At 40.2% G+C, this 144,179-nt stretch overlaps 1 protein-coding gene across 4 annotated transcripts; it reads left to right on the forward strand.

Moving 5' to 3' along the window:
• Nucleotides 1-31,034: 31,034 nt before the first annotated feature.
• Nucleotides 31,035-96,138, forward strand: LOC148014274 (uncharacterized). Of its 4 annotated transcripts, XM_087666370.1 has the most exons (16): nucleotides 31,035-31,206; nucleotides 31,296-31,460; nucleotides 35,188-35,346; nucleotides 39,070-39,228; nucleotides 42,957-43,115; nucleotides 46,843-47,001; nucleotides 50,729-50,887; nucleotides 54,615-54,773; nucleotides 58,499-58,657; nucleotides 62,386-62,544; nucleotides 66,274-66,432; nucleotides 70,162-70,320; nucleotides 74,046-74,204; nucleotides 77,928-78,086; nucleotides 95,631-95,740; nucleotides 95,848-95,967. In XM_087666370.1, exons 1-15 carry the CDS (start codon nucleotides 31,171-31,173, stop codon nucleotides 95,721-95,723), a joined length of 2,202 nt encoding a protein of 733 aa, XP_087522496.1. In that variant the 5' UTR covers nucleotides 31,035-31,170; the 3' UTR covers nucleotides 95,724-95,740; nucleotides 95,848-95,967. The 4 variants fall into 4 exon arrangements, with proteins under 4 accessions (XP_087522496.1, XP_087522495.1, XP_087522498.1 ...); XM_087666369.1 differs by lacking the exon at nucleotides 95,631-95,740 and having other exon boundaries at nucleotides 31,049-31,206; nucleotides 95,848-96,138; XM_087666372.1 differs by lacking the exons at nucleotides 74,046-74,204; nucleotides 95,631-95,740 and having other exon boundaries at nucleotides 31,049-31,206; nucleotides 95,848-96,138.
• Nucleotides 96,139-144,179: the final 48,041 nt, after the last annotated feature.

Raw genomic sequence — 144,179 nt, forward strand, 5'->3', positions numbered from 1 at the left:
TCCCTTCCCTTGCCTAATCCTTAGGGTAGGTTCTACTATTTGGGAAGTTAGTGTGACTTTGCACGATTTTTACTTATTATTGACCTAGAATCTAGATATACTAGTTTTATATTAATGTTATAATGATAGATAAAGTCTACACACCATTCAATATGGATGGGTCCATTGCTCACCTTGGTTTATAATTTGAGTCCACACTATTTCACCACCTTTCTCATCATATCATATTTATTGACTATCCTCTCCAAATTGGTCAACTATTGAAACTTAGGATTAGATCTACCCAACATGGTTGGGAACTCATTCCACTACTTATTAGTGAACACGATCTTATCCTCATTATAGGGATATCTAATAGAATTGATACTTGGGGCTCTATTTCCCTTACATGGGGTACTTGGGATTTTGCCATATGTACGTAAAGCAAAATAATATTTGTGAGAACTTCGAGTAGATAAGACATCTAAGTCAAATGGTCTTATGGCCATTGCACAAAGGTAAGAAGTTATGTCACACAAAGGTTCTTCATTTATTTGTGCACGTGAGAGAGTTGGTGAGGTTTGTTTGAATCGTTATGTATTTGATGTCTAATGTAGTGAAAGGCGTGGTAAGAACAATTTTATCATTGTTTAAAAAGAATTAATCTTCTAATAACTAAATGAACAATGATACAATCACATAAGGAATGGAGTTGCAAAATTTAAGGGGTAAATTTTGGGTTTTGTTGAATGTTAGCAATGCTTGGTTCAAATGATTTCTACTTATAATCCTTAAAACAAACATAATTATAATGGTGGAGAAGCTTAAAAAGGAACATTAGATGGTGGAATATTCAGATTGGTTTCATCTTACTTTTGTAAAACATATTTCCTCAATATTAAACACAAATACCCTATATGAAATGCCCTATGCAGCAAGGAGTATTTTTATGAGAAGCTACGCTTGAGAGACGGGGAGAATTCATAGCTTGCTCAGGGTAGCTCCCTAGTTCCCAACTAGAGACTTGGCCATGAATGCTTATTTAGAGTGAGTATAAGTGATTTTGGGCTAGTCAAACCTTGGAGGTTTGATTGGTTGGAGTGAAGATTTGAGTGCAACTTTTTATTAGACTACTGTCTATTTTAGTCAAACATCCCTTAGTGATTAGCTTGTTACATGAAGAAAAATGGCTTGGCTTTGGCCAATCATTTCTTGGTGTGTTTAGCCATCAAATTGAGTAGGTTTATATACAACCTAAAAACTGATGGGAACTATAGCAAACAAGAATCCAACATTGAATTGACCTAGAATGAAGGAGTTCTCTTAAGAGGAATTCCAAAAGAAGAGGTGAGAATGACATCGTAGCTATTTTATCATCTCTTTGCCTACAACAAATCCTCCAATTGCCAAAACCAGAATACCTAAATGGCTCCTAGAGGATATATTACTAGAAATCCTAGTTAAGCAAGATCTAAATACTCTATGGTTGGAACATGTCACTTAATCCTTGGCCAAGGTACAAATGTTCATTCCAAAGGACCCTAAAGTAAAGCTTAATTTGTAGGGAGGCCAAGCACAACATTATCAACACTTCATAGGTGGAAATAACCCCTATGATAAATTTATCCTAGGGACTAATGTGGAAATTCAATTAGTGAATAGGAAGTATCTTAAGATTTCCAAGTGCATATTTTGAATTGGACAAGGGACATTGATTTACTTGAGGGTAGTAGGTATTTTAGGCTGTTGAATAGTTTACTAACAACACACTTCTGTTTAGTCAATAAGTTCCAACTCAATACAAGCAAGGTATTGCACCACTTTGATTGGTATTATTGATCACATATTTAAAGGGTTAAATAAGAAGATTTATCACCCCAAATACATGTATCTAGAGGTGCAAATGCAACTTTTGAAGGAATGAGAGAAGTTGGAAAAAGTCTAGACTTGATTCCCAAACAACAAGAGAAGCTTCCTTATGGGAAAGTGGATCCAAAATTGCCAAACATCCTTAAATTGCTAAGCCTTTGAGTAATAGAGGAACCCTAACTAATGGGTTTCAAGAAAGGTTAGAAATAGAAGGGAATGCTAATGAATGAGAGTAATGAGTTTGAGATATAGCTTTGTGTGAGATGAAAAGGGGTAATTGGTGGATGATTTTTGAGGACAAGAGAAAGAAACTAAATGAAGCTTGAGATCAACAAATGAGAGAATGAGCACCTAGCAAGAAGCTTGGATGTTAGAAAAACTTGGACAAACACATTATTAATTCTAGGTATAGATGCTATCTAGCTCAAATAAAGAAACTTTTGGGCCTAATGCATTGTTGGATGGACCTTGTGGTTAGATTAAGCACCTAATTTAGGGTTGAGATCCATGCTTAGAATACCTAAACCAAGGGTACCTAGACTAAGAGAAGTATCATTAGACACACGAGGTTTTGGATTAAGATCCCTATTAAAGAGCCTAATGAACTTGCTTGGGTTGATCTAGCTCAAAAATTAGGTTTAAGAGTGTCATTTAGAGAAACAATGGCTGAAAACCCAATGCATTTAGTAGATCTCACCTAGTTTTGGGGATTATGAGATGAAGAACTTGATGTTCATAAGCAAATGTTCGAAATAACATGTGTAGCAAATGAGATAGTTCATAGTGATCAAAAGCTACTCATTTTCCCTCCACTAATACTAAAGGATGAAGGAATGAGGTGGATGGAAATTCAAATGTGTGACATAAGGTGACATATGTTGCTTTGTTTGTAGTCATCTTGGAAAATTTTAGGTGTCAAGGTTTCCAATATAGACTAGCACTTCAATTGGAATACTTATCTTAAGGAGCGATAGAGAGCGTTGAGCATTACATTGAGTGGATGGAAACAATTATACAAAAGATAAATCCAACCCTTGATGAGCCTATGTAGAACAACATATGAAAAAATGCAAGTTAGATGGTGGGAAGAGATTCAACTTAGCCAACAATGATGGAAGGATCTATTTAAGGAACCACTTATGGCATATCCAAGTACCTCAAGTGGAATATCTAAGAACATGTCATATGTGGCAATTGCATTTAATCCCTCTACAACTACATGTTCTAATATGCTAAACATACCCTTGAATCCATATAGTTGACCTCCACGCCACAAAGTCTGATCCGTCTTAAAGATCAATCAAAGGCTACATTCACTATTGAATGGGACACTTTTTCTTACCAAGTGATGCATTTTGGTCTATTGAATGGGAAACTTTTGCTCACAATTGTAGGGATTCTTAGGGCATCTAAATTATTATTAGTGCTTTCAAAGTTATAAAGTGGAGATGATCTTTAAGGATTTTGTTAAGAAACATAATCCTTATAATTGGGATATTCCATGTCAAGAAGCATTTGAATTTCCTAAACGAAAATAAATTGAAGGAACGATTTTGGCAACTCCTAACCAGCTATCCAATTTATCATGTGAGTCAAAATTTGAGTGACACAAAGAGGAATTTTATCACTACTTATGGAGAAACAGTGTTCATTTATGGTATTTGCGACAGAGAAAATGTTCCATAATTTACTGGAGAATAAATTTATTAATTATGTAGATCATGTAGCATTAGAGTATTTACTTAATAAAGGACAATTTTCTAGGTGGGTAATTTGATGGATGTTATCATTTCAAGAGTTTGATTTCCAAATCATTAGTTAACTTGGGAGAGTTCACATTCTAGTAAATGTTAGATAAGAAGAGGGTGTTGAAGATGATTGCCCTATGCATCACTTTTTACTATGGAGACTTAAGTCCCATGGTATGTAGGTATTGGTAGTTTCTTAAGTATAGCTCAATATTCACTTGGAGATGATAAACAAAAGAGACAAATGATGATGCAATCATGCTCCCATGGATTATTAGGAGGTTGTCTATATAATTATTTTCCAAGCAAGGGTATTTATCACATATGCATCCAGAAAGATAAAGTTTTGATAGTTCTAAAGGTGTTGCATGATGAGCCTTGCAGTGGTCATTTTGCCAATATATTGATAGCAAGAAAAGTTTGGCTAATTGGACACCGGTGGCCTACTCTATTTAAAGATGCTTATTCCTATTGTAGGAAATGTAATGTATACCAAAGGATGGAATGATCTTCTAAAGATTTTGCTACACATTTGACACCCATATTAACATTAACACCTTTTGAGAAATGAGGAATTGATTTTTTGGGCCCAATTGATCCACCTACTATAACTATCATATTTTAGTTTGTACTAATTATATAGCTAAATGGGTGGAAGTAAAATCCCTTAAAATGGATAAAGCCAAAATTGTTATGGCCAAGTTTATGTATGAAAGTATCATAACACGATTTGGTTGCCTATTGGAATTAGTAAGCAATAGATATTCCCATTTATTGAATATTTTGATTAGTGAGTTGATTAAATTATATTAAACATTGCAAGTGAACACTTTATTACCTTAGAACTAATGGCCCTATAGAGGTGATTAATTGGATTGTGTGTAGCATTTTAACCAAAACTACCACTTCGCATAGACGAGACTAGGATGAGCATCTCTATGAGGCACTTTAGGTCTACAAAACTAGTTATAAGGTAGTGGTGCAATTACAGAGGTAGAGAGAGAAATAGAGAGAGAGAGGGAGGGATATATAGAGAGAGAGGTAGAGAGAGAAAGTGAGAAATCAGAGAGAGAGAAATATATTGCCCTCTACATAGAAAAAATGACTAACAATGAAGGCTACAATACTTAAGATTGAGAGGCATATCTCAATTAGTATATCCCATGTCCTTGCACAGTGCAAATTTGCAATTGACAAAAACAATGCTTGCCATGTGTAATGTTATGGTGAGTTTTAGTCGAAAATCGTTGATCAAGCGGTCTTGGATTTTGAGTTAGCGGTGAGAAAAGTGTGTACTAATCATGCTTTACAATCAAACTTTGATTGAAATAAGTTTCAATAATATAAATCATCTATGAAAAATATCCATAAAGAGGTGTTCGTACATCCCAAGCAATGGATCTATTGCAGCTGATAAGAAGAGTTCATGGGCATACAATGGAGCACCTAAGCTGATAAACCTGCTAGAGGGCACTTCATCTAGTGCACCCTTGGTTGGAGAAGATATTAGGGACCTATTAGACCTACTATTTTAATTTCTATAATAACCCTCCACCCCTCCGCATAGGAACCACCCCCCCTTTATTAAAAATAATTGAAATTTGTTTACCTTTCCCCCATGTCGTCGTCAAATAGGTGGCAGGGGGGAAAGGAAGAAGACGACATGGAAGAAGAAGGAGAAGCTAACAATGAGCTCGATGGGGGAAAGAAGGAGTGATGACGTCGACAAGGAAGAAGAGGGAGATGATGCTAACAAGGATGAGGAGAAGACGATGATGTCGTTGATGGAGGGGAGGCCACGTGACCAAACACCCCCCCTTGGAAATTTTGGCTAGTCGGTGGTCAGGTAGGGACTCCTCGCCACCATGCACTACCACCACCACTCCACCATTATAAACCCCCCCCCCCCCCCCCATCATAAGGAAAGAAGGAGGCCAGGATGACACGCTAACAAAAGGCCGAGAGAGAGAGAGAGAGAGAGAGAGAGAGAGAGAGGGGGGGGGGGGGGGGGGAGAACCCTCTAGAAGGTTCCTCCCTTTTCCCCTCCTTAGAGGGTGGCCACACACACTTATCCCTTTTTCCCTTTCCTGCAAGATTAATCTCCACCCCACAAGCTTAACTTTCTCCCTAAATGGCCCCGCTATTTGAGAAGGAGGCTGCTGAAGTCTTGTGGGAGTTGTGCCTAGGAACGAGGAAGATCCAAATGGCCCCTAAGTGGAGAATGTCACGTGCAGATGGCAATCCCATAATCTGCAACGAAGCCTCGGGCAAGGGTATCACCACCAATACAACTACGGTATCGGATGTAAATAATACAATTCTAAGTTGTTAGCTGCTTGTGTTGGTTTTCGCATGAGACACATCAAGCCCGTACCATGCCACATGAGAATGCATTATTGAAAATGATAAATTCATTGCAAATATTTGAAAGATGGAGTTTGCGAAGTGCATGTATCAAGGAAAGTTAATTGCACCTAGTTGCTATACGACAAATCCATACATAGCATAAGCAGCATATAGGATTCTAAAGTATTAAGCATCGATAAGTCTTCGATTAGTCTTTACTTAGGACAATATTGTTTGTTTAAGGTTCACAAGGTTACCTTGAGGGTTATGCACATAGACGGTACATGCATGGGAAAGATTATATGGAACATACATCAAAGGTACATGAAATGACCTTGCCCTAAAAGTCTTGTATCCATCCTATGAAGGTTTCACATAAACTAACGGTTAAGGAGTTTACCTTGTGCTGCCAAACCATGAATTGATTACAACTTGCACAATAATTTGGGAATTATTTTACATTGGAAGATAGTCTCGCATCGTTACAAATTTATCTTTCATTCTTTGCCTTAGGGGAAAGGAAGATAAAGTCAAGTTAAAATTTTTGGTATCGCTCTTTGATCCCAAGGGGGAGAGAAAATATGTGATGGAAGGTTATCGCGACTATTCTTGCAAAAGAATACCATTGTTTTGTTGGTTGATCAAACAACAACCTAAATGCTTTTACAATCAACTGATTGTTAGATTGTGGTTTGGATGATTATTCCAAGTGCTTGTGATTGATGGTAAATTCATGGCAGGGGTTTGTGATGATAAGTTGCCATGGGAATAAAGGAATGTTTTCTGAAAGATGATATTAGGGCTAAATGCCTTGTTTATGCTTGATTCTTAAATGAGTTAATTAAGGAAATGTTCTTTGCACGGGTGGATCACCTCCAAGATTGCACTGCAGATTAATCCGAGAAGGGCACTGCTCAATTCATGGGCCGAAGGTCGAGTGATGAAAAGGCCAACCACAGGAATAGTATTTCACTCCCAGGCCGCTTGTTGGTCAAGTGGAGCTCTGGACACCCCTTGCCAAGTACGGAATGGAGTTGAAGACTGCCATGGCCCCAACATCTGTGGCATTGGAAGATCCTATTCTAGATAAAGGATGGAAATTGTGGTGCCATGTGATTTGGACCAGTTACTTCTACAGGGAAGAAGGGATATATAATTTCTCATGTATGGGCAGCAAGAGACAAAGATTAATTTGAAGATAAGTCAAGTAACTTTTTTATCAAAAGAACTGCTTGCTCTGTTTTCATGTTAGTGCTTTAAGTTATGCGAATGAACCCTGTTCCCTAAAAGGCTTAATTAAGGAAGCTGATTTTAAATGTCACACATAAATGTGGTAGGACCTAATTAAATAACTAAAGAATGCCTATTGAGGGAAGCGGGTGGGTGGAACCCCCAACAGGTCTGTCCTACGACAGGGTGGTCCCAGAGAACTGGGAGGCTTCTCACAAGATTTTACCGATGTGACTGACCGTTAGTAAGCATTAGGTTAGAACCCCGATTCGTGCCATTTTAGGGGACCAGAATGGGACTATGCCCTACAGATAGGAAGGTTGAGCGGCGCATCCCTCTCATTTCCCATTCTCTTTGAACCAAGTGTGGTATGGGTATACTTCGGCTTGGGTATCTCTGCATAAAGTAGGATATCCAGGGCCCAATGCTACAATGCTATTTAGGAGACCTTTGCTACTAGGGACCCAAATCTAAGGTCGATCCTAGTGGGTTCAGCCACGAACGTTTTGTTGCAAGGCAGACTCGAGAAACCCTAGGCGACAAACCTCGTAACATTCCATGGGAGTGCCAGGTAGCATCGCTTTGATTCTAGACCACTAAAAATGTGCCTGGACAACCGATAGGTGGGCACATTACAATTTCACAAAAAAAATGAACTTTACATAGAACTAAAGGAAACATTGGAGCTAAAGGACCATTAACTGGCTATTCTATTAAGATGTGGAGGGTTAGTGGTTAAACCATAGAAGTCTTATTTGATAATGTGATGTTAGCTTTCTTTGTATCATGTATGGTTTTGTTGGTGGGTATTTTACTTATCAGTAATACTATTTTAGAAGCAATATTTCTAGTAGGACAACAATATGCCATTCCATTGCCTAGAGGAATTATTGTTGCCTAGCATCTCTAAAATAAATTTTGGTTAGTATGCTTTATATACTAGATGCAGCTAAATCATGCACTTAGGTAAGGGAAAAAGTTAGCTTGCACATATTAATCACTAGTTTTGTATAATGAAATATGCATTTTAATGTACTCCTGAAATATTTAAACCTTTTTCATATCTACTAATGTTCTTTGTGATGTTTTGCAAATCTTGTAGCTATGCTAAGGATACTATGCATGTAAGTAGAGGAGAGTATATTTTTCTTATTGAAGATGCTTAGCAGTGCTTGTGGTAGCAATTATCATAATGAATTGGATATTTGTGATGTGGGAGCTTTCACTCAACCACCAAGACCCACGGACCGCTTATTGTTTCAAGCGTTCCAAGCCGAGCACTAATGGCTACCTCTCACATAGCCGACACGCCATCCATACCTATGGGTGTGCTTTCACTCAACCGCCAAGACCCACGGACCGCTTATTGTTTCAAGCATTCCAAGCCGAGCACTAATGGCTACCTCTCACATAGTCGACACGCCATCCATACCTATGGGTGTAGTGAGCTTACCTCCATGCCGTTCGAGTTACCTCCTCTCCCACGCACTCCGGTAGCTCCACGATCCAAGTGCAAGCTTCAAGCAAGCTCCATCCTCAAGCTCTACGCTCCAAGCTCCATTGCCGTGAGTAAGAGAAGAAAAGAGAAGAGAAGAAGAGAGGAGAAGATGAAGAGCTTCTTCTCCTCGGTCCCTCACCCTCACACACTCACTCCCTCACACTCTCACACTCCCTCTCTCAAGCACAAGCTCAAGCAAGCAAGAAGAAGAAGAAGAAGAAGAAGAGGAGAGCTACTTTTGGCCACACACAAGAATGAGCTTCTCTTTCACTTTTCAACTTTATATACAAAACCCTAAATCCCTTTTGGGCGGTCATCCCCTTTTCCCCTTTTTACATGGCCGACCGTAGCCTAGGCCCTTTTTCCCATTGTCCTTCTATCTTCCTAGCTTCCTTTCCACCGCCCATCTACATTTACAAATTGCACGGGTGAGAGCCCGGCACTCCTTGAATTAAACCATGATGCACTTGCGCTCTTTTACAAAAGTTTTGACTTGCGCTTTTCCTTGTGCGCTTTTCTCCCTTATTTAAGACTCTTCTCCTTGTGCATCTTTGTCTTCCGTTTCTCTTTTCCTTGGCCTTTGTCTTTGTCTTCGGCTTTAGCTTTTCTGGATTTTCTACCTTCATTTGTTTGAGGGTTAACATTACCCCCTTCTAGATGAGTGCCAGTCCCATGGCACTCACCGTCATAGGTAGTAGCCTGTAGCATGCACCGAAGACATGGGTGACAAGGACACATGTGGTTTCCATAGAGAAGTGTTGGTGGTGGTGTGGTAGAAGGTCCTGGGGGCCTGTTGGTGGCCAAGGTGGCTGGTGGACGGTTGTTGGAGTTGGTGGTAGGGCTATTCTGTGTTGGGGATTGCATTGATGGCCAGCACAAGTGTTGGTTTGTTGGGGATTCTGCACATGACGATTCTTTGCGGGCTTGTCGGATGGTAAGGGATAAGCATTCAGAGTTGGGTGTTGATGAAGAGTGAACGACACTTTCGTTGGAGTCTTCAATACCTGCAATTGAAAACCTCTCATGTGGTCTCTCCCTAAGGGTGGTGCTAGTCTTCTCTATTGTGCACAAGTCATATTTTGATTAGTTTGGGAGACAGGTCGAACTCTAAGCAAGCTGAGAGTATTATCCTACACTTGAGGACCCAAACTGTGTATATACTTCGGTGCAGAGATTATGTGAGTGCTCGTGCATACTTAGATATTACATAGTTAGAAGACCGTGGGCTAGTTTCTCGTAACAATGTGTTGATGTGGCAAAGTTGTCCATGTTGAGAAGAAATTCACGTGAAGGTATATGAGACATCCTTTGCATTGTGACTGCACGACGGAGCATAATTGAATACACGGACACCGCACTTTCGGTAGCTGGAAGCTATTGGACTTGCTTGATGAGGACAGTGTACATTTCATGGCCAATCATGCGGTGCTTACCACAATTGATTACAATGCTATTAAGGCAAAGTGCAAGAGGGAATTGTGCAAGTGGGTCAGGGTGGCAGGTCTAACCATAGGCGAGACAAGCTCCCTAGGTATGTCATGCCCTTGATGTGCCCTGAATAATTGTGGGTGATACTAAAGGGCTAGGGGACTAGGGACGGAGTCAGTCGATCAAGGTCACTGGACGTACCTAATTTGAGGACCCCTAGGTGCTGTGCTGTGATCGTGGGTGCTTTTTTTTTTCTTTCTTTCTTTCTTTCTTTCTTTCTCTCTTTCTTTCTTTTTACGCGATGTTGGTACAATTGAGATAACGACTGCCGTGAGCCAACTATAGAGCTTGACCCAGAAAGGGAGCGTGGCCCATGAATGTGCATTGGGCCATGCGATGTGGGTGGTTGGCAAGGGTAATTTTTGCTTTCGGCAGCGTGGCTTTGTTGTGGCTCTTTGTGGGGTCAATGGTCTTGCGGTGATCGGGCATTGAACACTTTCGCACAAGGACCTGTATTATCCTGCATCCACTTGTCACTTCGTGAGAGTATATGATTGCTTATGTTAAGTGCATCGAACAAATGCAATCATGATAAGACATAATTTTTCAGAATTCTATGATGTCTATTGGGATGCCTATTTTATTGCTTGTTAAGGTCGCATACATTAATGAGAAGTAACGGGAATGTGTACAAGTGGGGATCTTGCCCCTTTACTCATTAAAAAACAAAATGTTCTGGCATGCTGACTTGTCGAGCTACTTGTACATCATAGGGATTTAGTCGATAGGCACGAGGCGGGGTGAGTTCGGTTGGCTAGGCGACCGAGGCGGTGCTAGTGCGGGGCTCCCGTGAGGCTGGGCAGGGAACATGTCGGCCGGGACATGAATGGTGTAGTCCCGGGCCGCTACCGTTTCCGGAATGTCTTTAAACAATTCATTAAATTATGCCCTATCCCAAGCTGTCCTTTCTGCCCTTGAGCATCTGGTGCCAGAGCGTACGTTGGGGGTTTGTGCCACTGGTGTTGCCACATTGTGTGCGCCTCCTTGAGCGTCCGCTCCCCTAACCCGCGGATTCTTCGGCCTTCGTCCGGGGCGGTATCGCTTGGGGCCGTGTTTCTTGGCAAACCTTTTAAGAGGGCACGTAGTGCACCGGCAGAGGGGCGTGTGCTGCATGTTCCCCTCGACTGCGGAGAGAGTCCTTGCAAGCTAGCTGCCCTTGGTTCTCCATGTTTTCCTCGCGGGGGCCTGTAAGATGTGAATCAAGGATTAGGATTTGTCACATGATAAGTCCCTTCATATGTAAGGGATTATAGTGCAAGTTATCAAGTGCATAGGACGAGAAGGGGAGGGGTGGGGCATGCAGTGTTGTTATAGAGGGATGGCCCCCGTGATGTATATTTAGCCTCCTGCCATTAGCAGATCTTGGTTCACACCGAGTTACGTCGGCTGGCGGTCATGGATTTAGGCAGCGCTCCCCCTCGGAAGGATAGACCAGAAAGGGAAGAAGGTGTATAGAAAGGGACTACACCCTGTCTACACCATTAGAGTCGTTGGTCAAGGCTTCCTATGGCGGTAATGTGGGTTGCATGCCCTTCACTTGGAGGTGGGGATGGTCACACGGCTTTTAAATGCGTGATGAGAGGAGGACTTGAGAAGCTTAGCCTATCAGACCCAACTCTTCTCCGTGCGCTTGACTATCATTGCTTGTGTGTGTTGATATTGTTTATACATGGTGACACAAAAATCAGTGTTTATTTATATACATATTTATGAATCCATGTCACTTCATGAGGATAAGAACCAATTGTAGAACTCGGGGTTGTACTGGAGTGTGGCGCACACATCCAGCACTCGTGGTAGCTTACTTAATACCGATAGATATTTTGCCATATCGAGCAGCATGGAACCTTGTCCAAGTCTACTGGCAATGTGTAACTCCTCCTCAGTGAGAACCTTATCAATCAAAGGGCTCTCTAGGCTAGTTGCAGCTAAGTCCATACTCCGAATGCCAGTTAGCACTCGAAGGGAAGTTGGTGCCACATAGGTTGGGTCTCTTTGAGACCGCCATTTGGCCAATCGCTCCTCAGAGATGGTCATGATCCGAGCCCCTAGTTCGGCCATTGCAACGCGGTTCTCACACCAACGCTATTCAAATTGACTTCGGCCCTTTGTTAGTCGCTTTAGTTGCTCTATGTCCACGAGATTCGGTCGGCAGAGCACTTCATTGAACGTGACAGTTAAGCGCAGTTCGTCGGCTTCCTTGTCAGAGATGAGTCGCATGCGTTCATGCAGAAGCCTATCGTAGTGCTCGTTAAGATGTTCTTGCTCCTCCCAGGATAGAGGGAAGGGCAAGTAATCTCCAAGCTGCTCCTTGGGGATTGTGCCCACGTCCGCAAGGATGTAGACTTGTGCGAACACCTTGAGCTTAGCATCCAACTCAGCTAAGCATTCTGCGACACTTCTATGTTCAACGAGGGCTTGCTCGGTTGCCATCTCATGCAAGGTTCTAGGAATTTGTCTAGGCTTTAACGTAGCTGGGGGTTCAGGCCTAGATGAGCAAGATTGGTCAACGCTAGGATTGCTTATGCTCTCAGGGATTGTGTGTTTTTCCTGAGGTTTTGCTGCTATTTTGTCATGGTTCTTCTCGGATGTGACTGGTATAGATTTGTCACCATGTTGTGACGACGTTGTATCCACTCTTGATTGATCGATGTGAGTTCTATTGTCGGTGGATTGAGTGTTGGAGGCAACTGTTGATGGCAACGGTTGCTTTGATTTTTCAGAGCACACAGATGTGACTGAGGTTTCACCGCTATCAGGAGAGACATCAATGGGTTCATTGGTGGATGGACTTGATGCTTTATTCCCCAGCTCTCCATCGCTCTTGGTCTCAATGCTCTTGGGGTCCACAACCACCTGTGATTGCTGTTGTCTTCGTTGTTTTCTCCTCTTTTTCCTGGTCAGTGAAGGTGCATCGCTCAACGACTCAGGACCCTGGAATAGATCAACTGTTGATGTGCTTGGTTGGGCCTCAGCATTCTCTTTCTCTAGTGTGTCCTTATGGGACATGGCCGTGGCCTGCTGAATAGCCTCACTAGGTTGTGAGAGCACAACTACCTCCCTTTTCGGAGAGTCTAGCTCTTCAGCCAACTCCCTTGTGTTTAACTCCTCCAGCCTAGGCTTTTGGCACTTTGAAAGTGCTGGAGTTGTCGAGTGATTTGGTTGCAACACCTCCCCCACAAGTAAACTACTAAGGACACGTTCCACAAGGGGAATTGTCACAGCTAAGGGCTGCGACTGCTATGATCCCTGATTGGAAGTAGTAGCAACTAGTTTAGTGGGCTGGCTACCCTTGGTGGATTGTGGTGCCAAGTCCTTAGGGCAATTGGAAGTGGTCGTTGCTCTTAGAGCATTCACTTGCGTAGATCGAGTATCAGTTGAGCTAGCCACGGTGGATTGCACAGGCATATCCTTAGGTTGAGAGCTAAGGGGGGTGTCGTGTCCCACCTCTTGGACATTTGGAAGCTCTGATGTAGGTAGAGATCGAGATCGAGTAGCCGCACTTGACAAGTGTTGTGCTTCCGGTGTCCATTTAGGGGAAGAGGGTGTAGAAGACTTGGGACTCCTAAGTGGCTTTGACACTGATTGGGAGATTTGCTTGGCTGTTAGATGATTTTGCTATTTGCTTTATTGAGCCTTTAACCTTACCATGAGCAATGTTGGGCCTATGATGCCTGCTATCCTCTTGGGGAATCAAAGGCTCCTTGGGCACTAGTGGCTTTTGCGTATCCTCAACGATTACATCTGATGTCTGCTTGTCAAGCACACTAGGCTGAGGATCTACCCTCCAATTGGTTTCTTGATTTCAACCATGAGGGACTCAATCACTCCAATATTTTTGGTTCGAGACTTGGATTTTCGTTTAGGTTTCCTCCTACGCCTCTTTGCTTTTGACATTATTTGGGTGTCTGACAGAGGTGGTTTAGCAGGGGGTTTTGGTACCCAAATCCATCCGTTGCCTGCATAATACCCTTGAGCACGAAGCAACGCTTTGGATATCCATCGCGGCATTGTGCTAACCCTCCATCGATGCCTGCGTCTATAAGGCTTGGGCTTCTTTTGGGGTCTTCTACGATATTTATAAGTCCAAAGCCCGTCCTTGGCATTGTCTCTTGACCTTCTTGTTTCAGGCATGGCCTCACTCACTGGTTCTCATTGTTCGACCTGTGCTTGTATTAACTCTTCCAACAAGTCCTTGCTCTCATCAGCAAGCTTGACTGTTATGTTAGCACCTTGCTTGCCTTTCCCTCGAGGTTTGATGAGGTCACCCTTGCTAAAGGTTGTGACTATCCTCACACCCGGTAGTGTCAGGTGTATCCTCTGTGCTACATAGTCGGCCTCACACTTGGTCGCCCTTTTGAAGGGTCTTTCTAGGAGGTTTCTTTCCTGCAGCTAGCACTATTTGGAGGAACATGAAATAGGATAGGCAAGCTTTCCATTTCAATTGTCGCAAGGATTTTGCACTTCCCTATGAGTGCTTGTGGGTGTCCCCCATAAGGGCTAAGAGTTGCACTAGTCGGTGTGAGCTCTGGTTGGCCTAGTAGGGTGTTAAAATCTGCCCCTTCATCAATCAGAGCATCAATAGTATGCTCTCTTTTTGCGGTGAGTTTGACCCTAAGATAAGCAGGTGGTACTATGTCTTCATCTTCCGGGTCCTGGCTTGTAAATTTAAGCCTTATGACAGATGCCCTTGAGTCCCCACTTGCATGACCAGACGTGGATTCTCCACCAATGTCTTGGGTTGTATGTGCAGTGTTGCTCAAGGTACATCTCTCGTCAAGAGTGCCATGTCTAGTCATCTTGGCATTTGTAGCTGGCTGATGTTGCATTTCGCTCTGACTAGACATGGTATGAACACAATGTCTTTGTGTTCTCGTGGTGTGGCCTTTTTGCCCTTGATGGCTAGATTGGCCCATTGATGTTCTAGGGTCTCTGTTTCTCTCTGTTCGGGTATGGGCTTTTGGTTGCTCTATTGCAATTGAGACTCCATGCTCGTGTAGAGCCATTGCTACACTAGGGTCCAATTTGGAGGACGTGTCACAGCGCACATTTTCTCTCCAACCTACTCGGGGGAGGTGCGGAGGGGGCAGAGCCCCCTCTGCAGCGGGGGTCTGGGGGGGGCAGTCCCCCTTGGCCCGCAAGGCCGTTACGATAAACGCCATACGCAATTTGGAGGACCGTTTATAGCCAAATTTTGAACTACGTGCTCTAAAATTTAGCCCAGTGATGGATCTGTGATGTGCCTTTAGCTCTACGTAGCCTTTGGGGTCAATCTCGGGGTTTAGATGCATTAAAATTTGTGTTCTAGGTACCTGTTCGATTTTGACAGTTTTTTGTCCAATTCTCAGATGTCTGATTTTCAGGAGTCCGATTATCAAAATCGGGCGTCCGATTTTGGGTTGGTCCGATCGGCCCAGTGGTCCGATTTTGGTCACGTCCGATTCTGGGACTCGGATCGAAAAAGTGGTCCGATTCTGGGAATCGGATCGGACAGGGTGGTCCGATTCTGATTGGTCCGATTCTGATTGGTCCAATTCTGACTGGTCCGATTTTGACTGGTCCGATTCTGGGTGGTCCGAGTGTCCGAGTCAGACGGGTTGGTCCGATCAGACAGGGTTGGTCCAATCGGACAAGCGTCCGATTCTAGGACTCGGACGGCCTGGTCCAACTACGCGGCCGTTGGCCCGTGAGTTGCATGCGATGCCTCTAGGCTGACGTCTACTGCACCGAATCGTCCAACGCCTTCCAAATAGGTACAAAACACTACAAGGAAATGCCAGACATGCCTGGAATCACTATGGTGCTCGAATCAAACGGCACTCCAAGGATCTGTGCCCCTATTTTCCTGTTTTAGCATGTTATACAGCAACAGAAAATCCTACTACTTGTTTCTTTTTCTTTGTTTTTTCCTATCCTAAATGCATACAAATCACAAAGCAATCATCTACACTACTCCAACATGCTTTTCCAAATCCAAAAAACCAAAAACCTACTTCCTAAGGAGATCGAATACCTCTTCAAACTCCCTCACTTCCTACCTATCTACCTCAAGCACCGGTTCGGGGAAAACCCTACTCCAATGCTCGATTCAAAGCGCGCAAGCGCTCAAGGCTTGAATCCGTTGGTCCCGGCAACGGAACCAAAATGTGGGAGCTTTCACTCAACCGCCAAGACCCACGGACCGCTTATTGTTTCAAGCATTTCAAGCCGAGCACTAATGGCTACCTCTCACATAGCCAACACGCCATCCATACCTACGGGTGTAGTGAGCTTACCTCCATGCCGTTCGAGTTACCTCCTCTCCCGCACACTCCAGTAGCTCCACAATCCAAGTGCAAGCTTCAAGCAAGCTCCTTAGCCTAGGCCCATTTCCTCATTTCCCACCGTTCTAGTCTATCCTATCCCCAACTAATGCATACAATTTGCACAGGAGTGAGCCTGGCGCTCTTTTACAAGATTTTGGAAGTGTTTTCGCACTTAATGATGCGCTTTTTATTCTTTTACTCTCCTTGGGTGACTCCAAGACTTCTTGAGGATCGTGCCCGTGCATTTAATTTTTTCCCGGGTCTAGTTGCCATTTAAGGCGCCTTTTCTTTTTCTCTTTTTCCATTTCCCGCTCCTCTGTGCTGCGATAAACATGTGATGTTCATGGCACTTGTGAGGATAGTTTACAATTAAATGGGGGAGGGTAAAGATCCCTTAAACTTCTCCTCCAATAAAAAAAAATTCAAACAAATTCATACTCAATTGATTGACTTTTGCCATATTTTTGAAGTAATTTTATGCAAGTGTATCATGATTGTCATCTCCAAAGGGGTACGACTTTGGAGTCCAACAAAAGGGAGGATTGTGGAATGAGTCTACTATTCTAGGATCGTGAACATGGAAAATAGTAGAGTTAGTGCCAAGATTCTAGCTTCCATGGATAAAAGACAATTTCAAGTAGAGAAAAGTCTTTTTTGGCTAGATATATTTTTTTAAATAGAATATTGCACATTATCTATGCCCATTTTTATGGCTAGAGTATTGATTTATGAATAACATTAATAAAAAAGTGAATTCTTACATGTATGTGTACATAGAGAGAGAGAGGGGAATATGCTCGAGAGGTTCATTATATATATCTCCTTTATATCATGCATGTTCAAGACCTGTTTATAAATATCATGCACATTCAAGGCCTATTTATAAATATCCTTATCTTTGAATTTTTCTTAAATAAAACACAATCCTTTTTATTCAATCTATAAGTAATACGTTTATATGACACCCTTCTATATATAAAAAATGTATAAAATTTGTGTTTTTAAAACACTTTATTTTGAACTTACATGATACATACATATATTCATGAGTAAACCCCCTAGGGAATAGGAGAGTTAAAACTAATGGGAATTGTAACTCTAAGGTCTAAAAAGAGGGGGGTGGGTGGGGGGGGGGGGGGGGGGGTGAGATTTAAAGCTTAGGTAGTAGAAATTTTTCTTTTTAAAAATTAAGGTTATGGCATAAAGGCTTTGTCCACCCATGCACTCCTACAAGCTGCAATGGTGATCTAGACAAATGATAGATGGAGGATACCAAGTATAGAAGGTATGAGTGCTCAATAGCTATGTTAGACAAGAGGGCAATATTTCCTATGTATATAGTGCTAGAAATCGACTAGTCTTTGAAGCACATGGGTGGTTTGCCTTGACTCACTCCCCACATGGTTTGCTGACCCACTAGTCACACTAGTCACATATATGATATATCAGTGTAGAGAATATTCCTTGGAATTTTCCATATACTGTCAAATCGGCATCTCTTATCCTTGGATCCACGCCCACAACCGAGTTGGGCATCTAATAACTTGTCACCTAGTGTATACCATAGCATTCATTGAATCTCTTTGATACAATATTTAGTTTAATTTGTTTCTATAAAAATAAGATGTTATTTGCTAAATTTATTTTGTGGCTTTATTCTCTTATTCACCACATAATAGTGGCTTGTTGCACATGCATGCATGTAGCATTGTTCACATTGTGCTACATAGATAGGCATGGATTTATTACCAAAGTGATTGGCTAAACATACATGTATGTTCCATATTTGTGCACTTGAAAGGATTTAGCCTTGTAAGCTGACGTGATACACATGTTGCTTGGCAATACTTTAATATCTTGAATTCTTTTAGTAGTATGTGAAAACAAAGTTAGGGATTTTAGCGTCCAATGTAAACATTCCACCATATCCGTTACCATTAACAAGCAGCTTAGAACCAAAATCATGCAGGGAGTGTAGCATCAAGTGTAAACTTTCTACTATATCTCTTACACCATGTTGTTCAATGACGAGACCATGCTTGCTAAACATAACTTGTAGTCCTTGTTCAACCATTTTTCTAATAGAATACAAGTTCTTGGTAATAGAAGAAACACACAATACATCTCATAGTTTTTTTTGTTTTCCCATCAGGCATAATAAGAGGAGTAATATCTTGATGAGTAACACTACATTAAGTGTCCTCTCTAATGCATTCATACGCATGTGATCTAATAGGTTTTTTTTTTGTCAAACCAACTTCTATGATGAGTCATATTATAGGAAAACTAGAGTCGATAAACCATTGCTTCTTAATACTTGTGCTACTGGACTTATCATTTTGCATGTGAGTGATGGTAAATAGTGTTGTTGATTATTCTTTAGGAGTATATGATGAAGTGTAATAACCATGCTATTTTCTAATTTTACATTAGTTTTTCAAAATCTGAGGTAGATATGTTTAAAAACTTATGCTCGAGTCGTAAACCATTCAATCATAAGGCATTGAATAGATGCTAATTGGCCATCAATCATTAAAATATTAGTGGCATATTCTTCAATACTTCTACCTTTCCTTTCTATGTTATTAAACATTTGCTTTAGTTGAATTTTCCTTGCATTGGTGGTTTTCCAATACAACCTCATAAGAATGTCCCAAGCATCCTTGGGAGACTTGCAACTCATAATATGGAAGACCAAAGTGTTAGACATGTAGCTCAGCTATGGGACATTCTTGCAATGTTGGGGGTAAAGGCACATGTGCCTAACCACACGTATATTAGTTACATTGATAGTACCTGTACCATGTATTAGTTACCCACACACATGTACATTACAAGTGGGGGTAGATGCCCATCACTATCACTTTATTCTTTATTCTTTCAATGGCATTTGAATTAAGGGAAGGCCACCACACATTATGACTATTGGAGTTCCCACATCTTGTGTGTGTGTGTGTGTCTGTCTTGCTCTTGCTCCTTCCACCATAGCTCTTGCTTCCGCTCCTTGCTTTCACTTCAGGGCTCACTCCCTTCAACTAGTATCAGATCCATTGCACTAGCATCAAGGACCTCAACCTGCTTGCTTCAGCTTCTTGCAGAGAATACCTACAATTCATAGGTTTCATTGGCAGTCATAGCCTCACCATTTGAGGATTGTATTGATCATCCATTGCTCCATCACTCATCAGAACCTCTTGAGGCTTGATCTAGGACTTTGTTAGAGGTCATTCATCGTTTCTTTGAGCCCTACTATGGGCAACAAAGGCAGTAGAAACTTCACGTTGTCATATCACCGCCCGCTAACAATTAATCACAATTTTTTTAATGCCCGCTCCCTCGGTCAACACCACTAGTTGGCGCGGAGGGAGGGGGGAGCTGTAGTCAACGAAGATGAAGTGCAAGAGCAAGACGGCGAGGCTACAGTTGGTGATGATGTCAAGGACGTCAAAGAAGATGAGGGCGACGATGGAATCAATGGGGGGAGGGTCACATGTGTTCCACCTCACTCCCCAACTATCTGTTTCCCCCCCATTATAAAACCCCCCCCAATCGCAAGGTAGAGAAAAGGCCTGGAAGGACTCGACCTACTACTGCACGGGCATGGAGAGAGAGAGAGAGAGAGAGAGAGAGAGAGAGAGAGAGAGAGAGAGAGAGAGAGAGAAAGAGAGGGTGATAGAGAGAGAGAGGGAGAGAGAAAGAAGAGAGGTGAGAAGTGAGAGAAGAAGAGGAAGAAGGAGAAGAATAAGTGAGAAGAGAGAAGAAGAAGAGGAAGGAAGAAAGGTAAGAAGAGAGAGAAGATGAAGAAAAAGAAAGAAGAGAGGTGAGAAGAGAGAGGAGATGAAGAAAAAGAAAGAGAGTTGAGAAGAGAGAGAAGAAGAAGAAGAAGAAGAAGAGGAGAGAGAGAGAGAGAGAGAGAGAGAGGGAGGGAGGGAGGGAGGGAGCGAGAGGTCTCTGGAGCTACTAAAGCCGTAGCTTAAAGAGTTGATGATCAAAGCATTTAAAGTCAAAGCGCGAGGAGAAGGACAAGCATGGAACCCAAGAGAAGCACTTCGGACCCAAAGCATCCAATTGTAGTGTAACGCGTGTTCCTCCCACATCGCAAGCTTTCCATTAATAAATTGGTTGGACCGTGATTACCACTAGAATCAGGTTGGTGTGGGCTTCAAAGTTGGCAATATTATTCCTGGAACAAATTGATAAATCCATAACCTAGGTATTAATCCCTAAGGTAATTACACTCCATGGGAGAAGAAGGCTATGGACTATATCATTGCTTGTAAAGCATCCAAATAAAATTGCTTTGGTTTATGTCAAGAATTTTGAGATATACTTTGTTGCTAGTAGATTGTTTGCCTTAACTCTCGATTGAAATTCTCCTTGAGGGGAGAGAGTTTGCTTGATCTGAGGCTCAACAAATATAAGGGTTTACTGAGGACTAAAACTAGGATGCCTTGAAATCTGCCCGATAGCTACTATGCTTATCAATCCTATTCGGGGATTGGCTAGATGCAACAACAACTCTAGGGCAAGCGAAGAGATCATGGATTAGGAAACCCTAAGCCGAAGGAAAGATTGATGCTTTGGATTAATTAAGGAAGGATATTTCTGCGCACGTGAATCATCTCCAAGGTCATGCCGCATTTCAACCCAAGAGGGCACTGCTCGATTCACGGGCAGAAGGTCAAGTGGTGAAAAGGCCAACCACTGAAGTTGTGTCTCACTCCTAGGTTGCTTGGGGTCAGTGGAGCTTTAGACACCCCTTGCCGAGCCCAGAACAAAGTTGTAGACTGCCGTGAGCCCAACATCTAGGGCGTTGGAAGATCCTATTCTAGATACAGGCTGGAATTTGTGGTGCCATGTGATTTGGACCAGTTACTTCTGCAGAGAGCAGAAGGGGTACTTATTTTGGACAGAAGGGGATATATAATTTCTCCTATATGGGTACGAGACAAAGATTAATGTGAAGATAAGTTAAGGAATTTGTTTGAATTTGTTTGTTAAAGGATTGCTTGCTCTATATTCATGTTTGTGCCATAAATTACGTGAACGAGCCATGTTCCCTAAAAGGCTTAATTAAGGAAGCTGACTTTGAATATCACACATAAATGTGATGGGACCTAATTAGAAAACTAAAGCTATCAAGGGAAGAGAGTGGGTGGAACCCTGGCGGGTCTATCCAGGTGATCCCAAAGAACTGGAAGGCTTCTCACAAGGTTTCACCGTCGTTCAACTTTAGGTACTGCTAAGTTAGAACCCGATTCATGCTGTTTTAGGGGACTATAATGGGACTATGCCCTACAGGTAGAGAGGTTGAGCAGTGCATCCCTCTTGTTTCCCATTCTCTTTGAACCAAGTGCGGCATGGATTGATGTATGGATGCCTTCCACATGATGTTTTGAGCTTTGTTTGCTCATCTAACATTCGACTTTTATTCCAATGGAAGCTACTACTTTACACTTGGATATTATATTGAGCATTTTGGTTATACAATTGAGATTGAGGGTCTCACAATGAGACTATGAGACTTAGTGACATGTACATCTCTCATCATGGTTTATGTATGCAGTTGATGCTTAGTGGGCTAATCTAGCATTACTCTTGTACCGGCACCTATCTCTATCACAACGTTGTAAGTGATATATGCACCTTGGTTGGCCATGTGTATCGAGCTTCTATTGCATTGCTCAATCCATTGTGCCTTTGGTTGGTCTCCTCTATTACTTGCCACGAGACCCACTCTATGCATGATGGTTATGCCTATGGGATGTATCTCAATCTGACACATTGATCCTTTGATAGTTCTTGGTGAGTTGCATATTCACTTATTGCTACTTGGAGCTATTCCTTGGCAATTGTTGTTTGTCTTATATAAATGATTGCCCCTCTTTAACATTGATCTTACTGTTGTACTTCATTTTCAACATGTTGTAATTGTAGTTTATTGCAATGTTTATGCAAGCAGTCACCTCTATTTGATAGTTCTTTCCATTGAGTTTGTGGACAGTTCATTACTTGGTTAGTACCCCTTGTTTTTAGCTTGATTCGGCAATGGTTTTAGGGCTGATTTGTGGGTTATTACAACGACATGTTTTGCCCTTTTGTGCATTTACTTGGTCTCAATATGGTTGGTGATTCCAATGATAGTGCTACCTTTAATATTGACAAGTTGGATGACACCAACTACAACTATTGGAAGGCCCAAATCTAGCAAGTTTTAGTGCAAAAAATACAAGTTAAGACTTTGAAACATGAGGGTGTCAAGTCTGAACGTATTGATTCATAGGATTGGGGTGAATTAGATGAGCTATGTAAGTCCACCATTATATTGTTCCTCTCTAAGCGTGTGTTCTATAGTGTTGTCTCTAATGGACAGTTTGCATGGGACATATGGGATAAGATTTGAAATGTCTATGACAAGCAGAGTCCTGCTTCCCAGATGTATTGGTTGAAGCAACTCATGGACCTTTGCATGAAGGAGGGCGCTTCTATGTCCACTTAAGTGAGTTTCATTCTATTCTTAGCTATTTGTCTTCGTAGAGGATTGAATTCAAGGGTAATCTTCCCCCTTTGTTCCTCTTGGTTACACTGCCTGAATCATGGGATACATTTCGTATTGCTATGTGTGTAAACATGCCTACTAATGGGCTAAAGTTATGGGATATAGAGGGTGCACTCTTGAATGAAGAGGTTAATAAAAAAGAATTTCAATGCTTCTTGCATCTCTCGTGCTTTGACATTTACAGAGGAAATAATGGCAGGAGCAGTAATGACCCTTGTGGTAGAGACTCTTAGCAGTCTCATTCTCAATCATGTGGATAGTCTTGTAGTAAGTCCCATGGTCATAAGTCCTCATTGACTTGTAATTACTGTGGAAAATCAGGACATATTCAACCACATTGCCATAAAATGCATGAGGACAAGTACAAGAAAAAGGGCAAGGGTAAAGTACAAGATAAAAAAGATGATTGTGAAGACTGATTCTGATGATGATTTTGTACTTGCAACTTCTTCTCTTGATACTTCATAGTTGACTAATGCTTTATCAGGGTATACTCAGTGTTGGTTGATAGATTCATGGGCTTTCTTTCATGTGACCCCTCATAGAGAGCAGTTCCACTCTTGTCGTAGTTTGACTGGATCTGTTGGTTTGGGTAACGACCTAGCACTAGAGATAGTTGGTATTAGTGATGTCCAGGTTCCACATTTACTCTTCATAGTATATGTCATGTCCCCCAACTCTCTCAAAGAACCTTATATTCGTTGGCACTTTGGATGATGTAAGTTATATAGTTTCTTTTGGTGATTCCTCATGGAAGATTGCCAATGGGAACCTTATCATCGCATATGGTGCGAAGTCCCATACTCTCTACCCCTTACTTGTATCTAGGTTAGTTGACTATATTTTGGTAGTGGATACAGTTCTACATGTATCTCTTTGGCATTATTGCCTTGGACACATATCCATGAAATAAATGAAAATACTTACCCATTTGCAATATCTTTGGCCACTTGACTATAAGTGTTTTGGGTCTTGTGGTCATTGTTTATATAGTAGGCATACATGTAATACACATAAGAATTTTGATATGACATGCATGAGTGAGCCTTTGCCTCTTGTTCATTCAGATGTATGTGGTCCCATGCCCCGCAAGTCATTAGGTGGTGCGAAGTATTTCATTACCTTCATTGATGACTATACACATAAGGTTTGAGCATATCCTATTAAAGCAAAAATTGGAAGTCTTGGTTACATTTCAATGTTGGCTTGCTTTAGTAGAGAATCGATTTGGGTATAGGTTGAAATGCCTACAAGTCAGATAATGGGAGTGAGTATGTCTCTAAAGTCTTTGAGCAGTTTTGTGGTGAGAGGGGTATTAAGCATTAGTAGACCGCCCGGTACAACCCACCCCAAAATGGTATGGCTAAGCCAATAAATATGACAATTCAAGAGTGAGTTTGCAATATGCTTAGCCAAGCAGGCTTACCACAATATTTTAGGGCTGAGGCAGTCACTACTGCTATACACTTGATAAATCAGTTCCCATGTACTGCTCTTGACTCTCAGGTTGTAGAGAAGGTATGGTTTGGAAAACCTCCCTCGTATGCTCATTTGAGTATCTTTGGTTGTGAGGCTTTCTGCCATGTTCCCAATGACAAGCACAATAAGATGGATCCTAAGTCTAGGAAATGTATCTTTCTTAGTTATGGAGATGACGGTGAGATGGGTTATCGCCTATGGGATCTGTAGGCTTGGAAGGTTATTCACAGCCATGATGTTATTTTCCATGAGGAGAAAATACATAAGCAACCTGAGTATGTCATTGAGATATGTACGGTGATATTTTAGTAGGAGCATCCTGCTATTGTACAACTAGCTAGACAACCTACAAAAGCAGCAATCTAGGCTCCACAACCTATTTTGAGGCAGTCTACTAGAGATAGATGATAGCGTGCACGGTTTGAGCCCTCTATGGATTATATTATAGTGATAGATACTGGTGAGCCTTTTACTTATGAGTGATGAGGCCATGTGTAGAGGTGATAGTCACTCTTACGAGAGGGCCATGCAATTAGAGTACCACTCACTATAGAAAAATTATACATGGGATTTGGTTCCTTTGCCTAGTAGCAAGCATGCTTTGCCATGTAAGTAGGTGTACAAGTTGAAAAGTATCCCTAAATGCCCTAAGCCGACATAAAATGCCAAATTGGTTGCTAAGGGTTTCAAGCAAGAGCATAGTGTGGACTTTAATGAAGTATTTTCTCCTATTATGAAGATGACTACCCTACGTTTGGTACTGGCTTTGGCTGCTCATCTTGACTTTGATCTTTATCATATGGATATCAAGATGGCTTTTTTTCATAGGGACTTGCATGATGAGATTTGCATGGAGTAGTCTAAGGGCTTTGCAAAACTTGGTAGGGACCACCTAGTATGGAGATTGAGAAAGAGCCTTTATGGGCTTCAGTAGCAGGCACCTAGGGAATGGTACCATAAGTTTGATGCTTTTATACATTCACAAGGATATTCCCACAGTGATATGGATTCATGTTTATACATGAAGAAGACTCGTGATGGCAACCTTATGATTTTGATTCTCTATGTGGATGATATGTTGATTTTGCCAATAATGCTCATGATAAGCTAGATGCCTTGAAAGGTCAGCTCAAGAAGAGCTTTGAGATAAAAGACATGGGACATGTCTTACATATTATTGAGATGCGCATTACATACAATCTCTTTAAGGGCCTCCTTTACTTGTCCCAGAAGGAGTACATCCAAAAGGTTCTTGAGTGGTTTCATTTGCAGGATGTTAAGCCTATTGGCTACCCTTTACCTTCTCATGTGAAGGTTACTCATGCCGATTGTGTGCAATTTGAGGAGCAAAAGGCTGAGATGGCCAAGATTCCTTACGCATCCATAGTGCATAGTTTGATGTATGCCATGATAGCCACTCGCCATGACTTAGCATTTGTAATGGGAGTTGTGGTACACTATATGGCTACACCTGGCAGCATACGACATTGGGATGCCGTCAAGGGCATCATGAGATACCTAGAAGGGCATAGCAGCTATGTACATCTGTTATGGCGACCAAGATATAAGAGTCATGGGATACATTGACTTTGATTATGAAGGGCATGCAGATAGTAGGAAGTCCATCTCTAGCTATGTCTTCACCTTTGCAGGTGTTGTTTCTTGGATGTCCAAGGTGTCGAAATGCATGGCCCTATCTACCATCAAGGTAGAGTATGTTGCAACCACTAAGGCTTGCAAGGAGGCTCTCTTGTTAGGCTAAACCACCTTCGCATTACTAATGTGGTTCCTACACTACATTTGAATTGTATGAGTGCTATTTAATTGGCCAAGAATCTGGTCTTGCATGCGAATAGGAAGCACATTGAGGTGCATTACTACTTTATCTACGAGGTTGTTGAGGATATGTCCTTTGAGCTTGTCAAGACCTCAACATACCAAAATCTTATAGATCGACCTAGTAAAAGTCTCTTAGCATAGCATTTTGCCTTCCTTAGAAAGTTGATGGGCATTGGATGAGATGACATCTTTCCTCATCTTGCTGTATTTATGTACATTTATACTTTGTCACCTTTTTCTTATTCTCTCCTCATCACTAGGGTCACATTCGCCTTTAAGTGTGTCAACAAGGAGAGAACTAAGAGGTGAGAGAAAGAAGAACAGAGGAGAGAAAAAAGAGTGACAAGGAAAGAGAAAGACTAGAAAGTTAGGAAAGAAGAAAGAGAAGCCATAGAAGGTGTGAACGAGGAGGTGAGGTAAGAGATAATAAATGTATTAATGCTCAAAAGATGTGAAAACCTACGTGTCTCATTCCTTTTATATCTATATCAGTGTGATAAGGCATTATTAATAATTTCACACTAAAATATATCTTCTTTTGAGAGGCGAGAGAAAGAAGAACTGAGAAGAGAGAAAATAGTAACATGAGAGAGAGAGAGACTAGAACATTAGGAAAGAAGAGAGAAAAGCCATAGACGCAATGAACAAGGAGGTAAGATGAGAGATAATAAATGTATTAATGTTCAAAAGATGTGAAATTTTATATGTCTCACCCCTTTTATACCTATGACAGTGTGACAAGGCATTATTATAATTCCATACTAAAATATATCTTCTTCCTAGCTTCTTACAAAGTGGGAGGTTGTTGGGGATAAAGGTGCCCATACCTAGCCGCTCGTATATTAGTTACACTGATAGTACTTACATCGTGTATTAGTTACCTGCACACCTATACATTGCAAGTGGTGGGCGCCCATAATTGTCACTTTATTCTTTATTCTTTCAATGACATTTAAATAAAGGGAAGACTGATCACACATTGTGATTGTTTAAGTTTCCACATCTTCTCTCTCTCTCTCTCTCTCTCTCTCTCTCTCTCTCTCTCTCTCTCCTTTCACCATAGCTCTTGCTTCTACTCCGTGCTCACTTCAGGGCTCACTCCCCCTTCATGTAAAAGTTTGGATTTTGCTTTAGCACCAATGACAATATCCCTATAACCTTTGCCAATAAAAAAGGTTTCCATACAAATTTTCTCTATTGAGAAATTGGACTTATCAAGCTTTTTTCCAACTACTTGGGCTATATTGTCAAAACCATTAGATGTGTTGGCCATTTCTTAGTGTTTGTACCAAGTAGCAAATGCTCAATCACAACTTTAAAGATGATCCACAATATCTAAGAGTGATAATTATCCACCATTTGGAAATGAACTAATTCCAAAAAAGATACTATTTCACCATTAACATATTGTCAAGATAAGGTTGAATAGAGTGCCTTACTCAAAATCCTAGCAATGCGATGAACCTTGAATTATAACTTTCATAGGTCTCCTATAATTGAAATATTTTGCCACCACAAGGATGGCTACTACAAACTTAAGTAATCAATCTCCAAATTTGTAATGGTGGAGAAAAGGGTTGAAAGTCATAGAGATATAGAATGTAGAGGTAGGTTCTTGATGGTCCCTTCCACTTTGTGATAATATTCTTAGGCTTTACTATTGAGATAACACATATACATCTATGCCCTTCCACAAGAATGTAAAGGATGATCATATTAGTCCTAAGAATGTGACCAACTAGAGAATAAGCCATATGTTCAATCCAAATAGATGAACTCCTCTATAAACTTGCCAAGAAGACCTAGAAAATAACCTTTGCATATTGGAAAAGGGAAAAGCTAAGATTCATAAGGTTGTAGCTCTAATATGGTTACAAGGACTTCTCCAACATTCTTGTAGAACTTCTTTCTACTCCTGCATACATGGTGTTGAATAAATGTAGATATAGGTTTGACAAGTACTCGTAGATAAGGTGTGTGTTAAATTATATCCCTTGCCAACCAACACAGAAACACTCAAGTCTAGCAAAATTGTATGGGAGTACGGGTGGAGATTTTGGTGAATCCACCAAATTGAGGCTATGTCCTATGTTGTTGGAGCTCTCACTAAATTGCCTAAAAGTACATGTTTTAGTGGGATTTGAACTCTTTCTTCCAATATGGTTTGTGGCAACTCTCTCTCCCCAATTTGATCCACCTGTCTTCGACTTTTATGATGATTTATCTCTAACAACTTCTTACCATTGCAAGAATGGAAGTAGACCATGTTAATGAAACCTTAAGGTTGATGTAAAATGAGTTGCAAGTTTTCCAAAGAAACTTTCAAAACTTGAATAGGGTAGAGGAGCCAATAAAATGACACTTAGCTTTAGAATGTCTCTCAATGGATTGATGCATTGATGTACATAATTTTTTTTCTGACCAATTGCATGTTGATGTTCTCTTCTTGGCGGTGCAAACAATTTGAAGATTCATGCACATTACATTGCAATTGAACTCCACCTTTTTATTGCCATGTAAAGAAAAAAAAGGGGGGAGGGAATGTTAAAGGGTTAAAATTTGACACCTTTCAAAATTTCGTAATAGCACTAATGATATGATGGGATTGAACGTGTGTTACTGGACTTATGCTTCAAGACACGTGTCACAAACAAGAGAAATATATCTTACTACTATATTATTTTCGCTATAGGTTCGAAAAGCCCCGAACCTCCAGAGGGCTTCCCGAACCTATCCCCTTTTCCAAACCTCCCTTCTTCAATCAAAACCCCCTCTCCTCCTCTCTTTCTCACGTGTAATATCTCATTTTCTCTTCCCCCTCCTTTTTTTCATTAAAGCCTCCCCTCCCCTCACCTCTCTTTTTTAAATTAAAGCCCCCTCCCCTCTCTCTCACTTATAATCTTTCTCTTTCGTTTCTCCCTCCCATTTTTAATTAAATTCCTCCCCCCTCCCTCCTCTCTCTCTCATGTATAGGGCCTAGGTTCTCTCTCTCTCTCTCTCTCTCTCTCTCTCTCTCTCTCTCTTCCCTTTATTTAAATCAAACTTCTTTTTAAATCAAAAGTTTTTTTCTCTCTCATAGTTAGATTAAATTTTTAAATTAAATATTTTAAAAGATTTTTTAATTTAAAGTTTTTCGAACATAGTTTTTCACACACTTTGAGATGGAGATAGAATATGAGAGAGAGAGAGAGAGAGAGAGAGAGAGAGAGAGAGAGAGAGAGAGAGAGAAAGAGAGAGAGAGAGAAGAAGAAGAAGAAGAAGGAGAGAGAAGAGGGAGAAAGAGAAAAGAGAATAGTCTTCTCCCCCTCCCCCCTCTCTCTCATGCGTAGGGCCTAGGTTTTCTCTCTTTCTCTATCTCTCTCTCTCTCTCAATTAGATTAAACATTTTAATGTAAACTTTTTGTTTAATGCACACACACACACACACACACACACACACACATACACACACACAAAGAGCAAAAAAGAAAAAAGAGGAGAGGGAGGGAGAGAGAGGGGGAATAGAGAGAGATAATTATAGAGAGAAGAAATATAAAATTTGAGAGAGAGAGAGAGAAAGAAAAAAGGAAAAGAGAGGAGAGAGGGGGAAAGAGAGACAGAGAGAAGAAAATGAGAGAGAGAAAAGAAGAAGAAGAGAGAGAATTTGAACATAGAGAGAGAATTATAGAGAGAGGAAAGATAATATTTAAAAGAAAGAAAGAAAAAATTTAAAGAGAAAAGAAAAAAAATGAAAAAAGAGAAGAGAGAAGGAAAAGAGAGGAGAGGAGAGAGAGAGAGAGAGAAAGAAAAAGAGAGAAGAAGAATAAGAAGAAAAAAGAGGAAGAGAGATGGGAAAAAAGAGAAAAGTATTTTTTAAATTTAAATATTTTGAGAGAGAGAATAAAAGGAGAAAGAGAGAGAGAGGAGAAGAAGAGAAACAATATAAATATAAAGAGAGAATTATATATAAGGAAAAGATAAAATTTACATACTTTAACAGATACTGAGGGGAAAGGGAAAGAAAATGAAAGAAGAAAAAGGAGAGAGAGAGAGAGAGAGAGAGAGAGAGAATTATAGAGAGAGAAAATATAACATTTAAAAAGAGAGAGAATAAAAAATAGAGGAAATAGAGAGGAGGGAGAGAAAGAAGAAAAGTGCAAAGAGAAGAAAAGGAGAGAGAAAGAGAGAAAATAAAATTAAAAAAAAGAATGAAGAGAGAGAGAGGGAAGAAGAAAAAAAGGAAAAAAGAGGAGAGGGAGAGAGAATGAAAAAGAGGAGAGAAGGGGGAGAATAAAAAGAGAGAGAGAGAGAAGAAAAGCGGGGAGAGAAAAAAGAGAAAGAGAGAGAGAGAGGAGAAAAAATGAGAGAACGAAGAGAAGAGAAAAAAATAAACTAAAATAGAAGGTAAAAAAAGAGAGAGAGAAAAAATTAGACATAGAGAATTTGAAGGGAAAAAAGAGAGAGGAAAAAGAGGAGAGAGAAAGATGAGAAATGGATTGTTGAGCGAAGTTACCGTGCGATAGTGGAACAGCTTAAAATCTCGTGCGTACAAAGCACAAATGGAATGCTGGTGTTCTATTATGAAGTTATGCTAGTATCCAAAAAGTGTCACATAACTGGTTATCGATTTTCTTAACTCGCTTCTTTACCCTAATGAATCTTTGAATTCCCTAATGGTAGATGTTTTGTAATTTGTAAAGGTTTCTATATTTCCTCTTTAAAAATGTTTTTAAATCCAAGCCAGAGTTGTAAGGTGTCCCCCACCCGCTTCTTATCACGGCGAGTGGCTCGAGAGCGGAAGATTGGCAAGACCCTTGTTGGCTCTTCGATCGAGTTCGGCTCGGCACATTCATGGCGCCTCTCAGCTTCCAGAGGTGGCCATCTCAGGTGTGTTGTGTGAGAGAGAGAGAGCGAGCGAGCGCGCGCTTGCACATCCCTTGATTGTTATGTTTGTTGTTGAATTTGTTCTGCTGCAGTTTCTTATCGTCAGCCCCGTCGTCCCCAATGTGACATCGAGGACGCCTCGAACATCCATGGTTTCTTCTTGCTTCCCCAGCAGCAAAAGCAAAAGCAGCAGCCGCGCTCAAATCAATGCCATCCTCAACCCTCAAGATGACCCCATTGTCAAAGAGGCACTCAAGGTACAGCCCTCCCATGCCATTGGCTCGCCGCCTTCTCTCATAATTCAGTGGTTTAATCAGAGCGTTCTGAACCATAAATTCAACTCATAGCCCTCACAAATTAGTGGTTAACTATGGATTATGCCGTTTCTCTGTTTTGATACACATACAGCATAGCATAATCTTTCTCATTTATATGCATTCAGTGGATTGAAAAAAACCTGAGGTTTTTTTTGGGTGCTTGTTTCCTATTCTCGTTATATTCTATTTGTCTTTGGAACTGCTATGGAAGAGGTTGCACACTCATGGTAACGTGGTCCATGTTTTTCTTTAGTCATAGCAACAAAAATATTGAGAGATTTGTTTCACAACCACGGGCTCAATTAGCTTTGAACGGTGAAAAAGCAAGGGTACAGAATCATTTAGTAGCAACAACATAGGCAAGAGGCACTTTCCATTATTGCCTGTCATGTTGAGTGCATTTTACAACATACTTCAACTCGTTTTGGAGTCAAATCTGCATGAAGTGAGCAGAAGACATCTCACTTGATGGTAACTTAGATCATAGTGTTAGCAGTCATGATTGTCATGCACTGTCATCTCTTGCCTATGAGCCTCAGTTTGAGTCAAAAGGGGGCATTAGGAGCTGTGATATGTCTTGCGTTTTGATGGAGGAGGCTGCTCACTCTGGAGCATGCATTTATTTTGTCAATTGGTTTAGGTGTGTTCACTCTGTGCATCAGCCCTAGTCTCCAGATGGCTGCGATATACCACAGGACCTGCCACATCAGCATTTTCAGCAGCAGTCAGTGCTGATCGGTCAGTTTTGACCAGGCCGGCTGCATTTTTCTGCCTCTAGGTTGCTGGTCGGCCAGATTTTGCCTTTTTTGGTTATTTATAGCCAGTGTGGGGCAGATTCATTCTTCTTTTTGGCAGCTATGGGCACATTCAGATTGCCGCATTCTTCTCCATATCCAGTGAGGACTGCTAGCTGCACACTCTGTCTGCATCAGTGTCAACCATCACAGGTACTGTCATCATTATTCAGCCTGATCCGGTGCCCTCATTGATGCCTTGGGCCTATGTAGGGAGTGATCAGTACTTATTGTATTTAGCTTTCCTACATTGTTCAGTGTAGATTTTTCTTCTCCTTTTGCTATCTCTTCTCCTCTTCTTTTCTCTTTGTGTTTATGATTCTCTTCCATTGCGCACTCTCACATGGTATCATCGCCTCTACGAGGATATGAAGTTCCAGCTAAAGAGGAGACCATAGTGTTGTTGAAAACTCAAAATTTGGCATGTTGTTCGCTATTGTAAACACAATTTTTTTGCATTTCATAAGGTGCCATCCAAAAAGATGGAACATCTACAACTCTCTTTTTGCAAGTGTTGCTGATTTTCCCTCTATTCGGGCTCTCCTACAGCAAAATGCAGCAACTATGTTTGCAAGTTCTACAAAGATATCTTATCATTGGTTTCAAGGCTTTGATGACTCAAATGAGGAGTATTCATACTCCCTTCGAGCGGTGGCGTGATCATAGCGAAGATTGGAGGTCCTAGCCCTGTTCTGAACGAGAATCCTCTCTTGACTAGTTACACAAATTGGAGCAACTATCTCCTTTCTCCTCTCTTCATGCCTCCCATAGGGTCCATCCTTTTGGCGCTAGGATGTCTATGATGGCTCCATCAGTGCAAGTCCTTATTCTTCCTTCTCTCCCCAAAGAAGATCGTTTGGATCCCAGGATGTCTATGATGGCTCCATTAGTGTAGGTTTTGTAAGGTAGTATGTATTTTTGACACCTTCGATCTTTGGGAGCTTGTTACCTGCCCTATTCCTTGTCCTGTAGAGAATCCCCCCATGGGATCAATGATGGATTGTGTAGCCCTACGGGATTGGCTTAATTTTGAAGCTTAATATTTTCTCTTTATGAGCTTGCTAGATTTTATCCTAGTGCATGTGTGCAGGTTGAAACAGGTAGTAGAAGTGTGGACAAAGCTTACTTCTTTGTACCATTAGAAGATATTTGCCTACCGGATTACTCTTTAGAAGAAACTATGGATGCTCGTTGTTGATGACTCTCCTTCCATAAAAGATCACATCAATAGGTTGAGAGGGATGAGCTTTCCTCCCTTGACAGGATGATATCTTTAAAGGATATGGCCATGATTCTTTTGACTTAGCTACCATCTTTGTAGTATGATGTTTTCTACACTAGCCTTTTTACATCAAGGCCTGACAAACTCTTTTGTGGGAGGAGCTTGCCCTGCTTATCTTGGAGCATGATGACCATCTCAAAGAGGTAGTTAGTAGATTCAACTCCATGAAAGCTTTTATTATTGCAAGGTGGTTCCATACGTAATGTACGGTACAATATAAATACGTATTGTACGTTGTTCCGTATGGATAAATTTTTTAGGTACGCAAAAATATGTATCTATGTTAAAAAATAATAAACAAGAGGACATTTTAGGGCATTTCCCATTGTACATTATGCATATTATCCAAACTACTTGGAGAGACATTACTACACACGATGTACATCATCAAACTCAAGATTCATTAACCAAGTACTAGGCAATTATTGCGTTATATATACATTCTCTACTTATGACCATGACAATTTAAACCTTTAAGCATTAAATATTTAACACATACATAACATTGAATACTAAATAGGGAAAATTGAAATTTGAGATGATCAAACTAACATGGATGAAGTCTATATGATAAAGAGCCAAAACATAACATTGCATCAAATTATGTACAATTGCTAAGTTCTAAGAAGGAACAACCCACAAAGGTGACAAATGTTAAGTCAAGATGGCTCCTAATGGAGCATACATAAATAAAAACACCCAGCTAAAATATACGAAAATGTCTAGATTTGACTTTAGTCACGAGTGCCCACTACCTTGGCTCTAGCAAAACTCATGACCAGAAGAGGACGATGATGAGGCTATAGAGAGCATGTCTCCATCCGCCATGGCATTGCTTGTGCTGTCGAACTCTGGCTCTACCATTCTAGGGCATGTAGCTTGGATGACAACACGTAGATCCTCTTTCTCCTCAATGTGAATGAGACTGCCTCATTTGCACATTGTTGAGGAGTCCGAATGGATAGCTTCCCTTTGCGAATGCCTTTCTATTGAGCACTCTTTAGATCTGCAGCTTCCTCATGTAGTGGAATGCTATAAGCACGTATGCGTGACCTCGTCACACGCCTATCCACCTCCTCCATCTCTCTATAGCGTACGCAAAATCTCTTACTCATCCTTGATATGCTAGTCTTTTTTTGTGATTGGATCATGCACTAACTTTATACATGAGGGATCAACTTGTTCAAGGTGGCAACAAAGTATACATTTGTTGACAATAACGTAAATTTTAAATACGAATATAGAGATATATTGTTTCAAATGTGTAAATAGCTAGCAGTTCATAGTTGCTTGGGTGTCCCCAAGGTGCGGTGGACACCCAGAAGCCTCATATTGGTCTTGCAATATACTAACTTTTCCAATCGAGAAGTGCTAAGGCGATTCCAGATCTTTGTATGGATCAAAGAACAAGCACTCTAAGTGCGCTCACAAGCACCTATTGAGTAATCTTGCATTTGTAGGTGTCATTGGCTTAATAATTGCCATTGCTACATTTGAGAGAGAGAGAGAGAGAGAGAGAGAGCGAGCGAGCGAGCGCGCGCTTGCACATCCCTTGATTGTTATGTTTGTTGTTGAATTTGTTCTGCTGCAGTTTCTTATCGTCAGCCCCGTCGTCCCCAATGTGACATCGAGGACGCCTCGAACATCCATGGTTTCTTCTTGCTTCCCCAGCAGCAAAAGCAGCAGCCGCGCTCAAATCAATGCCATCCTCAACCCTCAAGATGACCCCATTGTCAAAGAGGCACTCAAGGTACAGCCCTCCCATGCCATTGGCTCGCCGCCTTCTCTCATAATTCAGTGGTTTAATCAGAGCGTTCTGAACCATAAATTCAACTCATAGCCCTCACAAATTAGTGGTTAACTATGGATTATGCCGTTTCTCTGTTTTGATACACATACAGCATAGCATAATCTTTCTCATTTATATGCATTCAGTGGATTGAAAAAAACCTGAGGTTTTTTTTGTGTGCTTGTTTCCTATTCTCGTTATATTCTATTTGTCTTTGGAACTGCTATGGAAGAGGTTGCACACTCATGGTAACGTGGTCCATGTTTTTCTTTAGTCATAGCAACAAAAATATTGAGAGATCTGTTTCACAGCCACGGGCTCAATTAGCTTTGAACGGTGAAAAAGCAAGGGTACAGAATCATTTAGTAGCAACAACATAGGCAAGAGGCACTTTCCATTATTGCCTGTCATGTTGAGTGCATTTTACAACATACTTCAACTCGTTTTGGAGTCAAATCTGCATGAAGTGAGCAGAAGACATCTCACTTGATGGTAACTTAGATCATAGTGTTAGCAGTCATGTTTGTCATGCACTGTCATCTCCTGCCTATGAGCCTCAGTTTGAGTCAAAAGGGGGCATTAGGAGCTGTGATATGTCTTGTGTTTTGATGGAGGAGGCTGCTCACTCTGGAGCATGCATTTATTTTGTCAATTGGTTTAGGTGTGTTCACTCTGTGCATCAGCCCTAGTCTCCAGATGGCTGCGATATACCACAGGACCTGCCACATCAGCATTTTCAGCAGCAGTCAGTGCTGATCGGTCAGTTTTGACCAGGCCGGCTGCATTTTTCTGCCTCTAGGTTGCTGGTCGGCCAGATTTTGCCTTTTTTGGTTATTTATGGCCAGTGTGGGGCAGATTCATTCTTCTTTTTGGCAGCTATGGGCACATTCAGATTGCCGCATTCTTCCCCATCTCCAGTGAGGACTGCTAGCTGCACACTCTGTCTGCATCAGTGTCAACCATCACAGGTACTGTCATCATTATTCAGCCTGATCCGGTGCCCTCATTGATGCCTTGGGCCTATGTAGGGAGTGATCAGTACTTATTGTATTCAGCTTTCCTACATTGTTCAGTGTAGATTTTTCTTCTCCTTTTGCTATCTCTTCTCCTCTTCTTTTCTCTTTGTGTTTGTGATTCTCTTCCATTGCGCACTCTCACATGGTATCATCGCCTGTACGAGGATATGAAGTTCCAGCTAAAGAGGAGACCATAGTGTTGTTGAAAACTCAAAATTTGGCATGTTGTTCGCTATTGTAAACACAATTTTTTTGCATTTCATAAGGTGCCATCCAAAAAGATGGAACATCTACAACTCTCTTTTTGCAAGTGTTGCTGATTTTCCCTCTATTCGGGCTCTCCTACAGCAAAATGCAGCAACTATGTTTGCAAGTTCTACAAAGATATCTTATCATTGGTTTCAAGGCTTTGATGACTCAAATGAGGAGTATTCATACTCCCTTCGAGCGGTGGCGTGATCATAGCGAAGATTGGAGGTCCTAGCCCTGTTCTGAACGAGAATCCTCTCTTGACTAGTTACACAAATTGGAGCAACTATCTCCTTTCTCCTCTCTTCATGCCTCCCATAGGGTCCATCCTTTTGGCGCTAGGATGTCTATGATGGCTCCATCAGTGCAAGTCCTTATTCTTCCTTCTCTCCCCAAAGAAGATCGTTTGGATCCCAGGATGTCTATGATGGCTCCATTAGTGTAGGTTTTGTAAGGTAGTATGTATTTTTGACACCTTCGATCTTTGGGAGCTTGTTACCTGCCCTATTCCTTGTCCTGTAGAGAATCCCCCCATGGGATCAATGATGGATTGTGTAGCCCTACGGGATTGGCTTAATTTTGAAGCTTAATATTTTCTCTTTATGAGCTTGCTAGATTTTATCCTAGTGCATGTGTGCAGGTTGAAACAGGTAGTAGAAGTGTGGACAAAGCTTACTTCTTTGTACCATTAGAAGATATTTGCCCACCGGATTACTCTTTAGAAGAAACTATGGATGCTCGTTGTTGATGACTCTCCTTCCATAAAAGATCACATCAATAGGTTGAGAGGGATGAGCTTTCCTCCCTTGACAGGATGATATCTTTAAAGGATATGGCCATGATTCTTTTGACTTAGCTACCATCTTTGTAGTATGATGTTTTCTACACTAGCCTTTTTACATCAAGGCCTGACAAACTCTTCTGTGGGAGGAGCTTGCCCTGCTTATCTTGGAGCATGATGACCATCTCAAAGAGGTAGTTAGTAGATTCAACTCCATGAAAGCTTTTATTATTGCAAGGTGGTTCCATACGTAATGTACGGTACAATATAAATACGTATTGTACGTTGTTCCGTATGGATAAATTTTTTAGGTACGCAAAAATATGTATCTACGTTAAAAAATAATAAACAAGAGGACATTTTAGGGTATTTCCCATTGTACATTATGCATATTATCCAAACTACTTGGAGAGACATTACTACACACGATGTACATCATCAAACTCAAGATTCATTAACCAAGTACTAGGCAATTATTGCGTTATATATACATTCTCTACTTATGACCATGACAATTTAAACCTTTAAGCATTAAATATTTAACACATACATAACATTGAATACTAAATAGGGAAAATTGAAATTTGAGATGATCAAACTAACATGGATGAAGTCTATATGATAAAGAGCCAAAACATAACATTGCATCAAATTATGTACAATTGCTAAGTTCTAAGAAGGAACAACCCACAAAGGTGACAAATGTTAAGTCAAGATGGCTCCTAATGGGGCATACATAAATAAAAACACCCAGCTAAAATATACGAAAATGTCTAGATTTGACTTTAGTCACGAGTGCCCACTACCTTGGCTCTAGCAAAACTCATGACCAGAAGAGGACGATGATGAGGCTATAGAGAGCATGTCTCCATCCGCCATGGCATTGCTTGTGCTGTCGAACTCTGGCTCTACCATTCTAGGGCATGTAGCTTGGATGACAACACGTAGATCCTCTTTCTCCTCAATGTGAATGAGACTGCCTCATTTGCACATTGTTGAGGAGTCCGAATGGATAGCTTCCCTTTGCGAATGCCTTTCTATTGAGCACTCTTTAGATCTGCAGCTTCCTCATGTAGTGGAATGCTATAAGCACGTATGCGTGACCTCGTCACATGCCTATCCACCTCCTCCATCTCTCTATAGCGTACGCAAAATCTCTTACTCATCCTTGATATGCTAGTCTTTTTTTGTGATTGGATCATGCACTAACTTTATACATGAGGGATCAACTTGTTCAAGGTGGCAACAAAGTATACATTTGTTGACAATAACGTAAATTTTAAATACGAATATAGAGATATATTGTTTCAAATGTGTAAATAGCTAGCAGTTCATAGTTGCTTGGGTGTCCCCAAGGTGCGGTGGACACCCAGAAGCCTCATATTGGTCTTGCAATATACTAACTTTTCCAATCGAGAAGTGCTAAGGCGATTCCAGATCTTTGTATGGATCAAAGAACAAGCACTCTAAGTGCGCTCACAAGCACCTCTTGAGTAATCTTGCATTTGTAGGTGTCATTGGCTTAATAATTGCCATTGCTACATTTGAGAGAGAGAGAGAGAGAGAGAGCGAGCGAGCGAGCGCGCGCTTGCACATCCCTTGATTGTTATGTTTGTTGTTGAATTTGTTCTGCTGCAGTTTCTTATCGTCAGCCCCGTCGTCCCCAATGTGACATCGAGGACGCCTCGAACATCCATGGTTTCTTCTTGCTTCCCCAGCAGCAAAAGCAGCAGCCGCGCTCAAATCAATGCCATCCTCAACCCTCAAGATGACCCCATTGTCAAAGAGGCACTCAAGGTACAGCCCTCCCATGCCATTGGCTCGCCGCCTTCTCTCATAATTCAGTGGTTTAATCAGAGCGTTCTGAACCATAAATTCAACTCATAGCCCTCACAAATTAGTGGTTAACTATGGATTATGCCGTTTCTCTGTTTTGATACACATACAGCATAGCATAATCTTTCTCATTTATATGCATCCAGTGGATTGAAAAAAACCTGAGGTTTTTTTTTGTGTGCTTGTTTCCTATTCTCGTTATATTCTATTTGTCTTTGGAACTGCTATGGAAGAGGTTGCACACTCATGGTAACGTGGTCCATGTTTTTCTTTAGTCATAGCAACAAAAATATTGAGAGATCTGTTTCACAGCCACGGGCTCAATTAGCTTTGAACGGTGAAAAAGCAAGGGTACAGAATCATTTAGTAGCAACAACATAGGCAAGAGGCACTTTCCATTATTGCCTGTCATGTTGAGTGCATTTTACAACATACTTCAACTCGTTTTGCAGTCAAATCTGCATGAAGTGAGCAGAAGACATCTCACTTGATGGTAACTTAGATCATAGTGTTAGCAGTCATGTTTGTCATGCACTGTCATCTCCTGCCTATGAGCCTCAGTTTGAGTCAAAAGGGGGCATTAGGAGCTGTGATATGTCTTGTGTTTTGATGGAGGAGGCTGCTCACTCTGGAGCATGCATTTATTTTGTCAATTGGTTTAGGTGTGTTCACTCTGTGCATCAGCCCTAGTCTCCAGATGGCTGCGATATACCACAGGACCTGCCACATCAGCATTTTCAGCAGCAGTCAGTGCTGATCGGTCAGTTTTGACCAGGCCGGCTGCATTTTTCTGCCTCTAGGTTGCTGGTCGGCCAGATTTTGCCTTTTTTGGTTATTTATGGCCAGTGTGGGGCAGATTCATTCTTCTTTTTGGCAGCTATGGGCACATTCAGATTGCCGCATTCTTCCCCATCTCCAGTGAGGACTGCTAGCTGCACACTCTGTCTGCATCAGTGTCAACCATCACAGGTACTGTCATCATTATTCAGCCTGATCCGGTGCCCTCATTGATGCCTTGGGCCTATGTAGGGAGTGATCAGTACTTATTGTATTCAGCTTTCCTACATTGTTCAGTGTAGATTTTTCTTCTCCTTTTGCTATCTCTTCTCCTCTTCTTTTCTCTTTGTGTTTGTGATTCTCTTCCATTGCGCACTCTCACATGGTATCATCGCCTGTACGAGGATATGAAGTTCCAGCTAAAGAGGAGACCATAGTGTTGTTGAAAACTCAAAATTTGGCATGTTGTTCGCTATTGTAAACACAATTTTTTTGCATTTCATAAGGTGCCATCCAAAAAGATGGAACATCTACAACTCTCTTTTTGCAAGTGTTGCTGATTTTCCCTCTATTCGGGCTCTCCTACAGCAAAATGCAGCAACTATGTTTGCAAGTTCTACAAAGATATCTTATCATTGGTTTCAAGGCTTTGATGACTCAAATGAGGAGTATTCATACTCCCTTCGAGCGGTGGCGTGATCATAGCGAAGATTGGAGGTCCTAGCCCTGTTCTGAACGAGAATCCTCTCTTGACTAGTTACACAAATTGGAGCAACTATCTCCTTTCTCCTCTCTTCATGCCTCCCATAGGGTCCATCCTTTTGGCGCTAGGATGTCTATGATGGCTCCATCAGTGCAAGTCCTTATTCTTCCTTCTCTCCCCAAAGAAGATCGTTTGGATCCCAGGATGTCTATGATGGCTCCATTAGTGTAGGTTTTGTAAGGTAGTATGTATTTTTGACACCTTCGATCTTTGGGAGCTTGTTACCTGCCCTATTCCTTGTCCTGTAGAGAATCCCCCCATGGGATCAATGATGGATTGTGTAGCCCTACGGGATTGGCTTAATTTTGAAGCTTAATATTTTCTCTTTATGAGCTTGCTAGATTTTATCCTAGTGCATGTGTGCAGGTTGAAACAGGTAGTAGAAGTGTGGACAAAGCTTACTTCTTTGTACCATTAGAAGATATTTGCCCATCGGATTACTCTTTAGAAGAAACTATGGATGCTCGTTGTTGATGACTCTCCTTCCATAAAAGATCACATCAATAGGTTGAGAGGGATGAGCTTTCCTCCCTTGACAGGATGATATCTTTAAAGGATATGGCCATGATTCTTTTGACTTAGCTACCATCTTTGTAGTATGATGTTTTCTACACTAGCCTTTTTACATCAAGGCCTGACAAACTCTTCTGTGGGAGGAGCTTGCCCTGCTTATCTTGGAGCATGATGACCATCTCAAAGAGGTAGTTAGTAGATTCAACTCCATGAAAGCTTTTATTATTGCAAGGTGGTTCCATACGTAATGTACGGTACAATATAAATACGTATTGTACGTTGTTCCGTATGGATAAATTTTTTAGGTACGCAAAAATATGTATCTACGTTAAAAAATAATAAACAAGAGGACATTTTAGGGTATTTCCCATTGTACATTATGCATATTATCCAAACTACTTGGAGAGACATTACTACACACGATGTACATCATCAAACTCAAGATTCATTAACCAAGTACTAGGCAATTATTGCGTTATATATACATTCTCTACTTATGACCATGACAATTTAAACCTTTAAGCATTAAATATTTAACACATACATAACATTGAATACTAAATAGGGAAAATTGAAATTTGAGATGATCAAACTAACATGGATGAAGTCTATATGATAAAGAGCCAAAACATAACATTGCATCAAATTATGTACAATTGCTAAGTTCTAAGAAGGAACAACCCACAAAGGTGACAAATGTTAAGTCAAGATGGCTCCTAATGGGGCATACATAAATAAAAACACCCAGCTAAAATATACGAAAATGTCTAGATTTGACTTTAGTCACGAGTGCCCACTACCTTGGCTCTAGCAAAACTCATGACCAGAAGAGGACGATGATGAGGCTATAGAGAGCATGTCTCCATCCGCCATGGCATTGCTTGTGCTGTCGAACTCTGGCTCTACCATTCTAGGGCATGTAGCTTGGATGACAACACGTAGATCCTCTTTCTCCTCAATGTGAATGAGACTGCCTCATTTGCACATTGTTGAGGAGTCCGAATGGATAGCTTCCCTTTGCGAATGCCTTTCTATTGAGCACTCTTTAGATCTGCAGCTTCCTCATGTAGTGGAATGCTATAAGCACGTATGCGTGACCTCGTCACACGCCTATCCACCTCCTCCATCTCTCTATAGCGTACGCAAAATCTCTTACTCATCCTTGATATGCTAGTCTTTTTTTGTGATTGGATCATGCACTAACTTTATACATGAGGGATCAACTTGTTCAAGGTGGCAACAAAGTATACATTTGTTGACAATAACGTAAATTTTAAATACGAATATAGAGATATATTGTTTCAAATGTGTAAATAGCTAGCAGTTCATAGTTGCTTGGGTGTCCCCAAGGTGCGGTGGACACCCAGAAGCCTCATATTGGTCTTGCAATATACTAACTTTTCCAATCGAGAAGTGCTAAGGCGATTCCAGATCTTTGTATGGATCAAAGAACAAGCACTCTAAGTGCGCTCACAAGCACCTATTGAGTAATCTTGCATTTGTAGGTGTCATTGGCTTAATAATTGCCATTGCTACATTTGAGAGAGAGAGAGAGAGAGAGAGAGAGCGAGCGAGCGAGCGCGCGCTTGCACATCCCTTGATTGTTATGTTTGTTGTTGAATTTGTTCTGCTGCAGTTTCTTATCGTCAGCCCCGTCGTCCCCAATGTGACATCGAGGACGCCTCGAACATCCATGGTTTCTTCTTGCTTCCCCAGCAGCAAAAGCAGCGGCCGCGCTCAAATCAATGCCATCCTCAACCCTCAAGATGACCCCATTGTCAAAGAGGCACTCAAGGTACAGCCCTCCCATGCCATTGGCTCGCCGCCTTCTCTCATAATTCAGTGGTTTAATCAGAGCGTTCTGAACCATAAATTCAACTCATAGCCCTCACAAATTAGTGGTTAACTATGGATTATGCCGTTTCTCTGTTTTGATACACATACAGCATAGCATAATCTTTCTCATTTATATGCATTCAGTGGATTGAAAAAAACCTGAGGTTTTTTTTGTGTGCTTGTTTCCTATTCTCGTTATATTCTATTTGTCTTTGGAACTGCTATGGAAGAGGTTGCACACTCATGGTAACGTGGTCCATGTTTTTCTTTAGTCATAGCAACAAAAATATTGAGAGATCTGTTTCACAGCCACGGGCTCAATTAGCTTTGAACGGTGAAAAAGCAAGGGTACAGAATCATTTAGTAGCAACAACATAGGCAAGAGGCACTTTCCATTATTGCCTGTCATGTTGAGTGCATTTTACAACATACTTCAACTCGTTTTGCAGTCAAATCTGCATGAAGTGAGCAGAAGACATCTCACTTGATGGTAACTTAGATCATAGTGTTAGCAGTCATGTTTGTCATGCACTGTCATCTCCTGCCTATGAGCCTCAGTTTGAGTCAAAAGGGGGCATTAGGAGCTGTGATATGTCTTGTGTTTTGATGGAGGAGGCTGCTCACTCTGGAGCATGCATTTATTTTGTCAATTGGTTTAGGTGTGTTCACTCTGTGCATCAGCCCTAGTCTCCAGATGGCTGCGATATACCACAGGACCTGCCACATCAGCATTTTCAGCAGCAGTCAGTGCTGATCGGTCAGTTTTGACCAGGCCGGCTGCATTTTTCTGCCTCTAGGTTGCTGGTCGGCCAGATTTTGCCTTTTTTGGTTATTTATGGCCAGTGTGGGGCAGATTCATTCTTCTTTTTGGCAGCTATGGGCACATTCAGATTGCCGCATTCTTCCCCATCTCCAGTGAGGACTGCTAGCTGCACACTCTGTCTGCATCAGTGTCAACCATCACAGGTACTGTCATCATTATTCAGCCTGATCCGGTGCCCTCATTGATGCCTTGGGCCTATGTAGGGAGTGATCAGTACTTATTGTATTCAGCTTTCCTACATTGTTCAGTGTAGATTTTTCTTCTCCTTTTGCTATCTCTTCTCCTCTTCTTTTCTCTTTGTGTTTGTGATTCTCTTCCATTGCGCACTCTCACATGGTATCATCGCCTGTACGAGGATATGAAGTTCCAGCTAAAGAGGAGACCATAGTGTTGTTGAAAACTCAAAATTTGGCATGTTGTTCGCTATTGTAAACACAATTTTTTTGCATTTCATAAGGTGCCATCCAAAAAGATGGAACATCTACAACTCTCTTTTTGCAAGTGTTGCTGATTTTCCCTCTATTCGGGCTCTCCTACAGCAAAATGCAGCAACTATGTTTGCAAGTTCTACAAAGATATCTTATCATTGGTTTCAAGGCTTTGATGACTCAAATGAGGAGTATTCATACTCCCTTCGAGCGGTGGCGTGATCATAGCGAAGATTGGAGGTCCTAGCCCTGTTCTGAACGAGAATCCTCTCTTGACTAGTTACACAAATTGGAGCAACTATCTCCTTTCTCCTCTCTTCATGCCTCCCATAGGGTCCATCCTTTTGGCGCTAGGATGTCTATGATGGCTCCATCAGTGCAAGTCCTTATTCTTCCTTCTCTCCCCAAAGAAGATCGTTTGGATCCCAGGATGTCTATGATGGCTCCATTAGTGTAGGTTTTGTAAGGTAGTATGTATTTTTGACACCTTCGATCTTTGGGAGCTTGTTACCTGCCCTATTCCTTGTCCTGTAGAGAATCCCCCCATGGGATCAATGATGGATTGTGTAGCCCTACGGGATTGGCTTAATTTTGAAGCTTAATATTTTCTCTTTATGAGCTTGCTAGATTTTATCCTAGTGCATGTGTGCAGGTTGAAACAGGTAGTAGAAGTGTGGACAAAGCTTACTTCTTTGTACCATTAGAAGATATTTGCCCACCGGATTACTCTTTAGAAGAAACTATGGATGCTCGTTGTTGATGACTCTCCTTCCATAAAAGATCACATCAATAGGTTGAGAGGGATGAGCTTTCCTCCCTTGACAGGATGATATCTTTAAAGGATATGGCCATGATTCTTTTGACTTAGCTACCATCTTTGTAGTATGATGTTTTCTACACTAGCCTTTTTACATCAAGGCCTGACAAACTCTTCTGTGGGAGGAGCTTGCCCTGCTTATCTTGGAGCATGATGACCATCTCAAAGAGGTAGTTAGTAGATTCAACTCCATGAAAGCTTTTATTATTGCAAGGTGGTTCCATACGTAATGTACGGTACAATATAAATACGTATTGTACGTTGTTCCGTATGGATAAATTTTTTAGGTACGCAAAAATATGTATCTACGTTAAAAAATAATAAACAAGAGGACATTTTAGGGTATTTCCCATTGTACATTATGCATATTATCCAAACTACTTGGAGAGACATTACTACACACGATGTACATCATCAAACTCAAGATTCATTAACCAAGTACTAGGCAATTATTGCGTTATATATACATTCTCTACTTATGACCATGACAATTTAAACCTTTAAGCATTAAATATTTAACACATACATAACATTGAATACTAAATAGGGAAAATTGAAATTTGAGATGATCAAACTAACATGGATGAAGTCTATATGATAAAGAGCCAAAACATAACATTGCATCAAATTATGTACAATTGCTAAGTTCTAAGAAGGAACAACCCACAAAGGTGACAAATGTTAAGTCAAGATGGCTCCTAATGGGGCATACATAAATAAAAACACCCAGCTAAAATATACGAAAATGTCTAGATTTGACTTTAGTCACGAGTGCCCACTACCTTGGCTCTAGCAAAACTCATGACCAGAAGAGGACGATGATGAGGCTATAGAGAGCATGTCTCCATCCGCCATGGCATTGCTTGTGCTGTCGAACTCTGGCTCTACCATTCTAGGGCATGTAGCTTGGATGACAACACGTAGATCCTCTTTCTCCTCAATGTGAATGAGACTGCCTCATTTGCACATTGTTGAGGAGTCCGAATGGATAGCTTCCCTTTGCGAATGCCTTTCTATTGAGCACTCTTTAGATCTGCAGCTTCCTCATGTAGTGGAATGCTATAAGCACGTATGCGTGACCTCGTCACACGCCTATCCACCTCCTCCATCTCTCTATAGCGTACGCAAAATCTCTTACTCATCCTTGATATGCTAGTCTTTTTTTGTGATTGGATCATGCACTAACTTTATACATGAGGGATCAACTTGTTCAAGGTGGCAACAAAGTATACATTTGTTGACAATAACGTAAATTTTAAATACGAATATAGAGATATATTGTTTCAAATGTGTAAATAGCTAGCAGTTCATAGTTGCTTGGGTGTCCCCAAGGTGCGGTGGACACCCAGAAGCCTCATATTGGTCTTGCAATATACTAACTTTTCCAATCGAGAAGTGCTAAGGCGATTCCAGATCTTTGTATGGATCAAAGAACAAGCACTCTAAGTGCGCTCACAAGCACCTATTGAGTAATCTTGCATTTGTAGGTGTCATTGGCTTAATAATTGCCATTGCTACATTTGAGAGAGAGAGAGAGAGAGAGAGAGAGCGAGCGAGCGAGCGCGCGCTTGCACATCCCTTGATTGTTATGTTTGTTGTTGAATTTGTTCTGCTGCAGTTTCTTATCGTCAGCCCCGTCGTCCCCAATGTGACATCGAGGACGCCTCGAACATCCATGGTTTCTTCTTGCTTCCCCAGCAGCAAAAGCAGCGGCCGCGCTCAAATCAATGCCATCCTCAACCCTCAAGATGACCCCATTGTCAAAGAGGCACTCAAGGTACAGCCCTCCCATGCCATTGGCTCGCCGCCTTCTCTCATAATTCAGTGGTTTAATCAGAGCGTTCTGAACCATAAATTCAACTCATAGCCCTCACAAATTAGTGGTTAACTATGGATTATGCCGTTTCTCTGTTTTGATACACATACAGCATAGCATAATCTTTCTCATTTATATGCATTCAGTGGATTGAAAAAAACCTGAGGTTTTTTTTGTGTGCTTGTTTCCTATTCTCGTTATATTCTATTTGTCTTTGGAACTGCTATGGAAGAGGTTGCACACTCATGGTAACGTGGTCCATGTTTTTCTTTAGTCATAGCAACAAAAATATTGAGAGATCTGTTTCACAGCCACGGGCTCAATTAGCTTTGAACGGTGAAAAAGCAAGGGTACAGAATCATTTAGTAGCAACAACATAGGCAAGAGGCACTTTCCATTATTGCCTGTCATGTTGAGTGCATTTTACAACATACTTCAACTCGTTTTGCAGTCAAATCTGCATGAAGTGAGCAGAAGACATCTCACTTGATGGTAACTTAGATCATAGTGTTAGCAGTCATGTTTGTCATGCACTGTCATCTCCTGCCTATGAGCCTCAGTTTGAGTCAAAAGGGGGCATTAGGAGCTGTGATATGTCTTGTGTTTTGATGGAGGAGGCTGCTCACTCTGGAGCATGCATTTATTTTGTCAATTGGTTTAGGTGTGTTCACTCTGTGCATCAGCCCTAGTCTCCAGATGGCTGCGATATACCACAGGACCTGCCACATCAGCATTTTCAGCAGCAGTCAGTGCTGATCGGTCAGTTTTGACCAGGCCGGCTGCATTTTTCTGCCTCTAGGTTGCTGGTCGGCCAGATTTTGCCTTTTTTGGTTATTTATGGCCAGTGTGGGGCAGATTCATTCTTCTTTTTGGCAGCTATGGGCACATTCAGATTGCCGCATTCTTCCCCATCTCCAGTGAGGACTGCTAGCTGCACACTCTGTCTGCATCAGTGTCAACCATCACAGGTACTGTCATCATTATTCAGCCTGATCCGGTGCCCTCATTGATGCCTTGGGCCTATGTAGGGAGTGATCAGTACTTATTGTATTCAGCTTTCCTACATTGTTCAGTGTAGATTTTTCTTCTCCTTTTGCTATCTCTTCTCCTCTTCTTTTCTCTTTGTGTTTGTGATTCTCTTCCATTGCGCACTCTCACATGGTATCATCGCCTGTACGAGGATATGAAGTTCCAGCTAAAGAGGAGACCATAGTGTTGTTGAAAACTCAAAATTTGGCATGTTGTTCGCTATTGTAAACACAATTTTTTTGCATTTCATAAGGTGCCATCCAAAAAGATGGAACATCTACAACTCTCTTTTTGCAAGTGTTGCTGATTTTCCCTCTATTCGGGCTCTCCTACAGCAAAATGCAGCAACTATGTTTGCAAGTTCTACAAAGATATCTTATCATTGGTTTCAAGGCTTTGATGACTCAAATGAGGAGTATTCATACTCCCTTCGAGCGGTGGCGTGATCATAGCGAAGATTGGAGGTCCTAGCCCTGTTCTGAACGAGAATCCTCTCTTGACTAGTTACACAAATTGGAGCAACTATCTCCTTTCTCCTCTCTTCATGCCTCCCATAGGGTCCATCCTTTTGGCGCTAGGATGTCTATGATGGCTCCATCAGTGCAAGTCCTTATTCTTCCTTCTCTCCCCAAAGAAGATCGTTTGGATCCCAGGATGTCTATGATGGCTCCATTAGTGTAGGTTTTGTAAGGTAGTATGTATTTTTGACACCTTCGATCTTTGGGAGCTTGTTACCTGCCCTATTCCTTGTCCTGTAGAGAATCCCCCCATGGGATCAATGATGGATTGTGTAGCCCTACGGGATTGGCTTAATTTTGAAGCTTAATATTTTCTCTTTATGAGCTTGCTAGATTTTATCCTAGTGCATGTGTGCAGGTTGAAACAGGTAGTAGAAGTGTGGACAAAGCTTACTTCTTTGTACCATTAGAAGATATTTGCCCACCGGATTACTCTTTAGAAGAAACTATGGATGCTCGTTGTTGATGACTCTCCTTCCATAAAAGATCACATCAATAGGTTGAGAGGGATGAGCTTTCCTCCCTTGACAGGATGATATCTTTAAAGGATATGGCCATGATTCTTTTGACTTAGCTACCATCTTTGTAGTATGATGTTTTCTACACTAGCCTTTTTACATCAAGGCCTGACAAACTCTTCTGTGGGAGGAGCTTGCCCTGCTTATCTTGGAGCATGATGACCATCTCAAAGAGGTAGTTAGTAGATTCAACTCCATGAAAGCTTTTATTATTGCAAGGTGGTTCCATACGTAATGTACGGTACAATATAAATACGTATTGTACGTTGTTCCGTATGGATAAATTTTTTAGGTACGCAAAAATATGTATCTACGTTAAAAAATAATAAACAAGAGGACATTTTAGGGTATTTCCCATTGTACATTATGCATATTATCCAAACTACTTGGAGAGACATTACTACACACGATGTACATCATCAAACTCAAGATTCATTAACCAAGTACTAGGCAATTATTGCGTTATATATACATTCTCTACTTATGACCATGACAATTTAAACCTTTAAGCATTAAATATTTAACACATACATAACATTGAATACTAAATAGGGAAAATTGAAATTTGAGATGATCAAACTAACATGGATGAAGTCTATATGATAAAGAGCCAAAACATAACATTGCATCAAATTATGTACAATTGCTAAGTTCTAAGAAGGAACAACCCACAAAGGTGACAAATGTTAAGTCAAGATGGCTCCTAATGGGGCATACATAAATAAAAACACCCAGCTAAAATATACGAAAATGTCTAGATTTGACTTTAGTCACGAGTGCCCACTACCTTGGCTCTAGCAAAACTCATGACCAGAAGAGGACGATGATGAGGCTATAGAGAGCATGTCTCCATCCGCCATGGCATTGCTTGTGCTGTCGAACTCTGGCTCTACCATTCTAGGGCATGTAGCTTGGATGACAACACGTAGATCCTCTTTCTCCTCAATGTGAATGAGACTGCCTCATTTGCACATTGTTGAGGAGTCCGAATGGATAGCTTCCCTTTGCGAATGCCTTTCTATTGAGCACTCTTTAGATCTGCAGCTTCCTCATGTAGTGGAATGCTATAAGCACGTATGCGTGACCTCGTCACATGCCTATCCACCTCCTCCATCTCTCTATAGCGTACGCAAAATCTCTTACTCATCCTTGATATGCTAGTCTTTTTTTGTGATTGGATCATGCACTAACTTTATACATGAGGGATCAACTTGTTCAAGGTGGCAACAAAGTATACATTTGTTGACAATAACGTAAATTTTAAATACGAATATAGAGATATATTGTTTCAAATGTGTAAATAGCTAGCAGTTCATAGTTGCTTGGGTGTCCCCAAGGTGCGGTGGACACCCAGAAGCCTCATATTGGTCTTGCAATATACTAACTTTTCCAATCGAGAAGTGCTAAGGCGATTCCAGATCTTTGTATGGATCAAAGAACAAGCACTCTAAGTGCGCTCACAAGCACCTATTGAGTAATCTTGCATTTGTAGGTGTCATTGGCTTAATAATTGCCATTGCTACATTTGAGAGAGAGAGAGAGAGAGAGAGAGAGCGAGCGAGCGAGCGCGCGCTTGCACATCCCTTGATTGTTATGTTTGTTGTTGAATTTGTTCTGCTGCAGTTTCTTATCGTCAGCCCCGTCGTCCCCAATGTGACATCGAGGACGCCTCGAACATCCATGGTTTCTTCTTGCTTCCCCAGCAGCAAAAGCAGCGGCCGCGCTCAAATCAATGCCATCCTCAACCCTCAAGATGACCCCATTGTCAAAGAGGCACTCAAGGTACAGCCCTCCCATGCCATTGGCTCGCCGCCTTCTCTCATAATTCAGTGGTTTAATCAGAGCGTTCTGAACCATAAATTCAACTCATAGCCCTCACAAATTAGTGGTTAACTATGGATTATGCCGTTTCTCTGTTTTGATACACATACAGCATAGCATAATCTTTCTCATTTATATGCATTCAGTGGATTGAAAAAAACCTGAGGTTTTTTTTGTGTGCTTGTTTCCTATTCTCGTTATATTCTATTTGTCTTTGGAACTGCTATGGAAGAGGTTGCACACTCATGGTAACGTGGTCCATGTTTTTCTTTAGTCATAGCAACAAAAATATTGAGAGATCTGTTTCACAGCCACGGGCTCAATTAGCTTTGAACGGTGAAAAAGCAAGGGTACAGAATCATTTAGTAGCAACAACATAGGCAAGAGGCACTTTCCATTATTGCCTGTCATGTTGAGTGCATTTTACAACATACTTCAACTCGTTTTGGAGTCAAATCTGCATGAAGTGAGCAGAAGACATCTCACTTGATGGTAACTTAGATCATAGTGTTAGCAGTCATGTTTGTCATGCACTGTCATCTCCTGCCTATGAGCCTCAGTTTGAGTCAAAAGGGGGCATTAGGAGCTGTGATATGTCTTGTGTTTTGATGGAGGAGGCTGCTCACTCTGGAGCATGCATTTATTTTGTCAATTGGTTTAGGTGTGTTCACTCTGTGCATCAGCCCTAGTCTCCAGATGGCTGCGATATACCACAGGACCTGCCACATCAGCATTTTCAGCAGCAGTCAGTGCTGATCGGTCAGTTTTGACCAGGCCGGCTGCATTTTTCTGCCTCTAGGTTGCTGGTCGGCCAGATTTTGCCTTTTTTGGTTATTTATGGCCAGTGTGGGGCAGATTCATTCTTCTTTTTGGCAGCTATGGGCACATTCAGATTGCCGCATTCTTCCCCATCTCCAGTGAGGACTGCTAGCTGCACACTCTGTCTGCATCAGTGTCAACCATCACAGGTACTGTCATCATTATTCAGCCTGATCCGGTGCCCTCATTGATGCCTTGGGCCTATGTAGGGAGTGATCAGTACTTATTGTATTCAGCTTTCCTACATTGTTCAGTGTAGATTTTTCTTCTCCTTTTGCTATCTCTTCTCCTCTTCTTTTCTCTTTGTGTTTGTGATTCTCTTCCATTGCGCACTCTCACATGGTATCATCGCCTGTACGAGGATATGAAGTTCCAGCTAAAGAGGAGACCATAGTGTTGTTGAAAACTCAAAATTTGGCACGTTGTTCGCTATTGTAAACACAATTTTTTTGCATTTCATAAGGTGCCATCCAAAAAGATGGAACATCTACAACTCTCTTTTTGCAAGTGTTGCTGATTTTCCCTCTATTCGGGCTCTCCTACAGCAAAATGCAGCAACTATGTTTGCAAGTTCTACAAAGATATCTTATCATTGGTTTCAAGGCTTTGATGACTCAAATGAGGAGTATTCATACTCCCTTCGAGCGGTGGCGTGATCATAGCGAAGATTGGAGGTCCTAGCCCTGTTCTGAACGAGAATCCTCTCTTGACTAGTTACACAAATTGGAGCAACTATCTCCTTTCTCCTCTCTTCATGCCTCCCATAGGGTCCATCCTTTTGGCGCTAGGATGTCTATGATGGCTCCATCAGTGCAAGTCCTTATTCTTCCTTCTCTCCCCAAAGAAGATCGTTTGGATCCCAGGATGTCTATGATGGCTCCATTAGTGTAGGTTTTGTAAGGTAGTATGTATTTTTGACACCTTCGATCTTTGGGAGCTTGTTACCTGCCCTATTCCTTGTCCTGTAGAGAATCCCCCCATGGGATCAATGATGGATTGTGTAGCCCTACGGGATTGGCTTAATTTTGAAGCTTAATATTTTCTCTTTATGAGCTTGCTAGATTTTATCCTAGTGCATGTGTGCAGGTTGAAACAGGTAGTAGAAGTGTGGACAAAGCTTACTTCTTTGTACCATTAGAAGATATTTGCCCACCGGATTACTCTTTAGAAGAAACTATGGATGCTCGTTGTTGATGACTCTCCTTCCATAAAAGATCACATCAATAGGTTGAGAGGGATGAGCTTTCCTCCCTTGACAGGATGATATCTTTAAAGGATATGGCCATGATTCTTTTGACTTAGCTACCATCTTTGTAGTATGATGTTTTCTACACTAGCCTTTTTACATCAAGGCCTGACAAACTCTTCTGTGGGAGGAGCTTGCCCTGCTTATCTTGGAGCATGATGACCATCTCAAAGAGGTAGTTAGTAGATTCAACTCCATGAAAGCTTTTATTATTGCAAGGTGGTTCCATACGTAATGTACGGTACAATATAAATACGTATTGTACGTTGTTCCGTATGGATAAATTTTTTAGGTACGCAAAAATATGTATCTACGTTAAAAAATAATAAACAAGAGGACATTTTAGGGTATTTCCCATTGTACATTATGCATATTATCCAAACTACTTGGAGAGACATTACTACACACGATGTACATCATCAAACTCAAGATTCATTAACCAAGTACTAGGCAATTATTGCGTTATATATACATTCTCTACTTATGACCATGACAATTTAAACCTTTAAGCATTAAATATTTAACACATACATAACATTGAATACTAAATAGGGAAAATTGAAATTTGAGATGATCAAACTAACATGGATGAAGTCTATATGATAAAGAGCCAAAACATAACATTGCATCAAATTATGTACAATTGCTAAGTTCTAAGAAGGAACAACCCACAAAGGTGACAAATGTTAAGTCAAGATGGCTCCTAATGGGGCATACATAAATAAAAACACCCAGCTAAAATATACGAAAATGTCTAGATTTGACTTTAGTCACGAGTGCCCACTACCTTGGCTCTAGCAAAACTCATGACCAGAAGAGGACGATGATGAGGCTATAGAGAGCATGTCTCCATCCGCCATGGCATTGCTTGTGCTGTCGAACTCTGGCTCTACCATTCTAGGGCATGTAGCTTGGATGACAACACGTAGATCCTCTTTCTCCTCAATGTGAATGAGACTGCCTCATTTGCACATTGTTGAGGAGTCCGAATGGATAGCTTCCCTTTGCGAATGCCTTTCTATTGAGCACTCTTTAGATCTGCAGCTTCCTCATGTAGTGGAATGCTATAAGCACGTATGCGTGACCTCGTCACACGCCTATCCACCTCCTCCATCTCTCTATAGCGTACGCAAAATCTCTTACTCATCCTTGATATGCTAGTCTTTTTTTGTGATTGGATCATGCACTAACTTTATACATGAGGGATCAACTTGTTCAAGGTGGCAACAAAGTATACATTTGTTGACAATAACGTAAATTTTAAATACGAATATAGAGATATATTGTTTCAAATGTGTAAATAGCTAGCAGTTCATAGTTGCTTGGGTGTCCCCAAGGTGCGGTGGACACCCAGAAGCCTCATATTGGTCTTGCAATATACTAACTTTTCCAATCGAGAAGTGCTAAGGCGATTCCAGATCTTTGTATGGATCAAAGAACAAGCACTCTAAGTGCGCTCACAAGCACCTATTGAGTAATCTTGCATTTGTAGGTGTCATTGGCTTAATAATTGCCATTGCTACATTTGAGAGAGAGAGAGAGAGAGAGAGAGAGCGAGCGAGCGAGCGCGCGCTTGCACATCCCTTGATTGTTATGTTTGTTGTTGAATTTGTTCTGCTGCAGTTTCTTATCGTCAGCCCCGTCGTCCCCAATGTGACATCGAGGACGCCTCGAACATCCATGGTTTCTTCTTGCTTCCCCAGCAGCAAAAGCAGCGGCCGCGCTCAAATCAATGCCATCCTCAACCCTCAAGATGACCCCATTGTCAAAGAGGCACTCAAGGTACAGCCCTCCCATGCCATTGGCTCGCCGCCTTCTCTCATAATTCAGTGGTTTAATCAGAGCGTTCTGAACCATAAATTCAACTCATAGCCCTCACAAATTAGTGGTTAACTATGGATTATGCCGTTTCTCTGTTTTGATACACATACAGCATAGCATAATCTTTCTCATTTATATGCATTCAGTGGATTGAAAAAAACCTGAGGTTTTTTTTGTGTGCTTGTTTCCTATTCTCGTTATATTCTATTTGTCTTTGGAACTGCTATGGAAGAGGTTGCACACTCATGGTAACGTGGTCCATGTTTTTCTTTAGTCATAGCAACAAAAATATTGAGAGATCTGTTTCACAGCCACGGGCTCAATTAGCTTTGAACGGTGAAAAAGCAAGGGTACAGAATCATTTAGTAGCAACAACATAGGCAAGAGGCACTTTCCATTATTGCCTGTCATGTTGAGTGCATTTTACAACATACTTCAACTCGTTTTGGAGTCAAATCTGCATGAAGTGAGCAGAAGACATCTCACTTGATGGTAACTTAGATCATAGTGTTAGCAGTCATGTTTGTCATGCACTGTCATCTCCTGCCTATGAGCCTCAGTTTGAGTCAAAAGGGGGCATTAGGAGCTGTGATATGTCTTGTGTTTTGATGGAGGAGGCTGCTCACTCTGGAGCATGCATTTATTTTGTCAATTGGTTTAGGTGTGTTCACTCTGTGCATCAGCCCTAGTCTCCAGATGGCTGCGATATACCACAGGACCTGCCACATCAGCATTTTCAGCAGCAGTCAGTGCTGATCGGTCAGTTTTGACCAGGCCGGCTGCATTTTTCTGCCTCTAGGTTGCTGGTCGGCCAGATTTTGCCTTTTTTGGTTATTTATGGCCAGTGTGGGGCAGATTCATTCTTCTTTTTGGCAGCTATGGGCACATTCAGATTGCCGCATTCTTCCCCATCTCCAGTGAGGACTGCTAGCTGCACACTCTGTCTGCATCAGTGTCAACCATCACAGGTACTGTCATCATTATTCAGCCTGATCCGGTGCCCTCATTGATGCCTTGGGCCTATGTAGGGAGTGATCAGTACTTATTGTATTCAGCTTTCCTACATTGTTCAGTGTAGATTTTTCTTCTCCTTTTGCTATCTCTTCTCCTCTTCTTTTCTCTTTGTGTTTGTGATTCTCTTCCATTGCGCACTCTCACATGGTATCATCGCCTGTACGAGGATATGAAGTTCCAGCTAAAGAGGAGACCATAGTGTTGTTGAAAACTCAAAATTTGGCATGTTGTTCGCTATTGTAAACACAATTTTTTTGCATTTCATAAGGTGCCATCCAAAAAGATGGAACATCTACAACTCTCTTTTTGCAAGTGTTGCTGATTTTCCCTCTATTCGGGCTCTCCTACAGCAAAATGCAGCAACTATGTTTGCAAGTTCTACAAAGATATCTTATCATTGGTTTCAAGGCTTTGATGACTCAAATGAGGAGTATTCATACTCCCTTCGAGCGGTGGCGTGATCATAGCGAAGATTGGAGGTCCTAGCCCTGTTCTGAACGAGAATCCTCTCTTGACTAGTTACACAAATTGGAGCAACTATCTCCTTTCTCCTCTCTTCATGCCTCCCATAGGGTCCATCCTTTTGGCGCTAGGATGTCTATGATGGCTCCATCAGTGCAAGTCCTTATTCTTCCTTCTCTCCCCAAAGAAGATCGTTTGGATCCCAGGATGTCTATGATGGCTCCATTAGTGTAGGTTTTGTAAGGTAGTATGTATTTTTGACACCTTCGATCTTTGGGAGCTTGTTACCTGCCCTATTCCTTGTCCTGTAGAGAATCCCCCCATGGGATCAATGATGGATTGTGTAGCCCTACGGGATTGGCTTAATTTTGAAGCTTAATATTTTCTCTTTATGAGCTTGCTAGATTTTATCCTAGTGCATGTGTGCAGGTTGAAACAGGTAGTAGAAGTGTGGACAAAGCTTACTTCTTTGTACCATTAGAAGATATTTGCCCACCGGATTACTCTTTAGAAGAAACTATGGATGCTCGTTGTTGATGACTCTCCTTCCATAAAAGATCACATCAATAGGTTGAGAGGGATGAGCTTTCCTCCCTTGACAGGATGATATCTTTAAAGGATATGGCCATGATTCTTTTGACTTAGCTACCATCTTTGTAGTATGATGTTTTCTACACTAGCCTTTTTACATCAAGGCCTGACAAACTCTTCTGTGGGAGGAGCTTGCCCTGCTTATCTTGGAGCATGATGACCATCTCAAAGAGGTAGTTAGTAGATTCAACTCCATGAAAGCTTTTATTATTGCAAGGTGGTTCCATACGTAATGTACGGTACAATATAAATACGTATTGTACGTTGTTCCGTATGGATAAATTTTTTAGGTACGCAAAAATATGTATCTACGTTAAAAAATAATAAACAAGAGGACATTTTAGGGTATTTCCCATTGTACATTATGCATATTATCCAAACTACTTGGAGAGACATTACTACACACGATGTACATCATCAAACTCAAGATTCATTAACCAAGTACTAGGCAATTATTGCGTTATATATACATTCTCTACTTATGACCATGACAATTTAAACCTTTAAGCATTAAATATTTAACACATACATAACATTGAATACTAAATAGGGAAAATTGAAATTTGAGATGATCAAACTAACATGGATGAAGTCTATATGATAAAGAGCCAAAACATAACATTGCATCAAATTATGTACAATTGCTAAGTTCTAAGAAGGAACAACCCACAAAGGTGACAAATGTTAAGTCAAGATGGCTCCTAATGGGGCATACATAAATAAAAACACCCAGCTAAAATATACGAAAATGTCTAGATTTGACTTTAGTCACGAGTGCCCACTACCTTGGCTCTAGCAAAACTCATGACCAGAAGAGGACGATGATGAGGCTATAGAGAGCATGTCTCCATCCGCCATGGCATTGCTTGTGCTGTCGAACTCTGGCTCTACCATTCTAGGGCATGTAGCTTGGATGACAACACGTAGATCCTCTTTCTCCTCAATGTGAATGAGACTGCCTCATTTGCACATTGTTGAGGAGTCCGAATGGATAGCTTCCCTTTGCGAATGCCTTTCTATTGAGCACTCTTTAGATCTGCAGCTTCCTCATGTAGTGGAATGCTATAAGCACGTATGCGTGACCTCGTCACACGCCTATCCACCTCCTCCATCTCTCTATAGCGTACGCAAAATCTCTTACTCATCCTTGATATGCTAGTCTTTTTTTGTGATTGGATCATGCACTAACTTTATACATGAGGGATCAACTTGTTCAAGGTGGCAACAAAGTATACATTTGTTGACAATAACGTAAATTTTAAATACGAATATAGAGATATATTGTTTCAAATGTGTAAATAGCTAGCAGTTCATAGTTGCTTGGGTGTCCCCAAGGTGCGGTGGACACCCAGAAGCCTCATATTGGTCTTGCAATATACTAACTTTTCCAATCGAGAAGTGCTAAGGCGATTCCAGATCTTTGTATGGATCAAAGAACAAGCACTCTAAGTGCGCTCACAAGCACCTCTTGAGTAATCTTGCATTTGTAGGTGTCATTGGCTTAATAATTGCCATTGCTACATTTGAGAGAGAGAGAGAGAGAGAGAGAGCGAGCGAGCGAGCGCGCGCTTGCACATCCCTTGATTGTTATGTTTGTTGTTGAATTTGTTCTGCTGCAGTTTCTTATCGTCAGCCCCGTCGTCCCCAATGTGACATCGAGGACGCCTCGAACATCCATGGTTTCTTCTTGCTTCCCCAGCAGCAAAAGCAGCAGCCGCGCTCAAATCAATGCCATCCTCAACCCTCAAGATGACCCCATTGTCAAAGAGGCACTCAAGGTACAGCCCTCCCATGCCATTGGCTCGCCGCCTTCTCTCATAATTCAGTGGTTTAATCAGAGCGTTCTGAACCATAAATTCAACTCATAGCCCTCACAAATTAGTGGTTAACTATGGATTATGCCGTTTCTCTGTTTTGATACACATACAGCATAGCATAATCTTTCTCATTTATATGCATCCAGTGGATTGAAAAAAACCTGAGGTTTTTTTTTGTGTGCTTGTTTCCTATTCTCGTTATATTCTATTTGTCTTTGGAACTGCTATGGAAGAGGTTGCACACTCATGGTAACGTGGTCCATGTTTTTCTTTAGTCATAGCAACAAAAATATTGAGAGATTTGTTTCACAGCCACGGGCTCAATTAGCTTTGAACGGTGAAAAAGCAAGGGTACAGAATCATTTAGTAGCAACAACATAGGCAAGAGGCACTTTCCATTATTGCCTGTCATGTTGAGTGCATTTTACAACATACTTCAACTCGTTTTGCAGTCAAATCTGCATGAAGTGAGCAGAAGACATCTCACTTGATGGTAACTTAGATCATAGTGTTAGCAGTCATGTTTGTCATGCACTGTCATCTCCTGCCTATGAGCCTCAGTTTGAGTCAAAAGGGGGCATTAGGAGCTGTGATATGTCTTGTGTTTTGATGGAGGAGGCTGCTCACTCTGGAGCATGCATTTATTTTGTCAATTGGTTTAGGTGTGTTCACTCTGTGCATCAGCCCTAGTCTCCAGATGGCTGCGATATACCACAGGACCTGCCACATCAGCATTTTCAGCAGCAGTCAGTGCTGATCGGTCAGTTTTGACCAGGCCGGCTGCATTTTTCTGCCTCTAGGTTGCTGGTCGGCCAGATTTTGCCTTTTTTGGTTATTTATGGCCAGTGTGGGGCAGATTCATTCTTCTTTTTGGCAGCTATGGGCACATTCAGATTGCCGCATTCTTCCCCATCTCCAGTGAGGACTGCTAGCTGCACACTCTGTCTGCATCAGTGTCAACCATCACAGGTACTGTCATCATTATTCAGCCTGATCCGGTGCCCTCATTGATGCCTTGGGCCTATGTAGGGAGTGATCAGTACTTATTGTATTCAGCTTTCCTACATTGTTCAGTGTAGATTTTTCTTCTCCTTTTGCTATCTCTTCTCCTCTTCTTTTCTCTTTGTGTTTGTGATTCTCTTCCATTGCGCACTCTCACATGGTATCATCGCCTGTACGAGGATATGAAGTTCCAGCTAAAGAGGAGACCATAGTGTTGTTGAAAACTCAAAATTTGGCATGTTGTTCGCTATTGTAAACACAATTTTTTTGCATTTCATAAGGTGCCATCCAAAAAGATGGAACATCTACAACTCTCTTTTTGCAAGTGTTGCTGATTTTCCCTCTATTCGGGCTCTCCTACAGCAAAATGCAGCAACTATGTTTGCAAGTTCTACAAAGATATCTTATCATTGGTTTCAAGGCTTTGATGACTCAAATGAGGAGTATTCATACTCCCTTCGAGCGGTGGCGTGATCATAGCGAAGATTGGAGGTCCTAGCCCTGTTCTGAACGAGAATCCTCTCTTGACTAGTTACACAAATTGGAGCAACTATCTCCTTTCTCCTCTCTTCATGCCTCCCATAGGGTCCATCCTTTTGGCGCTAGGATGTCTATGATGGCTCCATCAGTGCAAGTCCTTATTCTTCCTTCTCTCCCCAAAGAAGATCGTTTGGATCCCAGGATGTCTATGATGGCTCCATTAGTGTAGGTTTTGTAAGGTAGTATGTATTTTTGACACCTTCGATCTTTGGGAGCTTGTTACCTGCCCTATTCCTTGTCCTGTAGAGAATCCCCCCATGGGATCAATGATGGATTGTGTAGCCCTACGGGATTGGCTTAATTTTGAAGCTTAATATTTTCTCTTTATGAGCTTGCTAGATTTTATCCTAGTGCATGTGTGCAGGTTGAAACAGGTAGTAGAAGTGTGGACAAAGCTTACTTCTTTGTACCATTAGAAGATATTTGCCCACCGGATTACTCTTTAGAAGAAACTATGGATGCTCGTTGTTGATGACTCTCCTTCCATAAAAGATCACATCAATAGGTTGAGAGGGATGAGCTTTCCTCCCTTGACAGGATGATATCTTTAAAGGATATGGCCATGATTCTTTTGACTTAGCTACCATCTTTGTAGTATGATGTTTTCTACACTAGCCTTTTTACATCAAGGCCTGACAAACTCTTCTGTGGGAGGAGCTTGCCCTGCTTATCTTGGAGCATGATGACCATCTCAAAGAGGTAGTTAGTAGATTCAACTCCATGAAAGCTTTTATTATTGCAAGGTGGTTCCATACGTAATGTACGGTACAATATAAATACGTATTGTACGTTGTTCCGTATGGATAAATTTTTTAGGTACGCAAAAATATGTATCTACGTTAAAAAATAATAAACAAGAGGACATTTTAGGGTATTTCCCATTGTACATTATGCATATTATCCAAACTACTTGGAGAGACATTACTACACACGATGTACATCATCAAACTCAAGATTCATTAACCAAGTACTAGGCAATTATTGCGTTATATATACATTCTCTACTTATGACCATGACAATTTAAACCTTTAAGCATTAAATATTTAACACATACATAACATTGAATACTAAATAGGGAAAATTGAAATTTGAGATGATCAAACTAACATGGATGAAGTCTATATGATAAAGAGCCAAAACATAACATTGCATCAAATTATGTACAATTGCTAAGTTCTAAGAAGGAACAACCCACAAAGGTGACAAATGTTAAGTCAAGATGGCTCCTAATGGGGCATACATAAATAAAAACACCCAGCTAAAATATACGAAAATGTCTAGATTTGACTTTAGTCACGAGTGCCCACTACCTTGGCTCTAGCAAAACTCATGACCAGAAGAGGACGATGATGAGGCTATAGAGAGCATGTCTCCATCCGCCATGGCATTGCTTGTGCTGTCGAACTCTGGCTCTACCATTCTAGGGCATGTAGCTTGGATGACAACACGTAGATCCTCTTTCTCCTCAATGTGAATGAGACTGCCTCATTTGCACATTGTTGAGGAGTCCGAATGGATAGCTTCCCTTTGCGAATGCCTTTCTATTGAGCACTCTTTAGATCTGCAGCTTCCTCATGTAGTGGAATGCTATAAGCACGTATGCGTGACCTCGTCACACGCCTATCCACCTCCTCCATCTCTCTATAGCGTACGCAAAATCTCTTACTCATCCTTGATATGCTAGTCTTTTTTTGTGATTGGATCATGCACTAACTTTATACATGAGGGATCAACTTGTTCAAGGTGGCAACAAAGTATACATTTGTTGACAATAACGTAAATTTTAAATACGAATATAGAGATATATTGTTTCAAATGTGTAAATAGCTAGCAGTTCATAGTTGCTTGGGTGTCCCCAAGGTGCGGTGGACACCCAGAAGCCTCATATTGGTCTTGCAATATACTAACTTTTCCAATCGAGAAGTGCTAAGGCGATTCCAGATCTTTGTATGGATCAAAGAACAAGCACTCTAAGTGCGCTCACAAGCACCTATTGAGTAATCTTGCATTTGTAGGTGTCATTGGCTTAATAATTGCCATTGCTACATTTGAGAGAGAGAGAGAGAGAGAGAGAGAGCGAGCGAGCGAGCGCGCGCTTGCACATCCCTTGATTGTTATGTTTGTTGTTGAATTTGTTCTGCTGCAGTTTCTTATCGTCAGCCCCGTCGTCCCCAATGTGACATCGAGGACGCCTCGAACATCCATGGTTTCTTCTTGCTTCCCCAGCAGCAAAAGCAGCGGCCGCGCTCAAATCAATGCCATCCTCAACCCTCAAGATGACCCCATTGTCAAAGAGGCACTCAAGGTACAGCCCTCCCATGCCATTGGCTCGCCGCCTTCTCTCATAATTCAGTGGTTTAATCAGAGCGTTCTGAACCATAAATTCAACTCATAGCCCTCACAAATTAGTGGTTAACTATGGATTATGCCGTTTCTCTGTTTTGATACACATACAGCATAGCATAATCTTTCTCATTTATATGCATTCAGTGGATTGAAAAAAACCTGAGGTTTTTTTTGTGTGCTTGTTTCCTATTCTCGTTATATTCTATTTGTCTTTGGAACTGCTATGGAAGAGGTTGCACACTCATGGTAACGTGGTCCATGTTTTTCTTTAGTCATAGCAACAAAAATATTGAGAGATCTGTTTCACAGCCACGGGCTCAATTAGCTTTGAACGGTGAAAAAGCAAGGGTACAGAATCATTTAGTAGCAACAACATAGGCAAGAGGCACTTTCCATTATTGCCTGTCATGTTGAGTGCATTTTACAACATACTTCAACTCGTTTTGGAGTCAAATCTGCATGAAGTGAGCAGAAGACATCTCACTTGATGGTAACTTAGATCATAGTGTTAGCAGTCATGTTTGTCATGCACTGTCATCTCCTGCCTATGAGCCTTAGTTTGAGTCAAAAGGGGGCATTAGGAGCTGTGATATGTCTTGTGTTTTGATGGAGGAGGCTGCTCACTCTGGAGCATGCATTTATTTTGTCAATTGGTTTAGGTGTGTTCACTCTGTGCATCAGCCCTAGTCTCCAGATGGCTGCGATATACCACAGGACCTGCCACATCAGCATTTTCAGCAGCAGTCAGTGCTGATCGGTCAGTTTTGACCAGGCCGGCTGCATTTTTCTGCCTCTAGGTTGCTGGTCGGCCAGATTTTGCCTTTTTTGGTTATTTATGGCCAGTGTGGGGCAGATTCATTCTTCTTTTTGGCAGCTATGGGCACATTCAGATTGCCGCATTCTTCCCCATCTCCAGTGAGGACTGCTAGCTGCACACTCTGTCTGCATCAGTGTCAACCATCACAGGTACTGTCATCATTATTCAGCCTGATCCGGTGCCCTCATTGATGCCTTGGGCCTATGTAGGGAGTGATCAGTACTTATTGTATTCAGCTTTCCTACATTGTTCAGTGTAGATTTTTCTTCTCCTTTTGCTATCTCTTCTCCTCTTCTTTTCTCTTTGTGTTTGTGATTCTCTTCCATTGCGCACTCTCACATGGTATCATCGCCTGTACGAGGATATGAAGTTCCAGCTAAAGAGGAGACCATAGTGTTGTTGAAAACTCAAAATTTGGCATGTTGTTCGCTATTGTAAACACAATTTTTTTGCATTTCATAAGGTGCCATCCAAAAAGATGGAACATCTACAACTCTCTTTTTGCAAGTGTTGCTGATTTTCCCTCTATTCGGGCTCTCCTACAGCAAAATGCAGCAACTATGTTTGCAAGTTCTACAAAGATATCTTATCATTGGTTTCAAGGCTTTGATGACTCAAATGAGGAGTATTCATACTCCCTTCGAGCGGTGGCGTGATCATAGCGAAGATTGGAGGTCCTAGCCCTGTTCTGAACGAGAATCCTCTCTTGACTAGTTACACAAATTGGAGCAACTATCTCCTTTCTCCTCTCTTCATGCCTCCCATAGGGTCCATCCTTTTGGCGCTAGGATGTCTATGATGGCTCCATCAGTGCAAGTCCTTATTCTTCCTTCTCTCCCCAAAGAAGATCGTTTGGATCCCAGGATGTCTATGATGGCTCCATTAGTGTAGGTTTTGTAAGGTAGTATGTATTTTTGACACCTTCGATCTTTGGGAGCTTGTTACCTGCCCTATTCCTTGTCCTGTAGAGAATCCCCCCATGGGATCAATGATGGATTGTGTAGCCCTACGGGATTGGCTTAATTTTGAAGCTTAATATTTTCTCTTTATGAGCTTGCTAGATTTTATCCTAGTGCATGTGTGCAGGTTGAAACAGGTAGTAGAAGTGTGGACAAAGCTTACTTCTTTGTACCATTAGAAGATATTTGCCCACCGGATTACTCTTTAGAAGAAACTATGGATGCTCGTTGTTGATGACTCTCCTTCCATAAAAGATCACATCAATAGGTTGAGAGGGATGAGCTTTCCTCCCTTGACAGGATGATATCTTTAAAGGATATGGCCATGATTCTTTTGACTTAGCTACCATCTTTGTAGTATGATGTTTTCTACACTAGCCTTTTTACATCAAGGCCTGACAAACTCTTCTGTGGGAGGAGCTTGCCCTGCTTATCTTGGAGCATGATGACCATCTCAAAGAGGTAGTTAGTAGATTCAACTCCATGAAAGCTTTTATTATTGCAAGGTGGTTCCATACGTAATGTACGGTACAATATAAATACGTATTGTACGTTGTTCCGTATGGATAAATTTTTTAGGTACGCAAAAATATGTATCTACGTTAAAAAATAATAAACAAGAGGACATTTTAGGGTATTTCCCATTGTACATTATGCATATTATCCAAACTACTTGGAGAGACATTACTACACACGATGTACATCATCAAACTCAAGATTCATTAACCAAGTACTAGGCAATTATTGCGTTATATATACATTCTCTACTTATGACCATGACAATTTAAACCTTTAAGCATTAAATATTTAACACATACATAACATTGAATACTAAATAGGGAAAATTGAAATTTGAGATGATCAAACTAACATGGATGAAGTCTATATGATAAAGAGCCAAAACATAACATTGCATCAAATTATGTACAATTGCTAAGTTCTAAGAAGGAACAACCCACAAAGGTGACAAATGTTAAGTCAAGATGGCTCCTAATGGGGCATACATAAATAAAAACACCCAGCTAAAATATACGAAAATGTCTAGATTTGACTTTAGTCACGAGTGCCCACTACCTTGGCTCTAGCAAAACTCATGACCAGAAGAGGACGATGATGAGGCTATAGAGAGCATGTCTCCATCCGCCATGGCATTGCTTGTGCTGTCGAACTCTGGCTCTACCATTCTAGGGCATGTAGCTTGGATGACAACACGTAGATCCTCTTTCTCCTCAATGTGAATGAGACTGCCTCATTTGCACATTGTTGAGGAGTCCGAATGGATAGCTTCCCTTTGCGAATGCCTTTCTATTGAGCACTCTTTAGATCTGCAGCTTCCTCATGTAGTGGAATGCTATAAGCACGTATGCGTGACCTCGTCACACGCCTATCCACCTCCTCCATCTCTCTATAGCGTACGCAAAATCTCTTACTCATCCTTGATATGCTAGTCTTTTTTTGTGATTGGATCATGCACTAACTTTATACATGAGGGATCAACTTGTTCAAGGTGGCAACAAAGTATACATTTGTTGACAATAACGTAAATTTTAAATACGAATATAGAGATATATTGTTTCAAATGTGTAAATAGCTAGCAGTTCATAGTTGCTTGGGTGTCCCCAAGGTGCGGTGGACACCCAGAAGCCTCATATTGGTCTTGCAATATACTAACTTTTCCAATCGAGAAGTGCTAAGGCGATTCCAGATCTTTGTATGGATCAAAGAACAAGCACTCTAAGTGCGCTCACAAGCACCTATTGAGTAATCTTGCATTTGTAGGTGTCATTGGCTTAATAATTGCCATTGCTACATTTGAGAGAGAGAGAGAGAGAGAGAGAGAGAGCGAGCGAGCGAGCGCGCGCTTGCACATCCCTTGATTGTTATGTTTGTTGTTGAATTTGTTCTGCTGCAGTTTCTTATCGTCAGCCCCGTCGTCCCCAATGTGACATCGAGGACGCCTCGAACATCCATGGTTTCTTCTTGCTTCCCCAGCAGCAAAGGCAGCGGCCGCGCTCAAATCAATGCCATCCTCAACCCTCAAGATGACCCCATTGTCAAAGAGGCACTCAAGGTACAGCCCTCCCATGCCATTGGCTCGCCGCCTTCTCTCATAATTCAGTGGTTTAATCAGAGCGTTCTGAACCATAAATTCAACTCATAGCCCTCACAAATTAGTGGTTAACTATGGATTATGCCGTTTCTCTGTTTTGATACACATACAGCATAGCATAATCTTTCTCATTTATATGCATTCAGTGGATTGAAAAAAACCTGAGGTTTTTTTTGTGTGCTTGTTTCCTATTCTCGTTATATTCTATTTGTCTTTGGAACTGCTATGGAAGAGGTTGCACACTCATGGTAACGTGGTCCATGTTTTTCTTTAGTCATAGCAACAAAAATATTGAGAGATCTGTTTCACAGCCACGGGCTCAATTAGCTTTGAACGGTGAAAAAGCAAGGGTACAGAATCATTTAGTAGCAACAACATAGGCAAGAGGCACTTTCCATTATTGCCTGTCATGTTGAGTGCATTTTACAACATACTTCAACTCGTTTTGGAGTCAAATCTGCATGAAGTGAGCAGAAGACATCTCACTTGATGGTAACTTAGATCATAGTGTTAGCAGTCATGTTTGTCATGCACTGTCATCTCCTGCCTATGAGCCTCAGTTTGAGTCAAAAGGGGGCATTAGGAGCTGTGATATGTCTTGTGTTTTGATGGAGGAGGCTGCTCACTGTGGAGCATGCATTTATTTTGTCAATTGGTTTAGGTGTGTTCACTCTGTGCATCAGCCCTAGTCTCCAGATGGCTGCGATATACCACAGGACCTGCCACATCAGCATTTTCAGCAGCAGTCAGTGCTGATCGGTCAGTTTTGACCAGGCCGGCTGCATTTTTCTGCCTCTAGGTTGCTGGTCGGCCAGATTTTGCCTTTTTTGGTTATTTATGGCCAGTGTGGGGCAGATTCATTCTTCTTTTTGGCAGCTATGGGCACATTCAGATTGCCGCATTCTTCCCCATCTCCAGTGAGGACTGCTAGCTGCACACTCTGTCTGCATCAGTGTCAACCATCACAGGTACTGTCATCATTATTCAGCCTGATCCGGTGCCCTCATTGATGCCTTGGGCCTATGTAGGGAGTGATCAGTACTTATTGTATTCAGCTTTCCTACATTGTTCAGTGTAGATTTTTCTTCTCCTTTTGCTATCTCTTCTCCTCTTCTTTTCTCTTTGTGTTTGTGATTCTCTTCCATTGCGCACTCTCACATGGTATCATCGCCTGTACGAGGATATGAAGTTCCAGCTAAAGAGGAGACCATAGTGTTGTTGAAAACTCAAAATTTGGCATGTTGTTCGCTATTGTAAACACAATTTTTTTGCATTTCATAAGGTGCCATCCAAAAAGATGGAACATCTACAACTCTCTTTTTGCAAGTGTTGCTGATTTTCCCTCTATTCGGGCTCTCCTACAGCAAAATGCAGCAACTATGTTTGCAAGTTCTACAAAGATATCTTATCATTGGTTTCAAGGCTTTGATGACTCAAATGAGGAGTATTCATACTCCCTTCGAGCGGTGGCGTGATCATAGCGAAGATTGGAGGTCCTAGCCCTGTTCTGAACGAGAATCCTCTCTTGACTAGTTACACAAATTGGAGCAACTATCTCCTTTCTCCTCTCTTCATGCCTCCCATAGGGTCCATCCTTTTGGCGCTAGGATGTCTATGATGGCTCCATCAGTGCAAGTCCTTATTCTTCCTTCTCTCCCCAAAGAAGATCGTTTGGATCCCAGGATGTCTATGATGGCTCCATTAGTGTAGGTTTTGTAAGGTAGTATGTATTTTTGACACCTTCGATCTTTGGGAGCTTGTTACCTGCCCTATTCCTTGTCCTGTAGAGAATCCCCCCATGGGATCAATGATGGATTGTGTAGCCCTACGGGATTGGCTTAATTTTGAAGCTTAATATTTTCTCTTTATGAGCTTGCTAGATTTTATCCTAGTGCATGTGTGCAGGTTGAAACAGGTAGTAGAAGTGTGGACAAAGCTTACTTCTTTGTACCATTAGAAGATATTTGCCCACCGGATTACTCTTTAGAAGAAACTATGGATGCTCGTTGTTGATGACTCTCCTTCCATAAAAGATCACATCAATAGGTTGAGAGGGATGAGCTTTCCTCCCTTGACAGGATGATATCTTTAAAGGATATGGCCATGATTCTTTTGACTTAGCTACCATCTTTGTAGTATGATGTTTTCTACACTAGCCTTTTTACATCAAGGCCTGACAAACTCTTCTGTGGGAGGAGCTTGCCCTGCTTATCTTGGAGCATGATGACCATCTCAAAGAGGTAGTTAGTAGATTCAACTCCATGAAAGCTTTTATTATTGCAAGGTGGTTTCATACGTAATGTACGGTACAATATAAATACGTATTGTACGTTGTTCCGTATGGATAAATTTTTTAGGTACGCAAAAATATGTATCTACGTTAAAAAATAATAAACAAGAGGACATTTTAGGGTATTTCCCATTGTACATTATGCATATTATCCAAACTACTTGGAGAGACATTACTACACACGATGTACATCATCAAACTCAAGATTCATTAACCAAGTACTAGGCAATTATTGCGTTATATATACATTCTCTACTTATGACCATGACAATTTAAACCTTTAAGCATTAAATATTTAACACATACATAACATTGAATACTAAATAGGGAAAATTGAAATTTGAGATGATCAAACTAACATGGATGAAGTCTATATGATAAAGAGCCAAAACATAACATTGCATCAAATTATGTACAATTGCTAAGTTCTAAGAAAGAACAACCCACAAAGGTGACAAATGTTAAGTCAAGATGGCTCCTAATGGGGCATACATAAATAAAAACACCCAGCTAAAATATACGAAAATGTCTAGATTTGACTTTAGTCACGAGTGCCCACTACCTTGGCTCTAGCAAAACTCATGACCAGAAGAGGACGATGATGAGGCTATAGAGAGCATGTCTCCATCCGCCATGGCATTGCTTGTGCTGTCGAACTCTGGCTCTACCATTCTAGGGCATGTAGCTTGGATGACAACACGTAGATCCTCTTTCTCCTCAATGTGAATGAGACTGCCTCATTTGCACATTGTTGAGGAGTCCGAATGGATAGCTTCCCTTTGCGAATGCCTTTCTATTGAGCACTCTTTAGATCTGCAGCTTCCTCATGTAGTGGAATGCTATAAGCACGTATGCGTGACCTCGTCACACGCCTATCCACCTCCTCCATCTCTCTATAGCGTACGCAAAATCTCTTACTCATCCTTGATATGCTAGTCTTTTTTTGTGATTGGATCATGCACTAACTTTATACATGAGGGATCAACTTGTTCAAGGTGGCAACAAAGTATACATTTGTTGACAATAACGTAAATTTTAAATACGAATATAGAGATATATTGTTTCAAATGTGTAAATAGCTAGCAGTTCATAGTTGCTTGGGTGTCCCCAAGGTGCGGTGGACACCCAGAAGCCTCATATTGGTCTTGCAATATACTAACTTTTCCAATCGAGAAGTGCTAAGGCGATTCCAGATCTTTGTATGGATCAAAGAACAAGCACTCTAAGTGCGCTCACAAGCACCTATTGAGTAATCTTGCATTTGTAGGTGTCATTGGCTTAATAATTGCCATTGCTACATTTGAGAGAGAGAGAGAGAGAGAGAGAGAGAGCGAGCGAGCGAGCGCGCGCTTGCACATCCCTTGATTGTTATGTTTGTTGTTGAATTTGTTCTGCTGCAGTTTCTTATCGTCAGCCCCGTCGTCCCCAATGTGACATCGAGGACGCCTCGAACATCCATGGTTTCTTCTTGCTTCCCCAGCAGCAAAAGCAGCGGCCGCGCTCAAATCAATGCCATCCTCAACCCTCAAGATGACCCCATTGTCAAAGAGGCACTCAAGGTACAGCCCTCCCATGCCATTGGCTCGCCGCCTTCTCTCATAATTCAGTGGTTTAATCAGAGCGTTCTGAACCATAAATTCAACTCATAGCCCTCACAAATTAGTGGTTAACTATGGATTATGCCGTTTCTCTGTTTTGATACACATACAGCATAGCATAATCTTTCTCATTTATATGCATTCAGTGGATTGAAAAAAACCTGAGGTTTTTTTTGTGTGCTTGTTTCCTATTCTCGTTATATTCTATTTGTCTTTGGAACTGCTATGGAAGAGGTTGCACACTCATGGTAACGTGGTCCATGTTTTTCTTTAGTCATAGCAACAAAAATATTGAGAGATCTGTTTCACAGCCACGGTCTCAATTAGCTTTGAACGGTGAAAAAGCAAGGGTACAGAATCATTTAGTAGCAACAACATAGGCAAGAGGCACTTTCCATTATTGCCTGTCATGTTGAGTGCATTTTACAACATACTTCAACTCGTTTTGCAGTCAAATCTGCATGAAGTGAGCAGAAGACATCTCACTTGATGGTAACTTAGATCATAGTGTTAGCAGTCATGTTTGTCATGCACTGTCATCTCCTGCCTATGAGCCTCAGTTTGAGTCAAAAGGGGGCATTAGGAGCTGTGATATGTCTTGTGTTTTGATGGAGGAGGCTGCTCACTCTGGAGCATGCATTTATTTTGTCAATTGGTTTAGGTGTGTTCACTCTGTGCATCAGCCCTAGTCTCCAGATGGCTGCGATATACCACAGGACCTGCCACATCAGCATTTTCAGCAGCAGTCAGTGCTGATCGGTCAGTTTTGACCAGGCCGGCTGCATTTTTCTGCCTCTAGGTTGCTGGTCGGCCAGATTTTGCCTTTTTTGGTTATTTATGGCCAGTGTGGGGCAGATTCATTCTTCTTTTTGGCAGCTATGGGCACATTCAGATTGCCGCATTCTTCCCCATCTCCAGTGAGGACTGCTAGCTGCACACTCTGTCTGCATCAGTGTCAACCATCACAGGTACTGTCATCATTATTCAGCCTGATCCGGTGCCCTCATTGATGCCTTGGGCCTATGTAGGGAGTGATCAGTACTTATTGTATTCAGCTTTCCTACATTGTTCAGTGTAGATTTTTCTTCTCCTTTTGCTATCTCTTCTCCTCTTCTTTTCTCTTTGTGTTTGTGATTCTCTTCCATTGCGCACTCTCACATGGTATCATCGCCTGTACGAGGATATGAAGTTCCAGCTAAAGAGGAGACCATAGTGTTGTTGAAAACTCAAAATTTGGCATGTTGTTCGCTATTGTAAACACAATTTTTTTGCATTTCATAAGGTGCCATCCAAAAAGATGGAACATCTACAACTCTCTTTTTGCAAGTGTTGCTGATTTTCCCTCTATTCGGGCTCTCCTACAGCAAAATGCAGCAACTATGTTTGCAAGTTCTACAAAGATATCTTATCATTGGTTTCAAGGCTTTGATGACTCAAATGAGGAGTATTCATACTCCCTTCGAGCGGTGGCGTGATCATAGCGAAGATTGGAGGTCCTAGCCCTGTTCTGAACGAGAATCCTCTCTTGACTAGTTACACAAATTGGAGCAACTATCTCCTTTCTCCTCTCTTCATGCCTCCCATAGGGTCCATCCTTTTGGCGCTAGGATGTCTATGATGGCTCCATCAGTGCAAGTCCTTATTCTTCCTTCTCTCCCCAAAGAAGATCGTTTGGATCCCAGGATGTCTATGATGGCTCCATTAGTGTAGGTTTTGTAAGGTAGTATGTATTTTTGACACCTTCGATCTTTGGGAGCTTGTTACCTGCCCTATTCCTTGTCCTGTAGAGAATCCCCCCATGGGATCAATGATGGATTGTGTAGCCCTACGGGATTGGCTTAATTTTGAAGCTTAATATTTTCTCTTTATGAGCTTGCTAGATTTTATCCTAGTGCATGTGTGCAGGTTGAAACAGGTAGTAGAAGTGTGGACAAAGCTTACTTCTTTGTACCATTAGAAGATATTTGCCCACCGGATTACTCTTTAGAAGAAACTATGGATGCTCGTTGTTGATGACTCTCCTTCCATAAAAGATCACATCAATAGGTTGAGAGGGATGAGCTTTCCTCCCTTGACAGGATGATATCTTTAAAGGATATGGCCATGATTCTTTTGACTTAGCTACCATCTTTGTAGTATGATGTTTTCTACACTAGCCTTTTTACATCAAGGCCTGACAAACTCTTCTGTGGGAGGAGCTTGCCCTGCTTATCTTGGAGCATGATGACCATCTCAAAGAGGTAGTTAGTAGATTCAACTCCATGAAAGCTTTTATTATTGCAAGGTGGTTTCATACGTAATGTACGGTACAATATAAATACGTATTGTACGTTGTTCCGTATGGATAAATTTTTTAGGTACGCAAAAATATGTATCTATGTTAAAAAATAATAAACAAGAGGACATTTTAGGGTATTTCCCATTGTACATTATGCATATTATCCAAACTACTTGGAGAGACATTACTACACACGATGTACATCATCAAACTCAAGATTCATTAACCAAGTACTAGGCAATTATTGCGTTATATATACATTCTCTACTTATGACCATGACAATTTAAACCTTTAAGCATTAAATATTTAACACATACATAACATTGAATACTAAATAGGGAAAATTGAAATTTGAGATGATCAAACTAACATGGATGAAGTCTATATGATAAAGAGCCAAAACATAACATTGCATCAAATTATGTACAATTGCTAAGTTCTAAGAAGGAACAACCCACAAAGGTGACAAATGTTAAGTCAAGATGGCTCCTAATGGAGCATACATAAATAAAAACACCCAGCTAAAATATACGAAAATGTCTAGATTTGACTTTAGTCACGAGTGCCCACTACCTTGGCTCTAGCAAAACTCATGACCAGAAGAGGACGATGATGAGGCTATAGAGAGCATGTCTCCATCCGCCATGGCATTGCTTGTGCTGTCGAACTCTGGCTCTACCATTCTAGGGCATGTAGCTTGGATGACAACACGTAGATCCTCTTTCTCCTCAATGTGAATGAGACTGCCTCATTTGCACATTGTTGAGGAGTCCGAATGGATAGCTTCCCTTTGCGAATGCCTTTCTATTGAGCACTCTTTAGATCTGCAGCTTCCTCATGTAGTGGAATGCTATAAGCACGTATGCGTGACCTCGTCACACGCCTATCCACCTCCTCCATCTCTCTATAGCGTACGCAAAATCTCTTACTCATCCTTGATATGCTAGTCTTTTTTTGTGATTGGATCATGCACTAACTTTATACATGAGGGATCAACTTGTTCAAGGTGGCAACAAAGTATACATTTGTTGACAATAACGTAAATTTTAAATACGAATATAGAGATATATTGTTTCAAATGTGTAAATAGCTAGCAGTTCATAGTTGCTTGGGTGTCCCCAAGGTGCGGTGGACACCCAGAAGCCTCATATTGGTCTTGCAATATACTAACTTTTCCAATCGAGAAGTGCTAAGGCGATTCCAGATCTTTGTATGGATCAAAGAACAAGCACTCTAAGTGCGCTCACAAGCACCTATTGAGTAATCTTGCATTTGTAGGTGTCATTGGCTTAATAATTGCCATTGCTACATTTGAGAGAGAGAGAGAGAGAGAGAGAGCGAGCGAGCGAGCGCGCGCTTGCACATCCCTTGATTGTTATGTTTGTTGTTGAATTTGTTCTGCTGCAGTTTCTTATCGTCAGCCCCGTCGTCCCCAATGTGACATCGAGGACGCCTCGAACATCCATGGTTTCTTCTTGCTTCCGCAGCAGCAAAAGCAGCAGCCGCGATCAAATCAATGCCATCCTCAACCCTCAAGATGACCCCATTGTCAAAGAGGCACTCAAGGTACAGCCCTCCCATGCCATTGGCTCGCCGCCTTCTCTCATAATTCAGTGGTTTAATCAGAGCGTTCTGAACCATAAATTCAACTCATAGCCCTCACAAATTAGTGGTTAACTATGGATTATGCCGTTTCTCTGTTTTGATACACATACAGCATAGCATAATCTTTCTCATTTATATGCATTCAGTGGATTGAAAAAAACCTGAGGTTTTTTTTGTGTGCTTGTTTCCTATTCTCGTTATATTCTATTTGTCTTTGGAACTGCTATGGAAGAGGTTGCACACTCATGGTAACGTGGTCCATGTTTTTCTTTAGTCATAGCAACAAAAATATTGAGAGATCTGTTTCACAGCCACGGGCTCAATTAGCTTTGAACGGTGAAAAAGCAAGGGTACAGAATCATTTAGTAGCAACAACATAGGCAAGAGGCACTTTCCATTATTGCCTGTCATGTTGAGTGCATTTTACAACATACTTCAACTCGTTTTGCAGTCAAATCTGCATGAAGTGAGTAGAAGACATCTCACTTGATGGTAACTTAGATCATAGTGTTAGCAGTCATGTTTGTCATGCACTGTCATCTCCTGCCTATGAGCCTCAGTTTGAGTCAAAAGGGGGCATTAGGAGCTGTGATATGTCTTGTGTTTTGATGGAGGAGGCTGCTCACTTTGGAGCATGCATTTATTTTGTCAATTGGTTTAGGTGTGTTCACTCTGTGCATCAGCCCTAGTCTCCAGATGGCTGCGATATACCACAGGACCTGCCACATCAGCATTTTCAGCAGCAGTCAGTGCTGATCGGTCAGTTTTGACCAGGCCGGCTGCATTTTTCTGCCTCTAGGTTGCTGGTCGGCCAGATTTTGCCTTTTTTGGTTATTTATGGCCAGTGTGGGGCAGATTCATTCTTCTTTTTGGCAGCTATGGGCACATTCAGATTGCCGCATTCTTCTCCATCTCCAGTGAGGACTGCTAGCTGCACACTCTGTCTGCATCAGTGTCAACCATCACAGGTACTGTCATCATTATTCAGCCTGATCCGGTGCCCTCATTGATGCCTTGGGCCTATGTAGGGAGTGATCAGTACTTATTGTATTCAGCTTTCCTACATTGTTCAGTGTAGATTTTTCTTCTCCTTTTGCTATCTCTTCTCCTCTTCTTTTCTCTTTGTGTTTGTGATTCTCTTCCATTGCGCACTCTCACATGGTATCATCGCCTGTACGAGGATATGAAGTTCCAGCTAAAGAGGAGACCATAGTGTTGTTGAAAACTCAAAATTTGGCATGTTGTTCGCTATTGTAAACACAATTTTTTTGCATTTCATAAGGTGCCATCCAAAAAGATGGAACATCTACAACTCTCTTTTTGCAAGTGTTGCTGATTTTCCCTCTATTCGGGCTCTCCTACAGCAAAATGCAGCAACTATGTTTGCAAGTTCTACAAAGATATCTTATCATTGGTTTCAAGGCTTTGATGACTCAAATGAGGAGTATTCATACTCCCTTCGAGCGGTGGCGTGATCATAGCGAAGATTGGAGGTCCTAGCCCTGTTCTGAACGAGAATCCTCTCTTGACTAGTTACACAAATTGGAGCAACTATCTCCTTTCTCCTCTCTTCATGCCTCCCATAGGGTCCATCCTTTTGGCGCTAGGATGTCTATGATGGCTCCATCAGTGCAAGTCCTTATTCTTCCTTCTCTCCCCAAAGAAGATCGTTTGGATCCCAGGATGTCTATGATGGCTCCATTAGTGTAGGTTTTGTAAGGTAGTATGTATTTTTGACACCTTCGATCTTTGGGAGCTTGTTACCTGCCCTATTCCTTGTCCTGTAGAGAATCCCCCCATGGGATCAATGATGGATTGTGTAGCCCTACGGGATTGGCTTAATTTTGAAGCTTAATATTTTCTCTTTATGAGCTTGCTAGATTTTATCCTAGTGCATGTGTGCAGGTTGAAACAGGTAGTAGAAGTGTGGACAAAGCTTACTTCTTTGTACCATTAGAAGATATTTGCCCACCGGATTACTCTTTAGAAGAAACTATGGATGCTCGTTGTTGATGACTCTCCTTCCATAAAAGATCACATCAATAGGTTGAGAGGGATGAGCTTTCCTCCCTTGACAGGATGATATCTTTAAAGGATATGGCCATGATTCTTTTGACTTAGCTACCATCTTTGTAGTATGATGTTTTCTACACTAGCCTTTTTACATCAAGGCCTGACAAACTCTTCTGTGGGAGGAGCTTGCCCTGCTTATCTTGGAGCATGATGACCATCTCAAAGAGGTAGTTAGTAGATTCAACTCCATGAAAGCTTTTATTATTGCAAGGTGGTTCCATACGTAATGTACGGTACAATATAAATACGTATTGTACGTTGTTCCGTATGGATAAATTTTTTAGGTACGCAAAAATATGTATCTACGTTAAAAAATAATAAACAAGAGGACATTTTAGGGTATTTCCCATTGTACATTATGCATATTATCCAAACTACTTGGAGAGACATTACTACACACGATGTACATCATCAAACTCAAGATTCATTAACCAAGTACTAGGCAATTATTGCGTTATATATACATTCTCTACTTATGACCATGACAATTTAAACCTTTAAGCATTAAATATTTAACACATACATAACATTGAATACTAAATAGGGAAAATTGAAATTTGAGATGATCAAACTAACATGGATGAAGTCTATATGATAAAGAGCCAAAACATAACATTGCATCAAATTATGTACAATTGCTAAGTTCTAAGAAGGAACAACCCACAAAGGTGATAAATGTTAAGTCAAGATGGCTCCTAATGGAGCATACATAAATAAAAACACCCAGCTAAAATATACGAAAATGTCTAGATTTGACTTTAGTCACGAGTGCCCACTACCTTGGCTCTAGCAAAACTCATGACCAGAAGAGGACGATGATGAGGCTATAGAGAGCATGTCTCCATCCGCCATGGCATTGCTTGTGCTGTCGAACTCTGGCTCTACCATTCTAGGGCATGTAGCTTGGATGACAACACGTAGATCCTCTTTCTCCTCAATGTGAATGAGACTGCCTCATTTGCACATTGTTGAGGAGTCCGAATGGATAGCTTCCCTTTGCGAATGCCTTTCTATTGAGCACTCTTTAGATCTGCAGCTTCCTCATGTAGTGGAATGCTATAAGCACGTATGCGTGACCTCGTCACACGCCTATCCACCTCCTCCATCTCTCTATAGCGTACGCAAAATCTCTTACTCATCCTTGATATGCTAGTCTTTTTTTGTGATTGGATCATGCACTAACTTTATACATGAGGGATCAACTTGTTCAAGGTGGCAACAAAGTATACATTTGTTGACAATAACGTAAATTTTAAATACGAATATAGAGATATATTGTTTCAAATGTGTAAATAGCTAGCAGTTCATAGTTGCTTGGGTGTCCCCAAGGTGCGGTGGACACCCAGAAGCCTCATATTGGTCTTGCAATATACTAACTTTTCCAATCGAGAAGTGCTAAGGCGATTCCAGATCTTTGTATGGATCAAAGAACAAGCACTCTAAGTGCGCTCACAAGCACCTATTGAGTAATCTTGCATTTGTAGGTGTCATTGGCTTAATAATTGCCATTGCTACATTTGAGAGAGAGAGAGAGAGAGAGAGCGAGCGAGCGAGCGCGCGCTTGCACATCCCTTGATTGTTATGTTTGTTGTTGAATTTGTTCTGCTGCAGTTTCTTATCGTCAGCCCCGTCGTCCCCAATGTGACATCGAGGACGCCTCGAACATCCATGGTTTCTTCTTGCTTCCCCAGCAGCAAAAGCAGCAGCCGCGCTCAAATCAATGCCATCCTCAACCCTCAAGATGACCCCATTGTCAAAGAGGCACTCAAGGTACAGCCCTCCCATGCCATTGGCTCGCCGCCTTCTCTCATAATTCAGTGGTTTAATCAGAGCGTTCTGAACCATAAATTCAACTCATAGCCCTCACAAATTAGTGGTTAACTATGGATTATGCCGTTTCTCTGTTTTGATACACATACAGCATAGCATAATCTTTCTCATTTATATGCATTCAGTGGATTGAAAAAAACCTGAGGTTTTTTTTGTGTGCTTGTTTCCTATTCTCGTTATATTCTATTTGTCTTTGGAACTGCTATGGAAGAGGTTGCACACTCATGGTAACGTGGTCCATGTTTTTCTTTAGTCATAGCAACAAAAATATTGAGAGATCTGTTTCACAGCCACGGGCTCAATTAGCTTTGAACGGTGAAAAAGCAAGGGTACAGAATCATTTAGTAGCAACAACATAGGCAAGAGGCACTTTCCATTATTGCCTGTCATGTTGAGTGCATTTTACAACATACTTCAACTCGTTTTGGAGTCAAATCTGCATGAAGTGAGTAGAAGACATCTCACTTGATGGTAACTTAGATCATAGTGTTAGCAGTCATGTTTGTCATGCACTGTCATCTCCTGCCTATGAGCCTCAGTTTGAGTCAAAAGGGGGCATTAGGAGCTGTGATATGTCTTGTGTTTTGATGGAGGAGGCTGCTCACTGTGGAGCATGCATTTATTTTGTCAATTGGTTTAGGTGTGTTCACTCTGTGCATCAGCCCTAGTCTCCAGATGGCTGCGATATACCACAGGACCTGCCACATCAGCATTTTCAGCAGCAGTCAGTGCTGATCGGTCAGTTTTGACCAGGCCGGCTGCATTTTTCTGCCTCTAGGTTGCTGGTCGGCCAGATTTTGCCTTTTTTGGTTATTTATGGCCAGTGTGGGGCAGATTCATTCTTCTTTTTGGCAGCTATGGGCACATTCAGATTGCCGCATTCTTCTCCATCTCCAGTGAGGACTGCTAGCTGCACACTCTGTCTGCATCAGTGTCAACCATCACAGGTACTGTCATCATTATTCAGCCTGATCCGGTGCCCTCATTGATGCCTTGGGCCTATGTAGGGAGTGATCAGTACTTATTGTATTCAGCTTTCCTACATTGTTCAGTGTAGATTTTTCTTCTCCTTTTGCTATCTCTTCTCCTCTTCTTTTCTCTTTGTGTTTGTGATTCTCTTCCATTGCGCACTCTCACATGGTATCATCGCCTGTGCGAGGATATGAAGTTCCAGCTAAAGAGGAGACCATAGTGTTGTTGAAAACTCAAAATTTGGCATGTTGTTCGCTATTGTAAACACAATTTTTTTGCATTTCATAAGGTGCCATCCAAAAAGATGGAACATCTACAACTCTCTTTTTGCAAGTGTTGCTGATTTTCCCTCTATTCGGGCTCTCCTACAGCAAAATGCAGCAACTATGTTTGCAAGTTCTACAAAGATATCTTATCATTGGTTTCAAGGCTTTGATGACTCAAATGAGGAGTATTCATACTCCCTTCGAGCGGTGGCGTGATCATAGCGAAGATTGGAGGTCCTAGCCCTGTTCTGAACGAGAATCCTCTCTTGACTAGTTACACAAATTGGAGCAACTATCTCCTTTCTCCTCTCTTCATGCCTCCCATAGGGTCCATCCTTTTGGCGCTAGGATGTCTATGATGGCTCCATCAGTGCAAGTCCTTATTCTTCCTTCTCTCCCCAAAGAAGATCGTTTGGATCCCAGGATGTCTATGATGGCTCCATTAGTGTAGGTTTTGTAAGGTAGTATGTATTTTTGACACCTTCGATCTTTGGGAGCTTGTTACCTGCCCTATTCCTTGTCCTGTAGAGAATCCCCCCATGGGATCAATGATGGATTGTGTAGCCCTACGGGATTGGCTTAATTTTGAAGCTTAATATTTTCTCTTTATGAGCTTGCTAGATTTTATCCTAGTGCATGTGTGCAGGTTGAAACAGGTAGTAGAAGTGTGGACAAAGCTTACTTCTTTGTACCATTAGAAGATATTTGCCCACCGGATTACTCTTTAGAAGAAACTATGGATGCTCGTTGTTGATGACTCTCCTTCCATAAAAGATCACATCAATAGGTTGAGAGGGATGAGCTTTCCTCCCTTGACAGGATGATATCTTTAAAGGATATGGCCATGATTCTTTTGACTTAGCTACCATCTTTGTAGTATGATGTTTTCTACACTAGCCTTTTTACATCAAGGCCTGACAAACTCTTCTGTGGGAGGAGCTTGCCCTGCTTATCTTGGAGCATGATGACCATCTCAAAGAGGTAGTTAGTAGATTCAACTCCATGAAAGCTTTTATTATTGCAAGGTGGTTCCATACGTAATGTACGGTACAATATAAATACGTATTGTACGTTGTTCCGTATGGATAAATTTTTTAGGTACGCAAAAATATGTATCTACGTTAAAAAATAATAAACAAGAGGACATTTTAGGGTATTTCCCATTGTACATTATGCATATTATCCAAACTACTTGGAGAGACATTACTACACACGATGTACATCATCAAACTCAAGATTCATTAACCAAGTACTAGGCAATTATTGCGTTATATATACATTCTCTACTTATGACCATGACAATTTAAACCTTTAAGCATTAAATATTTAACACATACATAACATTGAATACTAAATAGGGAAAATTGAAATTTGAGATGATCAAACTAACATGGATGAAGTCTATATGATAAAGAGCCAAAACATAACATTGCATCAAATTATGTACAATTGCTAAGTTCTAAGAAGGAACAACCCACAAAGGTGACAAATGTTAAGTCAAGATGGCTCCTAATGGAGCATACATAAATAAAAACACCCAGCTAAAATATACGAAAATGTCTAGATTTGACTTTAGTCACGAGTGCCCACTACCTTGGCTCTAGCAAAACTCATGACCAGAAGAGGACGATGATGAGGCTATAGAGAGCATGTCTCCATCCGCCATGGCATTGCTTGTGCTGTCGAACTCTGGCTCTACCATTCTAGGGCATGTAGCTTGGATGACAACACGTAGATCCTCTTTCTCCTCAATGTGAATGAGACTGCCTCATTTGCACATTGTTGAGGAGTCCGAATGGATAGCTTCCCTTTGCGAATGCCTTTCTATTGAGCACTCTTTAGATCTGCAGCTTCCTCATGTAGTGGAATGCTATAAGCACGTATGCGTGACCTCGTCACACGCCTATCCACCTCCTCCATCTCTCTATAGCGTACGCAAAATCTCTTACTCATCCTTGATATGCTAGTCTTTTTTTGTGATTGGATCATGCACTAACTTTATACATGAGGGATCAACTTGTTCAAGGTGGCAACAAAGTATACATTTGTTGACAATAACGTAAATTTTAAATACGAATATAGAGATATATTGTTTCAAATGTGTAAATAGCTAGCAGTTCATAGTTGCTTGGGTGTCCCCAAGGTGCGGTGGACACCCAGAAGCCTCATATTGGTCTTGCAATATACTAACTTTTCCAATCGAGAAGTGCTAAGGCGATTCCAGATCTTTGTATGGATCAAAGAACAAGCACTCTAAGTGCGCTCACAAGCACCTATTGAGTAATCTTGCATTTGTAGGTGTCATTGGCTTAATAATTGCCATTGCTACATTTGAGAGAGAGAGAGAGAGAGAGAGAGAGAGAGAGAGAGAGAGAGAGAGAGAACATAAACTTCAGAGAGTGAGTTACTTGTGAGAGTATAGGTAGAGCCAAACTAGTCAGACATGGATACCTTGCCGACCATAACTTTGCCACCAAGTGAGAGGAAGACTAGTAGCCTCCAAATGCAATGCCACCGCTTGTGAAAATGATGGCCCTAAGGTATTCATGAAGCTAGACATCTCTACATCTATTTGAAGCTACTGTTCCTTGTCAAACATATGAGTGATAAACTTGTCCTTCAATTTCATGAGATCTTGCTCATGGAATAAGCGTGGGGTCTTGTAGAAAGGATGGAGTAAAGGAGCTATTCCATGTATAGGACGACCCATAAACTTCCACTGACTCTCTATAAGAGTCAAGATATCATCTTGATTGCAAAAATCAGCAACATCAAAGTTTAGACACATTGCAAGGCCAATGCATGTGCTATGCATTAATACTAGGTAAATAGCATATGCCATAAAAAAGTATAAGAATAAAATCTAGTTGTTACTATGTTGGGACAAGGCTTGATATGTTGTGATATGGCTCTTCATGTGCATGAAGAGGTTATAGACCAAACCCAATATGGAGCCCTCCATGTCCAAGACTCCTAGCATCACATAGATGGGCTCCAAAGCCATTGTCAAACCTTGCACCTCTATACAAAAGGACCCATCTAAGATATGCCTTTGAATGGCTTTGGTCACCTCTTTCTGTGTATGAGACATGTCCCTGCACTTTGGGTCCACAATTTTTTGCAAAAGTGGATCCCTAAACTTGAAGAGCCTTTGCAACACCAAATACATATATGCAAACCTCATCTTGGAGGGGGTGCACCATATCTAGATCACTTTAGCTACAAAAGATGGCTAGAGCTTGATGCTTCTTTTTAAAGAATGTGGTCATTCTAGTAGCATTTGAAACTATTGGCTGCACCCAAGGTAGTTTGCTTGTATCCTCCATAAGCAAGTCTAGACAATGGGATTTGTAACAACCTGAACCATATTCTCTTCACCAATCTCCATGATGGTTGTACGAATATGCCCATAGATGAACTCACTTGTGATCTTTTCTCTTGCCTTCTCTGCATCTACAACGCGTAAGAAGTAAGTACCAAGGCAAGAGGGGACAAGTATATTTATGATGTGTCACTTGCGTAGATCACTCCATCCATTAGAGATGATGGTACACCCAAACTACCGCCATCCAACTTCCACTGGGACCAATGCCTTATCTATCAAGGCCTTTTGCTCGTCGAGTATAGTGGTGCTCATCTTTTTGTAATTGAGCCTACACCATGAATTTGTAGCACTAACACCCACCTAGGAAATGACCCTAACTATCCTCTTCTATTGCACAGTACTCAAGACATTGAAACTGATGTTGCACTCAATGAGAGTGCAAGCAATCTCCATCTTAGCCACCTTTTGACACATTCTCACCCAAGGTTAAGAATGCACAAATGAAGGCAAGGTGGTCTGCTTAGGCACATGCACATCTTTAGAATCTTCCTCTTCCTCTTGCATGGCATGACCCCTCTTTCTACTAGGAGATAGGTGCTTTGAGGCAGCGGGCTGACACACAACTTGTGACATTAATGTGACATTAAAAGAATTATTTAATGTCACATTAAGGTCATAAATGTGGAATGTGACATTAAAAGTGATATTTAATGTCACATCAAGGTAAATTTAGGGGAACATGCACGAGAATGACCGTCCGGGCTCTTGGGCGCCCGAACGGGGTTAAGGAGAGCCTAGAGAGTAAGGGAGTCCAGGAATAGTAGGACTCCAGGAAGTTGACGGCTGGCAAAGGGATTAGCTTGGAGGGCTAGCACTTATCTAGGCGTGGCTGGGAGGTGAAGGACACTCGTGCTTTCATCGTTTTGAGTTTTCTGACTCTCCGTCATCTATCATTGGTATCAGAGCCTATGGTTCAACGATCAGATTCGTTAAACTGTCAGAAATCTGTCAGGTTGTCAGTCGCCAGTCAGGCCGTCAGTCTTTGTAACGTCGCGTGAGTACCAGGCGACGGGCCGTGAAGGAAAACGAGGAGGAGAAGCGCCACGTCACATCGTTGAAAACGAGACGGGACGGGCCGTCGGAACGGGCTGTGAAGGAAAACAAAAAGAAGTGCAGCGCCACGTCACGTGACATCTAACGTTACGGGCAGAAACGTAACGGGCAGAGAAAAAGAAAAAGAAAAAAAACGTAGGTCGCGAGGACTAGGGTCGCGAGGACCAGACCAGGCAAGGACGTGAGGACCAGGGTCGCGAGGACCAGACCAGGCAAGGACCAGATCAGGCGTGGAGCTGCCAGCATCAGACGTGGGTCATGAAAAAACGTGATTTTGTCATGATTACTGTTGACGGGTAAATCCGACTGCTCCTGAGACGGATAGGACTGCGATTGCTGTGAGAGGGACAGAAGAATGTCATATACAACTGAAGCCACTGTCTGCCATTAAAAATTAGGGAAGTACTTTATCTTGTATGCAAATTTCTTATTTTTGCTTTCCAATTCCAGTGTATTAATGGCAGAAAAAGGGAAAGAAAGGGTAATGGAAAGTTCTAGTTCCGGGGATCAACCTATGGTAGATTCCCATGAACCAGACATACAAGAAGAACAATGGGAAGAATTTTTTGCCACGCGAGAGCAATTCGATGATCTTTCTGCTCGTGTGCAAACTCAAGGGGTTCAAATGGAATTTTTAACTCAAACACTTACTGAAATAAAATCTCAGTTAACTTTATTGTTGGAAAAAGATAAAAATAAGATAGAAATCTCAGATGTCCCATCTTCATTGAAAGATTTAGATGTGACTATGCGAGATCCTAAAGAACCCCAAACTTATCATAAATTGAGGGATAATCCGGTTTTAAAGGATATGAAACCACCTCAATTTTACGGGGAGGAAAAAGATAGGAATAAAGATACAATCTTTAATTTCCTCCAAAAATGGGAAGATTTACATAAATTGAAAAATACCCCACCACATCTCCAAGCACTGGAGGCTAGTTTAACTTTGGGGCCTAAAGCATATAAGTGGTGGCGAACCTTAAAGGAGGCGAATAAAATACCTGAAACTTGGGCTGAATTTGAATCCGTCTTTTTAAAAGAATTTCTTCCTGAAAATGAAATGGAAAGAAATTGGGAAGATTGGGATTATGTCAGACAAAAGGGACGACCCCTACTGACATACCTGGAGGAATATCGTGAAACTGGAAGGAATTGATGAATTCCAAAATACAAGAGGATTCATTAGGGGACTGGATAAAGACTGTAAAAAGGAAGTAAAACGGAGTTTACCTAAGACGCTTGAAGAGGCAATTAAATTTGCATTAATTTATGAAGATAGTATGCGTCCAGGTACACTCACTAGTCTCACTGATACGGAGCCCAAGTCTAAGGAATTGGAAACCTCAAAATTTGTAGGCAAATTTAAAAGAAAAATGCCATTTTTCAAGGGTAAAAAACAACCTTTTGAAAAGAAACCATATATGAGGCCAAAGTTAAGCCTTGATGACTTTGATAAGGCCAAAAAAGAAAAATTGTGTTTTAATTGCCTATCCCCTAACCATGTTGCTTGGAATTGCCCTCAAAAGAAAAAGAGGGAAGACAAAGGAAAGGACAAGGGCAAGGGAAAAGAAAAACAAATCCATGTAGTGCAGACCTTAGAATTAAAGGGCCATGAAAAGTATAAATCTTTAGAGGTCTTGCACATGGATGTACAACATAAGTGTTGTATGTCAACTTCTATGTGGCAGCCTACTTTTGGGCCACATGATTTACTTAGAGTACATGGATTGATAGCTGGAAAACGGGTTAGAGTCATGATTGATGACTCTGCCACACATAATTTTATAAATTATGCACTTGTCAAAAAATTGAAACTTCCCCAACAAAACAGTGAGCATCAATATGTTGTTCGTATGATGCAAGGCCAAGACAATAAAATATGGGATACAATGGTATCCAATTTGGAAATCGAGATTCAAGGATATAAAGATAAGCTTGATTTCCAAATAATGAACATGGAAAGAGCTGATATTGCTCTAGGGAGAGTGGCTATGGGGATTGGAACCATCCTTAAAACGCAGCTATCACCATAATACACTGGAATTTGAAAGGGATGGTAAGATTTTTGTCATTCAAGGTGAACATGAAGTATCTGATAATCCTTTGCTGTGTTCTACTGAAGTTCAGAAGCTGATAAAGAAGGAAGTTTGTGAGGTATATATGCTATGGTCTCTTCCTGTACAGAATACTTTTACTTTCTGTAATATAAAGCAACAATTTTCTTATGTTTGTGAATTGAATGTTAATAATGAATTGAATAGTTTGTTAGATGATTTTAAAGATGTGTTTCCTTCTGATTTACCAAGTGGCCTTCCACCAGATAGGGATGATATAAATCACCCAATTGATATAAATAAGGATACACACCCAATTTCAAAACCACCGTATAGGTTAAGTGAAACACAGCATCAAGAAGTTGAAAGACAAATTAAGGATTACCTGGATAAAGGGTTTATTCAACCAAGTAATTCACCTTGGGCTTCACCAATTTTATTGGTAAAGAAAAAAGATGGTTCTATGCGACTTTGTGTTGACTATAGAGCACTTAATAAAATAACGGTGAAGAATAAATTTCCTATGCCCAGAATGGAAGATCTTTTTGATCAATTGCAAGGGGCAAAATTCTTCACAAAGATAGACTTAAGATCAGGTTATCACCAAATAAGAATTAAGGCACAAGATGTTTCCAAGACGGCATTTCGTACTAGATACGTGCATTATGATTTTTTGGTGATGCCTTTTGGCCTCACTAATGCACCAGCTACCTTTATGAAGCTGATGAATAGTGTTTTACGGCCCTATCTAGGACACTTTGTAGTAGTCTTTTTGGATGATATCTTGATCTTTAGTAAATCAAGAGAAGAACATTTGGAACACTTACAATTAGTATTCCAACTGTTAAGAACACATTCCCTTCATGCGAAGAAAACTAAATGTGAATTCTTTGCACAAGAGGTCAAATATCTAGGGCATATAATCTCGAAAGAGGGAATCAACATGGATTCAGAAAAAGTAGGGGCAATTATTGAATGGCCACCTCCACGGAACCTGGAAGAGCTGCAGATCTTCCTAGGTTTATCTGGATTTTATCGTAGATTCATTCGAGATTATGCCAAAATAGCTGTTCCAATGACAGACCAACTTAAAGGGAAAGGGAAAAGTTTTAATTGGGGAACATACCAAAATGAAAGTTTTCAAAAACTTAAGGTAGCTATTGCTACAGCTCCAGTATTATTAATAGTGGATCCCAATAAACCATTTGTGGTTGAAGCTGATGCCAGTGATAAGGCAATAGGCGCGGTCTTATTACAAGAAGATCGACCAGTTGCTTTTGAAAGCAAGAAATTAGATCGTGCAAAACAGAATTACTCTGTTTATGAGAGGAAGCTGTATGCAATAGTACATGCAATGAAGAAATGGAGGCACTATTTGTATGGTGCCAAACTTTTGATTTTATCGGATCATGAAAGCATTAAGTGGCTTAATGATCAACCAGATTTACACGGGCATAAAGCCAGATGGGCCGAACTCCTCCAAGAGTTCGACTATGAGATAAGATATAGAAAGGGAAAGTATAATATAGTAGCTGATGCACTCAGCAGAATGCCCATCATTAATGAATTGAGTTTTACTCAGTTCACTTCCAATTTGCTTGAATCTTTAAAAGGGAAATGCCAGGTTGATCCGGCATATTCCAACATATGGGAAGCAATAAAAAATGGGGATCCAACTGAAAGTGCTTCTACTGAGAAAGGAATATCTGAGGATGTTCAACAAGGAAATGGAGCATCAGGGGTTGCTCAAACTGGATTCAAGTGGAAGAATTTTACCATTGATAATGGTTATTTACTCTACAAGGGTAGGGTATGTGTCCCGAAAGATATAGAAATAAGGCGCCAGATACTCTTTGAGTGTCATGATACCCCTAGTGCGGGACATCCAGAGTTAATAAGACTTATAGTCTTATTAAAAGGCAGTTCTATTGGCCTGGAATGAATAAGGACGTCCTTGACTATGTGGTCAAATGTAATAAATGCCAGGTTAATAAAGCTGAAAAATTAAAAATGGGAGGACTTCTCCATCCATTAGAAATTCCTTTGGGAAAATGGGAGAGTATCTCCATGGACTTTATTGTTGCTCTATCTAGAACACAGAGGGGGCACGACTCTGTGTGGGTAATTGTGGATAGGTTAACCAAAATGGCTAGGTTTATTCCAACTTCAACTGATGTTAAAACACCAGAATTGGCTAGATTGTTCGTAGAGAACATATACCGATTGTATGGCCTTCCGGCAAATATAGTTTCTGATCGGGATAGAAAATTTGATAGCCATTTTTGGCATGCGGTATTTAGGAAATTGGATATTAAACTTAGCATGAGTACGGCGGATCACCCGCAAACAGATGGGCAAACTGAAAGGGTTAACCAAATTCTTGAAGATATGCTTAGGGCATATGTAAGTAAAAGGCAAACTAATTGGGAAGAGTATTTACCGATAGCAGAGTTTGCATATAACAGTGCCAAGCACTCTTCCACTGGATATAGTCCATTCATGTTAATGTATGGGTTTCAGCCCAGAGCTCCTTTTGTAATAGGACTGCATAAGGAAAAGGTTCAGGCAGCTAAAGATTTTTTGGAGGATATGAATAATATGTTAAAATTTGCTCAAGAAAATATTAAAAAAGCTCAAAATCGAGCTAGAGCATATGCAGATCCTCACCGAAGAGACATCTCCTTTGAAGAAGGAGAATTGGTCTATCTTAAGGTGCCTGAACAAACTAAAACTATGAAAAAGGGACATTGTCCAAAGCTTTCACCAAGGTATTGTGGTCCTTTCATAATACTTAAAAGGGTGGGAGAATTGGCTTACAAGCTCCAACTACCTGCTGGTAGTAAAATACATCCAGTTTTTCATGTAAGCAAATTAAGGAAGAAGCTGGGTGATTTGGATAATATAATCTTAAATGATGATATTGAGGAGTTATTCCATGACCAATCTAATCCACATGAACCAGAAAAAATATTAAATGTTCGTAATAGGCGAACGAGGAATACTATTTATCAAGAATGTTTGGTCAAGTGGAAAGATTGTTCAGAAGAAAGCTCAACATGGGAGCGAGTAAGTACTTTAAAGAAAAGGTTTCCCGATTTACAGTTAGACCTTCCAAGTATCGTTTTCGAGGACGAAACCGATTCTTAAGGGGAAGGAAATGTGACATTAATGTGACATTAAAAGAATTATTTAATGTCACATTAAGGTCATAAATGTGGAATGTGACATTAAAAGTGATATTTAATCTCACATTAAGGTAAATTTAGGAGAACATGCACGAGAATGACCGTCCGGGCTCTTGGGCGCCCGAACGGGGTTAAGGGGAGCCTAGAGAGTAAGGGAGTCCAGGAATAGTAGGACTCCAGGAAGTTGACGGCTGGCAAAGGGATTAGCTTGGAGGGCCAGCACTTATCTAGGCGTGGCTGGGAGGTGAAGGACACTCGTGCTTTCATCGTTTTGAGTTTTCTGACTCTCCGTCATCTATCACAACCCTACTCTACCTGTGTAGGAGGATCATCAAATTCCCCAAGAAGAGCATCGTGCAAGGCGTCTTGTGTTTTTGGGATCCTTGCCTTTTGTTGCTGCCCCCATTATTAGGAAGTTCCCGGCAATCAACTTCTCTTCGACAGCTTGTGGCACCTTTATGTACGCGCTACAATTGTTTGTGCAATTGATGCTTGTCAAATGCCTCACTATATGCGTAATTGAACTGGTCAATGTGAAATTGCAGAATTTGCACGACCACTTGCAACTACTTGAACTGGCTTGCCCAGGATAGTTGATGATATGGAGCACATTGGTTTACTTCTTCCAATAGGGATTGATTGGTTCGACATGATGGCTCCTAGAGTAAGATAAGATAGAAAAAACATTGGTAATTACATGTGCTCACGTCCAGAAGACTACATGAGAGAGAGAGAGAGAGAAAGAGAGAGAGAGAGAGGACTTGCTTTGTGCATGATGCACGTTGGCGGTTGTAGCAATCTCAAAATCTATGAAACTCAATGTGTAAGGCTGTAGCAATCTCGAAATATATGAAACTTGTTACTTTTGGGGCCTTTGACCTTTGGCTCTCAATTTGCCCATGTAAGGTACACAAATAGCTAGGCGATAAAGAAACTGGAGAGGTATGGGTTGGTTGGGGTTGTAAATTTTGTTTTAAAAATAATCACGTTTTTTATGATATGTATGCATACCATACGTACCTTACTATAGACATACCGTACGGTAAGGATCTGTACGTATGCATTGGTCCTACCTTGTAACTATTGGTATGAAGGGAGGAAGAATAAGGAGAAAACAAAGGCCAAGCCTAATAAGGAGAAGCATGAGAATTCTTCAGGCTTTGATGTAGATTCAGAGAAGCCTTGATATCCATAGTATGCAAAGGGGACATATCTTGAGGAAAAATGTTGAAAGAAGTATCCTCACCTTCGTCCGAAAGCAAAATCATTTAATTTCGTCTACCTATACGAGTGTTGTTACCCATGAGTCTGTGTTCCTTCACATCCAGGCATTGGTGGAGCCTTCTTCAGTGGTTGACTAGTCTTCAAAGAGCCCTTGGCTCATTGAGAGTGGTGCTTCGAGTCATGTGACTCCATGAGGAGATTTGCTATAGGATCCTGATCCATTTGAGGGTCGTTTAATTGTTGGTGACATTTGTCTGGTGCCTATTAGTGGTGTTGGTACTTTGTTGTTATTTTGTTTCTCAAGCTTCATTTTGAAAGTTCTATATGTTCCAGGCTCAGGCTTTCCACTCCCCTTAATTATGGTCTTACTAGACTTGGTATGTCACGAGGACATGTATTTTTGAAACCTCACTTAATATGTGGATTAATTTTTAATCACATGGTTAAGTAAATGTTGCACATGTGAGATGTAACTAGATTAGAGTAAATTTACAAGCTCAGGATCTGAGAAAATCATGTGATGTCTAAGGCAAAAGTTTCTATAAGTTATACTGCACACGTACTTGGTGGTATCTGGTGCCTGTTGTTGGTCTAGGTCATTCATTTGGTCGTAAGTATTCATTGTTGGTGACACCAGAGAAGTGATGTTTAATGGTATCTAACGTCAATTTGATGGTAAAAGATGGCGCAAAGACACTCGAGAATGGAAGTTGCATAACCAATTTAATTATTGGCCAGCCAGATTTTTTTTTTGGGCAAGAAAACAATTATTAGATTATTTTTTAGTATTTAAAGTAAGAAATTAATATTTAATAGGTTGGATAATGCTGAAAATGGAATTTGACAAAACTTGCCCATGCTAGCGGAAAAAACGTTTTTAGGGGTTAGTGGAGTCTATTCCAGCTTTCTCCTCTTCCTCCTTTTCCTTTTCCTCTTTCTCTTCTTTTCTTTTTCCTTCTTCTTCTTCTTCTCCTTCTAAGAAGAAGAAGAAGAGTTGGATTCATATTGGAGGTACGTCACTCCAATCAAGGGATACGAGGGCTTCAGTGGATCAAAGAAGTGGCGGTGTTAACTATTGTGGATTGGAGAAATCGGGGAGTGTAATGCGCGTGAAAGACCACTTAGCATGTGCTCCCAACAAAGACATCGGGCCTTGTGCAAATGTGCCGGCAGAAGTAATAGTAAGTTTCCATCTTTGGTGCCGAAAGCGTATGGGTATTGAGCTAGAAGAGGATGAATCAACACCACATCGGGCTAATGAAGCACAAGTGGGGCAAAGAGAGGCTAGTGGGCCAGGGCCTAGTGGTGCTAGCCAAATTGGAGGTACGAGTAGCCCATATAAAAGAAGTGCATCCATATCCGTATCGGGTCTAAGTGCATAAAGGACCCCGTTGCCATCTTCTTTTGGTGGTGGGCAAAAGGGCTCCTTGCATGGTGCAAGTGTCCATGCAGGACTTTAGAGGCATGCAATTCTGGAGGTAACTAGGAAACTCACATGCTTATTTATTCGGAGTGCTATCCCTTTCAATGTGGCCACTACACATCAATGGAAGAAGACAATCAGGGCAGTAAGCTGCATAGAGTGTGAGTGGGAAGGCCCATCCGTAGATGCATTACGCATATTGGAGCTTCACAATCAGGGCAACAAGCTGCATAGGGTTTGAGTGGGAAGGTCCATTCGTAGATGCATTACGCACATGGGAGGCCCTTGAAGGAGATATAGGTGAAATATGGATGTACAATATTATGTGATGGATGGTTAGATATATGTTGAAGGAATGTTTACAATGTTTTGGTGTCTTCATGTAAAGGCATCATGTTCATTAAGGCCATCGGTGCCTCTGCCTCAGGTCTTACCATCACAGGAGTTTTCATTTGGGAGTACATGCGATAGGTAATCATGGACATAGGAGTCCCAAAGAGCCACACATGGTCGTGCATCACAGGCAAACTCAAAGCCAGAGTTTGAGAATGAGGTTGAGGCTACTTCATTAACTTCTTGATCAGGGTGCTTGGAGTCGGACGAGGAGATGGTGCAAAGATCCTCAAAGTCTGGATGAGTCATGAGTCATGACTCGTGATATACAGGAGTCAGTTTAGCAGTGCAGAGTCTAGACTAGAGTTGCCAGTTGTTCATTGATGTTGATACTCATAGCCTCATTGGACTTTGGAGTTTTGACAGATTATTTACATGACATAGTTATTATAATTGTAGCTTGGTCCCACTTATTATGCATATTGATTCTTGTTGTGTTCCATTGTTCTTAATGTGAGTCTTCACTGCTCTTTAGATCATAGATTATTCATGAGTCATAAATTCTAATTCATTTTGTTGCCTTAAGTTTTGAAAATTGAGTCTTAATTGTGTTAAGCTGTCTTAAGTTTCAACCATTGAGTCCTCGGTCTTGACTCCTCAATCTTCATCACTCATGAGTCATGACTCCTGACTCGTGACTTGTGAAATGTGTAATGAATCATGATTTCAATCATATGATATAAAGACTCAAAGTTTTGTATGAAATTTGGATACATATTGTTGTTGTAGGCATTGATATATTTACATATCCACACATTATTGTATTTTTTTTAGTGTACAATCCGAAATGCTGTTTTTCCGTTTCTAAAATTTGGCCGAAACTCTGAAACTCCGGTTTTTTCTGTTTTCGTTTCCCCCGTTTCTAAAACTCTCGTGTACTATGGTGGAGAGCCATTTAGTGTATGCAAGTGTGGGTGAACCTAGCCTTCCTCTTTGGATAGGGTGGTAAATATCATGATTAAGCACTAATTACAAGTATAAAATTCACATAAATTGAAAATACACACGTTACTACTTTAATCTTGGACATTGGACACCTTGTTGGTTCTAAAACTATCACCCCTTGCGGTATTTCTTTATTTTATGTTGCAAAGGGAAGGAGTACAACTGAGATCGTGTGATCTCCTCTGCTAATCGAAGTGTCTCTTGCTGTCAAAACTAACTAGCAAGCCTCCAAACCAATTTGCCCCTTGGTTTGCTTGGGGATTGGTCTTTACCGTGCTCCTTGAAAGACAAATTCAGCCCCAAATTTGATATTGGTTGGTTGGTCTCTTCAATCTTCTTGAAATCCCTTGACTTTAGCTGTTGAAATTTCAAGTCCTAGGCCCTCAATTTTGAGTACGCATCTTGAGGTGGCTATTAAAATTCTAAATTTTGTTATAAATTAGGGTTTATAGTGTAAATTAGGATTTACAGTAGAGATTGATTGAAATCTTTTCTGTTGATACTCAAATTGTTGCAAAATGTAGAGAGAACTTGAGAGATGGGTAGGGGATGAGAGAGAATGTTGTAGAGAGAGGAATTTTAGAGTTTCATTGCGAGAAATGTTGTTACTGCCCTACTTAAATAGCCATGGAAGTTGTCATCTATAACTTAGGACCACTAGAAAGATTGCTTCTTTCTCCTGTATGTTGTTACCTACATTGGAAGAACCTTGGATTGTTGTCACTTGCTCTTGGACGGTTCCAAATTGTTGTCACTTGCTGTAAGATTGATGCGTGGTGATTGCAAATCATATCAGTTGTAGCCTCTCCTTGCTCTCTAATAGCTTTCCTTTCTCTCATAATGGTTGGAATAGACTTCCACCAGCCCATAAAAACGTTTTTCCCACTTGCATGGGCAAGTTTTGCCAAGTGGTAGCCTTCTAATCCCATTTTTCAGCATTATCTAGCTTATTAAATTAAATTTCAGAATATTAATTCTGAAAATTAATTTAATAACTATTCTAGTGCTTAGAAAATTAATTTCACTAGCCAAAATTGGCTAGGCCAAGATGTGTTCCAAGTATCCCTAATTAATTATTGACCCTTAGATTGGCATTAATTAATTAATTAATACCTAGTATCTAATGTCACTCCACTGATATTAGTGGCCAATAAATTGGTCTAGGCCCAAATTAAACACCAAGTACCACCTAATACTTGTCAAGCATAACTTATTAGAACTTTTGGATTTGACTCCCGCTACATTCTCGGTGTCCTTAGTGTGTTACTATGAAATAAGTACCATGTGCATCACATGTGCTCAAACAACTTTGCACATTTGATTAATACCTTAATTAAATTTTATCGGCAAGATTAGAGCATCTCAAAATTTCACGTCCCACAGAGAGAGAGAGAGAGAGAGAGAGAGAGAGAGAGAGACAGAGAGAGAATGCTAGTCATTTCCATGGCAGATTTTTGCATTTTGTTGCAGGCAACAACCATTTGGGGCCTTCTAGAGATAGTTGACAATAGGAGAAGACACATCAGGAGCTGACAACAGCCTTCTTGGCAGCATTGATAATAGGTGATTGCATTTTGGGCAGTTTGGACAGAGTAGCAATTAGATTGGGCATTTTCCGGTGAAGAATCTCATATTTCTTTCTCATGTCAGCATTCTCTCACCTTCTCCAGCCCATTCTTAGACTATCTCACCATTTCTCAGACATTTGGAGCAGATCTTAGCCAAATTTGGTGGACAATGGTGAAAAAATAGGGTTTAACAGCCACGTTGGGACACTTGTGCCATTAGTCAGGGGCATCGTACACTGAAATTAGAACCCTGAAATTCAAGGACTTGTTAAGGATTTTAGATGCCAGGTCATTTATTGTGAATTGGGGCAGCGTTGGGCCAATTGGTGGTTCCATTTATGCAAATCCTAGGTGAAAACCAAGGGGCAAGTGGCCCAAATTTTTTGCTGATTGGTTGTATAGCAAAGGGCTTTTGGATCAGCAAAGGAGATTGAGAAATTTCAACTTTACTCTATCCATTAGCAATTCAAGTTGAAGAAATACTGCATGGGGTGCTAGTTTTGGGGCCAACAGGGTGTCCAATGTCCAAGATGATGATGGTAATGCATACATTTCAGTTTATGTTCAATTCTTAATTGCTGTAGGTAAGTGCTTGATCAGGTTTTACCACCCTTTCTGAGAAGGCAGGCTGGTTTCAGCCACCCTCTTCTCTTGGCCTTTGTAGCAGGCCTCTCCCCTTCCTGAAGCCCCCAACATCCAAACACAGCATATTGTATGGTAGTCTGCTGCACTCAAGCACCTTCTTTTTGAGGGCTTTGAATCTGGATGAGCTCAGTCTAGTTTTTCTTTAGCTGACAGGTAGGAGGCAAGTGAGGAGGTGAATAATAATGGAGAACATTGGTTGAGCTCTCAGAATCAATCCATGGGCCTTTAGTGTTGGGGAAAGGTTTGCAATTTTTGGTTTCACAAAACGCATGCCACAATCATTTAGAAAAGTCATTGACTACACAGCACTCTCTTTTCAGGACCTTCAGTCTTGGTTGCCTCTTAAGTCCCTACTCTTTCTTCAATAGTCATTGCAGCTGTGTAAGTTTGGAGAGGCAAGGCAAACCTGTATTACTAGAACCTCGTGTGAAGGGCTCAGATGGACTTGTAGATGTTGTTAATTCTCTGCCAATTGAAGGTGAATTATCTGCTGAAATACTTTGTACATGCTGAGTGTACCTACTTTTGGTAAAAGTTGTATTACAGTAATCTCTTTGTTGCATGACGCTTGCTATATTTCTGCAGGAGCCAGTTGCCTTTTTGGGGGGAGTCTTTGCAGGCCTTCTTAGATTGGATTTAAGTGAAGATCCATTGAGGGATTGGGTTGAGAGGACTTCTAAAGCTGCAGGCCTAGAGAACATGGATGTTGCAGAGGTTGAAGATGAAACACCTGAAGAAATCTCCATCGAATGATGGCTGAACAGTTAAAAAGTTGGATCTGAATGATAAGCAGAATAGAGGCTTGTAAAATTTGTATATTTAATTGTTCAACCTCTGGTTTTTATGGAAATGAATGGATCGTCTCTTTCAAGATCATTGTGGAAATTTTGCAGATTGTGAGTGCTCTTGATTCTTGGTAAGAGCCCACTTGCTGCCTTTGGAGTCACATGTTTCCATCTGGTGTTATGAAAGAGTTGCAATTATTCTTTCCAAATCCCGCTTACTATTGTTGGCAAAGAAGCCAACAGCTGGAGTGTTTAGGACTAATTCAAAGATATCCACTAGTAAACACTGGTTCAAAAAAGGTAGCTGTGCGTTTTGCAGGCTTAGAAAAGAGTTCAATTGGATAAAATGGTGCAAGCTTCAATGGATGCCTATGTCATAGCTTGAATATGCAATTCAAGTGGTTACGGGCTGTTTTTGAAAAAAAGCCTGAATGGATGTCACCCTGTCACTGAGTGGGTATGTGAGACCTTCGGCATAGATAATGAGGCCCACACCTTAGTAGTCAAGATATTAGCTACTAGTGATTATCCCTTGCTTCCATTGTTCTTTCTAGGTGTCTTGAAATTATCTTTATCTTGTGCTGTTGTTGATGCTGTTAAGGACACACCTCACATAATTTCCACCTTTAGCCTATAAAACAAGGCATATAACTTTGTAATTAAATATTTGTTATTAGTGATTATCCCTTGCTTCAAATTGTTCTTCCTTGCTGCTGTGTTGAAACATCATCCTATGTTGTCGTCGATGCTCTTGGCGAGACACCTCACATGTCAGTTGCCTCAGTGGACAGTTAGATCGAAAAGTTGCATTGACAGCTTAAGTGATTGTCATTGTGAGTTCATTGTATGTGATGTGTCATCTTGTCAAGATAAGGTGCTGTTTTGTTCTAAAAGGTTAAGAAGCTTCAACTCTAGGGTTTGAACAGTGCACCCATGTATACACACCCAACACTCACACCACTTGGGCTACAACCCCATGGGCATCTTCTAATTACAAGCCTTCACTCCAAGAAAACGAAAAGGTTCAGCTCTTTAAGTTCTTCAGAACTTCAACAATTGTTTGATGATGAAGGTTCATGTGAACTTAAAAAAGCTAGGCGATATGTAGATTAAAATTTGAGGCAATTTTCAAAGCAAGAGGAAATTGCCATGCTTCATGTGATGTATGTGGAGCTATCAATTGCACATTGTAGGAAAACCTATTGCAATGGTACGGTGACAATGTGGTGCTTGTGCTTTAAAAAAATCCCCATTTTTAGCTTGAGTTAAGTGGGCTCACTTAAAGGCTTATGTGGGTTGGTCTAATGCATCTTCTATACCATTCTTGAGCTTGCTTGATAAAGAATTTCTAAAACTTGTGATGCATTGATTGATATCCTTGCATGATATATGGGTTTCTCGCTCTTTTCCCTACTTGGTACTCATACTAGATGTCATGACAATTTGATCTCTTTGCCTCTCACACTGATGGACACACCATCCCAAACATCATGTGTTATTTTCCTCTTCTTATGCAACTTTTGTTCCTCACCTCTATGTTTTTTCCTTGCTACCTCTTCTTCCTTTGCATGCTTCCTCCTTGCTTCATTACATTGCCAATTCACCCATTTGAACATGTCCTACATACTTCCCCATCAATCATTGCTCACATGATTAAGCTTCAAAGAGCAATTAAATGTCTACTATGTGAGGGAGGGAATGAGCAATAGGAATGAATGTGTGTGTTGAATTGGGTGCGTGCAAGACCTATATGGTCTTACTCATTTGTGGTTTGGGCATAATGGCAGGCAAGGTGGTTCTAGGAGGAGATGGTCTTTGTTGTAGCCACAAGCAAGTTGTAAGGCCCAATGTGTTTCATGCATCTTTGATGCAAGAATTTTGAATATGAGCAAGTTTTGGTGAGTAGGTGCATGTGCGTCCTTAGTCTTGCACTCTCTCAAATGGTAGTACTCAATGCAATGATCATGGACTAATTGTTGGAGTTCTATTGTCTCTCTTTTCTTGTGAGGATCGACTATCTACACTTTCCCTTGTGGGTCCATTGTAAAGGCATGGTAGGTTTGCTGGTTTGCCCTTAAATTGGAATGTGCCATGGAAAGCTAAATGTGTAGGGGAAGCTCATTATATGGAATTTGGGTAACTCATCACCCATGACTCGAGCATTAGCCAAATTTCTAACATACCACATTCTTGTACTTATCCCAAGTGGCTAGCTAGATTCATCCTCACATTAGATATCCTTGGTCTTGAGGGCGACACACACACACACACACACACACACACACACACACACACACACACACACACACATTCCCAGTTGACAACAATTCTTTGAGAGGCTTTGCATTTGAAGTTGCAAATATTTTGTACTATACTAGAGTAAAAACTTGGACGAAAATGCATCAATTTTCAAGTTTTTGTGATTTGTCTAGCAATCTTTAGCCCTGTTTGATAGTGTGCTTTTCAAGTCTTCCCTCAAGTGCAATTGCCTATTTTGGATGCTCTTGAAGAGTTGTGTGTTTATAATAACTCATAATTAATGGAAAGGATATCTATTATGTTGGTCACATTTTCCAATTTGATCTTATGTTTATTAAAGTTTATAAAGTGATTATAAGTTTATCTAAAACTATTGTAAGGTAGGACAAAGATGTGGAATTGTGCCGAAATTGACTATATTTGAAATTGAAACTAGCCATTTGTGAGAGTGGAACTAGTTCTTCCAAAAGAAAAGCATTTTTGCTCCAAGATGACGATGCGGTATCACATGTTAGACCAAGGTCATCAGTTACAAGTCCTCAGTATGATATGATAATGTGCAGGTAGACATTGCATACACAAGAAGGTATTGACTATAGATTTAAGAATAGGATCTATGGCACGTCTTGTACTAGGGTTCATGACTTTTTTCTTTTTGAGAAAGATGAAGTAAACCCTTTTCACCATCATCTGTAAAGGAAGTATCTTCTATTGAGACCATATTTTATACATAAATTAAGAAGATATAACTATATTTTGGGAAATTTGAAAAGGATTTATTTCCTTCTTCCAAAGAATTGAGAAGGATTTTTCTCAAGGTGAACAAGTTCTAGGTTGAAGTGAACATGTCTTTTCCTATTCTACTTAGTTTAGATTATGCTTTGAGTATTGGTGGTAATTACCTTCTTGTTAATATGGACTTGAAAAAAGCTTGTGATAGGATAAATTGGCTATTTATTTTGAGTGGATTGCAATTCTTGGTTCTAATCCTCTATTTTCTAAAATTATTTCAACACTTTTTATAATGATTTAATTGTGATCTTTATTAATGGGCACTTCATCAAAATTTTACCTTAAAAGATAGGTGTGAGTGAACTTGAATGTGAGTAAACTTTTAATGTAAGTGAATTGTGGATGTGACCGAACTTTTAATGTGAGTGAATTGTGGATGTGAGTGAACTTGAATGTGAGTGGACTTTTAATGCGAGTAAATTGTGAATGTGAGTGGACTTTTGATGTAAGTAAACTTTTAATGTGAGTATGAACTATGATGACGATGATCTTTTAGTACAAAGGAACTCTAAAATCTAGGTACAAAGGATCCTAACTATCAAATGACAACAAGTAACAACCAACCAAACAATGAAGTAATGGCCTATATTTGATCCTTGAATTATGTGTTTTGAGTTTTTTTAAAGTTTTGATCACTTTCCTTCCTTCCATGCACATACAACTAAAGAACTAAGACAACCATGATGCATATTCAATCTATAATAGTATGACACAAATTGTTCATGTAAGAGAAGTTTGAGTTTTGCCTTTTATGTTTTGTGTTTTTTGAGTTTTTCTCACTTTTCTTCCTTTAATGCTCACACTGTTAATCATCAACAATAAGAAAGTTGCATCTACAACATTGATACATGGATTGGTTAAGTAAAAAGACTTGAGTTTTGAGTTTTGCATTTTGCATTTTTGTGTTGTTTTCACACTTCAATATGTATACAACCAACAAGTATGATAAGCATGATGTACCTTCGATCCACAATAATGTCACATAATTTATCTAAAGAAGAAAAGTTTGACTTTTGAGGTTTGTATTTTGTGTTTTTACGATTTTTAAAAAGTTTTATTGTGTTTTTTAAGTTTAAGTCTTGTATTTTTTAAAAACCCTAAAAATTCCTATTTCAATCTCAATTTAGCAAATCGGTTCCTTTTGATTTGGTCTTTCTAACCTAGCCGTATGGGTTTCAAAGTATACTAGCCATGAATGTGAACAATCGATACCCCATTGATCCATGCTCATACATGCCTCCTATTACACCATACGATATGAAGTGTGAGAATGTTGACATTTGCATCGTCCTTGGTCCCGACAACAAAACCGAAATGTTGAGGGAAACACACAACAATTGGGACATTTGACGGACTTCTATTACTTTAAAAGTTGCAACTTCATTTGGCGATAATCTCTCACCTTGTCTCTCGACACTTTGCTCTAGCTAACGATGCATCCCTCTCTCTATTTAAAGAAAGCAAGAATATAAGACTAGCTTTGAGATATAGTGAACTCACCAACTTACCTTCCCGTGTTGTAGTCTGAAAGCTTGAAGACTTGAAGATGGTTCTACGTGTCACAGACATGCCATGATCAAGTGTATGGATTAATTCTTGCTCATACCATATGAATCCACACCCCATGCAAACGCACCCTTAATAGGATATCCTTGAGCCAACTAGGTGAACCCATCCTTGCCATGTCATCATAGAACATTTTAGAAGATATACGATGTCATTGCCTACATCATTGATGATGTCATCATAAAACCTTCTAGAAAATATACAATGTCATCACCTGCATCATTTGATGATATCATCATGGAACATTCTAAAAGATCTTTAGCCACTCTCCAACACCTATAAAAGGAGGAGCTCGCCATCGAGCTCCTCAATCTTGCCAATGCTAGTCTTAGGAGCTCAAGGAGTCGAGACCTCCAAGTAAATAACTTCGAGTTCCAGTTCTAGTTTTTGTTTAGTCATGAAATCTAGTCTTGTCTTGTCTCTTGTCATCTTGTCACCTTGTAATCTTGTAGTATGAGATCTTGTTTAGTGCTGTCCTATATGTTGTTTATCCTCGTTGACGGAGATCTTGTAATTCTAATATCTTGTATCCATACCTATGATCTCCGATTTTGGGATCCTTCATATCCTATCGAGTCCTACTGTGTATACTTACGGTCTCGCATTGTGGGATTTTTTGTATCTTGTTAAGTTATCATTGTACCTTGTGCCTCTATGTAGATTATCTTGTAGTCAGAATTCTTGTAACAAATCTTGGATCTAGTCTAGTCTCTTGAACACAGTCTAGTGCTCTGGTAACAATTTGGCAAGACTACTTTCTAGCACTTCTAAGCACCATGGAGATGGCCCTTGTAAGAATCATGGCCTCCCTTCAAAACCTCTAACAACAAATTCAAGACCTGAATGAATGACAAGCGCAGCTTCAAATAGAATACCCTATATGCATCTAGGACCTGTGCCTCAAGAGATGCAAGATTAGATTATTTAAGACTTGCAAAACAATAGAGAAAGTGATTAGATGATTCTGCATGTTTATCAATCCCCAACAAGAGAACCCAAGATCAACATGCTAGAGAAGTTCGATGGTGACCTTTGAACTTTAGGGCAGTACTGCAACAAGTAAAGCTCTTTATCCGCATGCAACTGGACATGTATCTAGATGATGCTTCCAATGTGGGATTCATTGGGACTTTGCTTTTTGGTAAGCTTTATCATGGTTCGCCCCAATCTTGGAAAATAATATGCCAATACTTCATAACTATGAGACATTTCTTTGTGAGCTCACTTTCACATTTGGAGATGCAGACACTAGTCGAGTAGTAGAAACAAAACTTTAGAAGCTACGACAAGGTAACTGCCCTACCTTTGCTTATGTGTCTAAATTTAGGTAATTAATCTTTGACCTCACTTGGCATGAGGAGTATTTTATCAACCAATTCAAATGGGGTCTTCGAGATGACATCAAGGATCTCAGAAGTGAGAAAAGTGAGAAGAATTAAGGCCTTGCAAATGAAACCCATCCCCAATCAGAGACCCAATTAGAGAAGAAACCAATACTGAATCGATGCAAATAGATAATACCAAATTCTAGCCCATGACCCCATAGAAAAAGCAAAGATGAAGAGAGAATAATCTATGCCTATATTGTGGAAACCTTGGACACATTGCTCTAAATTTCCCAATAAGAGGGTAAGAACCACAAAGTTGCTACAACTACCCTTGAGTAGGAAAATGAGGATGCTCGATTGTGAATGAGACCGTACAACCAAACCTTGATATAAGAAAGGGTCCCTTGATTCCAGCCAGACCCACGAAAACTTTCCTTGTCACAATCTAGATGATCCTGCCGAGAAAGACCCTTTTCCTCAAAGCCCTAGTTGACTCAAAAGGCCTCCGCATGTTTTATTGATAACGGCTTTGTGAATAGATACCAGATTCCAATACTCCAGGATACCAATAGTGCACTAGCTAAAGTCATGGATGGAAGACCTCTAGCATCTTGAGATATTACCAAAGAAACCAGACCACTCATGGTAACTCTTGGCCATCACAAATCTCATCTATGATTTAATGTCATATCTAGTCCCACAAATCCAATCATCCTTGGGATGCCTTGGCTAAAGAAACACAACCTAGAAATTGATTGGGTTAAGCAAAAAATTACACATCGTGAAAATCAAGGAAAGTCGGTATATCTAGGAGCCAAAGCCTTTATGCACACATCAAGGCAGGAACTGATCTACATGATATATCATATACCAGCTCAAGAATCTAGTAAGGATGAGTTAGTCAAGCTACCAAGCCAGTATCAAGAATTCCAAGATGTCTTTGAAAAAAAGAATGCAGATCTCTTGCTCGAGCACAGACCCTACGATTGTGCTATAGAACTCCATGAGGGGCTCAACCACCTCTTGGACCCATCTACAGGCTATCCCTTGATGAACTAGCTAAACTATGCAAGAATATTGATGAGAACTTAGCCAAGGGGTTCATTAGGCACTCAAAGTCTCTTGTTGGAGTCCCAATTTTGTTTGTGAAGAAAAAAGGCGGGTCACTTCGAATGTGTGTGGATTATGGAGGACTCAATGAGATAACCATCAAGAATCGATACCCTTTACCGTTTTGATGCTAGAGCGCTTGGAACACCTTGGAAAAGCCACGATCTTCACAAAGATTGATCTACAAGGGGCTTATAATCTTGTATGGATCAGAGAAGAAGATAAATGAAGAAAGACAATCTTTTGCATAAGGTATGGTCACTTCGAGTATGTTGTTATGCCATTCGGTCTCACCAATCCTCCTGTAGTGTTTCAACACATGATGAATGCTATCTTCCAAGAGCATCTAGATGATTTTATAGTTATAGGCTTGGATGATATCTTGATATTCTCAAAAGATCCAAAGGAGCATGAGCACCATGTAAAATTCGTTTTGGAAAAGCTTAGAGAAAAAGCACTAGATGCAAATCTTGAGAAGTGTTTTTTTCCATCACATAGAAGTGGAATTCTTAGGCTACAATGTTTCCCAGAGAGGAATCTTCATGGACCCCAAGAAGATCGAGACTATTCTTAACTGGCTGACACCCACATGTGTTTGCAATGTCCAATGTTTCCTTGCCTTTGCTAGCTTCTACAATATATTTATAAAGGATTACTCAAAGATAGTCACACCACTCACCAGACTTACAAGAAACTCAAAGTTCTCATGGACCCTAGAAGTTGAGAAGCCCTTCTAGACCATGAAGACCGCTTTCACCAACCCCAATCCTAGTCCACCTAGATCATACTAAGCCCTTCTTCTTGGATACCGATGCATCCGATTATGCCTTAGAAGCCATCTTGTTCCAACATGGAGATGGTGGTCATATGTATTTCATTCAAGGAAGCTTTCCCCTCTAGAGATAAACAATGAGATCCATGACGAAGAACTCCTTGCCATTGTAGACGCCTTTGATACTTGGCACCATCACCTAGAGGGTGTAGCACATAAAGTTATCGTCTATATAAATCACAAAAATCTAGAATACTTTATGACAACCCGCATCCTCAATCGAAGACAATCCCACTGGAGTAACTTCTTATCTAGGTTTGACTTTGTCATCACCTATCCCTTAAGAAGCCAACAATGCCAATCAAATGCTTTATCAAGAAGATCCTTCCTAGCACTTAAAAAGGGAGAAGAAACTTTTGATAAAAAACGAGCAATACTATTCAAGCCAGAGCACCTCCAGCTAGCAACCATCTCTAATTGTCACCAAGACAACCCTACCTTGATCATCCAGTTAATCCATGAATCCTTGCCGCATGATGATTTGGCCAACAATGTCAAGGGAAAAAATCAAGAGGGAAAAGGAAATGAAGTTTGCGAGTTTCACAAAACTAATGGATTGTTATACTATAAGGATCTACATTATATCCCTCTAGAAAAGCTGAGACTCCAGATACTCCAACAATGCCATGACACCCTAGCAACATGACACTTTGGAGTTAATAAGACCTTGGAGCTTATTTCAAAAGATTTTTGGTGGCCCTAGATGTGGAAAGAAGTTAAGGAATATATAAAATCATGTGATACTCGCAACATGGCCAAGGTACCTTGTCACAAACCACATGGCCTCTTGCAACCCTTGCCCATTCTGGCACGCGACCCTGGTCTTCTCTATCCATGGATTTCATAACAGATCTTCCCAAATCAAACAAATACGACTCTATTCTTGTTGTGGTGGATAGGTTCACAAAAATGGCATATTTCATCCCTACCACCAAGACCATCACAGGCGCAGCTACCACTAGACTCTTCCTCATATACATTTTTAGATTACATAGACTCCCATACGACATCATCAGTGATTATTTGGCAACCCTTATAATGGTCAAACTATTGGATGCAAAGTGCTTCATGCTCAATTGTGAATTGCTTTTGACTAAAGTTAATATTTTAATGTGTCTTAAGTCAATGTGATAGTAATTTGGAAAATGGGGCATTTACTTCATTGGAGAGATCATCCCAATGGTAAAACATACTTTGGTTGATCCATAAATGACTATCTAGGTAAGTAAACTAAGATAAGAGCAACTTAAAATGCAAATATACATTTCATAATCAAGTTTCTTTTAGATCAAGGGAGTTATTTCATTAATAAAGTTGTTGCACACTAGGTTAATGCATTTAAAGTGATATATTAACGTTCCTTGTGCACTTTGCAAGCCCAAAACACTATTGCAAAGCCGCATTGTGAGGGAAGTGACAACAATTTTCTGCCCTACCGTATGCCAACTTTGTGCATACAGAATGATGGGTCGATTCCCACAATGACTTTGCATGATCTACTTCTTTTTAACATTCCTTGTGCACTTTGTGTGCTCGAAACACTACCCTAAAGCGGCATTGTGAGGGAAGTGACAACAGTTTTACAGTCCTATCACATGCGGACTTTGTGCATATGGAATGCTAGGTCAATTCCCAAGGTTGATTCCCAGCAACTTTGCGCAATCTAATTCCTCTCTCTCTCTCTCTATAAATTTTTTGATTGGTTGCAAATATAAGAAGTGTACGCTTGTTTATCACTTTACAAACTAGGTGGCGAGGGAGACTCCCAATGGGTGGGGAGTTCATCTATTAAACAATAGGTCATGTCCTCTCCGTTGTGTAAAGGACTATGGATACCCAACCCCTAAAGATGTATTTTGATTGGTTAATACTTGCAAAGTGGGAGTCTTCCATTTGGTGTGTAACCTACCTTAGTCACTCCTCCCATTCTGCACTATCACAACGCTCACGATTGCTTGTTGCATTGCCACACACACACACACACACACACACACACACACACACACACACACACACACAGAGTTAGACACTGTGTGTGTGTGTGTGTGTGTGTGTGTGTGTGTGTGTGTGTGTGTGTGTGTGTGTGTGTGTGTGTGTGTGTGTGTGTGTGTGTGTGTGTGTGTGTGTGTGTGTGTGTGTGTGTGAGTGAGTGAGTGTGTGCACGCTCAGTTTGACATAACAATAGCATTGTCTTGCGGGGAATAAATCATGAGAGAGAGAGAGAGAGAGAGAGAGAGAGAGAGAGAGAGAGAGAGAGAGTGTGTGTGTGTGTGTGTGTGTGCACTTGGTTTGACATAGTAGCAACATTGTCTTGTAGGGAATGAATCACGAGAGAGAGGGAGAGAGGGGGGGGAGGGGGAGAAAAGAACATTATTTAAAAAAGGAAGAGACAGGTATGCAAGACTATGTGGGGGAGAGAGAGAGAGAGAGAGAGAGAGAGAGAGAGAGAGAGAGAGAGAGAGAGAGAGAGAGAGAGAGAGAGAGAGAGAGAGAGAGAGAGAGAGAGAGAGAGAGAGAGAGAGAGAGAGAGAGAGAGAGAGAGAGTGTGTGCAGTTGGTTTGACGTAGTAGCAACATTGTCTTGCAGGGAATGAATCACGAGAGAGAGGGAGAGAGGGGGGGAGGGGGAGAAAAGAACATTATTTAAAAAAGGAAGAGACAGGTATGCAAGAGTATGTGGGGGGAGAGAGAGAGAGAGAGAGAGAGAGAGAGAGAGAGAGAGAGAGAGAGAGAGAGAGAGAGAGAGGAGAGAGGGAGAGAGGGAGAGAGGGAGGGATCCTTGAGGCTATTATAGAGATGAAAGAGAGTTAGAGAGGGAGAAAATTTTCATTTCAATTTAAATTGGAGAGATTTGGTGGGCACTGTAGGTTTGGATGGCTCTCTAGAGGTTTGGGGCCTCCGAAACCTACAATCAAAATAATATATAAAATAGATAAGGAGTCACAATCAGATAGGCATGTAGTCATTGAAGAATGGCCTAGAATATACATATGCAATTGACCCTATTATATAGCAAAGTTTCTAGCTCCCATGGTAACAAAAGTGGGACCAAATTGCCTAATCTAAATAGTTTGCAAAATTGGAATAGCTAAACAAAATATAATGGCTTACAACACATGTTATGATTGTCAAGAAAATGCAATGGAGGTGGTAGTTTGATAAGCATTTTTATTGTTGATGACTTGATGTTATATTTTGTTGATGGTCATGAGAAAGACCCAAAGTACGGTGGATTAGGGCCATATGATGCATGGAATAACTTTAGGATTTGAAAGACAAAGTCGGTCACTAAGAAATGCAGGGAGATGCAAGAGTGCTAAATGAACTAAATCAAATTGTATGGATCACAAGTACAATTGTATGTTTACATAGACTTAGTCATGCCTCACTAGAGTGTAATGTTGCACACAAAATCTCCCACTATTTAGTATGCACCTCTTAATTTTCCTCACCACCTCAAATTCTCTATCTCTTAGTTGAATTATCCAATCTGATGACATCATTTTAGTGATATATGCAAATGTAATTTGATGAGGAAATCGATTAATACAAGCAAATCTAATCTTGTTAGCATTGTGACTAAGGTTATGCTAGATACTGACAATTCCCAATTCAAATCCACTCATTGTATAATACCTTGTCTAATATGAGCTTGATTTCTCAACATTCCACGTTAAGCTCAAGTGATTGGTATTACTCACTTCCAAAATACGTCTGTATAACTTTACCTAAAGTCTTAATAAAAATATTGGTGCGCAGATCGGACGCAGATAGCTCACGTGGTGAATCCCGGAAGGTCCCCAAGAACAAAGTACTCTACCTTTTTGCACAAAAAAACCATATAAAAGCATGTACGACAAGAGGAAAGAGACAAATTGGGTTCAATCTCCCTCATGCCTTGTGTGAGCGCTTCACAAAGCATGTATTTTATGTATATTTCCAATCTTCATGCTCAATAATAGCCCAATTACAAAAATATGACAAGCTTTTAGCTTTTGAGTTTGCTTTCTACAAAAATAGTAAAATAAAGCTAATGGACGGTGCCCATAGTGTCTAGCACGCCCAATCTCAATGTCCAAATAGAAATAACATATCCAGGCGCATAAGCGCATACAAAATAATAATAAATAATCGATGTCTCAATAGACATAACAAAATATAGGCGTGGCGCCTATCAAAATCTAGTCCAAGAGTCGAAAACCCGCTAGACTCCAATGCTTTCCTCCGCCACTGCTGCTATCTCTACACATCAACTGAAGCATTCACAATCGTTAGTAAAATAACACAATTAAACCGACAAAAGTGAATACCTAGCAGTCTTCAGCTACATAAATAAATCAATTGGTTAGAAATAAATCCTAACCTTAATTTATTACGAGTGCGCACTCTAAACTCATAAACGTTTATTAATTTAATATGCATTTTGCGGAATCACCCGCTATGGAATCACCCATGTACACACTAAATTAATGAAACGCCCGAAAAGGACAGGCGTCCCCATCAACTTCTCGCACAAAGAATCCTCTTTGTGTATGAGCCCCGGTCATCTAAGTTTACGGAATCCACCGTAAAACCTCACGGAATCCACCGTGGAATATGCCTCCTGGCATCATACCCCCGGGGTGGGATAGCAATTGACCTCAATTGCTATTAGCTCAATGTGGAGCTAACAGAGTGGGGAAAGCATTTAGGTCTCTAGCGTGCATCCATTGTGCTTCCTCTACAGGATGGTTCTTAAATTTGACTAGATATCTAGAGTACCTTCGGCCAGTTCTAGTGGTCATGTAGTCAGTGTCTATAATGGCTTCTGGTTCAAGTATTTTAGTCTCTTCTTCTAGTAAAGGTGGGTTTTCATAGACAGGGTGGATAGGTAATTGGCCTCTAAATGGTCTCAATAAACTAATATGAAATGTATTATGAATTTTTCAATGAGATGGCAGTTCTAACTTGAATGCATTGTCATTAATCTTATGAATGATTCTAAATGGTCCGTAGAATCTAGGAGCTAATTTGACAACTGGATGTCTATCTATACTTTGCAGTCTACGCTTTTCTATTCTAAGCCAAACATAATCATCAACTTTGAAATTCATGGCTTGTCTTTTCTTGTTGGCTTGTTTGGTATATGATTGTTGGGCTTTAGCAATCATATCCTTTACCTCATCAAAAATAGTGTTATGCATAATAGCAATATCATCGGCACTTTGTATTCTATTAGACAAAGATGCAACAGGTGTAGATAATCTATATCCATAAATAACTTCAAAAGGTGCTTTCTTTGTAGATGTGTGCGGTGTATTGTTATATGCAAACTGTAATAAATGTAAATGAGTATCCCATGTCTGAGGTTTAGAGATAGTGTATGCACGTAAAAGATCTAGAATGGTGCTATTTGTGGCTTCTGTTTTTCCATTCGTTTCTGGATGAAATGCAGATGAGAAATCAATCTTTGTGCCTAGATTTGCAAACAGTGTTATCCAAAAATTATTACAAAATCTAGAATCTCTATCTGAAATAATCACTTTCGGCAATCCATGGTTAGTAAAAATAGTTTTCAAAAATAACTATGCTGCTTGTGATGCTGTTAAAGTTTTCTTACATGCAATAAAATATGCTTGCTTACTAAATCTATCTACAATTGTCCAAATCATGTCATGGTTAGATTTAGTATTTGGTAAACCAGTAATGAAATCCATAGATATATGTTCCCAAGGTTTAGATGGAATAGACAAAGGCATTAATAATCCATACAGTTTACCATGATGTCTCTTTATTCTTTGACAAATCAAACATTCAGAAACAAAATTAGATACATCTGCATCCATATGCGGCCAATAAAAATCTTTAGTTAACATGCGTAATGTAGAAATGATACCTCTATGACCTTGATATGGGGGACAATGAATTTCATTCAAAACAAAAGATCGGAATGGAATAGTAACACACAGTCTCTTTTCAAAGAACATGAATCCATCATTATATGACAATGAATCAACAAGAATGAAATTATTTTGAACTAATTTTTGCCAATCAGAATGAAAAGTAATATCCTGGTGATATGTGTCTTTCATGGCAATCAAAGAATCAAAAGATATGATAGAAATGTTATGAATTGCAGGTCTTCTACTCAATGCATCAGCAACTACATTTTCTTTTCCAGGTTGGTATTGAATGATAGGATGGAAACTTTGAATGAATGAAGCCCATTTGATATGACGGTCAGAAATTTGGGGTTGGCTAAGTAGATGTCTAATGCTTTGCTGGTCGGTCTTTATCATGAATTCTGAACCCATTAAATAATGCTTCCATTGTTTTAATGCTTGGACAACTGCTAAGAGTTCCTTGTCATAAGTGGAATATTTAAGCTTAGAGGGTTTCAGCTTAGAACTAGAATATGCTATTGGATGGTTGTCTTGCATTAGCACGGCTCCTATTCCTGATCCGCTAGCATCGGTCACAACTAAAAAGAATGGTCTGTTAAAGTCAGGCAATTGTAGAACAGGGGCATTGGTTAATGCACGTTTGAGTAAGTCAAAGGATTTCTGCTGGTTTTCAGTCCATTGATAAACAATGCCTTTCTTAAGAAGTTTGGTCAATGGTAAAGCAAGTAATGAAAAATTACGTACAAACTTCCTATAGAAACTAGCAAGACCAAGGAATGAGCGTAATTCATGTACATTTTTAGGAACAGGCCAATGCAATATTGCATCAATTTTCTTAGGATCAACTTTTATTCCTTCTTTTGATACAATATGACCTAGATATTCTATTTCTGTCTTAAAGAATTCACTCTTGTCAGGATTTGCAAACAATTGATTTTCTTTCAGTAATTGAAAAACTAATGATAAATGCTCATAATGCTCTTTTTCACTTTGGCTGAATACTAAAATATCATCAAAGAAAACAATCACACAATATTGATATTTTAGAAAAATACGGTTCATCATTCTACTGAAAGTAGCAGGTGCATTAGTTAATCCGAATGGCATGACTAAGAATTCGTAATGGCCACACTGTGTCCTGAATGCAGTCTTAAATATGTCGGATCTATCTAGCCTCACCTGATGATATCCAGACTTAAGGTCAATTTTACTAAATATAGAAGATCCTTGCAGTTTGTCCATAAGGTCATCAACTCTAGGTATAGGATACCTATTCTTTACAGTGATCTTGTTTAATGCTCGGTAGTCAATACACATCCGATAAGTATTATTCTTTTTCTTGACTAAGAGCACAGGTGCACCGAATGGAGAACTGCTAGGTCGAATTAAGCCTCTATTTAGTAATTCTTCAACTTGACTCTGGATTTCTTTTTGCTCTATTTGATTGTGCCTATATGGGGCTTTGCAAGGTGGTTGTGTGCCAGGTATTAGATCAATCTTATGGTCTTCTGGACGGGATGGAGGTAAACCTGGTGGTAGGTCTTCTGCAAAACAGTCCTTAAAATATGCGAGAAATTCCTTATGCCTAGGGTGCATATGATTTTCCTTTGCGTGCAATTCATTTACCCAAATGAGATATGATTTAGTATTCTTGCGTAGTGCACGTTTTGCTTGAGTATGCGAAAGCAGTGGAAACATATGAGATGCATGCATACCAAATAATGTAATAGATTTTCCTTGAAAATTTATATTCATTGTGTGTGTGGAATAATCTATATTGGGATTATGTTGGTGTCTCCATGGCATTCCTAGAATAATGTCGCTTGACTGTAATGGGACAACTAAGAAATTTCTTCTTTCAATATATGGACCAATTTGAATTTCTAAATCTTGAACTTCTTGTGTGCCATTGTACCTAGTGCCTAAAAATGCAGCTTTTATGCGATAGTGCGTAGGTACAGTATGCAGTTTCAATTCCTTTACCAATTTTGCTGAAATAAAGTCATGGGTACTACCGTCATCATGCAGTATAGTTCTTTCTTTTCCATGCACCATACATTTCATAGTCAACAATGAATGTGAAGTGGGCATACCTGGTAAAGTGTCGAAAGTAGTAGTAGGATCATCTTCTTCTTCAGTGAAATCCGGCATATCCTCATGCTCGTCTTCGTCCATAGCTCCAAGGTAGTTGATATGTGCTGATGGCTTCTTTGAATGACAATTTGCTGCGAGATGCCCTGGCTGGTGACACTTGTAGTATACGATGGGCTTGGCTTTGGTCACATTATTTGCAATGGCTGGGAGTCTAGGTATATTTGGATTTGCTTGTGGAATAGGCTTAGGATTTGGATTGACAGTGGATGGTAATGCAGGTGGTTTAGGCCAATTCTTGCGGAAAGATGGTGATGAGAAACGACCTGGATTAAACCTTCTGAAATTGGAATTGAATTGTTTAGATCCATAATTACCGTTTGCTTGGAATGGCTGTGGTCGTCGATCTCTTCCGCGTAACTTATCTTCAGTGTCGTGAGCTAAGGAGATGGCGTCTTCAAGGGTAGCAGGCGTGAACATGTTCACTTCAGCGTAGTAATGTCCAAGAAGTCCAGACATATACTTCCGCTTATGTGTCGTCTCTGGTACGTCTTCAAGCATGCGTAGCTGTAAGAGTGCATTCCAAAAACGCTCTGTATACTGTGGAATAGGCTCACGATCGCGCTGTTGAAGTAAATCCCATTGCTTGATAGCCTTCTCATGAAATTGCGGTGGTAGGAAATTTTGCATGAACTTCTTCTTGAAATCTTCCCATGTAGCAGGACATTCTATGCTCTTGCGGACTACAGTCCACCAAAGTGATGCTCTGTCTATCAGATGATTAGTAACACACTTGATTTTATCTTTTTCGGGATAAGTTTCCTCATGGAAATAGTCATCAAACAGGCTAATGAATGATAAAACAGTCTTTCCTTCTCTTATGCCATTGAAAGTGCGAAACTTGAAACTTCGTTTACTTATCTTGGATTCCTTGCGAATGGTTTGTGCTTCAAGAGTGGCGTTGATGGTACGGCGAATCAAATCTTCAGCTTGAGTTTCTTCTTTGTCAGTGGACGCTCCTTGTAGCTTTGTCAATTGCGCTTGCAAGGCTTGCCTAGCTCTTCACTCTTCTTCCAATTGCAGCATGATAAGATCCAGCTTTTGTTCCATGGTAGGCTCGGGTAGATCGTCTTCAGCCATAGGATCATCCATATGTGGGGTAGTCATCCTGTAAAACTCAACAAACCTTTCTCACTCAAAATCAGTTAGCGGGATGAGCGTAGCTCAAATTTGGGGTTACAAGGCTACGTATTTTTGGGTATTTTCTTCTTCAATTTTCAAAAATTCTGCAATATTTCTGTCTCCGTTTGCTGAAAGTACTTCAACGAACTTGTAGATAGGTAGAACAGCTTGCTGCGAACAACTTTCCAGTTCAGAGTTTTTGCATACGAACAAGTCTTCTATGAGTTTTAAGCACTAGTCAGTTCTAATTTAGTCTGACTTGCAGAGTTGCAGACTTATCAGACTTGCAGAGTTGTTGACTTGCTGGACTTAGGCCGACTTGCAGAACTTGATTACTGTCGACTTACGGAACTTGACTTCAGAAGTGCGAGACCCGGAGTTTGCGACTTGTCAGACCTGTGTAACTTGCAGAGCTTTGTTCAACTTGAAGAAAGCTTAGTGATTTAAGCTTTGAGTTAAGCTTAGAGAGCTTAATGGTGGAGTACAGGCCGCCGTTTTTTTTCGTGAGGGGGGAGGGGCCGTTTTTTTTTTCAACGCGGAAATTTCGGGGCTTCTCCAGATTAATCGATTTGATTTCTTGTTGATAGTCAAGCTTCATAAGCTTTCTCTTAAGCTTTTTTGAAAGAAATTATGATAAAAACAATGAGGCTTATCTCTGTAACTCCACGACTTGATGATGGAAGTGTTTGAGTGGTTCTCCGCCTGCAGAGCTTGGTCCTTCGCGATCTGACAGTGGAAACAGGGGTTCTTGATCGCCAGAAGTCTGCCTGTATCGACGGTTCGCGATGAGATTGACTGTAGAGGCCGTTTGTTCCTGGAGCTCCGCCTTCGCCCGAGATTGGTAGCGATTGGAAGCTCTTGATCTCTGCTCCGCTCTGATACCACTGGTGCGCAGATCGGACGCAGATAGCTCACGTGGTGAATCCCGGAAGGTCCCCAAGAACAAAGTACTCTACCTTTTTGCACAAAAAACCATGTAAAAGCATGCACGACAAGAGGCAAGAGACAAATTGGGTTCAATCTCCCCCATGCCTTGTGTGAGCGCTTCACAAAGCATGTATTTTATGTATATTTCCAATCTTCATGCTCAATAATAGCCCAATTACAAAAATATAACAAGCTTTTAGCTTTTGAGTTTGCTTTCTACAAAAATAGTAAAATAAAGCTAATGGACGGTGCCCATAGTGTCTAGCACGCCCAATCTCAATGTCCAAATAGAAATAACATATCCAGGCGCATAAGCGCATACAAAATAATAATAAATAATCGATGTCTCAATAGACATAACAAAATATAGGCGTGGCGCCTATCAAAATCTAGTCCAAGAGTCGAAAACCCGCTAGACTCCAATGCTTTCCTCCGCCACTGCTGCTATCTCTACACATCAACTGAAGCATTCACAATCGTTAGTAAAATAACACAATTAAACCGACAAAAGTGAATACCTAGCAGTCTTCAACTACATAAATAAATCAATTGGTTAGAAATAAATCCTAACCTTAATTTATTACGAGTGCGCACTCTAAACTCATAAACGTTTATTAATTTAATATGCATTTTGCGGAATCACCCGCTATGGAATCACCCATGTACACACTAAATTAATGAAACGCCCGAAAAGGACAGGCGTCCCCATCAACTTCTCGCACAAAGAATCCTCTTTGTGTATGAGCCCCGGTCATCTAAGTTTACGGAATCCACCGTAAAACCTCACGGAATCCACCGTGGAATATGCCTCCTGGCATCAAATATGAACTACTTTGTTTGTCATGGCATGATAGTAGATAGATTGTTGGCAAGTTGAACACTACTTATATTATCACTATATAACATAACTCGTTTGTCATCATGAATTCCAAGTCTTATAGTAGCTTAGGAGAAATTTCACATGAAGCCAATGCAACATGTTTATATTTTGTTTTGGTATTAAACAAGAGAATTGTAGGTTACTATGTGCTACTCCAACTAATGATTTTATTCCCTAGTCCAAATGCATAGCCACTAGTTGATCTTCTATTGCAAGGACATCCTACCAATCAAAGTCATTGCAAAAAATAAGCTCAATGGCTTTCCACATTCATAAAACAAACCATGTTGTGTTGTAGCCTTTGCATACTTGATGATGGTTCCAATTTCATCCATGTGAGATTTTCTAGGTTTTTGCATTAACACCAAATGAGTAGCTAAGAACTGAAGTGGCCTTATAATAATGAGATAAAATATGCCACCAACTTTGTACATGGTGATATCTTCTATTTCATATCTTTCTACCATTAGTTTTAAGTTTTGATAAAGAGGTTGATTCATAAGTTTGCATTACAACATATCATAACTTGCCAACATGTCAAGTGCAAATTGTCCTTGAATTAACCAAATCTCATCAAAAGTTATAATAACCTCAATGCCAAGAAAATACTTTATTCTCCTAAATCCATACAAAATTGAATTTGCAACAAGAATCACAACAACTTATAAGTTTTATTGGAGCTAACTTTGTGAATAGAGAGTGATTTGCTTTGTTAACTTTTAAACCAATGCTTTGGAGATATCTCTTCATCTTTTCATTCTATGCTCTAAGTGCTTGCTTTAATAAATTTAAGTGTGCTTTTGATTTGGAAAAATAACATGGATACTTAGAGTGCACATAACCTTTATGTTGGTATGCATAAACTTCTTCAATTAGGCTACTGTTTAGAAAAGCATTTTTGACATCCATTTGTTGCAGGTTCCATTCAAAGAGCTACAATAGTCATAACAATTGTCATTTTAGCAACATGGCTAAATGTTTCTTTATAATCTAGTTATTCATGTTATTATGCATATTCTTTTGCTAATAATCTTGCCTCATATCTCTCAACTAAGCCATCCACTTTGCATTTGATCTTATAAACCCATTTACATTCTATAGAATTCTTCCCTTCCAAAAGTTTAACCAAATTCCAAGTATCATTGAGTTATGCTTCTTAACCTATGATATAAATAAGAAGTGCTTAGTACAAAGAAGAGGATTGGAGAGAGAGAAAAGAAGAAAGGGGGGATTGCAGAGAAGAGAGTGAGCAAGAGAAAGAAATATTAGAGAAGGAGAGAGAAAGGCAGGAAGAGAGAGAAAGAAAGAGATGAAGCCATGGAAGCTTGGAGAAGGTGAAGAGATTATTATTTAATCATTTCTAGATGTCCTTATTGGGTCTCTTTACACCATTGTACCTTGTCAGTATGAGTGGGATTTTCTTGTGGTTCCCATGCATTCTCACTGTTTACAACATTCCAACCGAAAGGTTTTTCCCCTTAAAAACAAAATAAAAGAGAGGGACCTATTGCGGTGGCCAAGGGGTGGGGATACAAAGTTCTACTTTGATCAACATTATGATGAGAGAATTTGGATATTGAAGCTTATATCCAAGAGGAATTGGTGAATATCCATATATATGAATGATATACATGAAATAGGCATCGTTATATTGGGAACTTGGCCGCCAATTCATAACAAATGGGGTGTTGAAGATTATGGACAGCATGTTGTCCACCACATGCATGTTGGGGTAATTCTACCATAACATTTGATGGGCTGATTCTAATGGGACATGCCATATGTTAAAACGAAGCTTATGGTGAGTACTTTCAAGCTAGGTATGACACTTATTTCTTAATTAATGCAAGTCTAAAACTATTCTAAAACAAGGTGCTATCTACATGTAGTCTAGGGTCAAATAGGGCATGTTTAGCTAGTCTTGGCCCACTGAGCCTCTCTTAAGTGGAAAAACTCCTCCAAATTAGTGGTTTGTTACTAAGAGGCTTCTTCTAGGGGTAGGCCTTATTGTTTGATGAGGTATTGTTTGATAGATCAAGACCTCAAATGCTTATCTCACTATCCAATGATTGCCTCAAGGGTATATGCCTTCTTCGTCTATGGGAGGTAACTCCTCCACATAGTCCAGTAAGGTGCCAATGAAGGGCTTCAGCTAGGTGACATGAAACACATTGTGAATCTTGGTTGAGGAGGGGAGTTCTAAGCAATAAGCCAAGTCACCAACTCTCTTAATGACCCAATATGGAGCATAAAACTTGTGGGCTAGCTTGTTGCTACTACTATCCTTGAGAGTGGAGTAATGAGACTTCAGTACTTTCAAAAGGACCAACTCTCCATCTTTGGAATCTATGTGCCATCTCCTCTCATTAGCATAGAGCTTCGTATGATCTTATTCTTTTCGAAGATTCATCTTACATTGCTAAAACAAGGCATGCATGTGTTCTAACTTCTCTTTGCTCTGAGGGTGGTTTATCTTATCATTGAATAGGACCATAAGGAAGGGGACCTTATATCCATATAGTGCCACATAAGAAGAAAACCCAATGCTAGAGTGAGTGGAGTTGTTATATGCAAGCTCAGCTAGGTGGAGCCACAAATCCCAACTTTGCTATACATCATAGCAAAAGTGCCTCAAATAGGACTCAAGTGATTTATTAACCCTCTTAGTCTAGGAGTGGTATGTTGTGGATGGAGCAAGCTTATACCCATAGATGTGAAAATGACTTGTCGAAAGTTTCTCATAAACTTAGCATCTCTGTCATGCACTATAACTTGCGATAATCCATGCAATGTAAATACATGCTACATAAATTGAGTGGCCACAGACATTGTATACTGAGTAGTCTTAGTAAAGATAAAATGGGCATATTTGGGGGGCCTATCTACTACCACATATATGTTATTTTATCCTTTCTTGGTTATGGACAGGCTTGTAATAAAGTCCATTGTGATATGTGTACATTTTCCCTCAAGGATAGGTAAGGATTGCAATAAACCAGCTCGTTTAAGAGTATTTAACCTTGCTTTGTTGGCATGGAATATAGTAGACACAAAATCCTTGTTGAAATCCCTTCATAGGTCCTTCCAGTGAAAACTTTTGGCAATCTTATCATATGCCTTGAACACACCCAAGTGACCAATACTGAGGCAAGAATACATATGTTCCATGATCTTTCATGTGAAGGGGGAAGTGTGGGGGGTGACAATCTTGCAATTGGACCATACGAGTCCATTCTTAAGTTGATATTGGGAGTTTTATTCCATTAAATCATGCTGTAATTTTTGAAATATGTGACTGAGTTTTTCATTCAGTAAGTAGGCTTCTTGGAGATCCTCAATCCAATCCATATGCAACTCTAATATGGATGACACTTTGCATGTCCACATCCATGAAAGTGAATTAACCACTACAATGTCTTTGCCCCTAGTGTGAGAGATGTTAAAATCATAATTTTGCAAGGTTGCCACCTGTCTCCTTTGCTTATTAGGAGTCAAAATAGATTGAGTTATAAAGTACTTGAGGACTCGACGGTCATACTAAATGGTGAACTCCTTTGAGAAGTCAGGTCATATGAGGATAGGGGATGAGGTAAGCATTTCCTTCAATTGATTGAAGACACAATCAACAATAGCATCCCAAAAAAATGATTCTTTCTTTAGCGGATCTATCAAGGCTATAATTCTAGCATAATACTTGATGAATATTCTATATAATGAGGATAGACCAAGGAAACCATGCAAGGAAGTGGTATTCGAGGGTATGGGCCAGTCCTTTACACATTGCACCTTTTTGGGCTAAGCCTATATGCCCCAAGTACTCCACCAATGTCTGCATGAACACACACTTTCTTTCTTTAGCAGATAACCTATGCTTCCTTAAGATGTCAAACACCCTTCTAACATGTGCCAAGTGCTCTTCTAGTGACTTGCTATAAATAAGAATGTCATAAAAAAATATGAGCACAAACTTGAAAAGAAAAGGGTGTAAGATTTTATTCATGATGTGGTTGGGGCATTTTTCAATCCAAAAGGCATCACTAAGAAATCATAAAGGTTACGGTCAGTCCTGAATGTTGTTTTACCTTATCACCCTCTCTCATGCTTATCTGGTGATAGCTAGATCAATATTAGGAAAGTACCTTGCTTATTTCATCTCATCAAGTAACTAATCAATCCTTGGGATGGGATATCAATTCTTGACAGTAATTTTGTTCAAACCTCTATAGTCAATGCATAGGGATGCATAGGGAGAAGAACTCAGCTCAATAAATCTCATCTCAAGAAACTCCTTGACCTGCTTTGCAACTTCTTTATGCTCACACTTTGAGAGTCTCTAAGGGGGTTTATTTACTAGCCTAGAATGGGTTCTAGATCAATGGGGTGATCCACTTGCCTCTTAGGAGGGAGGGTGGTAGGCATATGAAATAAATATTTACACTCTTCAAGTATAGTTTTCAATACTAAGTTCTTATTCACTTCGAGGACTGATCTATGATCTTCTTATTCAAGTGCAAAACAAATATTTGTGAGCATTTCTTAAATTCCCATTTGAGTTACTTTGCTACAATAAGCTAAAAATTTGCATTATCATAAACTCCCTCTAAACATATGACTTGTCCCTCCATGGCGAACTCCACATACAATTGAGAGAAGTCCACATCAATTTCGGCCAACTATTTCAATTAGTCACAACCCAAGTCAACATCAATGGGGCCATTTCTAGTGCAATTAGATAACCTCACGCCACATAGTTTTTAGCCAAGCATAGGGAAACCTTAGAGCATATACGTGTATTGATTTTCTCATTGTTGTTGGCCTCTTGAACTTTGAGGGGGTTGTAAATCTATGGAAAACATTTCAACCTATCAATGGTTTTATTTATTGATAAAATTTCGTGTGCCACCACTATCTCCTAGGATGAATGCATCCTTTCCATTGATTTTTCCTTGAATGTGTAGTGTGCTAGGGCTCTTAGAGCCTATCCATGTGTCCATAGAGATGGAGAAAATGGAAGAGGTAACATGAGGAGGTACAATAGAGACAATCAAATCAGGGTCACAAGCTAAGCAATATTTCAGGTCAAAGGGGAATCCATCTAACAAGTCACAAAACTACTCTTGCTCGAGGTCCTCTTCATAGTCATCATTTTAGGATGTGCTACATTATTTATAGCATTTGAATCCTCATCTTCATTTTACAATCTTCCATGATATACATATTGTGAACCTTGACCTTGGCTATTTTGTAAGGGCATTTTGAGGCATGATCCATTTTGTACTTATCCCTGCACTTAAAATATAAGCCCTTTTGTATTCTGTTCTTCAATAGATTCGATGGGATAAATTTTTACTAGTTGAGCTTCAAGGACTAGCTTGATCTCATAGTCCACAAAGACTTCATGTAGCTTTTGAACATATGCTTTCACACTCTTGTTAAACTCTTATCGAGTCATGTTTAGCACATGTAGCCAATATTGATTCCCCTTTTTAGGAGAGAACTCTCTATGAAATGCAATGTAGAACCCTTGCATATTAGCAATCAAATATGACAAAAGCCAGTAGTATCACTAGGCTACATTTTCCTTCAAAGTCATACTGAAGCACATCAAATGATGTGCTTTCTCATTGACTTAACAGTTAAACATAAATTTTTGGAAGTCATTGATATATAATTCTTCATCTTCATTTGGGATTTCACTAAAGATAGGAAGCAAGTACCCTAAAGCAAATAGAGCCACCATGCCAATTGGAATTTGAATTGCTTGAGGGGATATTAAGGGTGGTTGTGCCATCCCGTAGAACAAGACTTGGGAAGGATAACTACGATGCTACTAATGGCACCACTAGATTGTGGGGTTGATCCACCACTTCGGCTAGACCTCAAAGGAGTAGGTTGCCTAGCTTTAGGTGTTAAGGGTAAACTCACCTTTGCATATATTGGGAATGCTCTTACTACAAGGGGTTATAAGCCTCCTAACTTTAAGGGATATAGGACTAGGATGGTCCAAGGAGTATTTGTGAAAAATTTATATGCACTTCCTTAACTATTCCTCACATTGCTCTTGTTAAATTCAAGAGATCTCTAGGTTGCACTCATGTTCTTGCCTTAATAGCTCTTTCTCTGTTGTTAAGTGAAGAGTCATATACTCAAGAACCGATTTTTTGGCCTTCTTTCGAAATCCTAAAGGACTCTCAACAAGTACACTCAAGGGTGCACCTATAAAAAATCATCTATATAATGTATGTTCAAAGGGTATTAAGAAATACCCTTTCTTTACATGCTATAAGGCCATAAAATGATCCCTTTTACTTTTCTTAACTTATGGGTTTTTGAAATTATAATAAAAAACCCTATTTTATAAATATAATCTTATAAATTTTAATTTAGAATATACTATTTCCTTTAAACTCGCTTAATATCTTATATGCTTTATAAGGTGGACTCCTCAACCAAAATGCACCACACCTGTTGGGACCTAAAATGGGCCCAATATAGCAGCTCTCACACAATCAAGCTCACTGACACGCCTCACAAGACTAACCCCCATGGTCATGTGGCCATGAGTGACTGGCAATAGACTAGGAACTCTCTCTCTAAACCTTGATGCACTACATTGTAGTCCAATCTCCTAAATACCTACACCAAACTCCAAGTAGGAGTGCCCAACATAAGGCATTTGGTACGCCACATAAACATCACAAAGGCACCTACTTGATTGATTGCCATTGTCTTTAGATACGAGTGACCTATCTGGTTAAAGAGTTAACCCGTCGATCCTTATCTTTTAGCATAAACATAATACTTGCTCTTCCCTCACCCTCACTAGAAACCAATTTGAACCCTCAACACTAATAGTCTTGGATTTTCTCATCCACTCGGTCAATAAATGAACTGATTGCTATACAATAGTACATGCATAAAAATGCATCAATGCATAGTATTCATGAAAGTGCATAAGCATTTTTAAGGTGAGAAAACAAGAAGTGGGTGCAACAAACAAGTCTTTCAATATCATTGCATGACTTTCAACTACATAGTACATCGATGTTGTACATATCCCAAAAGCACCAAGTGTTCCTCACTTGTGTTACTTTTGGGTACATATTTCGCACATAATCGCCCTATATATGACATACAAATAAAAAAATAACATTTGCAACATTCTTCATCAAAATTTAATATGTTCTTTCATTTAGATCACTACACATGGTACCAGAGTCAACCTTGTGCTACCAATACATATATCTCACGCTTATAAACCTTAATTTTTAAAGAATTTGAATAGGAAAGTGTGGTATTTTTGCATTTCTATGTTTACTAGACTATTCTTAGTGCTTTTTTATTTATTGATATTTTTACTTATTTTTGCTATCTTTTATTTTTTCTTAATGTTTAATTATCTATTCCTAAAAAATAAAATACTCAAGACGACCAATGTTAAGTGCTGATAATTATCTTTATATATTTTTTCAAATAGATTTTATTTGTTATAAAAACTAGGCCACTTACCCGTTGACCACCTACATGTTGTGATACGAACGAGACGCTGAGTAGTTCCCAAGGCCACTAACACTTACCATAGCTAGTGATGTACTTGAGGAGCCCTCCATGGAGAAAAGAAATATGCCACGAACCGTTTCTTTCACATTACTCTCACCTCTCTCTCTCTTTCACTCATTCCCCTTCTCTCATAAGAATAGCCATAATGTAAGAAGAAAGGGAGGAGAGAGAGAATGAAATGCTGAGGAGAGAGATACTAAAAAACTAGCATTATATTTTATTTAAATCAAGCCACAAGATTAACAACATTGCATAGAAGACGGAGAGAGGGGTCCCTTCTTTATATTTCTTGCAAGAGATAATGCATATTCCACGCATAATGATCAAGAACATCCCCAAAAATTGGCATCCTCTTTTCATGCTTCTCTCTCTCTCTCCATGACTCTCTCATAAAAAAGTTTCTAAAATTAAAGCACCCCTTTAGCCTTGGCCCATGTCCTATTAAAATTGGTCCACACTCCTTTAAATCTTGGCGACTATATTCCTCCACAAATTAGGGTCTCATAGCCTCAAATTCCACCCCAAACACGTGGAATTAGTGCACAAGTGATGGCTGGATATTTCTTTATTATTCATGGAATTGACTTTGCACTTTGCTGCGTCTTAAACTTCAAAATTCTTCGTCTCTTACACCTTTACTGCTTTGCACCACTGACCACTTTGGAGCCTAATATCTTCATTTTTGCTCACAAATGCCTTACAAATCTGCCTAAAATTGTTCAAAATCTTGAAAAGTATGCCTTTAAATCCACCTCTCAAGCAATTGGTCGTGGATTCATAATATTTATATCTTTGCACCCCTAGAACCACCCCCAAAATGGAGAGAAGAGGAAGTTCACGGCTCCATGAGGCATCTACCACAACCACCACCTCCACTAGTCAAGAAAGGTATCTCTAAGCTACCTCCCTCCATGCCCAACCTAGAATATCGACTCTGCCGACTGGAGATCAATGCATTAGAGCATGCTGATGAAGAATGCCTAGAACACCTAGACGACGATTGAGACAACTCTGCATCTTGTATGTCTTTAAAGCACAGCATCTAATTTGGAGACGTGCATAAAAATTTTCTACAAATTCTCATTTGTGTACTGTCAGGTCATCCTACTCTCTTTTGAACCATCTATAGTGACTTGCACAACCAAAAATCGATGTTAGCATATTCAATATAAGGGTGAAAGTAAAGGATGATAATATATATATAAGAATAGGTATGTAAGTTTAAAAAAATATAATAAAGTACTAATATAAGCAAATAGTCAATGAATCTGATAACAAGTGGATGCAAATATGAGTAATCCTATGGCTCCATAATAAGCTCTTGGCATAGCTCATCATATTCCAAAAGGTTTATGCAGAGGTCCCCACAAAAAGAATAGTCTACTTTACTCTCAAAGAATTCTTGTACTCCTATCTCCTCCCCTAGATTGCATGTGCTTATCTTCTCCACATGCCACAAGCCCTCCTCATCCTCCACTTCCTACAACAATAACATTTTCTCCACATTTACACTAAGGACTTTGCTTTTATCATATACTTGAGCCATCCGAGGTGTTGTAGGTATAACATACCACAAATGAGGTTGTTATGGGTTAGGGTAGAAGATCACTTATTTGGAATAAATTAAGAATGTGTTGCAAAGTAAAAGGCATTAGTGACCTTCATTTGCTAAGTATGCATCTCCTTACAATGACCTGGCAAGAATGCCTCTAAGAACTTGGGTGAACCTTGTCAAATGGTTGCTCCTACTCCCTCCAACACTACTATAAACTATTGTGCATCAAATATGATCGCAGAGGAGCTACGATAATCTACTAAAATTATGCTTCATAGGTTGTCAAAATTCTCTATCTCATCCACTACAATATTCAGATCTAAGGCACGCCATCAACTTTCTTGCTTAAACTTTGCCATGACACCACAATCCATCATCAAATGTAATTTGTTGATGCACTCCACTCAAAAATGTTGCCCAAGCGACCAAGCTATAGAATTTGTATTGCATATTGAAATGCAAAGATTAGTTGTGACATACAGTTGCTAGATACAACAACAATGAAAGCATGCGTTTACTTTTGCAATGTATCCTCTCGAGGACTCTCACTCCTTTCTAGTGACTTCCTCCCCTTGGCATGAATTTGTTGTTAGGGCATCATGAAACCACCTCACAATCATGAATCGTGGTAACTCCTCCATGCCCTTGGGTATCAAATAAGCTGATGTGACATACTACATCAAAATTCTAATCGTGCTCCCTCTCATTTCCTTCAAGCAAGCTTTTACATATTCAGTAACTTCTCCATGGATATATGATGCAAGATACAAAAATGAGTCACCTTCTCCATGGCTTCATCCATCCCAATTCCAACTATCACATCTTTGGTTAGTCTATCATCATCCTTCAACATCCATAGCATCTTGTTATCTAAATCCCAAAATGTAACATTTTAGTAATTTGAAAAAAATTCCAAAACGTTGAAGAAATCAGAAAACTTTTTTATTGACGCAAGAAAAATAAAAGAGTACAATGTACTATGTACCTAAACAACTTGGTCACACTTGCATTGTTCCATCTATGCTTTGCATGTACACTCAAGAGCACATGGAGCATCTTTAAAAAAGATACATAGTACCCATCATATAATGGTATGGATGGTTCCTCTCCTAATGGATCAGATGAATCAACATCCATGGATAGTAATGCATTGATCATCACTTCCATCTTACACACTCCAAGATCAGAGAAAGGTTCAATATTTTCTTCAACCAATGGTGCATTGGACAAAGTGCCCTCTAGCAAGTTTATTGGCTCATGTGCTCCTTCAATTGTACACCCATGAACTCTTCCTTCCTATGGATATTTTTCATAGATGCTTAATATTATCGAAAGTTATTTCAATCAAGGTTTGATTATAAAGCATGATTAGTGCTCACTTTGTTTACCACTAACTTGAAGTCCAAGACCGATTGATCAATGATTTGACTAAAACTCATCGCGACATCGTACATAGTTTATACACAAGTGATGTTTTCATCAATTTGCAAGCTTGCACTAAGTGCAAGGACATGGGAAATACTAATTGAGATATGACTCTCGACCTTGAGTATTGCAACCCTAATCATTAGTCATTTTTTCTGTATAATGGGCAATATATTTCTCCACTTCCTCTTTCTACCTCTATCTCCCTCTCTCTAATTATCTCTCCCTCTCTACCCCTCCCTGTCTACCTCCCTTCCTCTCTCTCTATTTCTCTCTCTACCCCTCCCTCTCTCTATCTCTATCTCTATCTCTATCCCTCCCTCTCTCTCCCTCTCTCTCTCTCTCTCTCTCTTTCACATGATCTTCATTTCTCTCTCTTCCTCTTTCTTTCTCTCTCCCTCTCCCTCTCTCTACTTCTCTTTATTTCTCTCTCTCCCTTTCCCTCTATCTCCCTCTTCCTTGCCCTATTTCTCCCTCCATCTTCCTCACCCTCCCTCTATTTCTCCCTCTCCTTCTCTCTATTTCTCTCTCCCTATATATCCCTCCTTCTCCCTCCTACTCTCTCTATTTCTCTCTCCCTATCTCCATTCCTCCCTCCCTCCCTCCCCCCTCCCTCCCTCCCTCCCTCCCTCCCTCCCTCCGTTCCTCCCTCTCTATCTCTATCTTTATTTCTCTCTCCCTCCCTCTCTTTGTTTCTCTCTCTCTCTCCCTCTCCCTCCCTATGTGTGCATCTTTATCTCTCTCTCCATCTCCGTCTCTCTCTTCCTCACTCTCTTTATTTCTCTCTTTCCCTTCCTCCCTCTCTCTATTTCTCTCTCCCTCTCCCTCTCTCTCTCTCCATTCATGTCTCTATTTCTATCTTCCTCCCTCACTTTATTTCTCTCTCTCCCTCTACCTCTCTCTCCCTCCCTCCCCCTCTCTCTCTCTCTCTCTCTCTCTCTCTCTCTCTCTCTCTCTCTCTCTCTCCTTCCCTCTCTATATTTCTCTCTCCCCCCTCTCTCTCCATCTATCTATCTCTATTTATCTCTCCCTCTCTCTATTTTTCTCTCTCCCTCTCCCTCCCTCTCTTGATTTTCTCTCCCCCCTCTCTCTTTCCCTCCCTCTCTCTCTATTTCCCTCCCTCTCTCTATTCCTCTCTCTCCCTCTCCCTTCCCCTCTCCATTTCTCCCTCCCTCCCTCTCGCTCTCTATTTCTTTCTCTCCCTCTCCCTTCTTGTCTCTATTTCTCTCTCCTTCCCTCTCTACCTCCCTCTCTCTATTCTCTCCTTGTTTCTCTATTTCTCTCCCTCCCTTCATTCCTCTATGTGTGTGTGTGTGCATCCCTCCATAAAGAAAAACAAAGAGAAGAGAAGAAAATAGAAAAATAAAGAGAGAAAAGAGAATGCATATACCTCAAAGCTCAAAGAAGAACTCCTTTGCGATCTTCTTCTTCTTCTCCTTCACACTTCCCTCCTCCTTTGTGGTCTTCTCCTTTTTTGTGGATGGCACCTCTCTCTCTCTCTCTCAACCTCTCTTACTTTTGTCTGAGCTCTCTTCCTCTCTCTTTCCTTCTTCATGCTAGTCTCTCAATGCAACAATGCCACACTCTACTTTTGGTGTTTTTTTAAAAAAGAATATATCATCGCTATTCGGATAGTAAAACGTCACTATTTGTGTTGTAAAGCATCGATATGTGTATCGACCTACGTGTCACTATACAATGTGCATAAGAACGCATATGCCGATGCTTTGCGACACAAATAGTGATGTTGCTAAAAGCCATCGAAACGATCTGTTAGTATCCCTCTATTTCCTTGTATTGATTTTTGGTTTTAAGGGGGGACAAATAAATTCTAGGAAATTAGCAAAGTTAAGCCTAAATAATCTAAATTCTCTAACTTTTCTAGCTCTAACCAATCTACCAAATGCTCAAGTGAGGGGAGGATGTCTCACTAGATAGCTCAAAGATATCCAAACCCGTCTCATCAATAATATCCTCTATCATCCAACAACTATTCTCAAAAAGCTCCAATAATTCTAGCTCCTTTAGTTACATAATAAAATGATACTTATTATTGTTTTAGAAAAACTAAGTGCATCGTAGTACTCACTAATATTTAAGAATACAGGGGCATAATTAGGTGCATTCACTAGAAAGATCTATCTATAGCCACATCATCATAATGGAACATCAGGATTTGTTGTAGCCCTATGAGCACTATACCACCAAACAAATGATCAATATAAATAAGGAGCCTCTCCCAAAATGTTCAAACAAGATCAAATGTATGTGAATATGGAATTAGGAGTTGATATACAATTATATGGTATGCTCATAGCTCTCCACCTCCAAACCTAGACTCTCTTGATTTGCAACTATAAGAGGTGTAAAGACACTATATAGATCATGATGCTCACACATGTAATACATGTAATTAACTGTCATTTGTGTCCATGTACTACCATAGTGCCTAAAATATTTGTAGCATTGCCAACACAACTCCATAGCTTGGATAGAAATTCATCTATAATACTCTCTACAATGTAACCATGGGTGAATAAGTTTTTTAAAAAATAATAACAAACAATTGACCACTATAATGCTCACCCATAGGCACATATAGAAACTTGTCATGTGTTTGGAATCGAGGAATGGTGAATAGGATAGAATCAAAGTGATCGTGACTATCCCCATTAAACTTTGGCATCATAAAATTATTCCACAAAAACTCCATATCATTACCCCATGTGAAAACAAAAAGAAATCCAAATTTTAAGTTAGTCACAGGATTAATTGGAATGCAAATCTAACTACACCTTGCTAACTCTAAGGCTACAAAATGTTTAAGCCATAAGCAATTGACAATAAAGATCTTATTTTTGACATTTATGTCTTGCGCATCAATAGAACTAGTATCATAGACCCTAACGGTCTTAAAATAACCTAGCCAAACAATTCTAAGCTTCCTAAGGAATTCATAATGACAACTATCATATAAGAGAACTAGGTCATCTTCATTAAACTCCCATACTTTAATGTTTTGATTACTCCAAGCCTTGTAGTATTTTTGCATCGCTTCCAAGATTTGCAAGGCCAATAATCACTCCTCATCTAGCTTCATTAAATTTAGATCCTTTATTTCAAATATTAAACTTTACCAAAGTGTAATGAGAGAGCTACCTCCTTGAAAGTAGGCAATTCCTACTTAATAAGAAAAATAGCATTAGTTCCATAAACCAAATTGAATGACATACTTTTGCACCACTATCTTATAGCTAGTTTTGTACACCCAAAGTGCCTTGTACAAATGCTCATCTAAGTCTTGCCTATGAGAAGCGATAGTTTTGGTTAAAATACCGCATACAATCCAATTAATCACATGTACTTGGCCATTGGTTCTAGGGTAATAAAGCATTTATTTGTGATAACTAATGTAATTCAATCAACTCACTAGTCAAACTATTCAAGAAATAGAAATGTCTAGCTCACTAATTCCAGTGGGCAACCAAATCGTGTTATAATATTTTCATACATAAACTTGGCCACAACAAATTTGGCCTTATCCATTATAAGCACTTTTACTTCCACCCATGTAGTTATGTAATCATCACAAACTAAAATTTGATAGTTAGCTAGTAGGTGGATCAATTGGGTCCATCAAATAAATTCCCCACTTCTCAAAAGGTGTTAATGTTAATATGGGTGTCAAATGTGTAGCAAAACCTTCAGAATATTGGTCCATCCTTTGTCATACATTACATTTCCCACAATAGGAATACATATCTTTAAATAGAGTAGGCCAACAATATCCAAATAGCAAAACTTTTCTTGCTATCAATTAATTGGCAAAACGACTACCGCAAGGCTCATCATGTAACACCTTTAGAACTATTGAAACTTTATCTTCTTGAATGCATCTGTGATAAATAACATCCTAATAATCCATAGGAGCATGATTGCATCAGCATTTGTCTCTTTTGTTTATCATATCCAAGTGAATATTGAGATGTACTTAAGAAATTATCAATATCTACATACCATGGGACTTGTGTCTCCATAGTAAAAAGTGATGCATAAGGAAAATCATCTTCAACACCCTCTTCTTATCCAACATTTACTAGAACATGAACTCTCCCAAGTGAAGTAATGATTTGGAAATCAAACTCTTGAAATGATAACATCCATCAAATTACCCACCTAGAAAGTTCTCCATTATTAAGTAAGTACTCTAATGCTGCATGTCTACATAATTAATAAATTTATTCTCCAATAAATTATGGAAACTTTTCTTTATCGCAAATACCATATGTAAAGAATGTTTCTCCATAGCTAGTGATAAAATTCCTCTTTGCATCACTCAAATTTTGACTCACATGATAAATCAGATAATCAATTATAGGAGGTGCTAAAATTGTTCATTCAATGTATTTTTCTTTAAGAAATTCAATTGCTTCTTGACATGGAATACCCCAATTATAAGGTTTGTCTTTCTTAAAAAAATACTTAAAGGTGATGCTACTTTAAAACTTTGAAATAAAACACCGATAATAATATAGATGCCCTAAAAATCCTTGTATTGTTTAAGGTTTGCTAGTGGTAGAAGTGATGCACTTTTTGCAAATTGAGAAGGATCCATTGCAGAATTCTCTTTAGAACTTAGAAGTAGACATCAATTTCATCACCTCATTCAAAGACTTGGGACAATAATTTAGGTATTTTCTTTGTAGTCCCAAAGCAAAAAAGTCATTCAAGAATATTTGCATCCATTTGTGGAGAAAATATTGACAGCTTGCAATCATGACTCTTTGGAACATTGCAAAAGTGTTGCATGGACCAAAATGCATCACTTTGTAAGCAAAAGTGTCCTATTCAATAGTGAATCTAGTCTTTGATTGATCTTTTGGATGGATTGTACTTTGTGGCATTGAGGATATTCCTATTTGCATCATGCTATCTGATAATACCAATCAAAGTGATGCAACACATTGATTATATTGAGTTGGACCTTGGTGACTAAATTGGAGTATGTTGCTAGTAGTGTTTTTTTCCCACCATCATTATGTCTCCAACGAATTGTTCAGCCTGAAATATCTATTGCCCTCAAGTAAATCAATGTCCCTTGTCCAATTCAAAATATGCACTTGGAAATATTGGGGCAATTTTGGGAAGTACTCTATTCACAAAGATACTTCCTATTCACTCATTGACTTTCCACATTAGTCCCTAGGATAAATTTATCATAGGGATTATTTCCACCTATGAAGTGCATTTGGCTTTTGGGTTGCAAACACACCAAAAAATGATGCCATTTTTGTCTAGGTAACAAGGTAATCACTAAGGGATGTTTTGCCAAAATAGACAAATTCATTAATAAATTTACTCTTTTACTAACCTTCCAAACCTTTCCTTAAAAACTCTTGAGTCTAGTCCAATAGAAAGTTGCACTCAAACCTTGCTCACTCTAACCAGTCAAACCTCTAGGGTTTGACAAGCCAAAAATCACTCACACTCACTTTAAATAAGAATTCAAAGCCAAATCTCTAGTTGGGAACTTGGAGCTACCCTATAAGCAAACTACAAATTCTCCTTGTCTCTCAAGGGTAGCTCCTCATAAAAATACTCCATGCTGTGTAGTATGGCATTTCATCCAAGATATTTGTGTTTAACTTTGAGAAAATATATTTTGGAAGAGTCCATTTGAATATTCCACCATCTAATGTTCCTTTTTAAGCTTCTCCACCATTATAATTATGTTTTCTTTAAGGATTACAGATAGAAACCATTCAAACCAAACATCGCTAATGTCCAACAAAACCCAAAATTTACCCCTTAAATTTCACAATCCCATTCCACTTACATGACACATAATGATTGTATCATTTTTCATTTAGTTATTAGAGAACTAATTCATTTTAAACAATGAGAAAATTGTTATTACCACACCTTTTGCTACATTAAACATCAAACATTCAAACAAACCTCACCAACTCTCTCATGTGCAAAAATGAATGAAGAACCTTTGTGTGACATAACTTCTAGTCTTTGTGTAATGGCCATTAGACCATTTAACTTAGATGTCTTAATAGATTGAGAATGTAACCCCAATTTTGCAACTGGTGGATACCTCAAAACTAATTTAATATCTTACACACAATAAACCCTAGATAATTTAGTGTACATTTAAATTAAGTATTATACACAAAGTCTTGCACACATGGATATTGATCTCCTCTATTTCTCACACTTGCAAAGCTAGGATTCTTTGTATCTTCTTTATGTAGGGGGAACAAATATGCAGTGGTACTTTTAGTAATAGGTAAAGTGTTCTCTATGAGTCTTTGCTATCTACTCAAAATTCTAACAAAGGTTCTTTTGCTCTATGCATAGATGGAAAAATCCCAAGTAACTTAGGTAGGGCAATAGAGCCCCAAGTATCAATTCTATTAGAGATCCCTACAATGATGATAAGATCATGTTCATTAACAAGTAGTGGAATGAGTTTTAGCTATGTAGGGTAGAGGTAATCTTAAGTTTCAATTGTTGACCAATTTGGGGAAGATAGTCAATAAATATGATTGCTAGGAATAAAGGGACATTGTGCCTGCTCCCTACATGGGTATTGTACAATACCCTTTAGGGGTATTGTACTATGTTTCATATATCTATATGAAAAACCTAAAGAAGTACAAGTCATTGTACCCACACATGTTGTGTCTACTCTCTTCTCTCTCAACCTACTACATCTCCATTGAAGCATAGAGGAAGCTCTGTCTTGAATCCTTCACTTCAAATTGGTATCAGAGCTGGACATCTAGAGGAGCTTCCTAGCATTGCTTCAACAGATAGTTCAATACCTACAGGGTTTTCATTCTTGGCAGCCATATCCACACCATTCAAGGTTTGTATTGGTCATCAATCACTTGAGCACAAATTGAGGCTTGTTGGAACTTGCTTAGGGGATTATTGAGCTTGTGATAAGCTCATTTCAGAGAGCATTCAACTCAGTTTTAGGGTCATCCATTGATAGCTTGGAGGAAGCAAACTCCATTGGCCTACTCAACTCAACTTGCATTAAGACTTGGTTTAAGGCTTCTAGAGCCTTGGTTGAGCCTTACTAGAGGATTCTTGATGATCATTAGCTACTAACCTTGCCAAGATCCTTTTAGGCACAATTCATGCTAATTTGCAGCACCCTATCTTTAGCCCACACAATCGATTCTCCTCATTGGTACTCATTGGCGGCTCATCTACAACTTGGTTGGTCACACACATTGGCATTGGCATTGGCTCTTTAGCCCTTGTCATTGGATTGGAGCTTATTACATTCAATCCTTTGACTATGAATCATGATATATTGCCTAAAATAACATGACATCACTTGTCTTTGATGCCTTATGATCAGTGGCATGCTCTTTTTAGTGCTCGAATGGTTATGTTTTGATGCTATAATGTTTAGGGATGCTATGTCATTGCTTTGAGATGTCTTTGGACATGTTTTGAGGCTTCATTTGCTTAGTTCTAACAATGATATAACTTCTGGAACACACAGGGCAGAATGAACTTTACAGGGATTAACCTTATGTCTATTGCTTATGGCTATCATTCGGGTGCTCTACATGATGTATTGATGTATGCCATTGATGCTATGTACTCTAATACGGCTATGGGGATATTTGAGCTTGGATTTGGGCTTGCCAACATTGTCATTGACTTAGTAAAATTTCATGTTGTAGGTACAATATCTAGGAGAGCATTTGGTACAAATTTATGCTTCCTATTGATGTCTTTGGGTATTGATTCAATACTAAATCATTAGCATATGCTTGGACAATGATTGCACATGCTTTGTGCCTAAATTTTGGGCTGAAATATATCAAATTTTTTATAAAGATTTTCATGTTGTATACTGTGGAAATCAAGTCTTACATGCAGATAGGTTATCCATAATGCTATCAAATGCTATTTTGGTAATGTACTAATATATGGTTTTAAGCCCATATTCTTGGCTATGCACTTTGCCTTAGTACCACCTATTGATCATGTATTAGTTCAAAGCCACTTTCTTGCTATGCACTTTGCCTAAAAGCTAGGATAAATTCAGGATGTTAGTCCAATTCCATGCTGATGTACTTTGATGTGAAGAGTTGTTTGCTTATGGAAGAGCTCAATAGACAAAATAATGTAGCCAGCAAGTCTTTCAGTGCATTGCATACTAGAGGTAGATCCCAGCAAAAAGGAAAATCTGAAAAAAAAGGATGCAACAAGTCTACATGGAAAAGATGTAGAGTGCCATCATTGTGGTAAGAAAGGGCACTTTAAGCATGACTGCTATAAGTGGAAGAAAGAGAAGGGCAAGGATAAAAAGATTGATGATAGCAATGATGAGAAAAACTATAGCCAACCTGTAAAGAAGAGTAATGTCAAGATAGAGGAAGTCAATGTAGTCAGTCGTGAGAGTGATAGTGGGTTGCAGTGGTGTCCTCTTTGCTTCTTCTTGTAGTGTAGAGTCTATGATTGCAAATTTTGATGATGACATGTACACGGATTCTTGATTTAGGTGCTTCATTCCATGTAACACATCATAAGTGGTTCTTTGACTATAGTGGTGCAGACATGTTGTTGTCCACTTGGGGACAACTATGCATGTGATATTGCAATGATTGATAGTGTGCAGTTGGAAATTCAGCATGGATCAATGTTTACCTTGCATCATGTGAGGCATATAGCCCAGCTCAAGAAGAGCTTTATAAGCATAGGGCAACTAGATGGCGAAGGGTATCACATTACATTTGGGAATGGAAAATGGAAGATATATAAGGGATCTAGAATCATTGCTAGAGGCTTTAAGATTGATACTATGTATCCATTGCATGTATCTAGTGTGCATGACCATGTAGTCACCATAACCAAGCAATCAAGTGTTTCTTTATGGGATGATCAATTGGGACACATGAGTCAAACTAGGATAAAAGTGCTTTCTCATTTGGGTTATTTGATGTCTTTGAGGTATGTTGATTTTGACCATTGTGATCATTGTATCTATGATAAACATGCTCAAACATCATTGTATCTATGGCAAACATGCTCAAACATCACATAAAAAGTCTCTCTTATTGAAATCTTCTCCTTAAGAGTTGGTACATTTAGATGTATATCAAATGCCAAGGTTGCCTCTAGGGGAAAATAAGTAATTTATCACTTTTATTGATTATGCTACATGCAAAGTATGGGTATATCCTATCCATCGTTAAGGAAAAGGCATTCGATAAATTCAGGGAATTTCTAGCATTTGTTGAAAATATGATTGATAAGACATTAAAATATATTTTCTCTGACAATGGTAGGGAATGTGTGTCTAAAGTCTTTCAAGACTTTTGTGACAATAAAGAGATAAAGAGGGAGCTCATTGCCCCTCATAATTTTCCCCAAATGGTGTTGTAAAGCGTATAAATAGGACCATTTAGGACAAGGTCCATACTATGTAGTCTCATGTTGCATTACCTCATGGATCTTGGGCAAAGGCTATTATGATATCCATACATCATTGAGCATGCCTTTAGGGGGGAGATTCCCTCAAGAAGTGTGGTCGGGCAAGCCACCTTCATATGCTCATTTGAGAGTGTTTGGTTGCAAGGCATTTGTGCACATTTTCAAGGAAGACCGCATGCATAAACAACCTGAAAACACAGAGGAGATCAAAAGCATTGTATTGCAGGAAGAGATACCTATAAAAAGCAAAAGAATGTGTGAGGTGCCTCCTCCAACAGACCCGGAGGAGTCCTCTTAGTAGTCGACTGAAATTCATATCCATGCACATCACCATCTAGTCTCCCCATGGGAAGCCTAAGACTTAGTTGAACATAGGAATCTCAATTCTAATTTACAGGGGAAGCGTGGACAAGTCACCCCTAATAGCAATCTAACACCCACTTATTGGGTCCACTGCTAGCCATAGACGTTCGATTGTCAGGATCGAAGCCTCCCACTTTCCTCGATTGGGTTTGCTTTAGTTTTCTAATTAGTAGAGCATACTACCACATTGTTTGGACATATAAAAATAGCTTCCTTCTATTACTCAGTTAAACTGGGTTCGTTAAACTCAATCTTTAGCACATAACAAACAATTTGGGAATCAAATACTTCATTTCATAATAACAAGTAGAACCATCACTCCGCAGAGTGGTACAAAACCGTCTTTCCTCAAAAAGACACCGTCCAACCTAGGATAGGACCTTCCAATCCCTCGGGATTGGGTTGTATGTGATCGCACTTCGTCTGCGGCGGTCAACATGAATTTACTGGCTCAAAGCCCCTCTAAGCTTCCCTGAGCCTCAGGAGCCATCCTACATAATAAGGGCACTTATCACTCGGCCCTTTGCCCTCTCAGGTGCTTGAGTGATCAAAAACCAAAAATGCCTACCTCCCTTGGGAACATAGGACCACCACATGCACGTGAGTTTTTCCACAAAAACACCCACCTCCCTCGGGAGCATAGGATCCCCACCCATAGGTGAGTTTTTCCACACTCTACAGAGTGTTAGGGAGCATTGGGTTGGGGACCCCAATGTCCCAAACCACCATAATCCACAACTCGTCCAACTATGCAAGCCCGGAATCATAAGAATATAATTCATCATTCACAAATCCAAAAGCAGCCCTAACCATAAAACATTTTTAACACACTTGTCAATGTATGCGATGCATAGAATCTATCCCCCTCATCAAATTTCGTATACTTTTCTAAAAAACAATTGATAATACTACCATATTTTTGAAGTTTAAGTAAGTTCTAACTAATCGTAATCCTTTTCTTATGTACTAACATGATTATCTCTATTCGGCCATCCATCGTGATTACGGGATATGATTGCAACCTCAGTTTGTTGTGGAATAACCGGTCCTTCAAGTTGAATGGATTTAGGGGTGCGCTTCAGCTTCATGTGGAGCTCCCTTAGCATCAGATACTTCCTTGCATTAGGGAGCTCTCTGAGCATGACCTCCCCCAGCATCTCGATGTCTCTTGGGAGCCATGAAAGAAGTTTGATGTATTTGAGTAGCGCTTCCATGCATAGGTGTGGAGAGAGAGGCTCAAATGATTGCAATAGAGCTTCGTCGGGTCAATAGCAGAGAGACTTTTGTAAGGGTTTTTGTGTTCCCTGACGTAACGCTCTATCCCTTTATATATAGTAATCAAGGGGGGGGGGGGGGTTTAAGAGAGAACGCTTGCTTTTTAGCGTTTTTGATGACATCATCGATGATAAAGAAAAAATGCTTTCTTTTAGTGTCTTCGATGATATCAGAGAGGGGGCTCTATTTTTGTAGTGCAAAGATAAAAATTATGAATATATGGGCAAGCACTGCGCATCACGTTATCATCGTCGGATGGGTGTCACTCCAAGACTCACGACCAAGACGACGAGCAAGGCATAGACCTTGGCATCATGGACTTGGCATACTTGGCAATGGGCTATAAAGGCTTCATTGGCGTTGTTGGCTGTACGTGAGAAGCTCCCAGTAGTTGTTAAAAAAGCTTCCTGGGAGGTTACCCATCGTGACAATGTCATCACCCAAGTGCACTTAACTTCCAAGTGACTATCCACTAGGCTAGTTCTTTTTGTTGTTCTATACTACAAACACAGTTTTAATAAGCTTGTCTTGGGAGGGTTTCCCAAGCCTTCCTTCCATGAACTGACATATAATACCTTATTATTAATAACAATTATCTTCATAGTTAGAGCTAGTTTTAAAAAATGTGCAATTTTGTTTTCAACATAAATCAATTTTTGGAATGTATACGCATATTGTTTATAAACTAAGTAATGGGGACATTACATTCTTTACTTCTTAGAGAAATCAAGATGTCCTCATCTCGAGATAAACTGGGGGTATTCTTTCATAAGGGTTGCCTCATCAATCCAAGTGGCATCCTCTTCAAGATAATCCTTCCATTGTACTAGGTGTTCTCTTAGGATTCAGCTTCTTAGAGGTTTCTCCCTTGTATCCCATTTCATTTGTGGAATGTCCAAGGGTTGTAACTCTCTAGGCATCTTGATCCTTTCTACCTTGACTATTTGACAAGTCAAGCACTGAGTTACATACTTTAATACATCCCTTTTCAATCCTGGCTAGTGATAGCTCTTATGAAGTGCATTGAGTGTCTTGGCATACACCGAATGTCCTGCAATGGGGTTGTCATGTGCTTCCCATAAGATCTTGGCCTTCACTTCTGGTCCTTTTGGGACAAAAAGGCGACCATGGTAATACAGACAACCATTGCTAGCACAATAATCCTTAATCTTAGACCTTTCTTTGTTAGAGCTTCCTCCTTGAAGTACCTTAGCCATGAGTCCTTCATATTCCTTATCCTGAGAAGTAGCTTGGCGTACAGGCTCAAGTACAAGGTTATCAGGTATGGATATGGTTCTTAAGCTTCAAACTTCGACAATGCTATTAAGAAAAGCTTTTCAGTTTAAGGCATCTGCAACAGCATTGTCCTTCCCTGAAAGATATTTGATTTCAAAATCAACCTCTTGCAGTATCTCTAACCATCTTCTTTGCCTCATGTTTGGGTCAACTTGGGTGAAGATCCACTTAATACTTTTATGATCTGTCCACTAAAGTGAATTTCCTTCCCAATAGATAGTGTCTCCATAGTTTCAAGGCATGGATTACTACGAGTAACTCAAGGTCATGAGTAGCATAGTTGGACTCATAGGGCTTCAATTTTCTAGAAGTATGGGCCACTGGTCTTCCTTCTTGTACTAGCACCCCAACGATTGCAAGTCCACTTGCATTAGTGATCACCTCAAATGGTTGACTAAAATCAGGGAGTTTTGGTATAGATGCAGTGGTTACAGCTTCTTTAAGCTTATTAAAGATTTCTTGATACTCAATGCTCCAAATGATTAATGTATTTTTCTTCAAAAGATTTGTTAAGGGTGCAGCAATGATGAGGGAATAATCTTTGATGAAGATTTGGTACCATCGTGTTAGTCCCTGGATTTCTTTTATTCTCTTAGGTATTGGCCATTCTAGGATATCTTTTACTTTGGTAGGGTCCTCCCAATATCGATAGCTCTTTCTTTTACTTTAACTCTTGAAAAATCAAGTCTAACATTCAGCTTGTGTGGTAATCAAAATTTCCAACTAGTGCGAATTGATAAAACACACAAGGAACTCCAAGAGAAGAATTTTCTTCTCAAGTAGACACCACTACCTAGGTTTAGCAGTAAAGGACCCAAGGTGGAGAAAGATACAAAAGCTTGGATTGAGGCTATGGACGATTATTTCCTAGCCGCTCAAACTACTGCTGCAAATCAATCCATGACTGCTCATCTTCATCTTATTGGCGAAGCTCAGCTTTGGTGGAAATAGTTTTGCTGAGATAAAGGGGTAACAGAAGCTTCCCAAACTCACTTGGGAGTAGATCAAAGAAGCTATGAAAGGACATTATCTTTCCCCATCTTTTGAATCAATCAAGATGAATGAATTCTACAACTTATGACAATTAAACCTAACCTTGGAAGGATATTATTCTAAGTTTGTGAGTATGCACAAATATGCACCCCCAATGACAATGTCTCAATAGATTGTAAGGTTCTGCCAAGGACTAAATCCACCCTTGGACACTCACCTTGAATCAATGAGACCAACGACTCTCAAAGATGCTCTTATGCAAGTAAAGCCTATGGCCAAGGAAATTGCTCAAAATGGCCAAAGAAACTGCCCAATAAACAACTATGGAAGGGGCTACCCAAACCGTGGTGTTGACATGGCTAATGGCAAAGGGAATGGTAGAGCTAATGCAATCACCCAATGACCAAATGATAGGCAACATGCAATGCTACCAATTTGGAAGGACTAGACACCTAAGGGAAAATTGTCCTAATCGTCCTCAAAATCCTAACTCAAACCAGGTTGGTGGAAGAGGTCGAGGGAATGGCAACAACCACCCAAGCCATGGACATGGAAGAGCAACTAGTACCTAGGTAAATACCATGATTGGACAACCCGAGGAATGCACCTTAGGTGAAGAAATTCAAAGAGGATCCATTCATGCTACCGTAGAAAGGAAAGGAGGGAACCACCAATGTTCAGTAATTCAATCTCCAGCTACTTACAAGGGTATGTTGTCTATAATCATTATTGATTGTGGTAGCACTCATTCCTTTCTTGCATCCAAAACAATTAAAAGATTGCATCTAGAATCCAGGGGGACAAGGAAAATGACAGTAGAATTGGCTAGTGGGAAGGAAATTGCCTCAATTGAAACTGTAGGGAAACTTCAATTTGAGTTAGACAGCCATACAAGTGAAGCAGAATTCCGAATCCTACCACTAGGATGCTACAATTGCATTCTGGGAATGGATTGGCTCAAGAAGAACAAAACCCATATACTACGTGCTAAAGAGGAAATAATCTTTCAAGAATTGGAAGGAAAAACTGTAAAGGCATATGGGAAAGCTGGAAGAACTAGAGTCCGCCGACCAGTCAAGGCAAGCCGACTCAAGAAAGGATTGAAGAAAGGTCAACCAATCTACATGATCCGGTTGAATAAGGTCTAAAAGACTAATGAAGGCACTCTACCTTCTTGGATCAATGACTTCAAGGATTTAATAAGCTCTATCTAGTGTTGGAAAGTTACCTGACTTATTGGCCAACACTAGATAGAGCTTATTAAATCGTGACCCATATATCGGTAGGATTAGTTACTAGGTTTAACACCATTTTAGGGGGTCGGAGCTGAGATTTTACCTTATGGGTAGGGGGATCAAGTTACACTCTCCCCCGTCTCTCACTCTCTTTGAATCAAGTGCGGTGTTGACCTCACTCCTGCCTTTGATTGATTACAAATTGGTATTTCTTAAGTGGGCATTAGATTGCTGTTAGGGGTGACTTTTCCACGCTTCCCCTGTGAAATAGAACTGAGATTCCCATGTTGGTTTCCCATAGGGAGACGGGATGGTGATGTGTATGGATATGAATTTCGGTCGACTACTGAGAGGACTCCTCCAACAGACTTGGAGGAGGCACCTCACAAAATGCCAGCTAGAGAGTATCAAATACTTATTGTAAATGATCTTGAAAATGCAAGGAATGATGCTAAAAATGATCAGTAAGGATTTGCCCATGATATACCATAGTCTCAATAGGAAAACATGCAGTATTAGGATGGTCAAAACTAGTAAGACATCATGTTAAAATTTTTGGCACCGCTGCTGCGTATTTCGACTCCACATCAAGTGTGGCTATGGGGCAAAAAGGCACGACCTCATCACCAATGTGTTGTTCTTGATGTAAAGAGAAAGAGGGGAGGAGCACGAAGGCTCGAGAGTTTACGGGGAGAAAAAGAAAATGACAAATGGGGATGGGATGAGGGCATGCTTTCGTTTCCCACCGTGGACAAAGCCGCACACGAGCATGTGCATCGGCCATCGCCACCACCACGCATGAGGCGTGCTCCGCATTGTCTTGTCTACCACATTCCAAGCTTGTGTTGAGTTGAAAGACGATGGAGACACTCATGCATTCCACCTTTTTGCATCAACAAGAGCCCATCATGAGGTGCACTCATGTAACTATTGCACTACCAAGGAAAAACATGAATCCACTCGTAGATCTTCTGTCTGACATGCTACCAGCCCAATCTGCATCTGTGTATCCAAAGAGTTGTACGTCCTTACCTGCCTCATAAAAAAGTTCATAATGTAAAGTGGACTTCACATACCTCAATATACGTCTAACTGCATCCAAATGAGGCTTTTTAGGCATTTGTATAAACTGACTGACAAGGCCAACAACATAGATCAAGTCTGGCCTTGTGATAGTCATGTAAATCAAACTCCCTACTATCCTCCTGAACATAGTAGGGTCTTCTATCTCATCCCCAACATTAGCACTCAGCTTCACATTTTGCTCCAATGGTACTGAAAGAGGCTTACATGCTGTCATACCATACTTGGATAACAGATCCAAGCCATACTGCCTTTGGGACAGCCATATACCATCGTCACATCTTATCACCTCAATACCAAGAAAGTATCTCAGCTCACCCAAATCTTTCATCTCAAACTTCTTCTTCAAGAAGTACTTAACTTAAGCAATCCCATTGTCACTATCACCTGTAATAATCAAGTCATCCACATAGATGACTATGATGACCAAACCTGCATCTCCCTTTCTCACATAAAGTGAGTGATCAGCATCAGAAATACAAAATCCAATATTGACAAGATACTCTCCAATCTTGTCAGACCATGCTCTAGGTGCTTGCTTTAGCCCATAGAGTGCCTTCTTTAACCTGCACACATATGTGGGATGCTCTAAATCCTCATAACGTGCTGGCTGCTCCATATACACTTCTTCTTGCAATTCACCATGCAAGAAGGCATACTTAACATCCATTTGCTGCAAACTCCAACCTTTGGCTGCTGCCAAGGCAATCACACACCTAACAATTGCCATCCTAGCAACTAGACTGAATGTCTCCTCATAATCTAGCAAGTTGTAAATGCATTTTTGCAGGCCCAATAACCCTAAACCTTTGGTCCATAGGTCAACTCAAATATCAAGATAGTCATATATTTTTATTCATGGTGCTTAGTATGTTGTTGATTATATCATGGTGACAGACTACAGTGAATCATCATGCTTTAAGGAAGCAATGGCTAGACAAGATAGCAAGAAATGCCATAAGGCTATGCTATCAGAGATCGAATCTCTAGCGAAGAATGGCACTTGGAATTTGGTGCATTTTCCTAAAGGACAAAAAGTACTACCATGAAAATAACAAAATACTAATGAGTTTGGGAATCTCCCAATTCCCATTTTTTCAATACTAAAAAGGTGGCACACGGATAACATGCCCATAAGTTTCTCAAAACTATATGATGCGACCTATCATTGGAAGGCGCTTGAAAAATGGAATCTATTGAGCTATAGAGCGCTTGATTTGGAGTTATAGTGTTCAAGTTATGATAAATCCAAACAAAGATTTGACCACGTGTCCCAAACTTATGATAAATTTCCATATTCCCTAATATGGTGTTAAATGGGTTTATAATATGAAAGTCACTTCTAGTTCCTCACCAAAGTACACAACACAGCTTGTTGCAAAGGGATACAAGCAGAAACATGGGATTGATATTGATGAAATCTTCTCTCATGTAGTCAAAATGACTACTTTGCAGACCATCTTGGGTTTGGTTGCATTCGAGGATTTAGAACTTATATAGGTCGATGTAAAGATTGCTTTACATGGTGATGTGCATGAGGACATCTATATGCAGCAGCTTAAGGGTTTTGTTGCAAAGGGGAAAGAAAAGATAGTATGTAAACTCAACAAGAGTTTGTATGGACTTAAACATGCAACGCATAATGGTATCATAAGTTTGATACATTCATGCAGTTTCAAGGGTTCAATAGGAGTCAAGTGGATCATTGGTTATACACCAAGAAGGCAGCAGATGGTAGCCTTATTCTCTTGGTTTTGTATGTAGATGACATGCTGATAGGTAGGGATGTTCATGCTTTGGACACCTTGAAACAACGCCTACACACACAATATTTTTGACATGAAGGATCTTGGTGAGAAAAATCATATTCTTGGGATGCGTATATCTAGGGACAAATCAAAGGGTGTTCTCTATCTATCATAGTAGGAGCATGTCTCCAATATCTTCTAGCATTTCAATATGGAGGGGGAAAGTGTTCAGTATACCATTGCCTCCATATGTGAAACTCAGTGTGCATAGGATAACCCTACATCTGATGATGAAAATTCTAAAATGTCCAAGATTTTGTATGCTTCAGTTGTTGGCAGTTTGATGTATGCTATGGTTGCTACATGTTCTAACATATCATTTGCAGTGGGAGTGGTTAGTAGGTACATGGCACATCTTGGCAAAAAGCATTGGGAAGGAGTGAAGGGTATCATGGGATACCTTAAGGGCACAAAGGATTTGTGTATCTACTTTGAAAAGTAGAAGGCATCTATCATTTTCTTTACGAATGATGACTATGTTGGTCATTTTGATTGTAGGAAGTCTACTTTAGGGTATGTATTCACCTTCACACGAGGATCGATCTCTTGGATATCCAGGCTACAGAAGTGTGTCACATTGTTTACTACAGAGGCAAAGTATGTGGCTACCATTGAGGCATGCAAGGAGGATTTATGGCTTTCACGTTTGGTGGGAGAGCTTGACAGTACATAGAGGTTCGTATCCTCCATTGTGATAGTCAAAGTGCTATCATGCTAGCATGGAATCCTATCTTTCATGTAAAGACAAATCACATATAGGTGAAGTATTGTTTTATCAGGGTGTACTTGACAACAAGAGCATTGAGCTTGTCAAGGTACATAAAAATGATAACCCAGCATACCTTCTCATGAAGGGTCCTCCAGTAGAACGATTTTCTCATTATTACCAGATGATGGGAATTGGATAGGTATAGGTGTTTCAAGCTTTGTACATACTTAGACTTAGGTGATTCTTTTTCTACCTCCAGGCATGCTGCCTTTAAGTGGGAGGTTGTTGGGAATAAAGGACCACCGTGCCTGCACCCTACATACATGAACATACCCTTTAGGCATTTTGTATTGTGTTTCATATGTCTATCTAAAAAACCTAAAGAGGTACAAGTCATTGTATCCACACATGCTATGTTTGCTCTCTTCTCTCTCAACCTACTATATCTCCATTGAAGCCTAGAGGAAGCTCCATCTTGAATCCTTCACTTCAATGACATGATGAGAAAGGTGGT

This window comes from Lygodium microphyllum, chromosome 25 (assembly GCF_053477565.2).
Source record: "Lygodium microphyllum isolate KBCC chromosome 25, Lygodium_microphyllum_v1.1.10, whole genome shotgun sequence".
Classification (NCBI taxonomy): domain Eukaryota; kingdom Viridiplantae; phylum Streptophyta; class Polypodiopsida; order Schizaeales; family Lygodiaceae; genus Lygodium; species Lygodium microphyllum.

Excerpts from the sequence above, each read along its gene's own strand:
- LOC148014274 (XM_087666369.1), top strand. The coding sequence starts at position 31,171 with ATGGCGCCTCTCAGCTTCCAGAGGTGGCCATCTCAG. Across the intron at positions 31,461-35,187 it reads TTGTCAAAGAGGCACTCAAG|TTTCTTATCGTCAGCCCCGT; the intron begins GTACAGCCCTCC and ends GTTCTGCTGCAG. Across the intron at positions 35,347-39,069 it reads TTGTCAAAGAGGCACTCAAG|TTTCTTATCGTCAGCCCCGT; the intron begins GTACAGCCCTCC and ends GTTCTGCTGCAG.